Below are 144,179 nucleotides of genomic sequence, written 5' to 3'. Positions count from 1 at the left end.
GTGAGAAAAGTGTATGCAAGAGTTGATGGTGGAAAGAAACAGTCAAATAAACCAAACCAGGACATGTGGAGCCTAAAAGAGAGCGAGAGAGAGAGAGAGACAATGAAACAATGATATTTGTAGCACTGGTAGAGGCCTTCACAGGTGCCACCACATCACTTTAACAACCCTGCCTGACTGCAGGCTCATGCAGGAAGAGGCCACTTAAGCCTCAGCAGGCAGAAAGGGAGAGTTCGTAACGGGTAATACCAGTAATACCAGGTTAGTGGAAACCTCCAGACCATTCGGTTTTCTGTGTTCTGCTTCTGTTATGTAAACCTGTGTCTTAGCTAACTGCAGCACCTCAGCTCGCTCAGGGAGTCGTCTTGAGCTGTGGCAAACATTTAGGTCTTATGTAAAACAGCATTTGTTACAGTCTGTTTTCCAAAGACCTACCATCCTTATCTTAACATATGAAGTGAGCCACCCAACATCCCGTTGGGGAAGGCTCTGATTTAAAGCTGTAGTTTTGGTTATTAGTGCACGAGCAAATGTGAAGGGGATTAAAATTGAGGTTTTTATATTTCTGGAACAGGGCCAAGCTCTCCGTGTTGATTCAGTACTGCCGGTCCACTTCAACAATTTATTGATAAAAATGAGGCTGTGCATGTACTGACCGCTTCTGCACCAAAGCTGCCACAGCTGTCTTTTAATGGGTGCAAGGACAAACCATGCAACTCGTTCTGGAAGAACTCATCCATGGTTTTATTCCATTACCCCTTGTCAATTGCAATGCCACGTTCACCTGCACAGGCGCTTGGTCCTCAGAGCAGGTACTGTAGCTGTTCCAAGGTCTGTTGCTGAAAACTGCAGATGGATGATTAATTAAAAGGAAGAACATGAATTAATAAGTCGAGAAACATAACAAGTACCACACAGGATAGAAGGGTTCAGTGGAGGATTTGATGAGTATGAAAATGATGTGAATCCTGTCCGATGGCTTTCACAGTCACCAGATCTCAACCCAACAGAACAACTACGGGGGATTTTTATAGCAGGTGTTAGAAGTCTCAAGCACTATAAAAAAAATTTAAAAAAAAAATTAAAATGAGGGAATACCTTTTTGGAAAGGTGAATTTTATCCCTTCATTAGAGTTCAGAGACTCAGAGAATTACAAGAAGTGCTGAAGCTGTTGCTGGCTGAAGGCGACACAACAACAAATTACATGTTTATCTTTTTTTCCCTTGAATTTATCTCATGGTTGTGTTTGGGTAATCAATCCAGTAGTCCAACCTTATTGTAGACAAAGTGTTTCTTTAAAGGTCCCATATTTTACAACTTTAGGGTTGTTTTAGTTCTCTTGATGTTTCTGCAGTCTTGTAGTTTGCTAGCGCCGCAACAGAATGACTGCTCGTGGACAGCGGGGCCGTGCTGAGGGTGGCGATATGACATCAGTGAGAGTTTGTGACATCACAAACTTGCAGAAGTGAAAACAGCACTCTTGCTCAAAAATGGATTGTGTGCAGTTCACTGTGGACTGAGCATTTGGACACTTTCACAGTATTTATACAGCACCTAGACCTGCTTTATAATTCAAAAAGAAATAGAAATGTGAATGTGAATTTACACAATACGGGACCATCAAAGCAAAAGAGCGATTAAGAAAAGAAAACCACTTACCAGCACCTTTAAAACAGACTAATTAAGAAATTAATTCTGGTTCATTTATTTCTTTCAAAAATAGAAAAAAACTCAACTGTAAAAATACAGTTTGCTGCTTTACTAGAGATTGTGTGACAAACTATTTCTTGGTTCGAGGTAGTTTCCAGTCAACCAGCATAGATTCCAGGGAGTGACCGTTCCTGAATAATAAAATGAGCACATAATCCCCCATTTGTTAACATTTAATTGAGCCAGTCTGTCTGTTTCTAGTATTTGTGCTGAACCACGCTAATTGGCTGTTAGACTTGTAACCACCTTCAAATTAGCAGACAGATATCAGAGTAGCATCAATTGTCTCATTTCAGTGAGTGAAAAAGTGTATTTCCCAAAATATCCAACAATCTTTTTAAGTTTTTCTGAATATCCACACCGTATAAAAACCATTAGATCACATTCACCTTGCTGAGAGTTCATTAAAACCAGTCAGTAGGTTAAAGAGGCTTGAGGCTCTTTGTAGCATGCTATCTTATTGGATAGTATGTGATTCCTTGCATTAAATAATCTTAACCATCATACAGGAAAACTAACATGATTACATAGTTTATAGTTCGTCAATCCAGCTCGCCGTTCTTTCGCTCTTCACTCTGCCATCTAAGTCTGCGTTTTGTCATCTTTGCACCAGCTGAGTCGTCGTCGTGGAGATTCACTTTGGGACTCTGTGCGGCCCTGCTTTCATCCTCTCTCTGTGTGTTGAGTAATGCAAACCTTGCCCTGACAGACAGCGTGGCTCCATCCTATAAATGACCTCCCCTGTGGGAATTCTGTCTTCTTTTCACAGCAGTACATCTGCCCAATAAGAAGCTTCCAGATCCAGGCACATTAGTGTGTTATGTTGTGGAAAAAGCAGCCTGTGATGTGGCATGGCATGAGGAACACAGATCATATTGTCTGTCGGTATGCGGTCGTACACCACAGATCCACTAAAAAGTTTGAATCCAAACACAATGTGCTGATTTCCGTCGTGTCTCCAAGTGTCTGGCCTTAATTTCTTGTTTTATTCTTAGATGAGGCTAATTTAGTCTAAACAGCTGAAGTAGGTTAATGACTGACTCGTCAATAATTTACCCCAAAGTTTCCTTCTGCTTGCTCGACACACCTCTTTGAGAAAAACCTGTGAATGATACTGTGATAAAAACAAAAATATGTTTTTCACATATTTGTTTATGGACAGGCCACATTCTATTTCACCTCTCTTGTTTTGATCTGTACCACTGTTACCTTGCTTTAATTAGATTTTCAAGGTTGAGGTAAATGGAAATAAACAAGACGTATCAAACTGGAATTGTTCCTATTACTCATCTTTCTGCTTGGTTATGCTTTAAATGCCATAGCATGTGTAGCACGTGAAGCAGCGAGGGAGAAAAAAAAGCTGGGACAGGCAGAGGTTTTTATGTCAGTAATTTCACTGTTGTGTCTTTTTTGCATTTTTGTCTTCTTCTTCATGGCTACCTGTCACATCCACTTAGACTGACATGAGGTGGGGTGCTTTCTGAACCAAAGTGCCCTTCGTTCTGTTCGGCCAACTTCTCCCTGTGAATAGAACCAAAACCACAGGCTTCCACTCCATGGAACAATTCTCTCTGCCACTCCTCAGAGATCTGCTACTGCAATCTATTGAATTTCAAAAACAGACTGGCAGGGTGACAACAGCTTGGGTCCTGATGCAACATGTTTATTCCGGATAATGAAATCTAGATTGCGGCCAGATCTTTGGCCATTGAATCAATCCTCTGCGTGGTTTATTTCTATGAGGCTTTAGGTTTACTTCACAGGGGTGCAAACCCGGAAAGGCTGCTGACAATTGAAAGGAATACGAGTTGCATTTTTGGGCATTTGGAGGTTTTCTGCCTTCTTATATTCACCCAGAACAGACCACATGCATTGGCAGACTCAAAATAAAAGACTTACTCAGAGGGTAGAGCGTTCAAATACTAGCAAATATGCTGGAATATGTCATGTCATCAGCAGCAAAATCTACCGAACAATAGTAAATTCAGTAGAATGATCTCACTTCCTCGGCTTCCTCGAAAGGACACCTGTATAACTGTATTAGCTCGTGACAAAACAGGAGCGTGTAACACAAGGTTGTTCCTGCAGAAGCCACCGTACTGTACAAATCCCTTGCATCTCAGGTCAGTCTAATGCACAAGTGCGAAAGAGACATGGAGCTCTCTAACGAACACAGAGTGCGCCGGCGGGCTGCACAAGCCAAATCCGACCAGAGGAGATGATGGGGATAAAATCCACACTGTGGTTCTTTTCAGCTCTGTGCAGTGTGTCTCTGACTGCCTAATGAGGCCTTATTAATTCAGATCAGGGTGAATGATTACCTCATCATTCCCATTCTCCAGAGAGCTTCCTCTCCCTCTGTACTCTGCCCAGTAAATTTACAGCATGGTAATCCGGAGGCCGACGATCGCCGTGGGACTTTAATGCCGCTGTTCAGAGCGGGCGCTGAGCGATACAAGGCCTCGCAGACCTCTAACATGAGCAAGCCATATATGTTCCTGTGGGATTCAGCAATTATTTGGAATTGTTTAAAGTCCACACAAATGACTGCTATCTGCTTCATCTATTCTGTTTCGGAGAGGCTGCACTCCCACCAGCAGCAGATCTCTGACGGTGAACGCAGAGCACCCTCCCCGTCTCTGTGCAGAGACTAGTTGCCTAGCAATGAAGTCTCTGATTTTAGGGTCTGTGAGGCTTACATACGCAAGAAAAGGGGAAAAAAAAAAAATCCATCAGGATTAGATTTAGAGTACTGTAACAGCCAGCCTCTTACTGTTTTTGCATGGTTACGTGTACAGTATGAGGCCTTCTGCTCTTTGGATATTGACGACAAAAAAGAGGACAGCAAACAATGCATGAAGCTTAATCCTCACTGAGTGACACATGGCTCATTGATCCTGCCCCATGGGTGATACTGCCCTCTCCGTCTTTTGAAAGAGACGATGAAATATTAAATAAAAGTTAATCTCCGAAATCGTTTCTTGTCAGTGATCAGCGAGAGGAAAAGGACGGCAGCGAGAGGGTCGATTATTCCACCACCATGATTTTATTCAGTTCCCACATTGTCTTAGTGGATGTTAAATGTTTCATTGTGATAGTGGTTAATAATGTACTCTGTGTGATTCATTGATTTTAGTGCTGTTGTTTAACCACTTAAAAAGGAAAAACCACCATAATAGTGTGTGCGATTATCCTAGCAAGCATTGGATGTTTTTTTTTTTTTTTTTAAATGCATAAAAGGGTTTGCATTTAACACCTCTTCTGGTCGCTTAAAATGTAGCTTTAGCATCTCGGAGGCCTGACTAGCCTGACTTCGTCACAAGTAGTTCTTATAAATCATGATTATGTGGGTGGTTTAACATTACCAAGTTCTTTTTTTTTTTCTGTACCAATCCTAAAGATGAACCTAATAGCCCTGACAACTGCCTTAATGACCTCTGGTGGTTGGATTTTCTACCACAGTGGGGTAGAGGTGTACTGCAGCGTGTCTGGTTAAACCATGACATCACGATTCAGTGGGGTGATGGGTGCAGCAGAGCACTTTCTCTTCTGACCACAATGAACCACATGAATCAGTGATGCCGAGTGCGGTAAGAGGTGGAACAGGCTTGAAACCTAAAACCAAACGCTGCTTTTCAACCTCGTGTGATGTTATGCTTTTAAAGCAGCTATAATTATTATGTATAAAGTACAAATCTATCAAATTACAGTATGGAAACAGTGCGCTTGTCGTAATGAAAGGATGTAAAGGATTATTGGTTAAATCTAAAATGTTTCAGCTATATGGAGCTTTATGGTGCGTTTCCTCTGGTTGATTAGTTCTTCACCGTAGCCGGCAGCCGTTCAGTGACAAAACGAAACGTACACCAACTGCCCACTGGCCCGGTATCATCAGACCAAAAGTCACCGTGTGAATGAGTCTGACCGCGCTACGTCTGGGATTGTGTCCAGTCACTGCATCCTAATGGCCGTCGACCTTGGATTAAAGTCGAAACAATTAGAGTGACCTTTACCCAATCGGCATTGACCACCATGTGATGTATGTTGTGCGCCGAAACTCACCAAGCTGTGAAGAACAGAGACCCTCCCTCATTATGAGCAGAAAGGAACACCATGTTGGTAAAAGACCGTTGGAGACTTTGCAGACTTAGGCTTCAATTGCTCAATATTTGCTGCCGGTGCTACAACGGTTTATATCATTATTCCTACTGCTCACTGATTGCCCCCCCCCCCCCTCACCCCACCCCACCCCACCCCACAGTGTAGCCAAGATAACTTTCATGCAAACAAGGTTTTAAGACTGAAATCCCAGTGAAGACTGAAACTATGAGCATTAGGCAGGCGGAGCGAGGCCAGCTGCTCATCACCGAACAACACAGCTCGTAATTGGGTGAACACAGCGGACCATTTAGCACATAAAGAGACAGTTACGCTCAGAAGTTGGTAGAGACCAAAAACAGAGCTAAAAGAAAGTGAAGAAGAGATTAAATACTGGATTTACATTCATCAGGTGGACAAAAACACAAAACAAAATAAGTGACAAAGATGCAAATTTAGAGGTAATGATATGTCAGTGTTGTGTTTACAACTTTGACTTCTTCGGCTTTCAATCAGCCCAAAAAAATCAGTTATTGCAGGTTTATTTGAATAACTGTCAGAAAATGGTTGTGTGAGCTCCTTTGGAAAGCTGAGAGATCCATGGTCACATGCTTACAGCTACTGCATATGCAATCAAAAGATTAATCAAGATTTTTATGTTGATTAGAAGATGGAAATAAAGTAATGATTCACTAATCCATATTTCTTATATTCATAATTAATAATATGGCTGTGTCATGTGTAAAAGAGGTCCGTCACAGTGACAAACCAACATGATATTAGTAGCTAAATGCTTTTAATCCTCATTGTTTTGGTTTTACAGTTTATCTATTGTTTTGGGTCTCACTGGTCTCATCAATCTCAATTCCTGCAACAGTAGGCAGCTTTTGTCAACAAAAAAAACCTGCCAAATAGTCACTGGTCACTACAGTTAATCTCCAAGTTAGTGACTAGTGAAGATAGAAAAGCTATTAGAGCCATTAAACCAGCTTTCATTGGGAGTATTAAACTGAAAATATTTCAGTTGACACAAAAACAACTTGAAATGAATGCTAATGTTCCTCTAAATCTGCAGGATGTGAGCATTGGAAATTGTTGGCATTAATTTATCCCGAAGCAAAGTCCTGGAAAAACAATCATCTTTAGCTTCTATAATCTGCCATTATTTTGTGAAACCAAACAGGGAGCTACAATTCACAGAGTAACAGAGTAAAATTCAGTATAAGACGATGGGAGGGGTTATCTTTCGTCATAAATCACATTTTAATGGAAAAGATTATTTATAGTAAGAGATTGGGATTGAGACTGAAACTGCCTCCATACAGGATAGACATGTATTTGACACATACACATTTCTGAATCATAGAGACACAGGATTAGAATTCAGCTTCAGTGTGTATTAAAGACTTTAAGTTGATCACGCATGTAATTTTCGGGGTACTTTGAGGATTCATTCACGAGTCAACAAGGTTATTCTTGGATCTTCCATGGAGTGACACAAAAAGTTAAAACCATGAGTTAAGACAGTCGAGAGAGAGAGAGGCTATTTCTCAGGGGCTCAACTTAAGAAGTTTAAGAGGAAAAGAGTTAAAAGCTCATACTGATGTTAAAAGAAGCTCAGACATGTCTTTTGAATTTTCCATTCCTCTGGGTGACGATTGAGTAATCCACACCGGAGCTCAGCGCTCACCAGAGGGGGACCATAAAGTTATTTGGCAGTCCGACAGAAACAAACAAAATAATAAGTACTGCGGTGACGTTTTGGAGACACTCCTTCTCCTTCTCCTCCTCCTCCTCCTCCCGGCGTTAGGTGGAGAGCGAGTGTGGTCAGCTTGTAACACCAAATGAGAACAGCTGCGATGTATTTGAAAATGCACTTTATGTGACACGTACCAGAAGAGAGCGTGAGAGTGCCTGCTTTGAGAAAAGAGTCTGCTGATGTTCTCCTGCATTTTTAATTAATTTCATCCTTACACTTCACCCCCGCTGCAGCTCCCACTTGCCAAAGCTCTTTAGCAGGAGAACCACTGGCAGAGATGCTCTGAATCACATAGCTCCGGAAAAAGCTGCGAGATGACACAGCCCCTTTTAACCAGAACCATATATAGTCAGTGGCATGTGTGTGTCCTGTACTCTTTTGTTTTCTCTTTGAGGGCCAAAAAGTCTTCACCAAAAACCCCAAAATGACGGTGTCCGGGCCCCACCTTAAAAAGAAAGCCATTCAAATTTAAATTCATGTAAAAAATTACACTATTTCTTGATCCTAAAATGAAATTAATAAGGTATCTTTTATCCAGCCACTACACGGAGGAGATACAGTACAATTTTGAAGAAGAACTGCTTTTAAATGTGACTGTGATCAAAGCCTTGAACAATCATATTATAAGCTTTTGTATGTTTTTGTCCTTTAGTAACAAAATCTGAATATGTTCCATTACTGCAGGCTATTTTCCAAAGCATTAAGATGCACATTATTCCCTCTCAAAAAGTACAGTTGTGTTTATTTAGTAGTTAGAGACATATTCCTCTACAGAGTAGATATTGTGCCTCCTTTTCTTCATCTTATGGTCTATTTTTGTCAGCATCATATCTCTTGCTGTTTAGGCGCAGACTTTTTGGATAATCTTCCAAAGCATATAACTGTACGTTTTTTGGATTGATTTCCTACCTTCCAGTTTTGCCCATTTGAAACTTCGGAATGTTTCTGTGTGAATTAGTCACAAAGTACCCGCCTGCATGCCAACCCTAAGGGGGCAAAAAAATCAAAAGGTTATTTTCACCTCTTTTTCCAGCAGCAGGGATTTCATCTTCAAAGGTATGCCCATGCGGTCCAGCTGAAATCATAAGATGTTTACGGGGTCAGACCAAATCTTTAAATCCAATATTTTCACTTTTTCAGCTGAGTTTTCCCAAAATGCAACTAGAAAACCTCTTCATCACACCTGTCCACTTGCTCAAGTTTCAACCAACAGAAACATTTCATCATCTTGGCTGGAGACATTTGTGACACAAGCAATGCATTTGTGGGTAAATATTGTCTTGTGATTTTCTTCTGATTTTCTTATTAGTGACATAAGCAACATTATGCTTTGACCTTTCTAGTTTCATTGGTTTCAGTCCTTGAAAGATGTTGTGTTGACTGCCAATCTGAGCATCCCGTTCAGAAACTCTGCAACAGGAACAATATTTGCCTGAAAGCTGTCTGTCGTAAGTGGTCATGTGCAAACCACGGCCAAAATGTACATTGTGACTGTTCCAACAAGTCTTTCAACTAATACGGCCATATAGGTTGTTTGTTCCTACCCTTACATACGACCCACGGTATTTCCTAAATTAGCGTCTCTGGTCAGGGAAGCAAACAGCCGTGTCCTGCACTCTGTGTTATGCAACCTTGATCGTCATGGCAACAGTAAACTCCCTTTTCGAAAACTGACCAGACTCGTCGTTTAAACAGGAAGTGACAGCTGTCTCCTGCACCCAGTGTTATGCAGCCTTTGTCATCATGGCAGTAGTAATTGCGGTTTTAAAAAACTGTCTTGGTTCTTGGTTGGAAACGGGAAGTGAACGACGGTCTGCACGTGCACCCAAACCCGCTGTCTCAGCAATTCATCCACCCAAACGTTCTCCTCCTTGCAAGAAAAATCTCATATTACGCAGACGTCATCAGAACTGCGTCACTTCTCCAGAACACCACATTGTGGTTATTTGTACGACCGGTCGCTCAACTTTAAGATGTAGCTGTGGTTCATAATTAGCTGCTTGCACAAAAGATCTATGGGTTCTTTTTTTGGAGGAGAGTTGAATATTCACAACAGAGAACATCAGGATCGCCACACAGGATCGTGTTTCTGGTCATTACTGCCATGAAACCAGAGGTATTACTGTTATGAGAGGATATTGGCTGGAATGCGAGAGGATATTTTTCTCTTAAAGTTTATTTTAAACAATGGGATTTGTATTCTATTCATTTAAAGACATTAACAAAATCACATATTGATTTTTAATGGTGAGAGCACAGGTGTAATGGAGAGTGTTCTATATTGGGTTGTTGGGCCAGTTTGTTAGGCCACTTTATAGTGTATCTGTTAGAGTTGGTCAGCCTTAAAATTGTTTACTTACCCAAGTGTTACCGAAAGGAAATTCTGATGGCACGTGTTTTGCAGGAAATAAATCCCCGACAAGCGAAGCCCAATGTCCTTACTGTAGAAACAGGCCGGGGGACCGAATCATCTCTCAAGCTGCCAAGAACTGCCAGTGTCACAGATAATGAGGATCTCAAAAAGATCAAAAGCACGTCTGAAACACGGATTCTGCCCCGTTTTGAAAGGCTGGCAGGAGAATGTGTCTGTATGGGATGTTGTTAGCATGTTAGTTTCTATTTCAAAAAGAAGCACCACGTTCTCTTTAGACTTAGCTTTCATCTGATCTCGATCTGAAAGTGTTTCATATTTTCAAGAGGGCTCTTTCTAGAAACAGCTGTTGGGTTTTATGCTAAAATGTGTTTGGACGATTTATTTTTTATTTGGATTGCCTTTATTGCTGATTTAAGATGAGGTGGTCTAATAGATGAGCTTGTTACAAAGGGAGCACCTCCAAAGTCACGTGCAGCACAACTCTTCTTACACAATCCTGTTTCGGGTGAGTGGAATGAACGTTCAGTCAGGTCCATTCCAGAAAATAATAAGAGACTCGATTTAACAATTTGGGTGTACGGTTTGGTGGAGTCAGTGGGAACAGTAAGGAAATATTTGAACTAAAGGTCTTCACAAATATTGCAATACAAGGTCAACTCTATATAATGTAAGTGTGTGTGTGTGTGTGTGTGTGTGTGTGTGTGTGTGTGTGTGTGTGTGTGTGTGTGTGTGTGTGTGTGTGTGTGTGTGTGTGTGTGTGTGTGTGTGTGTGTGTGTGTGTGTGTGTGTCTTGGAGAGACAATACCATGTCATGTGAGAATGAGAGAGCGTGTATCTGGTCTTCACACTGCAGTAGATCCTCAAGTGAAGAAAGAATCTCATTTCCTCGCGGCTGAAAGGCTCGGGGTGAACTGATGCGCAGAGCTAGCAGCCCGTGTAAAATTGACCATGAAAGTCGCTCAATTCAGATCAAAGTCAATATAGCCCCTCTTGCCTGGCCTGTTCAATAGCTTCAGTGCATTAGAGGTTGCGAGAAGGCTTAGAGGAGCTCTGCCCCAAAGCCACACCAGTGGCCAGTGACATTGAGACTCCTATGAAACTAGATGACTTGATGGAGGGGTGGCAGATGGACATATTTTTTGCATATCAAATGTAAGAATATCTGCTACACACAATAACAGCGTAAAGTTACCATCGTAACCATCGGACACGTACGTCATATAAACATACAGGTAAGCCCACAAACAAGTGCAAAAACATGAGGAGTGAGGAGTCGAAGCAACAGGCATTTAACAAACTGAGAGATCTTTCCCTTCTGCAGCCTCATTCGAAAGTACTGTTTATTAGAAATGTAAAACATATTTTCAAATTTTTTTACAATATCTGAAGACTATAGTTTGTTATTCAAAACACTTCAGGACTTCATAACGTCTGTTCAGGCTCAAATTATTGAATGATTCCAGCGGATTTGAGATGGTCGTGCTCTGTGCTGCGGTGGATAAATGAACTGTGCGGGGGGGGGGGGCAGCTCTTCCACAGCTGTAGGTCTGTTGTGTGTCAGAAATACAGATGAAGCTAAACCCGGAGATGTGTTTTAATCACTAAACAGTTGCTTTATAGCAGCAAAATTGCAAGTAAGTCTCTCCTGCTTTCCTTAAAGTTTAAATCGCTTGTCAGAATCACGCAAGATATTCACATCTTTACTTTTAGCTGACCACTTGTGATCCAGTCAAACAGAACACACGTTAATGCCAAATGTGAACCGCCCATGAAAGGTGGACCAATCATGAACAGTGGAGGATGACGTTGAAGTCACGTGTTTGTTTTGTAAATCTAGTTCCCACAATGTCATTGATGGTAGACTTTCAGCGCCCCACATACATTTCATAACGGTGCTTAGTGCCGATTGGTTAAAGGCAGCTCCAATTAACACAAGGTCTGCACTGAATAGGATGAAATGACTAGAAACAATTGTCAATGAAGCGGGGTCAAGCTTATATATTCACGCAGTGTATTTGGGTCTGGTAATACCAGGATAATAAGACAGACTCTTCACCTAATACTTACTTAATATTACTTTTAATTAACAAAAACAAATAGAAACTGACCATCATCCCAATGATGCCTTTGCCCAATGAAGTTGTACCATGTCCTGCTGTAATTACATAATGCAGCATTAGACAAAATATTGATACTGATTTAATTTTTTAGTTGGCTATTGATAACCTGACTTGCCAGATTGTTTGTAACACAGAGTTTGTGATCTTGCAACATTGCAAGGTCATTTCATTCAGTCTTTAGCAACAGATGGATGCCATGGTTAAAACCTGAAAACATCAATGTCAGATGCCAGAATAGAGCATAAAATGGTACACTGGTGCGAAGGCAAATGAACACTACACATGCACATAGATATGGACCTCACATCTGGAGAATAGGTACTGGGAAAAGAGAGTGTATTTATTTTTTAGTCAGTTGTGTCAGTGAAAAAAGTGATCATCTGAAAATGGTTGCCTAAAGAAAAAAATATTTTCCAAACTTCCTTTGATGCTTATAAAATGCCACCCAGGCCGGCCGTTAATGACAACTGACACATCAAGTCCCTACGGCTAAACAAAGTAAACACTTGATGTAAAAATCCAAATGACTGATTTGAAAGTGAAAAAATATTTATCTACAAATCTACAAAGAAATTGGGTTTTTAATCAAAACATATGATGAGCTCTTTTGACTCAGCAGGATTAAAAAGAAAGGTTTTTTTCCACAAAATATCCCTCTGGGTGACAGAATCACTTTAGAAAATGATATGAAAGCTGTAAAAATGCATGAGTGTCTCATTCCATGGGTGAGACAAAAGGAGTGCCACTTTGAGAACAGAAATGAGCTCAGTATACAGCCCTAATCGAAACATGAAGTTGTCATAATATATTTGAAAGCACACAAAGGCCTTTTTAGAATCCTGCTCTCTTTATTTTGTATACCAGCGAACTGCATTAGCCTTCCCTCCCTGTAAGATGAGCTTTCTCCCAAGTCCTCTCGAGCAATTGAAACACAGAGAAATGTCAAGTGTGTCCCCTTAATTGCCTGAAACATTTTTGGTTTGAGGGCGATGTTGTAAATATCACGAAATATTTAAATTGCATTCAGCTGACTAATTAACCTGAATGTAAAAAAGAAAAAAAAAACTAATTTTTACCAGTGTCAATACAACAAAGTAAGATGTGCCTGACTTCAGTAGACCTTGGAGAACGTTACCACAGAAGCACGTCTTCAACGCCTCACTGCTTTTTGTGCTTTTTATTCCGCGCAACGAGCAAACTTAATTTTTGCCTCACTAACTCAATCAGCATTTCGTTTGTTTCCACTGTCCAGAACATTAAACAGGAGGCCAGATTGATTAATGGCGTTTCATTTTTCCCAGCATGCAGTGTGAGAAACCCCAGAGTGTTCTGATATATGTCCTCTAATTAGAGAGGGCCAGCTAATGAGCCTCGTTTGGGCTCGGAAAAACTAATAAAGGAAATCTAACGCAGAGGTGGTGCCCTGCGGCAATTAGATAAGTTACCAGACAAGCAGTATTTTTTCCGATTGCTTCTTGGGGCACTTCCACGTCATAAAAAACATTGTTCAGTGTCTTCATTACCCAAGATAAATTTGTCCGTTACAGTCCTCAATTGATCAAGATTGATCGGGTTAAAGATACGCAGATGAAACCCAGCCAATGTGTCTGGCCAAGAGTGTTCTTGTTAAAAAGTAAAAGTGACAAAAATGTCTTGCTCAAGTTACAACACTGTTACTTTGCTGAATTTATATACCTAAGAACCAGTACAATTGCTGCTGTGGACATACTGTATATTACCCATATTACACACAGAGGGGAAAACTATTCTTCCACCATTGTCACCTTTTTGGATTGACATTATATTGACCTGTCCAAGCCAAGGGAAAGGTGTATATCGTTTAAGCATGTGATAGAAGACAGAAAAATGTGGAATTTACACTAAGTCATTTGGTTATGTTAAAAGGCCACAGAGGTGATTCTGCATTATGTAGCCCTTGAACTTCAAATGTCAGACTGTATGGTGGTTTCATTTTGGCGTCATTGTTTAGTTGAATGTGTTTCCCAGTTTCTGTTCTGAAGAAGTGGGTTATTTTAGCTGGACCAAGTAGCCTGGTAATAAAATATCCTAATTCCCTTCATGAATACATGGGTCTGACCGCACGCCATTGACGATTATTTCCAGTCATTGCATCCGAAAGTCATTGCGTCCTCGGATCAATTTTTAAAATACTGGCCTTTAACCAATTAGCATTGACCAACATATGACGTATGTTGTGCACCAAAACTCAGTAAGCTGTAAAACAACAGAAACCCTCCACCAAAGTGAGCAGAGTGCAACGTCATGCCAATGAATGACCATTGCAGACTTTGCAGACTCCAGCTTTAATGCCAAGATTCTTGTTAGCAATGCTACAACTGTTTGTATCCTAGGTCGACTACCGCCACCACTGTTGGAAATACATTTCAAAACAAAATATTTGACTTCAGCATCTTCACACTGAGCCACCTACAGGTTGCCGATTGGTCCGACCTTCAGGGAGGCTGAGCAAACCTTCACGCGAGCAGAGATTCCAGACTATAATCATAGCGAAAACTGAAGATGTGAATGATAGGTGGGCAGAATTGGGCTAAGAGTGACTGACTTGCTTTTGTAATTGTTTTCAGTCACGCAAGACACACTGTCAAAGATATATACTGATTGAAGAGGGGTTGGGTTTATTTTTAAATATCAACTTAAAAACCAATACCTATTCCAGTTTTTGTGAAAAATGCCCACTGTCATTTTGACACCTATCCATCTTGCCAGCTTTTAGAGTCACTGAAAAACATGAGATGGCTGCTTTAATCCAGAGTTATGGAAGGAGAACAAACAAAACACGGCATCAGGCCACACTATTATTACTCTGTTACTCTGTTGACATGCTGACTACACTTCTCTTTCTAAATAATTCCACAATACAAAATAAAAACAATTCTTTGTTTTTATTTTCAACAATTTCAATTGTCTTTAGATGAATGCAGCTTTATAAATCTGAATATCTGCTCAGATGTTTTTGATTGAGGACATTTGGAGATGTCTCATTGTGGAACATGCAGGTCTAAATAAAAGGAACGACTAAATTCCATGGAATCCATTAAGCTGCTTCAGTTTCAGTGCTCACTGTTTTGTCTGCTGTTTTGGTTTAATGAAACTTGAACAAAGCAAAGCCATCACTAATGTTATCAGCAGCTCTTGTGTATTTCTAAATATTTGCTGTTAAAAAGACATAGTACAGACTGTCATAGTCTGCAGTTCATCTCAGGAAAAGACTTCAAAAGACAAACATTGAACCAGCACAAATTATATGACTTTGGTCATTTCCTTTATTTTGAAAGTGTTTGGCAAGTAAATGTCTTGATGTTATTTTACATTCAAGGTATTGTGAGTCTTTATAAAAAAAAATGATTTTTCTACTTCAAAGGTGCAACATGTAAGATTTATAGTTCGGCCCGTCCCATGTCATACCGCCCAACCAGTAGATTGCGATCGACCTGGTAGACCAAGGAGCTCTCAGAGGGGAAAAAAAAATGGTGTTAGACCCCTGGTGTACATGTACGGTATTGCTGTGGTTGTTTTCCTGCCATTACGGTCTTGCTAAAAACGGTTAAAAGCAAGCTATAACATAAACTATAGGCTTAACTGATTGCCATTTTTACAGTTAATCCACGACTGGGTCCACAGAGTCAGACTTTACTATCATCAGTTATATAAAAAAAAAAAAACACCAACTAATAACTAACAATACACAAAATCTGACCAAATTGTTGAAACTCTAAGAGTTGAACTGACCTGCCAGGACGCTACAGTAACTCACAATTGTCCCTTAACTTACAAAGAGGTGTTACAAGAGGAACTTGAATCTGGCAGACTGCACCTTAAATTTTCACTTTTCACCTTCAACTCACATGACAACAAGGACAACAACACCCTACTAATACCGTTGAGACCTGAACTATTGTCAAGGTTTGGTTATAACTGTTCAACTTTTGAGGTGAAGGAAATGCTGAAGGAAAAAGCTAGGTGAAAGCAACCAACCTTTTACTGTAAGGAGACAGGAAAATCAGTCTTCCAGAAAGAGTGAAGCAGGATGGTACAAAAACATATTTTCAATAAACGGTGTAAACTTCTCTTAGTAACCAAGTCTGTGAGCTCTGAGAGCTTTTTTCCTCTTTTCAGCAAACATTTCCATTAAATGAAATGCTTTTCACACCCACGCAGAAAATGTGATCGGCAAATAAACACAGAAGAAATACAAAGAAGCTCCTGGAGCTACAATGACAGTTACAGCAGCAAAGGAGGTAGCCCTCTCTCAGCAAGCTTGTAGAACCAAATACTCCGCAAAATACTGATGAATTTTGTCGAGTCATTTCCTAGTGTGAACAGACCAAGAGATCCTTCAAAACCACCACTACAGCTCTGCTTAATAAATACTTGTAATAAGATGGTTGTGCCACTTTCATTTGTTGGAAAATTGTGTTGTTTGAGATCTGTTTTTCATTGTCATTTTTTCTTTGTTTTTTTTTTTTTGGTTGTCTGACAACTGGCTCAGACTGCGTTCACCTTTGCCTTTATTAGACAACAGTCATTAATCATTCTGTGATACAGGGTCTTTCTCTGCAAAAGGTAAACCTAGGCTGCTTTCAGTATATTACCAATCAACCTATTCTGTCTGTTTGTGCCAATCTCAGACACTGAATAAAGCCGAAGGCCGCAAGAAGTGAATGGCTGCTGTGACACTCTTACTGTAAATCCTTAAAGGATTTACTATCACAGCCCAGGCAGGTCTGATGCGTGTGGACTGTGTGCCACCAGCAGAAAAGCCCAGGACATCTTGAGTTTAGGGATGGCTGATGCTAAAGCGTCCTGAACTGATTGCTGCAGGGCTCAGCCCATGGCAGAGAGGGACAATATAATCCTCTCACTGTTGAATGACTCAGTACATATCTCTAAATGTGTTTGCGTCACAAAAAATAATTGATACAATGTACAGTCTTCCGTGGTGTTTAGTCTCTTTGGCTCCAGGGCACTATATGCCGGAGAAATGCTGACTTCTCCCAGCACTGTTTTGTTTTGTTCATCCTCCGAGCAATCGCAGTGGTTCCATAATTTCTCCACATCTGTTCCTCCTGCTGCAAAACAATATGAAAGCACTGGGGAGGTTGATTACTGGAGTGTGGCGTTTTGAAGGATAGCGGAAGAAGTCTTCGAAGCTTATCGGGAAACAGGAATGAAATGGCCATGACAGTGCGGTCAAATAACCCGGCATTTAGATTTGTGTGTTTGTGCAGAAGAATATAAGATTATTATTTTTAACACCAGCTATAAAACAAACCACTGTAGAAAATCTGTCTTGTCTCGTGGCACAACTTGCCCCATTGTGGGCGTAAACGCTGAGATGTGCGGGTGTAAAATGAGCCAATCTGCAATGGCTTCAAGGGGAACTCCACCAATTTTACACATCAAAGTCTGTTTACAGGTCCTGGAGAACAAACTGTGTACATGAATAAAGTGGTATAAAGCCTTTTTGTGGCTCCATATGGAGCAGCACGAAATCTGTTAAATTCCCCGAACAGGCGTTGCAATTGACTCAAGTGATGTCACTTGACTCATCTTTTGTTTGAAAATTCTCGGTGTGTGGTTTTAGACAGAAGTAGACGTATCAGATATCTGTGGCCTGCTTCTCATCTCAGTTTGAGGTTATAGGCTCAAGTCTACATGAGCAACCTGCTACCTGGGCGTCTGTGTTTCAGATGGTAGACCGGGTTTGTCCGCTATTCCAAAGATTGGTGGTTCCATCCCCAGCTCCTCCTGTCCACATGCCAAAGTGCCCTCGGGCAAGACACTGAACCCCGAATTGCTCCTGATGACAAGCGAGCACCTTGCAAGGCACCATTTATGTGTGAAAGTGTGTTAATGTATTCCTGATGGCGAGCACCTTGCTCCGAGGCTCCATTAGTGTGTGAATGGGTGAATGGGAAACATTGAAAAGGGCTTTTGAGAGTGCCAAAGTGATGAAGGGTTATACAAGCGCAATGTATTCATCTTCAGTAGACTCGACTACTGTAACGGTGTGTTCACAGGTCTCTCTAAAAAAAATCAATCAGACAGCTGCAGCTGATTCAGAACGCTGCAGCTCGAGTCCTCACTGAGACCAAGAAAGTGAATCACATCACTCCAGTTCTGAAGTCTTTACACCGGCTTCCTGTCCAACAAAGAATTGGCTTTAAAATCCTGCTGTGGGTTTATACAGCACTGAATGGTTTTGGGCCAAAATACATTTGTGATTTGCTGCGACCTTATGAACCATCCCGACCCCTCAGGTTGTCTGGGACGAGTCTCCTTTCTGTTCCCAGAGTCAGAACTAAACATGGAGAAGCAGCGTTCAGTTGTTCTGCTCCACATATCTGGAACAAACTCCCAGAAAGCTGCAGGTCTGCTGAGACTCTCAGCTGCTTCAAATCAAGATTGAAGACTTTTCTGTTTGCTGCTGCCTTTAATTGAACCAGATTCAAGGATGTTGATCAACCCCCTGCATTTCTGCATTTTATTACTGTATTTTATTTCTTAAACTGCACTGCAACTTTTATTCAATTTTGAGCTTGTTTAATGTTTTAATGACTGTTTTTAATGTTCCGATCAATGTTCTTAATTGTTTTTAAATTTCCTTTTCCTTTGCTTTACGTTTTGATGATTTTAATGGTTTTATGTGAAGCACTTTGAATTGCCTTGTTGTTGAAATGTGCTATACAAATAAACTTGCCTTGCCTTGTTGCGTGGCATGTTCACCCGATAAGTACGCCCTGTAAGTCCTGGTCAGATGAAATTAGTATCGTGCCTCAACAGTTTAAATTTCACTCATTTCTGGCAGCAGCTTGACTGTAGAGAGCATAGTAAATAAGCAGCGTAATCTTCAATTCAGTCACGTGTCTTCTTGACAGATGTGGGTCGATGAGTCTCCCGCCCCGCTCTCTTCAGTGACAGTTTGGGGAGCTGTTTAAACAGAGCTTTTACAATGTAGTCCAGCCCTGATGAGACAGCCAGACAAAAGCATAAACAACTGATTCAAGAACACAATAGGCTGAACTGGAAATATTTCTAAACTGTTAACGAAATAAGAAAGCCTGTCAGTTTGGCGTTTGGTTCTTCTTTGCATAGTAATCTTTGCTCTGTAATGGTACTAAATATCTCTTGATAGCATGTGTGTTCAACTCACCTACATTTTAATAAGAAATGAATATAATTGGATTGTGAAAGAGTGGAACTTGTAACCCTGAAGCACAATTCTGGCTAAACTGATTCACAGTATGAGTTTACGGCGAGCACTTTCTCATTCCCAGCATCTCAGATACTGCTGTTTTATCAAAGCTGTGGGCGTCGCAGGGATACGGATGAGGTGCCCTTCGGCGTTGGGACCGTGACCACCCCGGTCAAAGGAAGTGGTCATGTGACAAAGTCCACGTAGATTGGGAGGCTTGAGGGTGGTTGGAAGGAACAAAAACAGGATTTCACCTGGGAGACTGGTGTTGGTGTCTGTAGCAAAGCAGAACTCAAATATAAATGAAAGTGAGTTACTTATATGAAGTAACATATTTGCGTAATTTAGCATATTTACGTAACGTACATACAGTAATTTATGTGATATATGTATTGTGAGTTATGGAAAATAACTTATTTATACCCAAACCATGACCTTAACCTGACCCTAACCCAGTAGTGTTGGTGCCTAAATCTAACCAAACTGTTAGCATGTCATCTTCAGCCAGCAGTTTTTCTAAAACATAACTATGTGTTTTTGGTGACTACACTTAAGGCATCACCAGTTGTTTAGGCCTCAAACTGTAAATTGTAGCCAATATATAATTATTTTTCATTTGGACACATCTCATCTCACATCCACATCATATAATATATCATGAGAAGGTTAATGGATTAAGAACGTAACTAATAACTGTATTATTAGCTACTCACGTATCCAATAATGTGATTTAAAAGCTACCATTAAGATAGAATAGCACTGATTTGAATGAGAAAATTAATGCAATCAGTAGACATTAGATATGGCTCTAAGCTGTCTTAAGAACACATTAATGAATTCAACAACATTAATGAATCAACTAACAATGGAGTATTGTAAAGCACATGTAATGTATTCATGTTTAACTAATAAGGACTCTCGTCATAATTTAATAATGATAGAATTAGAGTGATTAAACCTCATTACCATTAAAAGTAATCACGGAAGGTCTGGTGAATTCCATTGTAATTAATTGTCCATGATGTAGCCTCCTCTCGCAGTGTAAACAGAGCAGGAGCTCACAGATGAGCGACTGGAAGACCCAGACACAGTGTTCGAGCTGAGGGTGGAACAACAAACAGCGAGCTGCTCCGCGTTTTTGTCAAAAGCACCGAAATAAAACGGATGACTATTTTGAATCTGCGGGAGAAGCCTGCACGCACACACAGAAAGAGCGAGCACCGTGAAGTGTTTTTGTTTCCCTGTTGCCAGGCGACCACAGAATAGCTGACGATCTGCTGTCAGTCACACGGCCAGCTGTTGTTTATTGTGTTCGGTTGGTGTGATTTGGCTGCTCAAGTATTATATAAAACAGGAGAATGGTTACAAAACCGCTCTGCTTTGCTTCCAGGCTGCTGTAGTTCCCCCAGCAGACCCATCTCTGCATTAACACCCCTGGTGAACAGAGGGGAGAAATAACAAAAACAAAAACAATGAGTTGAATTTGTTTCAACTCGGGGTGCTCAGGGCGCTCCTCCAAAAGACTGAAAGGTGCCTAAAGCAGAGAAATGCAATATGCTGCCCAGCCAGGAGCCGACGCAGTGTTTACAGGGCCCAAGGCGAATACTGTACATGAGGCCATCCTCACCGTCACCCTTCACTGTACCTTCAACTTCACACCTGCTTTGATAACAGCTTTCGCCACAGTGCAGTAAAGGTCGGACAATCTGTCTTGTATGTCATCCGTAAGACAAGACGTCCTCGGTCAACATCGTGAAGGCATCTTCTTCTGTCGCCGACGGCAATTGATGCACGTGTTTGTCTTTTTTACTGTCCGCTGTCCTGTCTTGAAATGCTGACTAGACTAGAGTTTAGCACATTATGTGACCATCATCATCATCGCGGGAAAGTAGAGTTGTCGTCATCATCATCATCATCATCATCAACAACGGTAATGTTACTGCACTAACAGCATCTCTTACTGCAGTAGCACATTCTTTGGCAGCACTTTAACTGCACTTTCTTCTGATCAAAACAAAATGCAAAATCAGGGTTTCCTTCCCTTTTTAAAAATATACAGCTGCTAAACAAGTATATGAAAAATGATTTCAAATAAATAGCCCATGATAAATTTAAAGAAAATAGGCTCTGAGGTCTCTGAGAATGCTTCTACAGTTGTTTTCAACATTGAAAAAAAAAAAAAGACAGACGTGCTGCGTGCTACAGGTTTTGCTGTTCGACCTCAACCCAATTAATTTACTATAATCTTTATTACAGCATCTAATTACCTGCTGTATATTAAAAATGTACACTAGTTCTGCTCCAGCACTCACAGCTCTCTTCTGTTCAGTTATCCCTCTGCCTCCTTTCGTTATAATGGTACAGCCTCCATCGCGGAGGTGAGGCTCGGTGAATTGTAAGTGTGGCTCGGTACCAAACTTTGATACTCTTATGGCACCAACTGAATGGTTCAGTATTAACTAGCATAAAAATTTTTTTTTAAAATCCCTTGTCATTTTCAATTTTTAACATTTTTGTTTTAAAACACAACTTTTGCTACGTTTACACGAGTACCAATCTTATTGGTGTTGGTGAGCCACAGCATGTGGCTCCTCCCTGGGCGGCCCACCCACGTACATAGAAGCACTTGGTCTCAAGCTTAGCTTAAATCTTACATTAGAACTCCTTATTTCACTCTTTTCAAACTTCTCTTGGCCACACACCCGTCTGAGCTGTGTGCAGCTGGCAAGCTAGTATCTACAGGATTCACGTAAGATCAGTAAATTGTGGCATCAATCAATAGCTGAGTGTGAGCGTTTGTGAACTTGTTGAAACAACTTACATCATTTTAAATTAAAAGGACACTTTTAACTGGGGCCCCTGTTGTTAGATGGAGACAGTCGTCTTTAAGCTTTCCTTTGTTACTCACATAATTCACTAAAGCGTTAGTCTCTTATTTCTGTTTCTAAAACTGTGTCTTGTTTACCAGTTCATGCCGAACTACAGGCAAATGCAAAGTGATGGCTGTGAGCTAAAAGGCTCCAGGCCATTACTGTCCAAAGAGGCATTAAAGTGTTCCCCCACACTGGCCTGTAACTCAACCTGAGGACAGTTTGACCTCGGTTCCTAAATTCAGCTGATCGAGAGCAGGCCGGTATTCACATCATCAAAATGCACCGGGGGCTGTGGAGGCGTATCTTCGCGATGTCTCGTGTGAAACAAACTTATCACCCACAAGCTGGTGAAGAAGCTGCTGCATTCGGGATGTTCTGTGAGTCAAAGTGAGTTCATCTTGTAGCAAAGTAATTTATTCCAGCGTGTCAAAGCGAGCTCCAAATCACGACGAGGAGTGGAGAGACCGGGACGCTGAAACGATAGCAGTACCCTGTAGGAATTGTTTGCACGTTGTAACTGTGCACCGTTTTACTCTGCTTTAAGCCCAGGTTGTCAGCAGAAAAGAGCTGGAATACATCTGCTTTAGATATTGCTGAATGAATAATTAAAAACCTAAGCTTCACACGTCAAGAGGGGTGATATGTACATCGCTTTGAACAAACTGCGGAGGAAATGAATAAATACATAAATTGTGTTTGTGTGCGTTTGTGCTGCTCGCAAGCAAGGGAGCCGCAGAGTTGAAATTACACAGGGGAGATGAAAGCAAGAGGTAATTTTATAATAAAGCACGAACTGTCAAAAAGTGTTTCCACTCGGCGGCGGCACGGCCTGTTTAGGCAGAGCACTTGTGAGACGACACATCCGGCCGACTGTAACAGAGAGCACCACAAACACACTCTCTGAGCTCAGAATTCAAGAGTAACAGTTTAGATCTTCAGAAAATAAACGAGTCGTTTCACCGTGGAGTTGTAACTGAATCTGCTCGATGTCAGTGGTGTGGCAGGACAGGCGTTTGCACCTCCGACTCTCAGTGCCACATTTATTCCGAGGCAGCAGCGGTCTCAGAAGATGAAGCAGCTCCACCATAAAAGAGCTCAACTTTAATAACAGGGCTGCTCACATGTGTGAACACTGACAAAGATCAAGTTAACAAGTGCTTCTCTTTCACACTTCCAAACAGGAAACAGCCGCGTGGATGTGTGTGTCTCTGTGTGCGCATTGTTGTATTTTGTTGTGCAGTCATTTGGCTCTGCAACAGCTCCGTGTCCGCTTCTTCATGCCAACTTCCCCTCTCTAATTGGTCACAGTTGAACTTTGTTGGAGAAAACAGCCTGTTCTCCCCGTCTGCAGGTCAAAGTTTGCTGTGTAATACCAAACTCAGTGAAGTTTGTGGTTGTTTTTTTTTACCCCCCTTCAGAGAGGGAACAAATTGCATTGTGATGACTTTCCCTTTGAGTTTCCAAGCACATAAATCAAACACAATAAAGGAGTTTTGATACTCCACACGAAGAGCTGTAATATTTAAAGTATTACAGTTTAGAAAGATGTCCTCCAATCTGATTCCAGGATGGGCGCTGCACACTTTTTAACAGCTCCCGGTAGATTTGTTTAATTTAACCTACTCTTTGACCCACTTTCAAAGAGCTTAGTGCTGACAACAAAAGAAGGGCACCGTAAACTAACTCCACCCAACGAAGGAGCTGCTACTTCTGCTCCTTCTTAATTCCGCCTTGTTCGAGCAGGCGTCAGGCGTACAGCGGAGTCAGGACCAGGGGATTGTCTCGAACAATGCAGCGGGCCTGTCACTCACTCTGTGCATCTGTGTGGTTCCCTTCACCCCGGGGCCCACCTCCTCCCATTAGGCTGAATAAATGAGGTGACAATCAGACAGTTGAGGTTTGGACTCCACACGGAGCACAATAAGTGCCTCAGTCTGCGAGCTGGTTTATGGTGAAGTCTTGTTGGAGGCAGGCGGGGGGGGGGGGGGGATTCACTTCACACTTAACGTGTTGTGGGAACAACAAACAGAGGCAGGCGCAGTTGTTACATGCAGGGATTTGGGTGTCTGGCTACGTTCAGGGTGAGAGGGCCACAAAACTGAGAGAGGCAGGTAAAAAGAAAAGAGACTCGGCGGGGGGGGTAGAAAAAGGCTATCAACAAGTCAGTCCGCTGGAGGATACAGTGGCAGTGTCACGTTCGGCCGACGTGTGAAAAGTAAGATGTTTTAGGCACCATCCATGGTGACTTTTTTCTCAGACTCAAACTTACATAGTGGACTTTATCTATCTTTGTAACTTTGTCATGTGACCTCTATCACGTGACCTCTTTCAGCCCTGGTTACACATGCGTGTACTTCTCGTGCCTCGGCAAGGCAAAATGTGATACTGACTCTGTATCTGAAGCCAATAAATGAACATTTGAAAATGCTTGAAATCCATTTGTCCCCTAAAATGTTGTTTAGGACCGATCAGATGTGTTGCACATATTTTGGTTGATGAGAAGACCGGTGTCAAAACATTTTTCATACCCAGCTCTAAGTGTAACACATATTTTACCGACATTTCTCAAAAGGTCACACACTCCATGATTCGTGTTTGTCAAAGAATTGTGGTTGAAAATATAAAAAGACTATCAGGACTTTTTCCTGATTAGACTCGTCTCTGTTGCTCCGTCTGCCATGTGGAGACACTGATATCTCCTCTGAGTTTCCTTTGACTCTCTGCCCTTTATGTTCCGCTGCTTCCTCAGGAAACACGGCAGACATTTTAACTACAGAAGTCTCCGTGGACAGACAGTGACTGACTCGCTGCAGATAGTGTGCAAAGGCTGCCTGTCCTGTTACCTGGCAGTAATCCCAGCAAAAGCACTCGATGACAACCAAAATACTCGGCACACTTAATACATTGACAACCTGATGTCAGTCTGAAAGGCAAAACTTTACAGCAAGGTGGTAGAGGGAAGTCATGAGGGAGCGGGACGTGCCCTCGGCTGCCCTCTGGTCTGCCCGGGTCTTAATTCATGAAAGGCCTCGCTGAGTTCCTCCTTTCAACAAGTGGCTGAGGGGCTCGCCGAGCGTTCGGGAGCAACAGTGATTAATGTGGTTATAAAACCAGTCGGCCGACTTGTAAGTGTTACAGTAGATCATGCACTGAGGGAGCTCCAGCATGTGCACTGGAGCGACACCAAAGTAGAAGCTATGAGAGGTGCGTTGGAATCAAATCTCTCGTCAAACTTTGATGTACTCCCGCTTGACAAAAAGAGAAAAAAAAAAAATAGAGCGCCTCTGTTGTCTGACCCAGCTCTGAAAATCTGACTGCCTCCAAAGTGTCGGGCTGCTGTCTGTAATATTTGCTGCCCATTATACGCCGGAACTCTCCAGCTGCTGCTTTTACATTCGACATTTAGTTGGTATTTTCGTTTTAACGGGGCAATAAGAGAGGAGTTTACTGTCCGGTGACACTAAATGGTCATGATGTACAGTAGTTGTGAGGGGTTGATCACTCGCTCTGAGATTTCTTGACGAGGAGCAGAGATCTTTAGCTTAGCAACTCACTGTCCAGCACATACTAGAGCAAGAATCCTCTACGTCACTGCAACCCTGCAGTAACCTTTAAGTTGTGGAGGCGAAACAGCAAACAAATACCAAGCAAATGCATGTTTTCCTTCTCTAAGCGGCACTGGATTGCAGCACTCACATTTTAATGGGCCGTCAATCAACTCCCACCGTCGCTGCCACATGAGATAGATGTTAATGTAGTGCTCGGTTAGACTGCCCGAACTGCTCGGTCTCTCCCAGCAGGAGTCTGGAGGGAGTTTCAGGTGGTCAGATTCAGCTCACTCAGACTCTGACAACTCTTTCAGCAGTCAAAAGTCGTTTTCTCTGAAATGACTTCCACGGTGTGATTCGTCTTTAGTTTCTCTCTCAGTTCAGTAACACTACTTTCAATTGACAACTCTCGCGTGATCGCCCTCCACTTTGTCCACTGTTGAGCCCGCTGGTGACGGTTGCCGCTCTGCAGCACTGATTGGTCATGTTCCACTTGACATGTATGGCCACACGCCTGTATATCACATGTAAGCTTTCAAACGGTAAAAGGCAGTGAATAAACTCAGCAGCTGTCGTAGGGTTAAGAGCTTTGTAGGCTAAAACCTAAAGAGGAAGAAGGTTTGTATGATAAACCCACCGAGAATTGTTACCTGCTTGCGTTTTAGAGAATTCTTATGTTGTCATTTTGATCTTTAATCGAACGTCTGAACTAACACGTAGCAACCAGACCAGTTTTGACTGTTGTGTCAGACATTAGGAGAGGCTGGACACGCACCTCTGGTCTGTGCAAAAGGAGGACAGGCGACGAGAAACATACATTTAACTGTAATGTAACAAGTAGATACAGTATTGAATTACATTTAATACTGAATACTTCCATATCACGTAGGCTGCGTTGGACTCCCGTACTGAACTTTTACTGAATATTTTTAGATTGTTTTGTAAATTGTTTAACACAATAAATGCTCTCCTCGTCTTTCTGTTTCAGTCAAACAACATTGAAGCCAGAACAACAGAAGTGTTGCACCTGATCAGATAATTAGCAGCAGGTGTCCAGCTTCCAATCAGCTGAGACGACGTGAGCGCAGGCAAGAAATAAAAGGAGGCACAACAAGTATTTTCACTGCAGCTCTTCACTTCCTGTTGCCATCACCTGCATGAGCCGTGTCTCTCTGTACTTTATATGGATCCATTTGTAGAGGTACATACGTCTGACGTCAGCATGTTGTCGCCCTTGGTTTTCAATTGAGAAAAATGACTGAACAGATTCATTTCATTCTCTCTATGCTAGTATTATTATGCCAGTATTACCTGATCTTATTGGCCTTTTAGAAAAGAAGTTTTTTTTTTTTTTTTTATGCATTTTTTCATGTTGACTTCTGTTTTCTTCATCGGACTAAATTACATTGAAATACTTTGTCTGCTTCTCTCCACATGTGCTACTGCAGCTCATCATCTCTTCCGGTTCTTCTTCTTCTTCTCTTGTATTAAAGGGTGTCTGCCTGTCTCAACTCCCTGCAATCGCTCCAAAAGTCTGAACCATCTAAAAGGTGTTTTCACACGAACCGAGCGATGGTTCAGTGTGATCCAGAGAGCGGCTCTTTAAGGTCGGACCAGATCTCGGTCTTTTGGTCTTGAATGTGGTCCGAGGCACCTTTTACACCTGCTACAGGGGTCCAACCTCCTCAATCACACACGCAAACATGAACAAAACGCAACTAATCTGACAAAGCATGTTTTAATTCCACAAAGTTTCCTTGGAAATGTTTTCACGAACCTGAGAGTTTTTTTTATTGTACGCCAGACAGTGCGGCGCTTAATTATCAGGACAGTTTTACTGGGGAAATAATGAGTCTGAGGTTAAAGCCGTGACTCTGCTTTGATTCGAAGGTATTTACAGCCGCGTCTGATGGACTGTGTAGATTAGAAGTTGTCGACCCTTTTACACGAGTCCTAAACTCATCATGGATGTGGGCTCCTTTAAAGCTGAAGGTCGGCGCTGTAACCTCTCAGTCATTATTTCATTTCACATCCAATGTGCTGAGCCAAAACAATAAACAATAAAAAATAAAAAAAAAACATGCTGCATCACTGTCCGGATGCTCAGCAGCCTGCACTGGAGATATTGAATTTAGTTTGTATGAGTTCATATTACTGGAGGTTCAGTGGGGTTCTTGATTAGACTCAGATTCAATTAAAGGAAATGCTCATGCTAATCCCCGCTCATTGTTTTTGTCAGTCTATCCTTACGTGCCTGCCTCTGATTAGGAGTCTGACCGGGACCAAACCAGCAACGCTGATGATTTTTGCTGCATCCTTTTGTAGTCCCAATTATATTGATGTGGCTCCCCGACTTCTCCGTCTTCCTTTTCTTCCTTCCGTCCCCGAGGCATTAGGTAGGCGAATACAATTATTTGTTTGAAAACAAAGGATCAACAGCAAGGATTCGGTTCTGGATTAAGCCGTCTTTGAGTTCGCTGCGGGGCACGTACCCCGGCTTGTCCTGTAAGGAAACCGTTCATTTCGTATGTAAAGCTCAGATATGGTTTCGCTGCCTCCTGCTCGTGCGGGTTGTAGATTCCTCTGAATAGATTTGGCTGTGCAGGTTGATTCCCTGTACAGGAAGAGCGGAGACACACTCGTATACAGACGCACCGTGGACCTCTTTGCTTGTTATCCAATGCCAAATAATCTGTTTGAACAAAGTCTCTCCCTGCTGTACATATTGGATTCATGTGGACCATGTACTGACAGTGACATACGAGGCCTGGTTGTCTTCTTTTTTTTTTTTTTGTGGCAAGCCAGAGCGGGAGCAGGATAGATGGGAGATGTCTATGATGCAGCTACCACTCCCTCCTCTCTGTGCTTCTGCTCCGCGCTCCTGGCAAGCACACCGTGGGAACGTTGGACAATCTGCCTTCGAAGCATTTAGTTTAGCACGTACGTGAACCCCGCCACATCGAAGCGAGTCCAGCGGTTATAATCGAAGCAACACATTAAAACATGTTAACCAGTGCAGAAGACGACACCGCAGAGCTTTCGGTTGACCGTAGATTTGTGTACAGCTCCACATGATGACATGTTAAAGACTCTGGACGTCGAACACGAGTCCCTCCAATCCATCATAGTCAAATTGTTTTTGACGGGCTTCGAATTGGCTTTTATCCTGGACTGTCGCTCAGGAAGAGTGAGGCGAGGCTGTTATCACGCGATGGAAATGGAAATCAGGTCTTAGCCCCCCTCCACAACTGTACCGGCGCCTCTTTGAGTGGGGCATAAAAAAGAATAGACTTTATCAAGTCACAGTAAGTGGGTTTCAAGGACAACTCCAATAATACTTCTGCGGCATATGAAGAATGGTATGACTGAATTAAAGCAGGCAGATTAAACGGAAATGCAGGTTTTCCTTTTTTTTTGATAGCTCACTGAATATAATGAGAACAGTTCAACATTTTTGGAGATATAGTTCTTTTGGGAAGAACATATTTGCTTTTGTCCACAGTGAGGTGAGAAATTTAATATCAATCTTACTTCTCTGCATTACATAGAGTCTGGATGGGGTTAGCCTAGCTTAGCATAAAGAGTGGAAACAGAAGGAAACAGCTGTCCTGACTCAGTCGAAAAAGTACAAAGTATAGGCCTACCAGCACCTCTGGAGCTGTCATATTAATAAAATGGATCGTGTTTGTTCCACTCGTATGGCAACAGAAATAAAAAGTATAGAGCTTGTGGTTTTAATGGCACGTATCGGATCTATTTCTTGAAGGAGAGCATTTAATCCAAACACCTGCTGCTCTTTTACAGCATCTTCAGCTATAACGCAGGTTGACAGTTACAGTCAGTGAACACAGGTCTTGGTTTTAGTCTTTTTACTGGTGCAATGTGATAACCACAGTGAGGACATACAGATGCTCACGCTGTCTGCTGAGAAACTGCTCCAGCACATATTTCCCTCAAAAAACCACAAACTATTTACACACTGGTTGAAAGTACATTTACTTAAGTAACGTATAACTCTGAGGAGCTAGTACTGAGCATGTTATGGTACTTTGTATTTCTGCTACTGTCCAGACGGAGAGTTACTCTGCTACATTTTTTTGACAGGTGTCGATTGGTGTTCAACCAATGAGACGTTTCCCCTCCAAACTTCTTAGAGGTATGAGGCCCGAAGGGCTAAATAGTGGAAGATCCTTTATTTATGTAAAAGTACCAATACTGCAAGTCAAATTATTCCATTACAAGTAAAAGTCCTACCGGAAAAATCCTACTTAAAAAAGTATGTAATTGTCAGCCGCAAAATGAAGTTATGGTATTAAGTAACCGTTCTGATTAGGTCCCTGTGATATATTTTTTTCTACGACATCATTAGATAATGGGTAGTGAAGCATCCGTGTGTTTAAGCACCATGTTACTGTTGTAGCTGCTAGTTTGAACTACTTTATATCCAGTTTTACATCCGGAGACAGCAGATAAATGTGAGGGGTCGTTAAAAGGTTACTGAGACAGAAAAGAAGAAAAACTAAGTTCTGACTCACTAATCTGTTTTTCAGTTTTAGACCTTGTTTCTAATCTTTTATTTTTAGGTAAGATATTGGATCATTTGAAAAATCCCTCATATACGGAGCTGTTAACAACTCAATACATCTGGAATGTGACCCAGACTAGACACTGCTTTTTGTTGATTGTCAGAAGACCAACCGGCTGGAAACCACGTTTCAAAGCTTGTACTTTAAAAGCTTGTTATATTATCCATTGTGTCAAATCTTCACCTTGAAAGTAACTGAAACTGTGAAATAAATGTAGTGGAAAAGAAAATACAAGATGTCCTTATAAAAAGAAGTGGGGTGGAAGTAGCATCAAAAGAAAATACTCAAGTACCTCAAAATTGTACGTAAATGTTCCACCAAGGAATCTATGAAAGTATCCGTTATTTTGGGAAAACAGCAAAGATTACAAAATACTTTGACATAAGAATTTAGATTTTTCTTCTTACCACTTCCCTGTGTGTGTGTGTGTGTGTGTGTGTGTGTGTGTGTGTGTGTGTGTGTGTGTGTGTGTGTGTGTGTGTGTGTGTGTGTGTGTGTGTGTGTGTGTGTGTGTGTGTGTGTGTGTGTGTGTGTGTGTGCGTGCGTGCGTGTGTGGTTCCTTAGAATAATACAACAATCCAATAATGTAATATGTGATGACTGATATATATTAGTCACATGGGGCCAGTTTTAAACAATAAGTGCTTTTGCTTTTGATATTTTTGCACATTTTGTTATAGATAGGATTTAAAGCGGTTCATCAATTAGCAGTCTTTAAGCTAAACTAGGCTAATCACGTAAAGCCTGCAGTATAACACATATACATTACAGCAATAAACATACAGTGGGGGCGATGTAAAACTCGTATCCAGCTGAGATGTGCCTGCATGGTTTATCTCACCATCTCCAGACTTGGGGACACCAGGGGCGGCATGGGACAATAACAAATATCTTAATGTGTAAAATATATGTTTATTCTCTGAATCAAACCTCTTCCCCTCACCACTAACCCACTTCCTGAAATAGATCTGCTCCATTCACTCTCTGAAGTGTTCCAAAGAGAAAAAGCGCTTCTGGCTGCCCATGTCCTACATAATGTAATTATGTAAACCAAGAGAAAGAACCCGCACAGCACACAATCTACCACGCAATCAATGCCACTTAATCACTGAAGAGAGCTAGAAATGCACAGAAATGCACTGAAGTCCTGCACAGTTACGGTTACTGGGGGAGTGTCGTCTTAACAGTGGTCAGAATGTTAAATTTGTTTTATGGATAAAAGTATTTGAGCGTTATTTAAGTGGTGTAAGAGATCCTCCCCTGCTGTGACTTCTCTCGCAGCAGGTTGCTTTCTTGAGACCAAAACAGCGGCTATTTTCTGTCGGTTCAACAACAACAACAAAAACGTTTTGGTGCTTCAAGTCTTCGTGAAATGCCCCTTGAAAGGCTTGCTCATCATTCTGTGGTAGGCAGTGGACTGATGCCATAATATCCTCACTCACACACACATCCCACTGATGTTCTCTATATTGCAGGCCCGGCGCTACAGTTGCACACATACATGTTTCATAGAGCGTGTCACTCATTTGAAAGCCGAGTTAAGATCTAAACGTGGACAGAGGATGAGAGGAGCTGAGAGGAACAAAGCTTACTTTGGGAAAGAGAAACATAATAGGGGTTTAGGGGGGGGGTGAACAGCTTTGCATGTCTTATCCGTAGTGCAGCATATCTGTGGCACAGCTCATTGGTCGACCCATTAAGAGGAACAGGCTCTCCTCTTTCACATCTGCGATGCCTCCGTTGATTATACGGAGTCGCTCGGGGACTACTTGTGCCATTACAGAGCACTTCAATCTGCACGTGGCTTCGTTTTTTTTCCTCTTTCTTTTTTTAATTGTTGTCTTTTAAAGAAGTCCCAGATCGCACACACACACCTACAAGCCCAACATCGTAGCCTATCGGTGCCATTAAAGCCAGGGGCGTTTTCCTTGGGTACGCCTGTCAGCTCAATAAAGACACATAAAGTGAAGTGAAGGATTTTTTTTTTTTTTTTTTGCACTCTTCAGCCCTCTTTGACACATTACATGTTCTCATTGCAGATCATGCCGGAGCCTCGCCGCTCCTCCAGAGACCAAACCTGTGTTTTCACAGGATGTGTGAGGGAGGAGGGGATCCGAATGTTAACACTTGAGCCCATGAAGATTCATCACACCAGTGATTCCTAAACTGTGGTACATGAAGCACCAGTGGTGAGGACGGCTACCCCTGACAGTACATAGAGGCCTGTTCGTACTCCAGCTGGAACCAAGCCCAAAATATTGCCATTTAATTTCACATAATTCCATTGATCACAAATACATATCAGTGATGTAAAATTCATCGTTAATCATTTAGATATTTAAAAGCCAGTGCTTAGCAACGTAGGGTGATGTCACGTCACGTCAGAAACGGCTTACCGCATGACGTTAGCGTGCCGCAGTCGGAGTCTGACTTTTCAGTCGTTGATTTTAGCAAGAAGAATTTTAAAATGGCTACAAGGTGCAAAGAACGGTCTACAGACGAGTGACAACGTTGAACCTGACGGGTCATCTTTTAATGCTGAAAAGGAGTCGGAGTTGGCAGCTGAGCGGCCGAGTGGCACCGCTTCCAGCAAGAGATGTAAATGTAGTTTTCTGTTATTGCTCTTCGTCCTTTTTGAGGCTATTGCACATCACATCACTGATGGGATCTGCGAAGGGCAGTTCTGTTTGGGACATTTGGTTTGATGCATGCTGGTCTGTAAACTTTTGGAATTGCTGCTCACAGCTTCAGTTTGCCGCTGTGATTATAGTTTGGATAGGCTGCCCGCTCAGCCGCTAAAGAGTGGACCAATCAGCGATTAGCGTTGGTTGTTAATGACAATGACAATGAGGTCGAGGGATTCTTTTTTTTTTTTTCTTTGAGAGAGATTTGTTCTACCCCTCCTTCACTGGGATGGGACGGCTGCGTAAGAAGTGACAGTAAGGAGCGTCGTACCGAAAGTTGAACATTTTTCAATTCTCAGAGAAAATGCTCAGCACCTTGTCCCACTGCTGCCGTTTGAAAAAAACGCGTCACTCCCAATTCATTTTTTTTTTTTTTAATATGCTGCACTCATAAAAGCGCTTTTGTGCACATGGTCCCGAGGAAACATGTTAATTGGTTAATGGGTGCTCTAATCAGTCCAAAATTTTCCAGAGGTCTTCGCCCGGTAGGACAGAGCAACAATCCTGGACGTTCTGATTTGATTCAGAACTGACTTCTCACTTCATAAAGTGCTTCCTCCAGTGTGAAAAATGATTCATTCATGTTTTGAATCCACTGAATTAAAATATAAAACATGGCTTGTGTACGGTACAGAGGTGATTTCACTTGCAGATTAGACCTAGTGTGCACAGACTGTTTGATTGACATCCTCCTGACTGTCCTGTTAGCTCTGAAGCCAATTAGTCGGAAGCCAATGACCTTGTGACGCACATGACATTGTTTTGCCAGCCTTCATACAGATTTCTAATCAGCTAAAATAACTGAAAACGCCAGTGGGGTAGTACCAGGCCTTGAAACAACACTAACTGCTCTGGATACAGACTGTCGACAGACATGTTTTCTTTTCTTACTTCATGTAACTTCATTTTCTGTAATTATATAAATCAAAATGCCCGTAAATCGAGTGTAATTACTCAAGTGTGTACATGCAATACAGCGTGCCCTAGTTGGGTTCGGGCATTTTTGTTCCATAACATTATTAAAAATGTAAAAACTTGATTTTGGAATGAACGTATTGATTCATGATCTTAAAACACGAGTTAATGGTCCTCTTCAAACCTAATCATCACAACAAATGCCCACATGGGGGCTTTAATTCCAAAAGTAAGTTGTGTTTAGAGTATGATTGCTTGGTTGACAGGTCTATCAACCAGTCACCAGTATATGCTTTTTATTAATTTTTGATCAGAAAAGCCAAATCCAGGCTTTAGAACATCGCTTCAGAAACCATCAAAAGTGCAATCTCCTTGTTTGGCAGTGAATTTTATTTACACTAATTGCCAGCGTTATAGTTGTGAAAGCTAAAGATGATATATTCTCCATTCCTGTTTAGTTTTTCTGTTACGTTGTACTCTTTTCATAAAATGAAGTAGCAATCTTTTACCACTAAGATGCAGGCTGTGTTGGTGAAATATAGTACAAATGAGTCAGGAGTAGCCGGTCCCCCTCGCGGAGGACAGAATTAGGACATCAGCATCAGACTGTGGGGATATCACAAGGCATATGGCTCACACAACATTTGAGCTGAATTCAAAAATGTGTTTGTTCATCGAGTGCTCTCAGCTGTCCTAATTATGTCGTGCAGTCAGACGGTCGACTGTACTTCCTCAGTCGAACTGGTGTCCCGACGTGGCCTCGGCCTCTATGACCACGGGCCATGTTGTCGATTGGAAATGGGCAAAGTGGCAGCTCTCCCAGCTCAGAGGAACTCGGGGATGGCAAAGGAGAGGCAGCCAATTAATATTTCAACAATACATCCTCTGTGGCCTGAGATTGACTGACTAAACTGCTCGCTGTCAGAGCAGTTATCTCCAAAACTGCCATGTGGCTAGGAATTCAGAATGCCCTGTTTAGAAAGGGATTCACATTCATTTCTCACCATTGCATTCTGCATGAAATTGGTTATGGAGGCAATGGAGAAAAAAAATTAAATGAATATAAATAAGGCTGAGAGACAACAAGTCGAAGTTATCACACCTGAGGCGCTAATGGTCTTTTCAAACTTTGCTTTGTCTTTCGACCATGAATTAGCAAGGAGCTAAACTGAGGAAACTAATTCAGAACATGAGGTGATGCCGGAAGTTTCTGCTCAAACTTTTTTTACAACAACTATTATTGATATAATACTATGTTCTAGCTATAGCTTAACTTTGCGCAGTAAAGTTCATTCTTGAGCTATTCGTTTAGGAAGGAAGTGTGATGCGCTTTTTATTAAAATCACAAAAATCTATTTTATGTACTTGAAGACATCTTTTTTCACATTACTTGAGCAGATAGGGTAAAGTGTTGCTTGATATAACTTAGCAACAGTTGCTGGGTTACATTGTGGTCATCTTTTGGGGGTTTTAGCCATGCTGCCATAGTGGCTTTAGAGATGACCATTTCAGTGTGTTGGCTGGTTTCAGGGTGCCTGTCGCGACTCTTATCTTTCTTGTTGTGTTGTGTATTTTTTTTTCCCTTTCCCCAGTATTTCCTGTTTTGTTTTGGCATCTCCCACGTCTTGTCATTTCCGTTGCTTCCTTGTGTTCCCCTCACCCTGAGTAGTTTCATCTGTCCCTCAAATTGCTCTTTGTGTTCCCCCCCTCTTAAGCAGTGTCTCAAATCGTGTACTTCCCATTTCTTGCTCTTACATGTTACTACTCTTACTCGTGTAGTATTTGAATTTCAACAGGTTGTCTCAAATCACACGCTGCTTTTCTTCCTAGAAATAATCGTAACACTTGAATGCATCACCTGACGATATATATCTGCTGGCATTCATTATTTCAACCAGAAATAAACGTTTTGCTCTGTTTATAGCACACAATAAACATACTTATGGCTTCTATCCAACAACCGTATGGTGGTACGTCTTGAAAAATACTTTGAACATATAAAACTGTGGTGCGGCGTTCTGCTACAGCTGCAGATTACTTGGCCTGTCAAATATTTAGGTATCTTTTACAGTGGTCATCGAGGATGAAAAGTGTCTGTCTTTTCATACTCAGTTTGTGGATCATGTTGAGTGCACCAGCTGGTTACTTACAGTGCAGTGCACGTTTCCATACTTGAAAGTGTGAACGTACTTGCACTAAAAATACTAAGTGTTACTATTTAAGTAGGCAATTTGAGAGGCAGCATCGTCTTGTCAGACTCTGTCCACGTTCTGCCCTCTGCCTCCGTTCTTGTATTTCCATGTGTCGATGTTCATCCATGTAAGTTCTTTACTTTCACAGCGTTAACTTGCTCAATTTGTTTTTTGGACTTTGCTGTTTTTGGATTCAGCCCAGTTTGGCTCGCTTTGCTTTCTGTTACCAGTTGCCGTTTCAGAGCTCCTGTTTAACTATTAAAACCTTCTTATTTACTTTGAACCTCCAGCTCTGTTGTTCCTGTGTTGTTTGTCCTTTCCCTTGTGTGAATTGTAACAACTGGGCAGTCCACCAATTTGGTCCAGACGATATTATGTTAACAGCAGATTTATTTGTACTTGCAAATACGTGAGACAAAGTTTCACCAGTAGTTCACATTGTCTCTCAAAAAGGGATTAGTACAAAGCTGGCTTTTCACTCTTGCACACATCATCTGTCGACCTTCAGACAGATCATGATAAGAACACAGAAGCCCTGCTCCCTGCAGTATATCCACAGTTTCCCATTGAAAGCAGCTGGATGCCGATGTAGAGTTCCCCTGACCTTTGAAAACATTTCTGTCTCTAACACAAAATGTACAGACTTAATCACTACCTGTTTCGTTAGTTCTTTATAATGCTGGTTAGAAAATTGCACCATTAGAGTGCACCATCATTTCTTGTTTTTCTCCCACCATCAGCCCCAGTTTTCACTTTTTGTTACCGCTATTAAGGAAATAACACCTTTATTTGCATTTTCCTGACAATCATGTCTTATGGTCATACAAATAATGAGGTTGGGGATGAAGGTCAGATCCACACATCATGTGACTTTCAGATTGTTATTTGCAACCAGTCAGTTTAACAAGTGCGGTTCATTTTGTAAATGTCGTCAAGCCTTCACCTTCTGAGGTGACAGATCAGAAACTGGTGATGTGAATCTTTTTTGAGATGTTATTTCTGGCTTTTTTTTTTGAAGCCACTAAAAAATGATGTCATCCTGCAGAGCAGGAGCAACAAATAAGGGAACAAATGACAAGAGACTTGTACTTACTACATTACTTGTCCACCCTGCTGGCTATGAAAGGCCGACTCAATCCCAGAGATGTCCTTTTCTGTTTCATAAACCAAATTCTATTTTCCTACCGTTCCTCTTCACCTACCATGTGACTGATTCCCTCCAATTGACCTTTGCAGTAGTTACATATTTTATAACATATCATAAATGCCCAGCCAGGACTCTGGGATGGTACAGAAGGAAAGATGTTCTTGTTCCTGTAGGTTTGCATGGCAACTAATAGGTATAATTATTAAGCCACTCATATAATACACAAACTGGCAGTATAGGCTACAAACATGACACCTTCCCTTAACTGTGGCAGTGCAGAGGGGACGAGGAGGTAGACTGTTCAAGAGTAAAAAAATAGAAAGGTATGATCAATGGATATTAATGCATTTTTTATTCTTCATTTTTGGAGACGTATCAACGATGCCCGCACCAACTTTAAGCAAAGTAATTTAGTGGCATTTCCAAACTGTAGTCACATTTCTTTGTTTGCTTTTTGTGTTTAAAGACAGAAGCGACTCTCATCTCGACTGTGTCCTGCCTGTGTGGCTCATGTGGAGAAAAAAATGAAGACCACTGCGGTCGACCCTGGTCTCTGATGTGCATCAGAGCGAGCCTGATGAGACTGAGATAATATCACAGTCCTGTCAAATAGATTGGCTACCAAAGCCATGACTGGCTTCCTTGAACCAAATACTTTGTCTCTTTCATTGCTTTGGAGGAGTTCACGTACATCATCTTCCTAAAATAATAGACGAAACAACTTCTGTCAGCAGAAATCTGAACTCTTCATGACAGAACAAGAGCTCAGCGATCCTTGAGGGAGCATTGCTGCTCTTCATTAGCCGAAGCCACACACAGTAGACCATGGATATGTGAGAGGCTATGACCCTCTGACCCGGGGAGGAATGAGAATGTTATGTCCAAAGAAATGTAAAAATCTTAAAGGTCCCACAGGCTGTTTGGACCTCTTTAAGTTTGTGATGTCACAAACTCACACTCTTGACATATATCCCCACTAGCAAGGCCCACTCTCCAACCTTTTATAAGAAAGAAAACACCGAACAGTTACGAAGCAAGCGAGCTACAAAAACGGAAAGAAAATAAACTGTAGTTGGCCTGGGTGTGCATCACTCATGAAGAAGTCAGCCAATCAGAAGAGAGGATCATTGACATCAATACGCCTTAAAGACACAGACAAAACGGCCTGTTCTTAGTAGAGCTCCAGAAAGAAGCTTTAGAGAGAAAACGTACAACTGTATAGATAACGTTTTTGATACCAAAAATGCTCCAAAAGATCTTTTAAGACTCTTAAGATATCAAGACTGCAAATAAAACACTAGAAAGGTGTCAAATATGGCATCTTTAAAGTTATGGCCTATACGGCACCTCTATCTCACTGTTAATTCTATCTCACAAATCCTACACTATTTGAAAACAAGACAGCTGCACAACATCTGTGATCCACAACCAGTGAAGTAAAGCTCATTAGTTTCCATCCATGGTGGTACATAAGGCGGTGGGAGCTGGATCCTCAGCCGTCTGTCAGAAAGTTGTGGAGTTCATTTGAAGTTTGCTTTGTTTCCACCGCTGTAACATTTCAGTGGCATGTTGACGGGTTTATCTGTAGGATTGCAGGCTGATGAGGCGCACCTTGCCGTGTTTGGACTTCCTGATTAGTTGACACAAAATAGGAAAATTGTGGCATGTGGTGAAAACGCTCCGCACTGTCATGGGAAATACACCTGCTCGGTTGAGTGAGTTTCTCTCTGCCGCTGCTTCTCTCTCACGTTCTCTTTTTCTCTCATTTCATTACAACTTCTGCAGCCTTTAGGTTGTGTGAGAAATATCAATACCCTGTTTAGCACACCTGAAAAACATAGTAATTGGAACACGTGTCTTAGAATGGCAGGCAATACTCCTCCGCACTTCTTTTCTAGGCAGCTGGTTAGAAGCCTTATTGCTAAATAGACTCCTTGTTAGCTATTGTAGAAGTATAACTTACTCTTTATTGTTGTTATATCATAGAATCAGTTAAAGTACACAGTTAGAGAGGTGTGGTTTTTCTTCAAGATATGGTTTGCACTTTACATTTCTGAGGAGACTTAGGCCTTCCTCTTTGCAAATTTTTCTTTTGACTGCTTTATCAAATTACTTATGAGCTTACTTTTGTTTTTGGTCCCCCTACTGATACTAAGCCCTACCTGCCACCACAGAGAATGAAAGTGGGTCGTTGTACACACAATCTAGTGGATTGAGTTACTATAGACTGTAAATAAATATGGACGTTGACTCTGGGTCTGAAGAGTAAAGCCAGTGTGGAAGTGTCTTAAAGTGCAATACCACTGATGGCCACTAGGGGCGGGCTCCAAAAGAACTATGGCTCCAACGGACTCCTATTCAAAAAGCATTATCTTCCCTCATAAAGTACAAAGTCTGTATATTTTTATAAATCAATTATTGTGTCATTTGCTAAATTCCCTCCTACTGATCAGTCTCATGGTTGTTCTTCTGAAAATAATTCCATCATTGGGGGCCTTCAAGAGAGGAATATTTGGGGGCGTGACTGGGTTGATGATGGACATGCCTTAAGGTGCAGTTCGGTTGCCGGTATAGGTGGGTGGGTCTCAGTCCAATCCTCCCCAGCTCCACCCTCTTGTCCAAATGTGGTCACTTCTGCCTCCATCAAACCAGGACGTCAACAGCCAAAATGCCAGACTCGATGGGTAGTTTCTATCTGCAGTCTTGCAGACTACACAACACAACCCTGAGATAACTAACCTTAACCCTAACCAAAGTGTGTGTTTCGTGCTCTAAGCGGTTAATGTACTGTGCGTTTGTAGATGGACCTACTCGGGCTCGAAGCCTTAAAACGCAGTTCACAAACTAATGCATGACATCACGGTGGTTAGCCACTAGTGAGTGTCATGAGTCTAAGCTTGGAAGAGCAGTGATGAATCTGCGGGTTTAGTACCTTCAGTTTGACTAATAGTCTCATCACAAGTGATAAATTGTCAGTGATCAGTCGGTCCGCTTTGTCCGCAGAAACATCATCACGGAAGATTGAAAGTTTTAGTGGAAAATTACCACGCAACTCAGGAAGCAAAGACTTTGGGGCCTAATGAATTGATGTAATCAGAGAAAGCAGGAGATTTTAAGGAGCACCTGATGGAGCTCTACAGCATCACTCTCTTCCATGCGAACAGATATTTTACAGTTAAGGGCAATATATGTGCAGTGGAGTCACAGGCTTTGAGTTTCCACGCTCTCTTCCTCTCTCTCTATCTATGTAGGGCAGCCCATGGATCAGCTGACATCCCCATCCTCCCACATACCCACACAATCTTGTTAAAGCATGCAGTTAATCTGAAGAGGAAAAGGACTCTCTTCGCAAGCGAGCGGCGCTTTCATCACCCTATTGTATTGCCCACATCACATTGTCACTCGAGTATCGGATTCTCCCAAAACTCAGGTGCTTTCAAGGACAAGAATCGGCCTCGCGTTGGCTCTGCGTGATGTCATTTGCTTGGGGGTGACTTTGTAAACTGGGCATTATCTGGCAGCTCTAGCAGCAAAGACAGCATTATGCTGCAGGAAGAATTAACATCTCAGTGGGGACTCTCCATTATTATTTTCTCTTCTTTTTCTTGTAAAAGTTGACTCCACCATCAATAATTTAGAGCAAAGTGCCGCCACAGAGGAACTACGCTACCGCTCTCCAGCAAATCCTTCAGAGGTAGCCTACGGTCGTCGTTTCAGGAAGTCTTGCTCATAATCTATGCATTTTTATATTTTTTTTTATAGTCAACCACAGACAAGAGAGGGAGGAGTACACACAAACGCTCTCTTCTCTGGCTCTTTTCTGTCCCCCTGTCGTCGAGGGCTTATTGGAAACAAAGAGCCCCGACTTGTTCAGAGCTCCAATCATCATCTTGCAGACCAGGTGAAGTGCAGCAATTTGATGAACTGAGATACAGGCCAGCGTTTGAAAGGCCTCTGAATGAATTGCCACTCTCTGCTGTTGCTCTTCTTTATTCCCAGTCTGCCCCAAACACCGTGTTAAGAGGGTCATCCATAAATGCAGGAGGGCTGCAACCCAGCACTCATTTGACAGAAGTATTGTCTGGATGGAGGGAGGTGGGCGGCGTGGGTTGGGGAGGGGGAGGGAGGGGGGGAGGGAGGGGGGAGGTTCGTGCCACGGCTGTTTTGCGCCCACCGTGAAGTGGCTCGAAAACTTGAGACTCCGGGGGCTTCAGCTCAAACGTTTGTCTGTCCTTGCCGGCTCTCGAATGGGTCTCTCGCTTTTGTGGGCTGCGGAGGAATATCTCAGAAGCACCTTCCATATCTCAAAAGAGATGAAGTGAGAGCAAATCACGGCGAACTTAAACAACTCCCACATAATCACGAGTGTGCTTTTTCAGACATAATAAAAGAAAAGGAAAAAAAAAAAAATGCACCGAGCTCTCAAACAGGCTTCCACAGTCCTGATTGTGCTCGAGAGGAAAATGAACCTTGAAAAGTGAGGCAAACCTCTTCACTCTCCTCCTACTTGTTTGACTTTGCAAGGTGTCTCTAAATCGTCTGCATCTGACTATTTATTACAGTCGCTGCCTGGAGGTGACTACATCTTTCAAAATCCTTCATCACATGTGTTCCTGCTACCTCGCTGCATCATCAGGTCTCACCTAGAAATCCATAGATCAGACAGTAAGTTCAACACTGTCACTGTGCTGCCGTGTTGCCGTCTCACTGTTGTTGTTTTTTCCCCCCCTATGTAACCTACATGCATGTTACAGTCAAGTAAACAGTGTGTTTGTGCTGTGCCTTGGTTGACTTGGCAACACTGCCATCTCATGGTGGTCAGAGTAAAACAAACAGCACTGGGCTTTTCTGAAATCTCTTTATTAGAAAAGGTTTATTAACAAAACAAAAAAAGACACTTTGTCACCTGGTTAACTATCTCTGGTCAATGCCATCCTCTTATTAAAAATGCACACACACAGAATAATGAAATCACAATCTAATGCTGCTGCTAATTAAAGAATGCGTTGAACTGTAAAGCACAAAGCTGTAATTATCTGGTTTCAGCTACCTTGTTAATTCCTTCATATATTGACGAGACTGACGGCTCATGTTAAACTTGTTGAACTGAAATTCCTGAGTGGAGAAACTTCCTGTGACTGAAACACCACATTTTTTTTTACTTTTTTCAATTTTTTTTTGGAAAGGCTTTATCAAAGGGGGTTGCATAAATTCATCTCTTATCTTTTCAGTGGGGACTTCTTCTCTCCTCTTGTGGTCTATTTCTAGTCACTGAACCTCCAGAGAGCCGAGACTGTCTCTGAACAAGGCAGAGATTCAAGAGATGGCAGATGGATTCGACTTTTCTCTCGGCGTGTGAAAGCCATTCTCCGCCCCTCGAGGCCCAAAAGTCATGCCTCGCGGAGTTTTGAGCCTTTCTTCACCTGGATACCTCTCTGATCTTCCTCCCTCTCGCTCCCCCTCTCCATGTCTGTATGACAGCTCTGCTCTCCACCGCACTCGCCTTTACCCACTTCCTTCCCCTCCTCGCCCTCACTCCCCCTCTGGGTTTGACACTGAAGCACCAAACCGATACACCTCTCCAACCCCGACCCCTCCACCTGCCGCTGGCACTGCACCACAAAGATCCTGTAAAGCTCCAAAAGGACGATGAGGATGTTCTTACAGGTGAAGAAAATCATGAGCTGGTTGAGTACCTGCTCTTGTACCATGAGGTAGATCCGGTAAAGCAGGAATGGGCCATCCTGGAGTCCCACTGTGAGCAGCAAGCTCCACACTTCACTGGAGCAGCAGGAGGCGAAGGAAGGGGAAGCTTCGGGGCAGCAGAGGAGACGACCAATGCTCCTCTGAGGACACTCGCCTTTTGACGGTCGAGTCTGCGTGAGAACCAGAGGAAACTGCATGAGCGCCCACGAGAAGAGCGCCAGGCCGGTGATGACAACCACCCGGTTGGTTTTGACTTCGGGTTCCTTGAAGGTGTCGAAGATGTCCAGGATGTCCGCGCCCAGGCCCACGTAGACCATGAGGAGCTGTGAGAGCTGGTCACGCGACATGTCCCCCTTGGGCATTAGCCAGCGACCCAGAACCAACACTATGAGCATGGTCTGCTCCAGGCCGGCCACCCAGTTCTCTGGGTCCAGCTCCACAATGCCCTGCATGAAGGAAACAGCACAGTCTGGTCACTCCGAAAGTATTTGCAAAGGTTCCCAGTCCAGTAAACGTCTTGGTTTCTTGTTGAAACCAGGTATCATGTCCAACTGTGTAACACACATCAGTCCACTCATGTCATTGTCACGTTTGGCCACGCCTGGTGTAAAAAGTAATGTGCCTTAGGTTTAGTCACCAAGCACCACTTGGTCAGGATAAGGAAAGGATGATGGTTCGGGTTCAAAACAATTACCCCTCTTAATTTGTGATATCCAAGTGGAGGTGACTTCCGGGTCTGAAAAATGAGGCCGACACCACGCGTGCTGCCAGAGCTTGATTTCATTATTTCCATGTTGCTATCTTAACTCACTGCTTCTTAATAGTTTTCTGGCCACCCATCTGAAAATAATCCCACTATTAATTAGAAAATAAGATTACAAAAAGATGTGTTTATGTGGGTGTGTCTGTTTGATTGACAGGCCTGTGGTGCATTCAGGTTTCCAATCAGATTGGGTCAGATCGGCCGCCTGCTTGCCCCCCCCCCCACCCCCTCCCCCTCTCCAGCTCACTACCGGCTCCAAACCGCTCCGAACTAGCAAGATGGCACCAGCGAAAATCCGAACTCAGCCATTCACAAACCAATAGGTGATGTCACTGTTGGCCCACTTGAACAAAGGTCTCCCAAGTTAAAGTCCTGCGTTTGTTCCATCCAACAACCTCTGACCTTCTTCCTCCATGGACTTTATCAGTCTTATAAATGCGTGTACTTTTCACACCTTGTCTATGCAAAACGTGACACTGGCACTGTATCCTCTAGTGGACTGATGGTCCGATAGAGATATTATTAACTGAACAATTACAATGGATAATCAATAAAAACCCAGCATGTCCTCTCTGTTTCCGTTATAAGTGCTTGTGATTCAACTCCTCATTATGTCAAGGTTCATTGCTTTTTTTCCTGACAGCCCCCCCCCCCCCTCCCCTCTTGACATTTCATAACGTTCCCAGAACACTACGTCTGAGAGTTTTAAAAGTTGCCACCCAGCTTTGAGTACAGCCAAGGGGCAAATAAAAGCTCCAGAATCCTAGATGAAAGAAATTACTCTAAAACCATCCCAGAAGGGGAGAGATCTGAGAGTTTTTCAAACAGAAGCCTATCTGGACTTCATCTCAATGTGTCTATTACACATTTCCTGCAACTAATAGTTTATCCACCCCCTCGCTAGATTTAAATCTTATCTGACATCAGGTGTTGCTTTAATGTGGCTGCGTGGAGGGCGAGGCGGGGAGGGCAGTTTTGTGGTGGGACGCCTACCGCTGTGATCGGGATGTGATCCAGCAAATGAAGCTCGTGGCCTGAGGAATTGTTGACGGGCAGCTTGGACTGCAGCAGGCTCAGCTCCAGAAACCAAATGGACGGGATGACAGTACTGAGGTAGAGGAAAACCATGGGGGAAAACCTAAAAGAGGACCACCAAAGGAGAAGGATGGATGGGGAGGAAAAGGGGGGGGGGGGTTGGTTATTTTTAGCGACATGCCTTTTTTTTTCTTTTTGCCACCCGCTAAAGAAGAAAGAGCCCCTCTTTTTTTTTCCCCCCTAAAAGAAGCATCGGATTTCAGACAGGCAATTATTCTCATCATACATGCAAATCCCACTTGACAGTGCAAAGCCTTCTCCATGAGGAGAGAACTTCAAAGTAAGACTCAGTGAGAAAGAGAGAGGCCTGGAGAAAGCTTGTGTCTCAGGGTGTTCAGTCCGTGTGTGCCGGAGAGCTACAGCTTTAAAATTGGGGATGAATGAGGTGTGACACTAAATGCTTATATTCAGTTGAGGTTCGTGTAATAAAGGTTGATGTCAGTTTACGTTCAGTCAAGCCAATTTATTATTATTATTATTTTTTTTTTTTTTTTTAAAGGAAAAGTCAGCTGGTCAGAAATGACTGGAGCTAGCAGGAGACATTTTCTCCATGACTGGATAGAGGAGAGGCTGTGACAGCAATGTGATGGCAGGCTCACAATATCAGCTAAAGCGAAAGACAGAGCAATAACGCAAGCCGAGGAATAGATTTGTTTTTGATAGACGGTGAAAGAGAGAAAGAGCTGCTGAGGATAACAGAGAATTTCAGAGAATATTACAGGCTTTTCACGAGCTGCCTCTCCCGGCCCTGGGCAGATGGGTTGTAAAGTGTTCACACAGTTACAAGTTCAGGAGTTATTTACTCCCCACAAAAAAAAAAAAAAAACAGTCTTACAAAGTCTGCCCACAAGAGCTCAATCCTCGTGTCACCCCTATAAAAACAGAAAAGAGAGCATCTGGCTTACGAACCCATTTTTAATCACACGTAAAGCAGGAGAAGGAAATCTTTATAGCCTTTGTTGTTTTACCACTAAAGAGACACTAACAATATAACGGTTTATTTGTCATAGACGTGTCATGGATGGGTGTAGACATCCATGGAAAAAGTCGTATAATGCTGGCATGCCCTTTTAATACACTTGTTCAGTAGCTTTAGCCTAGAATTACAAGACCCATTGGCCACACTCCCATGAAGATTGTTTCCAGTCGCTGCATCCTACGGTGTGTAAATGCCGGGTTCATTTTGAATCTATTGGACCCGTTGCCAGTAGCCGCTCTATGACGTCTGAAACTATATCAACGCCGCCAATGTTGGAACTATATTTAGAAGCAAATGCTTGACTTTAACATCATGGCACCAAGTTAATCCCACGGGTCCCTGATTAGTTTGCTCTCCAGTGGCTGAAAAAAACCTCACATGGTTTCCTGACTATAATCACAGCGAAACTGAAGCTGTGAGCGATAGGTGGGCGGAGCTAGGCTACAGTAGTTTTAAGGGGAATAACTGACTGTATATAAAAGTGGACGAAGCATTCAGGTCTGACAAGTGAGGCATTAAGCAGAGTGCAGTACCACAGAGGGCCACTAGGGGTTGGCTTCAAAAAGCCTCTGGCTCCACGGACTCCCATTCAACTTTGTTAATTAAACACAAAGTCAACACATCTTTTCCACAGTTAATAATGATGTTATTCACTAAAGTCACTCCTTTTTAGTTTTCTGGTGGTCCATCTGAAAACAATCTGATCATTGATTTTATATCAGGCTTTAAAAATCAGTATGTTTGGGGGCTTGTCTGATTGACAGGCCTGTGGTGCGCTCAGGTTTCCACTATAAGTGGGTGGGCGTAGTGTCATCAGGTTCCCAATCAGATGAGGTCAGATTCACTTATGGCTTCTCCCCAGGTCGTCAATTTATGGTCACTTCTGGCTCCAAACATTTTAAGATAGTGACAGACAAAATGACAAATTCAAGTCTTCAGAGCGGCAGTTCACAAATTCACAATTACCGCTGGGGTGAAACTCCTTATTACATCATTAACTTTGTGGTTTCACTGTCTGGTAACCGGGGCTGTCTCTAGGGACAGTAGTGTTTGTAACCCTACAGGTTGGTCAGTCCGGACTCAGCAACTATTGCAACACAATTCCTCTTTATAAAAGCTCAGTATTTTAATCACACATAGCACATAACAACATTGTCACACAATATCATAGTTTTGATTAAAATGCCAAAACTAAGTTAAGTCATTCATTTAATTTTAATTCTAGCTTTAATAATAGATATTGTGTTTCTGATAAAGTGTATTAAATGATCAATTTACCATTTCCACTCTGCGTTACGGGTGCATTTCAGAGTGACGGCCATTTCCACGCCCAGAAGAGCCACGCCCGTCAGCAGCAGCCAATAGAGAGGCTCCCCTTTCACGGCCACCACCCGCCACACCGTCACCACCCCGTGCACCGCAAACAGGAAGCGACTCAGCAAAGCCAGCAAGACATTCAGGAGACGACACATCGTACACGGAAAACCTGTACAGAAGGTTGCTTCATTTGGTACCGTTGGGTTTCATGAGAATCAATATACTTTAACAATGGTGATTAGTTTTTCAGGGTTAAAGTGAGTTCAGCAGCCATTACAGCTGCAGGAAATCCCTCTTTTTACCCTAAAAACTCAGATTGCTTGACCTTGTATGGCAGTGACTGAGCCATTGATCTGGACCGATTCACACTTTGTCAGAGTGGGACATGATTATGAATGACTGAGTAAAGTCCTATTTGTGAGCTGGATTTGCTTTCAAACGGATCTTTTTTGCAACGTTGATGAAAGTTGAGGCTGATTCTGCGTTTTGGCTTAAACCTCTCATACTATACAAAAATATGGTCAAAGAAAGACTGTCTGTAAATATAAAGCTGTGAATCAACATTTATAAAGATGAAACTGCCAAAAAAAATATGGCATGAAAAAAGCTTTTGTTAACAACATTTTAAAGTTTACAACAATAAATGCTAAATGTTATTTTGAATCTAATCTAGTGTTTGGGAATAAACGTAATGTCCAACAGCAATGGGTCTCTTTCAGAGTGAAGAATGGACCACTTGAGTTTGATTTCAATTCACATTCAATTTAAGACATAAACCCACAGAACCGTCAGCGTGAGGCTGCCGAAAATCAAACCAAACATTACGTCATCACTCTGAAGTAAAAACGTATGCATCAGTCCACATCAAAACCCAGCCCAGCCCTCACTATCAATAACTATCGCATGACACGTCAGTGTGCAAGCAAACCTCTGTGTCAATTAGCCAGCAGGATAAAAAGCTTCAGAGCTTTTAGGAGAATTCAAAGCAAGCAGTGATTAGAAAGCAAGAGTTGGACAAACTGATCTGCAGTCAATATTAAAGGGCTCCCGGAGGCTTTGCTCTGGTTTGCTCTAATTTGATCCCTGAATCTCTGTGGATTTTTGGAATGATCTGAAAGTCGTTCCAAGATGGGGGCACTCTGCTCATCTAGTTATTAAGATATATACCATATAACTATATAAAACCATATGACCTGGTTTGATTCTGGCCATACGTCTCTCTCACGCCCGGGACTTCCTGTCAGTATCTACACTTTCACTGTGCCATAAGGAAAACTCCTAAAAGACCACCAACCTCGACAAGAGTTATATAATTTGTTCCTAGCAGTAGTTGATAGATCATTTACTAACACTCTGTAGATCAGATGCCTTTATAAAGTGAGCCTTTACTGTAAAAAACTAAAACATACTGTGTTGAAATGCTATAAATGATTAGTTTGTTCATTTAAATCAAACTTTCCAATTTATGTTTATGGTTAAAATTTGGATGCAATATAAACTGAGTGCAGGACATACTTTCAGTCAACGTAAAATAGTTTGTTGGATGGATTACTTAAATTGGTTTTGGTTTTGTTTTCAGCACGACTGAAATGTCTTTAATTTTGCCTCGGCCTTTATCCCGCTGCCACAAACAAGTTTTCTCTTAATTCTTTCGACATATACAACCCCGTTTCCCCAAAAAATGGAGGACGCTGTGTAAAATGTAAATAAGAAAATAATGTGATGATTTTCAAATCACATAAATCAATATTTTTAATTGAAAATGGACCAAAGACAACACATCAAATGTTGAAACTAAGAAATGTAATTGTTTTATGAAAAATATATGCTTATTTTGAATTTGATGCCAGCAACACGTCTCCAAAAAGTTGGGGACAGGGGCATGTTTACCGCTGTTTTACATCACTTCTTTTTACAACACTAAACATTTGGTGATAGAGGACACCAGTTACTGGAGTTTTGTCCCATTCTTGTCTTATATAATATTTCAGCTGCTCAACAGTTCATGGTCTCCTTTGTTGCAATTTTCATTTCATGATGAACCAAATTTGTTAAATGGGAGACAGGTTTTCCCCTTTTCCATCCAAAACCTGAATATAGCATTCAGCATCAAATACAGTCAGCGTGCTGCTGTTTTATAGTGCGTATTAAGGAATTGAGAGCAGAATTCATGCGGTATGTTTCGTGCAGTAGCATGCAGTACAAACCTGCAGTACTCCTCGCTGAGTTCAGTCTCTTCAGAGTATTCCCCAAAACTTCTCCGTGCAGTGGAAAGTGACAGAAAGGCAACGGTCACGCACAGTGACCTGCTCTATCTGTCTGATCCTGTCTTTTAAATGACAGACACCTCCTGGACCCACCAGAAGAGTAGACATGTCAGAGGTGTGTATATTCCTGTGCGTGTTCAATGGGGAGTGACTACTGTTCAAGTCCACTGGAGTATCAGTGAGCGGTAATGGGACTCACAAGTGTATGCGTGTGTGTGTGTGTCCCCCCCCCCGGTGCCACCGTGGGAGATAAGGCTTCCTGCCCCCTCGCGCCCACATCTTCATCGCCATCCGTCATGATGTCATCTCTCCTGGCCCAGAACAAAGTTATCTGCCTGGGAGAAAGCAGCCTGCCGCGCTCCCTGCTCAGAGAGCGCCCAGCCCTGCCCTGCTCCCACCCATGCCTGCTCTGCCTCTGCACTGCTGGCCCCGATAACAGCCTCGCTCCCCCAGACCTCTGAGCGCACAAAAACATGGAGCAACGAGAGGGAAAGGAGACGCCGATGGCCCCCGGAGCAATCACTACAGGAGTGTGTGGGTATGTTACTGCTGTTGCATCAGAATGAGGATGCTGCGTGGGTCGATGCTGTCCAGGAACATCAGTCCTCTAAATCTCTAAAGTGGAGCAAAGGCAGACGACTGACAAGATGCTTTTTTTAGGATCTGGTTGGTGTGTGTGTATTCTGAACATTGCTTCTCTCCGCCAACGGAGCCTTTTTAAATGTTTATTTTATGATTTGTCTGTCCATTTGGTGGCAGCGGAAACAACTGTGGTTAAGGAATGTATTCATCCAGCAGATGTGAATCAGCGTTGGCAGTCATTTGGAGTTTCTGTCCAACACCTTTAATAAGTCTAATGTTAACTCTCTGCTGAAGATCTGTTTTAGTCTCCACCAACACTGAAAGATATCTGTCTGTTGCAGCTCAATTCTATGAGAGTATTAGAGTCACTTTAACAAGAATAATGAAAAGGGAAGCTTTTTTTATGTGTTGGCATTTCAAGATCATAAATGTTGAATATAAAGTAGAAAGGTTGAAATACCATACCATACCAAGTCTAAATGTTATACTGTATATCTGGCACTAATATTAAAACTTTGATTTTATTCTTGACATTTCTACTTTACTCTGAAATGGCAATATATATATATATATATATTTTTTTTTAAAAAGCTTCCACCTCTAATTTTTTCTCTTAATGTTGCCCCAATACTCATAAAATGATCCACTGTGGTCACCAGCTGGTTGTCAACTCCAGCTGTCATGCAGTGATTTGATGTGTTTGAGTTGCAGGCTGTAAAACCAAAACAATGAGCTGAAAGCTCATTTTATGTTATAAATGTTATGTCATGCGTCATGTTATAAATCTCCGTAGTGCTGAGGGGGACTTCGTGGTCCAGAAATAATTCTGTGCAAGTTTTGTGTCTCTATGGTTGACCTCTTTGTAGTTACGCAGTCATTTGAACTGTTTAGTAGAGAAACATTGATTATAGCCATGCAAGGGTAACTTTAGAAGCATCGTGATTGTGTCAAAGCTAAGACACGATATACGATTAGTGAAACTTCCAGTCCGGCATTTTGCCTGTCAGCATCTTTTTTTGGACTGACTAACTGGAGCCCAGGTCTGTCAATCAAAGCAGGCACACCCCCCAATCAAACCTCTCTCTGAGGCCTAATATACATATCTGAGGGTCCAATTATTTTCAGAAGGACTGAATTTATCTCCTGACGTCATAATGACTTTTGGAAAAAATGTAGTGACTTTGTATTTCATGAGGGAAGTTGAATTTGAATGGGAATCTTTTCCAGCCAGCCCCTGGTGGCCCTTAGCGGAAGGGCAGTTTCACATTGGTTTCACTTTTTAGACCTGTAAAGTACGTCCATCTTTATATACAGTCTATGACTGGCACAAATAAGGGCAGAAATTCTATTGCGATGTAACTCTAAACTGTAAATATTTTGGGATTTCCATGGTTCCCATCAGGAGAATTCAAATATTATGGTTTTCTCAAGTCTTACCATCAGGCAAAAATGTCTCCTTGAAATATACTTTGAAATGAACTGGGAGGATGAATCACATCACATGTTGGTTGCAGTGTGCCCCCCCCCCACCCCCTCTTAACTAGCTCTAGTAAGGTTCTCAGAACATAAAAAACAAACTGCATTTCCTCCACGTAGCTTCAGACTCTTAAACTACTTTACGATGCAGCATACGTTCGGGTTGTGAAGAGGGAGGGGCTGCTGGTTCTGGGGGTATTTTTCCTCACTCTGTACTCCCATTTCAGTTTATTCTTTAATTGATGTCCTCAATGCTCCTCGACATAGAAACACAGGGATGTCGTTCTATCCAGGAGCCCCAGCTGCCGTTGCCATGGAGAAGAAGGCAGGCGGGGGAGCGAATCAGAGCAGTGGCAAATTCACAACGCTTTGTTGTTACAACTGATGACAAAATGCAGTGTCGTTGTTTAGTGTGTGTAGAAGCTTCGATCTTGGAGGATATTTTTTTAACGCAGCTCTTAATCTTTTGTGCTGATGATTGAATGGTGACAGTTTCATGCTGATTCAAGCGGAGTCATTTATTATTGCGTGTGATAAAAACGAGATGGTTACCAGAGGAAGCAGGGATTGCCATATAGCCGATGCTGCTGTGGTAAAGCTGTAAAAAAAAAAAAAAAAAAAGTCTCTTTTTTTTTTTTCCAAAGGCAAGTGGTGCTTTCTCATCCATAAATTTCCTGAAATCAATTTCCCAGTTCAGACAAAGGACAGACTCGGGTATGAAATTATTAATCGAGCACAGTTTTTGACCTTTGATAACTGACAGGTCAATTATTCATAATCCCTTGAAATAGTTTTGATTTTGAAGACCATGCGTGTACAAAGTTGCATTTGCCAGAAGGGATTTCAGCTTTTTGTCAAATCACATCTAACAACCGTGGATATACTGTACAAGTGATCATTTCCAGGCGGGAAAGACCGAGACACACACACACACACACACACACACACACACACACACACACACACACACACACACACACACACACACACACACACACACACACACAACACACAGGTAGTGGATGAAGTCCTTTAATGGCGAGGAAACAGGCAGAACTGGCAGAAGGAGATAAGACACTACAAAACGGTGTCCTAAACGTGAAAATGAACTGAAAAAAAAAATGGGTGTAGGTCCAACAGAGAGCTAAAAAGAGATGGCGCAGCGATGGCGGGAGGGGGGGGGGGGGAATGAGTTATCAGCCATGCAGAATAGCAGTACACCTCGTCTCGTTATCCTCTTGTCTGGGCGGTGTTTTTGCTTTTTGAGATAACAGGCGGCTCGCGAGGACTGTGGCTTTGAGTTAGGCTAAGTACGCGTCTTTGTCTTGGTTTAGAGGAGAGCTTGTGGTCAGCACGAGTGTTGGAGATGATTTCTTGTCCTGTGTCGAGTTAGTTTATATAACAGGATGACATGTGACCTTTCAACAGGCAACATCGTCCTTTTGCCTTTATACAACACTATTTCTTTATATTTAAGTCCTCTTAACACTTTTTTTTAAACTCATAACCACTTCCATTAATTACCATATTTCCATATTCATAGGCTGTTATATACTTCGTTTCTTCTGAAAGTTTTTTTTTTTTTTTTCTCTCTCTCTCTACTGAGGGCTGCAGTTTATTTCAGCTGCACCAGTCTGCCATCATTAAAGTGGCAGAGCTCCAGCAGTTTCTTATATACAAGCTCTGGACGGCGGCCGTTCCGCACGGGCCCGCTGCCTCCTGCTCACATGGTGTACGCCACCCAGTAGATCACGTTCACCACGGCGAAAGTGAAAGGGAACACGGCCCGGGCGTAGATGTCGATGGTGTCGGCGTCGATGGGCTTGCAGACGCACTTGGAGCAGCACTTCTTCTCCTCCTCGCTCTCCTCCGGCTGCCTGGACCTCCTCCTCCTCGGCGCGACCACCTCCGCGCCGCCCTCGCCGGGGATTTCGCTGCCGGAGCGCTGGGCCCGGCCGTGGCGGTTAGAGATGACCACGCCCTGATTCATGCCGGTGACCGACAGGGAGAACAGAACCATCGCCTGTTTGCCGTTCTTTACAATAGACTGTAGAGAGAGAGAGAGAAGCGCGTTAGCCTTTACCTGGTCAGCTGCAACTGTGATTGTTAGCCTCTTTGCACTCAGGTGGACGAGTGCTGTAGTATTTGAAAGTGAAAAACGTTTTTGATTCTCTCCTCCCGAAAACTGCCCGTTTTCCGCCATTTTCTTCTCTAAAAACACCCCTGAAACACTTCCTGTAAAAGCAAGCCTTGTGTCATTTTTGGGATAAATACACTTGCCGCTGTGTGCAGGAAAACATCATTTAAATTAGTCCTATTGCAAATATTTTTCTTGAACACCTATACCTAGCCCCAAACAAAGGCTCACACACTGGTGCGCCCACACATTTTGCCCGTGCTGCTAACTATTTAGTCCGCTTTGTTGAATAAAACCATTTTTAAGAGCAAATTTTTATTTGTTTTTAAGTAAGAAAATTTGAACTGAAAATAAAATGATCTACCTCCCTTAAGGTTTTTTTTTTTTTTCACAAATCTCTTTGGTTGTGAGTTATAAAACATTTGCTTGTAAATTAAATTGGGCTTAAAGGCCTCTTTAGTGAGGATTTTCTATTAGTGTGTTTGAGTTGGATCCACAGCACGACTACACACACATCACTGCTTCACTGGAAAAGCTCGAGAGGAGAGGACTGCTTGTTGAGCTACATAAAAAAAACAAAAAACAATAGAGACCATCACACAGTTAAACTCGTGCTGCTACATTTAAAAGTTTTTCGATCGAAAAGAACGACGCGACGTCAACTGACCTCCACGTTGCTCAACACCGAAGAGGTCGGATTCAATCAAAATCAAAACCTTTTGTGATGTCACGCTGTACAAGTGCAAATTTGGAAGTCTCTGCCCACGACCAGCAAACCTGTGAGGGATCGCTTGTTGCAATCCTGATCATTTTATATATGTTTTCACTAACAAATCTGGTTTTTGATCGTAAGTGTGAGACGTTTTTTTGTCACAACCGTCTTTTAAGCTTGAATAGAAAAAGGACACAAAACCAACTTCTACTCCAACTTTCTATAAACAAATAGATGTTATACACAACGTGGAAAGGTGTTTTGTAGAGCGATCACAATTAGTAACAATTTCAGTTATGTTGTTGAATGGTTACTTTGAAGCCTCTGACAGCTGATAATGAATGACAGCAGCTTTGATAACACAGCACTCGCCAAGTAATTGCTCGTAGCTTCTATCAATGTCATTGTAGTTTCATATCAAACTGCTCACTTGGTCAAAAACACCACATCTTCACTTTAAAAGTCTCCACTTATCCATTTATTCTGGCTTTGTTGAGGAGTTCTGTATTCATAAGAACATGTCCGTTCACGTGAAGAGCGGCTTGTGTTGTTCTGCAGGTTTTGCCTCAGTTAAGATGTACATCAAACACAAAAAGAATGAAGGGAACCACTGTTACCCTTCAGGGAAATCCTCCTTCTTTTCCCATTATGCTTTACAGAGATTCATTGTGTTGCTGAAGGTCAGTGGGCTGAATGCTTGTCAACACCGAGGCTTGAAGCCCGGCCCGGATCTCTGTTTGAGAGGCGTGCTCATCACTCAACAACCCCCCCCCCCCCTCCCCATCGAGCTCCTCTTTGTTATGTGCTGACGGCAGTGCATGATGGGAACGATTCCCTCACCTCCGAGCTGAGCTTGTTGGCCTTCACCTTGGCCTTCTCTTTGAGTCGGTAGTCGGCGTTGTAGTGGGCGAAGGCGTACTCGATGAGGGCCGCGAACACGAACACGTAGCAGATCCAGAAGTAGACGTCCAACGCCTTGATGGCCGACGCTCGCGGCAGGGAGGAGCGAGCGCTGACCATCAGAGTGGTCATCGTGAGAACAGTCGTGATCCCTGCGGAAGGAACATCCGCAAAGTCCGTCACGCGAGGCTCGCGTTGAGGCTCCGAGGACTGAAATACATCAAGAACTACGGGGCGCGATCAAAAACACTCGCAACTTTCTCGCCTTCGTTGAGTCCTTTAATGTCCCATCGTCCGATCAAAATTTTCATTTGTTCAAATACCGGCATCATCTCCTCAGACTCAGCTGTACTTTGTGTTCGCAAATGTTAGCAAGCTAACAAACTAAACTGAGATATTTAACAAGATCAATATTACACATCTCTCCGGGAGTCATTTTGAGACTGTTTGTGTTCGCAAATGTTTGATTTTGTGGCAGATTATTAATCCAAAATGTGTATGTACCTTTATGTAAATATTTTTGCTGTAAAAGGAATTAGAAAAAGTTGCCAGTCAAGGAAAAACATTTTAGCTTTGTTTTTTTGTTGTTGTTTTCGTCAATTAAAGAACCAAGGACTCAAAGTTACCTGAAAATTCCTGAGTCTTAAAAGTTATGTAGGTTTACAAAACAGACTGTGACTGTGCCACACGGAAGACAGAGGCTACAAGTTTTATAAAAATAAACGCTTTAAATGCTTTTCAAATAGTATTAAATCAACACGTACTGTACGCACAGAAGCAAAGACTCTCTCACAGCCGTAAGACTGCAAAAAACTCTCACTACGATTAGACTGAAGCAGGGGAGCACGGCGGTTATCTCATTCCTCATGATGGGACCACATTTCCCATAAACCCGACTTCCAGTTGGATGTTTTTCTAGTCAGCCAGCATGTGTTATGAGTTATTTTCTTGATAATGCAAGTTTTGCTTGGGGAAGGCTCACTCTGTGCTGTAATGCTTTCAGCAGATTATTTATTAAGTTGCTGTAATACAAGGAAACTGCGTGAATTTAGCAAAATTGCCGGCTTCTGTAACTATTATGGAGATCGGTTGGATTTGCATGAATTATTGATTTCCAAAAGGGACTGATTACACCTGATTCACATCAGCGTGTTAGCGTTGATTACAAAGCATTAATGAACTTACTGAAGTACATCCTCACGCAGCCGCACGACTGTGGACTACTATTGTCTGTATCTCCTTCAGCAAGCTGCACCACTATCAAACATGTCACTTACATGATTTATCATTTCATAAAACGAATGAACACCAGCTTTCATTTAAATACGATTAAAACAGAACTCTTCAAACTAATACCAACCTAAGGACACACGAGCGGGGACCGCTGTTTGGCTGATCCAAAAGGACACCCAGGACATGGCAACCAGTAATATGGAAGGCATGTATGACTGGATGATGTAGACACCTCGATTGCGTCTCAGTTCGAAGCGAAGACTGAGCCTTGGAAATCGTCCCGCTGGGAAGCAGAAAACAAGACACCCTCCTTAATTGGTTAACTGAAGAAGCTCATTATCCTTCATGAAAGTATCCATTGTTCTTCACAGCCGTCGACGCAGGGAAACATCTGTCTGCTCGCTTGGGCCTCTAGTGGCAAAAATTCAAGCTGTAAAGACATAAAGTGGTGTTGCAGACTGCATCTTCCCAGCAGCTACTCCTGTCATCTCCTAAATATCCTGCTTGGCTCAGCAGCAAGTCTGTCTTGATCCATTTCTTCTATGCATAGAATATAACCAGAGAAGTGCCTGGAGTTTAGATAAATCTGGCTTCAAAAAGAATGTGGAGAGTTCTCCGACACAAGAGGCAGGCCGAACTCAAAACAGCAGACGATGGATGAAACGCTCTTTCAAACAGCTGTAACCTTGACGATGGAAGAAAAAGACGGAAAAAAACAAGAGTTTTCCTGATGCTCACCTGATTTGAAGTTCATCATCTCAGTGACAAAGCGGTAGTCTGTGATGGTGAACTGGGAGAGCTCTAACTTATCCAGGCCGTGGATGTGTTTCTGACTATCCGACCAGTGATATACGATGTCCTCTGAGGAGTAACCGTCTGGAAAGACAAACGGACAGTTGATGTTCAATATCGGGTTTGCGGGACACAAAGCATCTTTATCCTCCCACTGAGGAACGGAAGGAGTCTATAAAACTGAAACCTCTCATAAATGTCACCGACGTGTGAAGGAAGAAACATCGAATGTTGAAGGTAAAATCCCAACTCACAGCTTTCCAGGTCCAGCATACACTCCTGTTCGTCCATGGGATACTTGGTGAGGTCCATGTCACACGCCACCGTCGAAGTGATTCTAGGAACAGAGCAGGACACATAATCTGGATTTACTGACTATTTTCGAGCAAGTCCAGTTTTTCTTTTCTTTTTTATATACATATAGATTGAACATGACCTTGACGACTGAAAAACTTCACACAAAGGGGCATTTAATTGAAACTCTAAGGGCCTGAATTTCTAGAGGTTTGCGTGTGTAAAATCACGCACAAACTCCACACCACCCGCAAAAAAAATGTCCAAGCAGATTTACTAAGGACGTGCAGTGAGGATCACGTCTTTCAAATGTGCAATTTAACACACGTTGTCCATTTTGCATGTTTGCCTGCATGCATATGTAATATTGGGCGTTTCTGCTTGAAGGTGCAAAATACCGGGAGGGACCATTCAAATAGAACAATTTAGCACCCGCAACGATATTTACTGAACCTGAAAGTAGAAACAGGAGAAGTGATTGAGTGTGTATTTTAGTACGACTGAAAGGAACGTATTAATCAGATGCGCACACCTTCAGAGACGGCTGCTTATTGTGGTGAGACGCAGGAAAACCAAAGAATACGTAGAGAATGTTGTTTTCCACCCGTGTAAACATTTTTGATGCCAGAGGCAAAGATTATTCAGACATATCGTCTGTCATGACGATATGTCGAGGTGTTATTAAATTAACTGAATGATGACTTTCAGCCAACAAGGAGGAGCCACGAAACACCAGCAATGACAGAACTTCTTACGACTCAGCATTTTCAAGAATCACTTTAAGACACGCAGTCCCCTCATTTAAATAGAGCGATTTCCTCCTGATATCGCTGACGCAATTGCTCTTCGTAAATGACCCACAAAACAGGTGTAAAATAAACATGCAAACTTTTGGAATAAACACACAATTTAGTGCTCTTTATTTGAGATCTTAGTAAATGAGGCCCGAAGTGTATAATTGTCTGTTAAGTCACATGGTTTGACATATTTAGAAATTGCACATTTCAAGAGACACCGACATTTGTTCTTGTCTTATTTCTGTCTTCCTGATCCATATAATTCCAGTATTCCCTCTCTTTTAGACTCCCGGGAAAAATACTCTTTAGCGAAATGGTTCATCTTGTTCCCCACACAGTTATGATTTTTTTTTGTGTGCCAGTTGGTTTTTGGACATACAGTCAGTCCAGAAATAATGCCAAAGAGAGCAGTAAGACCAACTTTTTTTCATTCCCAGGTTGTCCAAACTGATGTCTTGTCAAAGTGTCTCAGAGTACAAGGTGCCTGTGGTCCAATCGGGGGTCATGTGACGAGGCAGTAAGTGACAAACTCAACATAAGGCTGGTCATCAGGGTGGTTGGATGGAACAAACACAGGACTTTGACCTGGGAGACTGGTGTTCATGTCCAGCAAAAGTCAATGTGGATTTCTTATAGGTAAAGTAAGTTACTAACTTAACATAAAATTTATATTTTATTTATCTTAAATAAAGTAACTTACGTATCCATTTAATTTTGAGCCAAACCATGATCTTTTCCTAAATATAACCAAGTCGTTTTGGGGCCAAAACTTAAGGCAACTTGTGAGATATTAAAGGACACTTTGGTCGTATGGTTGAAACACCAGTGGGCTGTGACAAAACAGCAGTTTTTGACACACACACACACACACACACACACACACACACACACACACACACACACACACACACACACACACACACACACACACACACACACACACCCATGAAGAGAACAGGTTGGTAAGACTGAACCAAAACAGTGAAGCTGTAGGCTGTTAAAACAAAACAATGGCTTGAAACACTAAGATCAGCTGTTAAACTAAGGGGGAACTGGAGAGTTGCTGATAATCCTCTGTAGGCAGAGCAGAGAGAAGACAATAATCTTGTATACCGGCTGCTGTATAGGATAACTCCGTTGGGCTGCAGGCGGATAAGCTTGTTCTCAACGGTCACGTCGTGAAACCAAGCGGATTTGGCGTTGACGATGAAGGTGTCAGGCAGCCACAGCTTGTCCACGAAACGACTGTCCAGTCCCAGAGTCTTGTTGGTGTGATTGTAGGACAGGCGGTCATCGTGCCAGCTCTGCCGCAGGAACACGGTCATCGTGTAATCCTGTCAGGAACCACACAGAACGTAAAGAAAGTGGACTGTTAGGCAGTGTTCAGGAAAAAAGGTCCTTCATTTTTCTTAAATCTGATTTTTATCAGGAAGTATTGATGATAACAACAAGAAAATACATATTTGTGTGGTTTAAAATGAGATCGGCTGAATGTAACTTAAAGGGAAATTGAAGTGGACTTCTCAGCCTGTTACATCATGTGAATAATGTCTTTTGAGGAGTTTTGTCAACTCTGTTGTAGGATTCAATGTTTTGGAGCTTGACGTGAACAAATAAAACTTCTAGGTTTATATATCTTAAATTGCTGGAATACTCCTTTGATTATTGCACTTGTGTGGAAATCTATCTCTTATTCTGTGGATCCTGTTTATTTTAAAGCTAATAGTCAATTTAATAACTGCTAATTATTACCACCTACTTAAAAGCTGATTAACTACAATTACTCAAATCTTACCATGTAGATCGGAATCTTTATCCGATTCTGCATTTCTTTGATGATCTTTTTATTTCTAATGATACTTTGATCTTTCGTCACAGCTTAAATCATGCCGTGAATCAACAAGTTGAAAGAAAGTACCTCTGTTGCCGTTCCAAATGTTATGTTTCATTAAACGACGCAACCACCCTGAAATATCAAACTGTTGCAAATCCGCTTCAGTCTAAATGAGTAAAACTCTACAATCATGCAGATATTTCTCTACAGACCGAAATAACCCTTGAGCATCTTCTTGTACTGTTGAATAGAGCTTTTACTTTGAAAACGTGTTCATTTGTCTCACCCTTATCGATCCCCTGTTTGTTCAAAGACGGTTTTCCGCTTCTCTATTTGTTACAGTAGCCTAAAGAGTTCTACGTTCAAACCAATAAAACATCTTCACCAATCTCACAGCGCAAAGAAAAGAACAAAATCGTGCCGCAAAATACAGAAAACAAAACCGAATCATGAAACACTGCAAGTAGCAAAGGCTCGCAGAGGTGTTTCCGGGGGACGTTATATGGTGATGAACACAGCTGGAGCTGAGAATGATTCGAATGGGGTTGTATTCACCGTCCATATTACCAGCCCCCTCATGTGGTATTCTCGAGTTCGCGAGTCGCGGCGTGTTTTCAGACGTTTTACAGAAAAGGCCATAGAAGTTCATGTTTCGTTGGATGTTGCGTGAGTATGTTGTAATTTTAGTCGTGTACACTGCGTCTTCATAACTTGGATAATAACGTAAGTGTGGGGAAAATGTTGATCTTCCCAACAGCCTCATCGTTTCAACTCTTTGCCTTTGCATTTCCTGCAGTAATTGTTAGTCTGTGTGGCTGCAAGATGCCGTCCATGTTGCTGTTGCCTGGCAACAGCGATTTTCCAACTTAACTGAAACGGCGGGCGTACGGTGCACACGACTAATAATGTCGTAACCACGAGCTCACGAGTACTATTTGCACGCAGCGCTACTTTTTGTGCTGACGATCCAACTGTGTTGGACAGTGAACTAAAATGAAAGGTTGTTGTTATTGTTGGCTTGTTTTAACATTCGGATCACACGGTTCAGACATTTGCACATATCTGCTGCTAAACCCGCACATTTTGCTCTTTTTCATTTTTTCAGTGAATGCCGAACTGTAAGACGTCTCACTGAAAGGCCTAACAAGTGCACAGATCCCAGAAACAGTCCTTTCATTCCATTACAGACAACAGATATTACGTCCACAAATCCCATGTCAAGCAAAATGTTAACAAAAAAAATGTTCATCGTTTCCATATTTTAGATATAAAATGTGACTGTGCTTGAGCCACGTAGGGTGACGCCACGTCCGACCTGGCATCAAGCAAATGTGGGATTCGGACTCTTCAGTCGCTGATTTAAGCGAGTGAAATAAGAGGAAGTTTAAAATGGCTACAAGTTCCAAAAACAGCCGAGATACGAGATGCAACGCTGGACCTGACAGTTCAGAAGAGGACTTGGAGTCGGGTGCACGTTAGTCGAGATGTAAATGTATTCTTTGATTTTGAATCATTAGCCTCAGGTTGCTGTGATTTGACCTTTCAGGCTTCTGCGCAGGTCAAATAAGTGAATTTTATTTTATGAAGGGTAATTTGCACGTGTTTTCGTTTCGCTGTTGCGCGTTGACCTCTTAAGGCCGACATGCTTTGGACACGGTTGAAGATGTAAAAGTGAGGAAAATGTTTATTTGTTTGGAGTAGAATCAGTCACACTCGATGCAAATCGTTCTCCTGAATTTGGTTCTTTATGGTACAAAATCCATGAAAGTATGAAGTTATCTAACAACTCCGTCTGCGTGTCACACGTGTTCACACTGAGTACTTTCAAACCCTCAAGTGGGATAAATCAGGATTATGCAAATCGCAAATCTTTGATCTTTGCTGCGCGAGTGAAGTTGAGTGACGATAGAGAACCTCAGTGTAGAAGGAAGGAGGGAGTTTACTTTACCATGTTGGCTTCGGAGATGTGGTCGATGCTGGCCACCTCGATAGCCATGGCCACGTTCACTGGTGGACCTGCAGAGCGAGAAGTGAGAAAACACGGCAAACCTGCTCCCTCCCGGTCTCAAACACACACACACACACACACACACACACACACACACACACACACACACACACACACACACACACACACACACACACCTTCCATCGGCCCCGCCCATCCTCACTCCATCATCCATCTGTTTCCCTCCCACCCACCGTCCTCCCACGTCTCAAACACTCCTACGGTGCATAGAGATTAAGCATTATCCAGTTTAACCATGCTAAGTGGCACATCACACTGTGGGCATTCATAAACAGCACTGGGCTTTTCATGGACTCGCACAGAGCGAGCTTCTGCCAGCATTCACACACAAGCACAAGCACACACACACACACACAAGCACACACACACACACACACACACACACACACACACACACACAAGGTGGCGGTTTTACTCAACAGTTTGCCATATGATTAGCATGGAGTGTGGCTCAGTGATCGGATGCTCGAGGGCAGAAACTGCAGGGGAGCTCACTGATGCACAGCAGAAAGGCTATTCATATTGAACATTAAGGAATCATACATTGCTATTTCCCATCATTCAACACCTTCCCGTACCCATTTGGGAAGAATCATATTTTCTATTGGTCCTACACTGGATGTACAGCGCGAGGTGATTTACATTGTGGCATGTTTATTTTACGGCCGTAACAACCATGTTTCAGTTTTAGTATCCCCCAGTGGAGATGCAGATTATTAACACATTAGCTGTTACATACATTGTTTACAAGTGTATGTTTTCTCATGAAATAAAAACTAAAATAAAAACATATATAAAAGTAACTACATTTATAAGAATTAAACCCACTACATAGTTTTTGCTGATAATAACTTAACTGGCGTAGATTTGTCTCATAAAAGTTCAAATAAACAACATGAATATGATGTAAATCCGATTACATTTTGATGTTTTAAGTGCCTATAAATCACCTCGGTAACGTGTGCATGAGGGCAGAGTAGAACATGTTAGAAGCCACATCGCTTGATCAAAACGGGCAACTGAGTTACACGTCTTTTTCACATGAACCGAAAACTTGAGCACATCAAATTTTTTGGGGAAATATTTGGGGAACAGAAAGAAGCTGCTGGGAGTCAAATCCAAAGAATCGGGGAATGATGAGCAACAAGGACGAGGAAGTTTCCAACGCGCTGTGAGCGGGAGTATCGTTGTGTTGGAGAACTAATCGCGCTGCAGTTCAGGTTGTTTGAGCTGAATGTTTTCCGTCAGACGCCTCCGAACATCGCTGTACAACTTTGGTGTTGACAGTCTGACCCGGGTAGATGAATCCACGGTGCACAACACCATGAATGTAAAAGTAAAACACCTGGTTGAGCTCCTGAACCAAATACACCTTCCTTGTTCGTGGAGAGCAACGTGAGAGCCGAATGCTGATCACATAAACGTTTGTAACTCAGCTGCTGTGTTTTGAACAAGCGACATAACTTAGAACTCTTTGATTGGCCCTCGTGATACACCTGTCAGTCTACGAGAGGATCCCCTGCCAGTGTCACGTTTTGCTTGTGGCGTACGTAACATAACATTTCATTTACTAAACGTATCTTAAGTAACTTACTAGTATGAAGCTGTACTTACTTATTTTAACCCAAACTATGATCTTTTCATAAACATAACCACAATGTTTTTGGTGCCTAAACCGAAGGAACTTTACTTTTCACGCCTACAGGTGAGGCAAAACGTGACACTGACGTGTCTGTCTAGTTGACTGACGGGTGTGTTACGTGCTTCGGTGTGACATCAGGTTGAATAAAGGCATACAGTTGTATTTGCAAACACAGTCGGGTGACAAGTTAAAGGAAAAACCTGAATGCTTGGTCCCTACAGCGAGGCGATCCAGTGGTTCTGTTACACTGTGAGGGCATTTTGCTGGCATTATTTTATTCCAGTGTTCACTTATAGCAGAGGTTCCCAAATTCTTTCCTATCAAGTACCAAAAACTAATCTGGATTAGGGGGCTTTGAGCCAAAAATAAATGTTTATGTTATGTAAAGTTACAGTTCATGTATAAAAATATAAATTAACATTCTGAAATTAATAATAATTAAAATGCTACTCTTTAAACCGTCTAATAGTAATTTTATTATTTGAGTGAGAAAATACCATCTTTCATCGTAGAAAAGATGGAGGCCAATGAAATTTATTAGGGAAGCTTAAAGGCACCGCATTGCCGTAAAACTCATATTAGGTACTTTTTAGCTGTACAAAATCCACGGTTCATAGTTTTACAGGAGTTATGGTTCAGGGGGAAAAGCACGACCTTGTCAAATGCTGTGCTGGCCAAAAAAAAAAAAAAAAAAAAAAAAAAAAAAGGTGTGGGCAAAACTTGGCCCGCAGGCTCCAAATTGGGCTGCTCTGCCTTTGAAGGAGGGGTCACTGCAAGTCAATACAATGTTTCATCCAATGATGAAACATTTCTGTCCTGATGGAAATGGTCTCCTCCAGGAGGACAAAGCCCCGATCCACAAGGAACAACCGTCGTCAAAGCAATAATAATAATAACAATCTTTCCTTCCAGTGTAGTTCGCAAGACTTGTCGAATTGATGGTTTTGTCAGAACCGAACACCTTCCTAAGATACTTTACGTTGGTTTTTCCTTCAATTCGTCACGTCCCTGTCGATTTTGGACTCTAGAACTCCATAAGTCATGATCGCACATATTGTTGTACACAATGGGAAAAGGGGCGAAACATGTTTTATTCTTCTGCTTGTGTTTTTTGAAGTTGTAGTGCAGTAAGCAGCATCCGTGAAAACTCACTGAATGTGCTCTTTGTTGCTCGTTCAGGACGGATGCGCTTCCAGTTTTCATGGAGGTTGAACACACTCAGACAAATAAATGTAATGCAATGTGATAGAAAAAATGATTTTCAAAACACAATGGGATTCACAAATCTTTTGTTGTTGTTGTTGTTGTTAAGAACAAACAAAAACTTTGATTCCTAAATGTAGATTTATACAAATCGGTTTGTGTCCATTAATGGAGCTAACAAGATCCAAAATAAAAAATAAAAAGTTGCTAATATTTGCCAAAGCAAAATTACAGGCCTACAGTACAAATGTGTTTTCAAAAGATTATGAATCGTTTTTCAGTTTTGTGTTTATAACACATATAAAGATCCATATGATGAGTTATGGGATGTGAGTTGAATGAAGGGAATTACCCCAAAGAACAGATATGATTCCTCGATGGTCACAACAGCCATTTGTTTTAGTTTTCATTCTCAGTGATGTCACATCAATAAGAATGTGGTGACCATGTGATGCTGCGTTGATGGTCGGTAGTACACGGGACGGTGTGCGAGGTGACAGCAGCGCTCCGGCTACACATTTTCACCGTTGCTCAGCTGAGTTAAGCTGTGAGATTGAGAAATCTAACGCTGTGGTCATTGGATGTTTCACATTTTGCAGCCATTCTTAACAAAGTCAGAGCGGTGCACGTTGTTTGTGCCGCCGCATCCTCTCCAGTGTGTCCTTGAAGGGCATCATCCTTTCATAATCCCTTCAGCAAAGCTTAACTAAATGTTGGTTAACAAATGATTCACCTTATTGAAGAGTCAAAGTAGGCATTTAAGTGGACAGCTTGCTGAGAAAAGCAAAAAGACGCCTGTCAGGATAATGAAATTGGAAAATGAAATGTAAAACATCCTCAGGACTTTGGTGTTATGCTAAGGATGGCTGTAAATGTGAGGCGGTGAAATGCAACCCAATTCCACAAGCTGTAGATCTCATACTCACCTCCTATCCCAGGCCGAAAATTTCTGGCATAGCCCTTCATTAACTCATCCAGATTTGGTAACCAGGATATTTCAATGTCTTTACCTACATAGTCCCCAATGTCACTCAGCATGGCCCTGAAAAGGAGACAGACAACAAACAGAGAAGGCTTCAGCGGTCGTTCAGCCACAACACGTGTCCACAGGAAAACCTGGCAGAGCCTCAGAGACAGTTATGGACACAAAGAAAACCAAATCTCAAAAGAATAAGAATAAATAATACTGTTTAGAAGTGGAGAAAAAACATTAGAGGTTACTATAACAGCTTCTAAAATTAAAAAAAAAAATTTGACCACTTGTGGGCATCAGAGCAACCTCAAAACACACATTACTTTGGTAAAGTTGATATGGTGGATTTGTTCGTAAGTGGGTGTTTATTTACACATGGAGCAACATTATAAAGTATTTAGAGTTGTGTGTCCGTCACCCCGACAAATAAAAGTCCAATATTCACTGTCCTTTTAGCCACCTGCGACCGAAAAATATATTTAGCTGATAAATGCTACGTTCACCAGCTAATTGCGAACATTGTCTGTCTGGTGCTGGGCAGGGAGCCAACAGTGAGTGAACAGAGTTAACAATTGCCGGCTGGAGTTGGAAATGAGGCTGATCAGAGTAAAGCAACCAAATCATACAATACATGCAGGTCAGAGAACCAAAACAATGAGGTGAAAGGCAAAGTCAGTGCTAATTGTCTATAGTGTCATTCATACATACCAGCAACACCTTTTACATTTGATTCATTGGTGATGTAAAAATATATATATAATATTAGAGCAGCTTTAAATTTGACTATTGTATGATTTTCATTGTTTTCAAGAATATAATAATCTTAACAGAACAAAGTATTGAAAAGCTTATATTTTGTAGATTTGTAGAAGACGTTTGCTTTCGGAAAAGATGAAGACGACACATGACATTTATTGCATGATTGTTGATACACAATAGCTTTCTGGAAGAAACTGGAGGATTTTTGTGATCATCAGACAAATTGTATAATATAGTTAGTAAACGTATTTTTGCCACCACAAGAAATTACTCTTTTTTTTTTTGTACATTTCATACTTTTTATGCTGTGGATCCGGTCTTTCTTTTATTTCTCTCGTCTTTTGATTTGATCATTATTTAATATAGATATTATAGTGATTTTCTTAAGCTTACAACAACAAGAACAATTGTGTTATAAATTTGTCATTTAATGTAGATTTCTGCATTAAAATGACAAAAGTCTGAGCTTCTGTACTTCAGCACAAAATTCCAGCCATTCGCTGCATCCCGTCCACAATCTGCTCCTTTATTACCATTCCAAAGCGACACTGATAAAAAGCCCGGCTGGCATATTTTTCTTCAGCCGTGTCTCCACCGGGCGCATTTGTCCACAAGGAGGCTGACAGCAGATCCAAATCTTCCAGTGTAGCTTCAGATTGCACACAGCTCAGACTGAACAACCCGCTGTGTCTCACTCCCCGTTTATTAAGACCATTAAATCCTGAACCAGTCAACACCTTTTTACATTTCAGAGAGTGACACCACCCTCCTCCCCCCGATTTAAACAGCTCTCATGCATGTTGTCTTCTGCGAACGTGTCAGGAGAGGAATAACAGCGAAATGAAAACTATAGTCTGAAGCCCCTGAGATCATCAAAGGCCGTTATAAGCCCAGAGTCGACACCGTCAGCCGCAGCTTCAGTGGAGAAGTTCAGAAGAGCAGCACAGCTCAGATACCACCAGATGGCAGTTTTGTATTCTAAAACAGAGCTGACACACAGATACCAAGGAGATAAACAGATCCTGTGTTCACATGATGATAACAGGGCAGTTTTAGATAATAAAATCTCACTGAAAACAGACACATCATTATTTTAAGATATATATTATGGAGGAATTAAATTTAAGAGCCATTATTGTCATTCAGAATTGAAATGGCTGATTCTTGTTCAATAAATAACCTGAATAAAAGTAAATGTTTCACTGACATTCAAAGTCACAAAGACTGTTGGGGTCATCGACAGGAAAACGGAGGACACGGGAGCTCAATCGAAGGGCTTCTGACTGACCAACAATTCAGTGACCTTTGAAATCAGGCTGACATTTGAAGAGATTCGACAAAGCCTTGCGCCACACGGCTACACGGACAACTGACCAGCACGACCGTCCAAAACATGTGGGAAATATTTCTGCTACGTCATTAATATTTCCACAGTGAATCCATTTTGTCATGGCAGATTTTTTATTTTTAGTCTGGCAATCACTGTCATGTCTGAAAAAAATGGGCGCGCTGAGTGAATTAATTAATCACTATGTGACTCCTGGATTTCTCCACTAATTGGCAGTTTCTAAATCTGGAAATAAAGAGCTTTTCCTTCAAGAAATTCTCACCAAGGTCAAACAGGCCTATTTGCTCAAAGGGGACGAGACAGTGTGAGGAAGTGTGTGTCTGCTGGGGACAAATCCTACTCTATTTATTGTCATTTCATGTATATTTTACAGGGAAGTTGCTATATTGTGTGTCTGCAGTTACCAGAATAAACAGTTCACTGTGACTTACTTTACTATTTGTAGTATCCGTACCTTTTAAAAGCTTTTATTCTGTGCAGTTTCCCTCAACTGTCAGTTCTTACGATTATCCGAGCTGTATGTAAATGTATGTACAGACGACGGAGACTTCACTTTTAAGAGGTCGTATGGAATCTTTTTTCCTCAGATAAATTTAGACTTTTTGCTTTCGCTGCTCGTGCACAGCTTTGCTTCTATTTATTATAAACACATCAGAAGAGTGACACTTCCACAGGAATCTTAATTCGAAACACCTAGCAGATGCTGAAAGCTTTTATCGACTGAATTAATCTTCTGATTTTTTTTATATCAATAACTCTTATAAACTCGCAAAATGGGAAATTATTTAGATTGTCAGAGATTATTGCTTTATCTAAATGCTGCTCTCTAAAGATTGTATGTTCCCTGATTCTGTCAATTAATTGGAGATTGTTTTGAGAAAAAAGTATTCCATCTCAGAGAGCTCTCCGAGGGAAAAGAACTATGACTGTATCTTGTTAAAAGACGTGCAAAGGTTTGAGCATTTAGATTGTTTTCTGGAGGGATTCAAGAAACATTTGCGACTCTCTTATTTTGTCCCCCCCATCTCCTCTCCCCTCCATCCATGACAAACAGTCGACAGCGTGCCTTTGCAGACGCTCTATATTTCACTTTCATTAAATGTCTCTCCGGGGGCCGGGATCTGATCTGCCGTCTGTTTATGAGCTAACATTAAACAGACGGGGAGCGGGAGACAGAGGAGAGGAGAAGACAAAGAGCGGCAGCCTCACTCAAATTGATGGAGTCTTTTTTGCAAATGTAAAGTGCAGCACACACTAACAAGCCTAATTAGTTTTATATACTGCCGGTTTACCTGAACACGAGCAGAGTGTCAGTCACCTGATTGTCACTGTTTAATTCGTTTTACTGGCACCGCTGTGAGACGAGCAGCCGTGTAATACAGTGGCATCAAAATCCAGTTGATTAAATCATAATGAAATATAAACAAATAGTGCGATCAATAAAGAGCTGCTTCATATTTATGAGTGTGTGTTTCTGTGTGTGTTTGCACTACTACATTAACACTAAGGGTGAGGCTGTTATTGCAGCTAACATCTTTTTTATTGACTACATTAGTGCTCTAATAATGTTTGACACATTAGACACGTAAATCGAGTCCCAGAGGAAACGTACATCACTGAATCTATATCTGATGGGTTCTACAGACTTGTTCGATATGAACAACATTGAAATAGGAAATGGGTTGTGCCGAGTTAACAAAGGTCGAAACTTGATTGGAACAATTTTCATCTCTTGTTCCTGGGACTTCACATTTTCACCCTGGAGTTTTAAATTTAAAAACAAAATCGTATGTATAGTAATTTCACAGCAATCTAACATTGAGTGGCTGCTGAGAATGGAGCAGAATGAGAGGACTCTGATTAAACCTGTTCAAGTGTATCACAACAATCACGTCGGGAAGAAATTACATTTCCATACTAATAATTTGTGTTGCCGAGCACTTTTAAATGAATTGCAGTTTTCATGTGCAGGCAACAAGTCAACAAGTAAACGCTGTCTTAAAAAAAAAAAAAAGGGTGGCTGGAAACGGGAAGCGAACACCACTCTGCGGTATGAAACCTATGGTGTCATGAAAACAGTGAACACAGTTTTAAAAAAAAAAAACCCGTCCTGACTCGAGATTGGAACGGGAAGTGAACAGTGGTCTCCTTCACCCAGCATTATAAATCCTTTGTTGTCGTGGCAACAGTAATTGTGGTTAAAAAAGCACAGAAGAACACTGTTTACACGGTTGTGTCGAATCATCCACCCAACCCGCCTCCTCCCAAAAAGGAAAAACACATGATACACATGTCATCTGAACTGTGTCACTTCTCCGGTTAACGTTTGTGCAGCTAATACGACAAAGAACTCGAATTGACTTTCCGTTGTCATTGTTCTCGGGGTACCAGCAAGCAATATTACCGCTCTGCGTGACACCACCAAGTAATGTGGCCGTGGTCGAAGGTCATTTGATGATGAGAGACCCAAGACACCAGGTTGTCGTCGCTTACACGACCGCTAGAGGTCAGCTAACTTTAAAACGTAACTTTGCATTGTAATAAGCTGCTTTCACAAGATACTGTGCTGTCGTTATTTTGAGGAGGACAATCTCTGCACAGAATAAAAACAAAACGTACTCCATAATGCCTCCAGTGGGCCGAAGTTTCACCTGGAGCCTTAAAAGTTGAGCAAAACATTGAGATTTTGGTTAATAAATAAAAAGTATTAAAAAAAAATGTGTTTAACCAAAACAATGTTATCTTAACCTCTTCCAAGTGCTCTGAGTTGCATTAACTATTCATAGTGGTTCAGGCACTGTGAATGGACATTGTAGGAAAACAAACAAAATACATTTGCTGATCGGTATGCTTTTTTTTTTGTAACCCTGCAAATATTTTGTATAATTGAGATCATCCTTCATTAGTAAGTCATAGACGGGAGACAACACAACAAAGTCAATATGTTTTATTTAGCAGACAAACTCATTTCAACCAAAATGAGATTATGCACATGTTACATTAGCTGAGACAAACTAAGACAGTTTACAGCCAATTTTGTCCTCCTGCAATGAAAAACACCTCCAAGATTGGGTTACTTCGAACAGGTTCGTGCCCAAAAGCTACGATCTTACACAATCCGTTCAAATCAAACTGTCAAATTTTGAGCTTGTCTGAAACAACACATTTTCTCAAAACTGGCACTCGAAAAAAAAACCTCTCCTGAAGATACAATGAACAGCTCCATCCTGCTGCACCTGCCTTTATCCTGAGGATCCAGGTTCAGCTGCTGTACTCAGTGATGTGTACTATAACAGTGGATGACCGTATCCTCCTGTAACAACACAATGGAAGTCCAATACATCCCTGTTGAAGTCTTAAACTTTCTTTTAGGATGACACATTTCTGTTTTACAATATCTTGAACCCTTTTCTTTTCTACTTTAGCAGATGATTTGACACAAACTCTACAAGGATGACTTGACTTGACCAGGAATAACTGGCAGGTGTCAAATGGATATTTTCTGTGAATTTGTTTATTGTTTGATCTTTTTTTTTTTTTTTTTTTTTTTTAAAAAAAACAACCGTGACGTTAAACGTGACAACATGTTTTTTTTTTTTCTTGCCCTTCTCCCTCTGCAAGGATGTTAAAGGTCAGCGGTGCAACAGCTGGGAGGGATTTTTTTGCTCAAGGGCACGTTAGCAGTGTGTGAAGTCTGAACGAACACAAGGCCTCTTTCTCATCTTGCTGAAAACAGTGATGTTGGCGCTTCACAGCAGAGCAGGTCCCTCCTTATGAGACTGGAAAACGCTGCAGCACTGATGTTCAGGTCAGTGGATACATCGTAGAGCCCGGAGACACGGAGCTTCCTCAAACTAGAAGAACTTGTCCCTGAATATACACAATGAGCCTCACGTGGCCACACATCGCTCCTTATGGACAAAAACAAAGCAAATTCATTTGATTCTTACTTTTGACATTGTGATTGTAGAATAAACTGCCGAACATATTTTCATGTCCTGGTGCTAAAAAAAAAAAAAAAAAAAAAAACAATTTGGAGGTCGTGAACACGTAACTGCTGAGTCGGAGCTTTCTCCACACTCACAGGAATTACATTCTACTGGAATATTTACAGATTGACTGAAATTAGTCAAATTTGAATACATTAATAAACAGAAGAAAATGTTTTTACAATGCAATTTTAGTTTTCATCTTAAACTGCAGATATATTTTTCAGATTTGATGTGCTAACGGAGGAAGTTTTTATTTTCTGTTTGTATTTTAGAATTAAATGTTTGTAAGATTTTCATTTATCAAACAAATAATTGGCAGAAACTGTTTTTTTTTTCCCCGTTTATATATGAAAGGTCACCTTAAATAGAGTAGGAGGCTTTTAGTGGAGGCACAGAAGCGCCCGCCTGCAACCGGCCAGCGCAAAGTCAGGCTTTACAGCCAGTTCATGCAGAGGAACATGATCAAATCACTGTGCTATTGGGAAATGTACTCTGCGGATGGTGGGTGGGGGTTTATCCGCTGACTCAGCCTCTCATACAGATTAGTCAGGGGAACTGTGTCACCTGCTGAGTGCGGGTTTAAGGACAAGTGTGATAAACCAGAAAGATCATAAAATGCTGAGATTAAATCCTCCTGTGTCACATTTTGCTAAACTGTAATCTGTCCACCTCTGGACATGTCCCGCGTGTCCACATGGAAACAACCCGTAGTCTTTTCGCCTCTCTCTGTCCTGAAAAAGCAGGAATATGATACTGAACTACTGTTGTCATATTCATCAATAGATTAATCCCGGACCGGTCAGTATAATATAATAAAATTATTTCCATTTAACATTTATAGTTCTTATGAGGACCAGATTAATCTACCGGGGGCCCCCAAAAATGAGCTGGGGCTTGAATATGTTGACCCCCAGTTCTCACACTCTCTGTGCACTTTATCAAAATTAGACTACTTTAATTTTCACCTTTGGGGCCCCTGAGGGTCTGGGGGCACCCACGACTTAAAGTTATAAAATGTAGCATTTGCAACAGCGGCATCTGTGGCCACAAATGGTAATTACAGGATTCCAGTGCCTTAACTTCTGCTTTATGACTGTGCAAGCACGAGGGGATAAATTAAATACCACCGTAGCTACGCCTACACTCATAGAACCGGGGTTATGTACATAACCAATGTCCGCTCTACTAAGGAAGAAATAAGACACTGAAAAAAATTATGGACGTGAAAAGACCGAACAAAGGCCAAGATCTGCTCGTCCTGTGATGGGCTTCAGTTCTCCATTGTCAGTGTCGGCAAGCTGCTGAGGAAGGGCATCTATGTAGAGCGTGTCGGTGCTGGAGCTCAGTGTATGGCGCCCAGGGGTGTAGTACTATTTGTTGAAGTACCGGAGTGCACCTGTGGTTTGGGTGCACGCACGAGTGCACACTGTTAAGTTGTGGCTTGTTTCTACGTTTTTTAACCGCTGTGGTGGCAAGTTTGCATACAAAAGTCAATAATATAGTCTAGATATTTTAATTACTTTAATTAAATAATTATGGATTACTCATCTAAAGTGCTACCCTCGGATTTTAGTCACAACACATTCCTGCAAATGTTTCATAATAAAAGCCTAATTAAGAAATGAAAGGTTTCAACTGAAACACTGGAGGGCTTTTCATTTTAAATTGATACAGGAAGTTTCTATTAATGTGTAATGCAGTAACATTAACAGGGCAAACAGTAGCGGATCAAAACAAAGCTTCAGATTGACTTAATGAAGCAATCGATACACCTAAAATGTCAATATGACAACGTTATCCAATTAATCTGTTTTTAGTGGCTTATTTGCATGACATACACTTTAGAGATGGTTTGATCTTCAAGCACTTTTAAAATGTAAATGAATTTCAAACGGATCAATAGAACTGAAAAAAAGCAGCAGAGCGTCAATCTTGTGCGCTGTGGTTGCACTACACCTTTGATGATGACACACCGCAGGAGTATGTGACCGCTGAGATCCTCCAGGAGGCTGGAAACGCAGCCCGTCGCTACAAGAGGACCGGGATTATCCCATCTGCTGCAGCTGGCCGTTCTCAACAATGAGGGCTTCAGAAAGCTGCTGCTAGCAAAAAGTGCACTTTCCGTGGGGGATGTGACCCACTCACCAAATATTCATACAGAAAAAACAGGCATTTGGGGCAAAAGGTGCCAGTCTTCTTGTTACAAGTCAGGGTACCATCAAAATGGGTTTAAAGCTGCTGTTTGTACGTAAAAAGTTGCATATTGGGGCTTTAAATCCTGAAGCTGTTGGACCCAAAGAGGTCAGTTATACCCTGTTGGTATTCAGGCCTTGGTCCTATAAGATTTTACTAGTTGGCCTGTCGCAAAGTATCATGGGAGCTGTGTTTTATAATATTAAAGTATTTCATTGTGTTGGTTGCTATTTCGGTGCATTTCTTTTACAACAGGTTCTATTTAAACTATTTTGGCCCTTCATTCTCTTCATTAGTTTAGCTTCATCAGATTTAATCCAGATTAATCTCGCAGTCATGAACTGGAGCAACTTCTTTCCACATTCAGTCAGATGGTGGTGACCACACCAATCAATGATACAACGCTGTGTTTAAATGGTCAGTCGGTCTGATCGGTCCCTGTTATCAACAAACCTGTATCAGTGCATGGGAAAATCACGTGTTGATTTACATCCCTGCTTCTGCCTTTGTGACCAGATAGAAGCCACGCTGTTGATCTAGTTGGAACACAGCCATCGTTAAATTATTAGTTATACCTGTGCAAGTGCAAAAAACTTGGAAGAGATGAGTATTATTTTATTATTATTATTTATTGTTTTCTGGGGGGAAGTGGATGAGAGGGTTATTTTGGACACAGCTTGAATGTCTCTGTTAGTTTGTTTCTTAATACATTCTGACAAACTTTAAAAAGGGATCACAGATGTATTGTTTTATTGTCTACGGTCAAGTCATTCTCAGACACAGTTAGGACTGGTATGTTTAATGCAAATGTAACTCATTAAGAAGTAAATAGTGCATTTGTTGGGGAGTATTTATAACTGTGGATTATTTGGTGCTTGAGTGAGTATAGGTGCATTTAGGACCAGATTTTGGACAACGATGGAAGTCTAAACAACAACGTGTCCAGCCTTGGTTACACAGACTGTAATACTACGGATTTATTCACACTATTGTACGTTTTCATCACGGCCAAATGGCGATGTTATTCTCTACTACGTACTACAGGCCACAGTAATTATCTGTGTTACTGACATTACACCATTAATCAGATGCGGATTGTGTTCGGTAAAGTGAAGGGTAAGTGACACTTCAGCTGGGAAGAAAAGCTGTGAAATTCACACAACACCAATGGTGGCGAGGCGTCGTTAACTCAGCAAAGCAACTTTTTAGTGAAATGGATAAACGAGGAGCTAAAAAGAGAAGCCGAGTAATTCTGTTTCACTGTGTGTGTGTGTGTGTGTGTGTGTGTGTGTGTGTGTGGAGGGGGGGGGGGGAAGCCATTTGCATTGTGTGTGTGTGTGAGAGAGAGAGAGAGAGAGAGAGCTGACACATAATGAGGCGAAAAGAAAAAGCCTTCACTCCGCATTGTACTGAGAACAAAATAATAATAACAGCAGTGACTTGAGGCAGCAAAATCCAATTACAATAGCTATTACTCCCTCTACTGGTGAACAGCCAAGAGGGACAAAAGAAATGATTTGCCCAAATTTCACCCAAAAGCTTAAGTAGCTTCACCCTTTGCCCTTTTCAGTGGAAGCACTTGGCGGCATTATAAGCTTTGGGAAATTGGGGCTCAGTCGTAGATGCTGGTTATCCCACCAACTGGAAGCTTGTGAAAGCTCGTACGGACAAGAGAGTGTGTGTGTGTGTGTGTGTGTGTGTGTGTGTGCGTGTGCGTGTGCGTGTGTGTGTGTGTGTGTGTGTGTGTGTGTGTGTGTGTGTGTGTGTGTGTGTGTGTGTGTGTTTGGGATTTCAACTGCGCACACATACAGGCCTCTGTAGAAGGCACCAATGTCAAATTTAAAGCACTAAAACACACCATCTAGTTTAGACACACCTGGTTTGTTCATCTGACAAAAGCATAGTGGTTTGTTTCATGAGGAATCTGTGTCAGCAAGTCTTATAATCCATGAACGCTGACAATCAGAGGTCATGTGTTTGGACTAGATTTAAATCTGACGACTGTGTTAAATCATGGTTTCAGGTTTTCTAAGCTCAAGATAACTTGGAAATCTCAACCTCGGCTCACATCAGATCCTCGACTTCATTTTCAAAGACAAGTTTTAACGAATCACCCATAATACTCCTAATTTAGTGACACATTCATGATGGCAGCAAAACAACAGCACATCCACCCTGTCCTTTCATTTAAACCCACAAACTGAGCTTCTATACTGATCTATTTAAATGTATTTGGTCTTAATAAATACACAGAGACACACAGTCCTTCCCTCTAATCCACATGTATCTGGGCACCATCTGATATATTTGACCCCTGTTGAACAGAAAACTGGGGTGGGTGACATTATCTGCCACACAAAAAAGCACCTACTCACCTGTAAAACTATTTTTTAAAAAGAGAGAAAGCAATCACTTCTCTCTATGCATATGCATTATGCAAATACTGTCACCAGGTTCATGTCCTGGAGGGAAGGCAGAGAGGAAAGCAGACTTCAGGTTGTGTGTTTTTATGGGAGCATGTGGAGCTAAAGCACGGAAATTCAATTTAGCCAGCAGCTCTAAGCGGACTGTACATTAACAGCCTATTGATAAGATAAAAGTCGTGGGAGGTGATGCAACACGGAGGAATTAAAGGGTCTGGCGCATTTTAATCAAAAAAGAACATCTATTTAGAGGTTTCAGAAGTGTAATTAATCACAGTCCAGGGAGAGGTGTGACATTATAATGTTTTAGTCATGTATTAATCCTCATGTTCACTTTTCTGATTTGGCTTTAAATATACGGTTAATCCAACTTTAGATTCAGGATTATTGGACCGCTCTGCACTGAGGCAACAAAAACACCTGCGAGAAGTGAAAAAGCAAAGCTGGTCTCACCTGGTGAAAATATCCCCCCAGAGGAATAGCAGAGCAAGACTCGACAGCAGGAAAGTTGCGATCTCCATTCCACACGCTGTGATAATATATATATTTTAAAAAGAAGAAAAAAAAGTTCCCCGCGGTGGAAATCGACGTCAAAGCCCACAGTTTGTTTGGTTTATTTTAATTTTATTTTAGTGCGCTCTCCTCGTGATCCCGCGCTGCGGAGAAGAAAGTAAAGTGTGGAGCTGATTGTGCTGAAGGTGATGGTGGTGACGACCCCATGATGAGCTCCGCAAATCCATCCACCGCGTCCAGGAGCGCACGAGAGCGCAGCGCACCGACGGCACCAAAAAGAGGAAAAAACAACTCCCGGTCCGAGCGCAACAACGAGCCGATCCACCGCCGCCGCCTGTCATCCAGCAACAGAGGAGGAGAGGGTGAGAGAGAGAGAGATGGAGAGAGAGAGAGAGAGAGAGAGAGAGAGAGAGAGAGCGAGAGAGAGAGAGAGAGAGGCAGACTCACTAATCTGACGATCCCTCCGTTGCTTGGCCTCTAAACGTCAGATTCAATCTGGCCACGGAAGGCGTAGGGGTGTGTGTGGAGGGGAGGGGGGGGGGCATGTCACGAATACAGGACTTAATTATATTATGTAATGTTTCAAACTTTTGAATCATCTCCACTGGGTCATTAGTGTCTCTGATAAAGTTGTGTTTCTCTCTGACTTTTAGGATACTGTAAAAATCAGCATGGGTTTTTATGATGAAGTCAAATTCAAATTCAAGAAATAAATTCATGTTAGAAGCATGTTCAGGTGTTAGAGAAAAACCCAGCTGTTACATCACATGTCCTGCTTTATTAGTTTGCCATGTTGCAAACCAGCTGCTGCATTAAATCCTTCCCAGAGAGTGTTTATGGAACTTCAGCGATGCCCAAATGTAGGTCTAAGAAATCACCCCCAAACAATGCAGGCTGTACTGGTTAAGTTCCTGTGGTGGAGAAGACTCATCTCTCATCACTCGTCCACTCCTCTGTCCCAGACAGTTATATAATACCACAGTTTGAAGAGATTTAGTTTCTAAAAGGAAGTCAGCAAAGACGAGAAAGATAAACTATCAGACCACTCCTGACCAAAGAAAATAAAGTCTTATTAAAGGACAGAGTGATGGTGAAGGTTGAAGCAGCAAGCACACAGCTGGAGCCATCCATCGCACATCCTTCCTCCGCTCTCACTCTGCTCCTTTCCTGTCACATTTCTGCTTTCGACCGTCAAAGAAAGATATATAAATGTCAAATAAGAAGAATCTCATTCAGTAAAGCTACTGTGAATGCTGTCATCATTAAGTGGTGACACCAAAACTAACATGGAACCTCTACTGAGAGACACATACACAGTATAAATATATGTAGGAGTGTTGAAAACATTTCCAGTATAATCAGATGAGTAGATGATATATATTTGTATGATGCCTATCAGGTAAATCAATGACAAAAGTGATTTATTACCGTAAATAGCTACATACCATTCATCATTGATGGACATCTCCAACAGTAACACTCGACAGGTTTGGTTTCCATTCATCAATAAAGCCCTTAATGGCAGCCTGCCAATCATATATCAGTCTATAGTCATTATTCAAGTTATTGGCTCATGGTTGAACTACTGCCTGCAAACTGCCTTTAGTTTTTGTGCTGCAGACAGTTGGAACATTTTAAAACATTACAAATGAACACAACTGTGAGGTCAATTTAAACCAGGAAAACAAATTAGTCTTCTCCTGGATGTAACTATTTGAACTGTCTTCTATTGTTCTTGGTTTTCTGGTTAATTGTGTGTATTTGGACTCTGGACATCCTTCAAAAATGAGGGCGCGCTCTCTGTGATTCCTCAATATTTAAATAAAGGTTGAATGGATGAATGATTAAAAGGGGGCTGCCATGATTACATTTTGCTCTTCCAGGAACTTTAGGGAGAGGCAGATTTTAAAAACAAGCAAAAAGTGATGCAATAATCCTCACACTGTAGACAGAACGAACATGATAGTGATATTTAAAAAGATAGCACATAGAGTGGAAGTAAAAGAGGTAGTAATCATGTGCAAATAACTTATTTACAATTTCCTTGTCATTGTCTGTGTTCATGTCAAGATTTTCATCGTATTCTTCCTTTACATTTCAGATCTCAGTGATGCAGCCACATGATTTCTACAAGTTGTCATTTTTTTTGCCCCAATTTTTATGATCAGTTGAATCAGTTCTTGCTCAAGTGGTGTTCACATTATTTTGTCCACCCAAAGTAAAACCTCATGAAGCTTAATAAGATCACCAGATATCAGAAGCCCAGACAAATTAATACATTTTAATGTATTATAGTTGATTATTATAGTATTGTCGGAGCAATAATGTCAGTTTGATTAATTAAATATCCGTCTTATGTTACAATAAGAAATGTATCCTCCATTCTGTCTAAATTGACCGGCTTTTGCTTTTTCCTCATTACTCGTAACCTCTTTTATGTTCTATGGGGAAAGAAGTTGAGCGTATAAATGCAGCAGTGCACCTGCCCTGGTTTCTGCTGCCTCACCACAGGGACAGCAGACGTGCCTGGAGTCAGTGGATGTGGATTCAAACCAGCAGCTCGCTCTCCCTCCAAACCCTTCACTTGGATTTGCACCGCAACATCTTCTGATATAAAGACATACCAGCCTTGCACTGCATGTGATTGTCTCCGTCTCTCAACCACAAACTATTTCTTATTCCTCTTACTCTGTTCACCCTCATGTATTCTCCGTCGCCATCCCTCTCTGTTCATCAGCTGGATGTCCACTGCACTTATACTTTGCTCGACTTTATCTTTCAAAACAAAATGGCCTCTGTCCTACATCATGTTTATTTAGGCTATCAAGTCTTCCGCAGTGACACAAAATACTCTGGTATCCAGTTATGGCCTAGAACACACACTTCTCTCTCCTAATCTGACTCCCTCTTCAATATTGAAATTAATTTAAAATTATTTTTTTGTGCCATATATTTGTTTTGTTTTTTTTCAAAAGAAGAAAAAGTGTCCTGTTATAGTGCTACTGCACGTGTGTGTAAATCAGATGGGGATGTGCAATCTGGCCCGCTTGAGAATTTTTGAAATTTGATTGATTTTTTTAAATCAGTGCAAAGAAATAAACCAGTGTTCATGAAGAAAATTACAGTAACTTTATTTTAAGAGGCACTCATACACAACATATAGGCTATATTATTCCTAAACATGGAACTTTGCCTGCCCTTAACTGGTGCACGATGAGATTTGAGCCTTTTATGTGGTCATTTCTGCAGCCTTTATGGATGATATCGATGATGTTGATGCTGTCATACTGTTAGTTTCACTATTTTGCCACCAACAGTTCATTTCCGCTGGACGTTCAGTTGATTGACGGGGGAGTCAATGCCCCGCCCCTTGCGCCCTGTCTCCTTGGAAACAGTAACAAACATGGCGAATTAAACTTGCTCTGAAAAGTGAAGTCAAGTGAAGGAAAGCGTCGCAACGAGAGGTAAAGGCGTTGTTAAATATGTTTTTTCTTTATCATTTTAAATGTGAACAACTGAAACTCGCCACTAACTGTGCGTTTGTTTCCCAGCTTTCTTCTGCAGCTTTCCAATCTTAGTTAGTCCCTGCCGAGTAAACGACACGCCAATTTCTCTTCATTAATCTGTCTATTGAACGTCATCTCACCTACTGGGAACCTCACACCGCACAAATATGTCTTAACAACGTGTGTACATCACTAATAGCTGCTCTTTAAATCGGCGTAGGTATAATTCACCAAGAAACGGTTTCAAATGAAATGTCAACTTTTAAAAACAACCCCCAGCGCACGAGCGAACATTGAAATCACGTTGAGATTAACAGCAGCCAGATGTTAATCCATGATATATCTGTGGAAGCTATAACTTTAGCTATAAGGTAGGTTTGTCCAATAATGTGTGCCTGTGGTATTCGTGAATAAGGTGAAATGGACATAAAAGACATGGAAAGCTGCTCTGATGTGACGTCAGACAGGTGTGGACAGCTGGATGTCCACCTCAGCAATGAGGAGGAACCTGAGGAGGAGGAACCTGAGGAGGAACCTGAGGGTGAGTACCAGTTTGTAAAATACAGCTGATATTTGTAATTCTGGAAATACCTGCTTTGCTTTAAATCCATAATTTAGTGAGTAATAACGCTGCACTGTTTTTTGTTTTTTTGGGGTTTTTTTTGGTGGTACTACTAAATACTTGTGATTTATTAATGTCTTAACAACGTTTGCACATCACTTTTTTTGGTGGGACTACTAAATACTTGTGATTTATTAATGTCTTAACAACGTTTGTACATCACTAATAGCTGCTCTTTAAATCGGCATAGGTATAATTCACCAAGAAACGGTTTCAAATGAAATGTCAACTTTTAAAATTACACTAGCTGTGCAACAACCCCCAGCGCACGAGTGAACATTGAAATTACGTTGAGATTACGCAGCCAGCTGTTAATACATTATATATCTGGGGCAGAGATCTGTGGAAGCTATAACTTTAGCTATAAGTTAGGTTTGTCCAATAATGTGTGCCTGTGGTATTCGTGAATAAGGTGAAATGGACATAAAAGACATGGAAAGCTGCTCTGATGTGGCGTCAGACAGGTGTGGACAGCTGGATGTCTACCTCAGCACTGAGGAGGAACCTGAGGAGGAGGAACCTGAGGGTGAGTACCAGTTTGTAAAATACAGCTGATATTTGTAATCCTGGAAATACCTGCTTCGCTTTAAATCCATAATTACACATATTCTAACAGTCTAGATGTCCTCCTTTACTGTACATTTATTTCAGATGATGGTCCAGGTCAGGAGACCTTTAAAGATGGAGAGCTGGCTTTTCCTCCTGATTTGGAGTGGTTAGAAGAACTGTATGAGTGGGTATTTCTTGCTTTTTTATGAACCATATTTAATTTAAGACAATGAAATACAAATATTTAGTAATCCCTTTCAGTCTCTGCTGAAGATGGAGTAAATATTAAAGCTCAATTTTGTGTATCTTTTAAACACTGATTAGTCAGGTTTTCAACATCATATTTCTCAATACAAAACAGACACTCTCAACTAGTCATGATATATATTTTTTGTATGTAAATAAAACATTTGGTTTTGCTTTAAACAAGCAGCCTTCCCTACATGTCCTTTTGTATCTGCCCCAAGAGAGGACAACGCTGATACTGATGGTGATGGTGACCTTGCGGTTGCTGCCGACAGTTGTAAGATGAGGAGTTATGCCGAGACAGCACGGATGTTCAAGCTGAGACGAAACCTGTACCAGCTGGACTCCTTTCACCGACAGAAGGAGCATGACGTGCTGAGAGCCAGGTCGGTAACCTGGCAACAACAGACCTCTAGAGCTACAGAAGATCCTTAACCTGGATCGTGTGCCTTTCTGGACTCGCTACAGAAACCTGCACACATAATAGAAAACTGTTATTTTACAGTCAGAATATCAAAAACATACATGTCTCTTTGTTTCAGGTTGTTGCTCTGTCTTTTCAGTCTCTGGAAGGATCATGTGTTTCCAGTGTTATTCCGCGCTCCGCAGGTCTTTCCCCGCTTGCCCTCCTCACACAGAACCAATCATTTCTGTTCCAATTGATTCAGCAATTTGCAGCAAATGATTTCAGCTGAAGAGAGAACATTTCCCATAATGTCCTCTCTCCCCACTTTTCTTCCCTCTTTTCATTTGTCTGTGCTGCGAACCATCGAGCACTTGATGAACTGTGATGCAGTTCCCATCAAAAATGTCTATCATCTACCTTTAGGACAAAGCATCAGCGGTCAGTGCTGCGCTCTGATTAAACATAAGTTTAGTGGAACCGCAGCACACCTGCTTTTTAAACAAGCTGCGGCTCTTATTGCACCGCGTGCTGACAAATTTCCTTTTTATGACATTCTTCTGCCCCGGTCACAGATTGTTGTGTTGCACATCATTAGACTGCAAAAAGAACATTGTGCAATTCAAAGCTGTTCAGGGTGTGTGTGTCCAATCAGCCTTCATTAGATCACCTTGTTAGCCGACATAATGTCCTCCCTTTTGTTGCAATGGCCACAAGGAACTCCCATTAGCCGGATGCTCTGAACACTTGAACTGCTTTGAAAATGATCGAGATCTGAGGTGTTTCTTTGTGTCAGCACTACAGCTTTTTTTACATTGGTTTCTTTCACCAGAGAAAAGCTGCAACTCTGTCGTCAGAATATTGAAAGTTTGTTGGAGTGCAGGGATCAACTGGAGAGAGAAATAGAGCGACAGAAAGCAACAGACAACAAGTAAGTTCATAATGAACAAACACCGTACTTTTTGTTTTTAGACAATGATTTGCTGTTATTTTTGTCAACTCCACTCTTCTTTTTGTAATCTTCATCAGTGTGGTAGTGTTTCGTTTGCGAACCCAGCATAAGCATCTGTGTGAAAAGCTGCAGAGTGAAGAGGAGCTGGAGGGCCGCAGCAACACGGAGCTAAAGCTACAGGAGTGAGTCCACAAGAGGAAAATGGTTTGACAGCAATAGTACCACCTCAACTCTACTCTACTGTACTCTACTCTGCACTACTGTATTATATTCTACTCTGCTCTACTCTACTCGACTCTACTATAGTATACTGTACTCAACTGTACTCTACTATACTGTATTCGACTCCACTGTACTGTATTATACTCTACTGTACTGTACTGTACTCTACTCTACTCTACTGTATTCTACTCTACACTACTGTGCTCTGCTCTACTCTACTCTACTTGCTTTTGTTACCAGGTACTTCTTTGGATTTCATTGCCCACTGCAGATAGTAATTGTTACTATGGCGATGCCACATGAATCTGCTGTGACGTTATCTTTAACAGGACCCGCACACGAACAATGGAGGATGTGGAGGGGAAGCTGTTATTGATTCTCAGTGTGTGGCTGCAGTGACCAAGTGAATACAAATAATTCTGCTCGCTGTAGTAGCTTGGATAGTTAACAATGGAGGGTTTGTGCAGGACTTTCTGTGTCAAGCATGCAGCGATAATGGCGATTCTCTCTGACCAATCAGTACTCTGGAGTGTTTTCACATAATCTTTGAGTAGGAGGTGATAGTAGTACGCTGTACTATCCTCAACTTTTTCCCAACAGTCTTGGAAGAGGGGATGAAGGTCTTGCTCTCACAGGCATAATGTGCAAAGGGGTGCCCACTGCTTCAACACTGGGGGAGCAAACACAGACAGCTCAGGAACAAAATAATGCATCATCATCCTGCAAAAGAATTTACATTACAAAATCTTTGTCCTAATGCAGTGTGAGTACGCGCACATCCTGGGAGATGACTGAAACATCATATTTGTACTTTTTACCTTGCAATTGTCACGAGAGAGGAGAAAATGATTGGCACCATGATAACCGTGCAGAGTTGGAAAATCCTGTCTAATTGTATATTGCTAAACAATATGAAGCTGTTTTGCAGTGTTTCGGTGTCTGATAAACATTCAAACTCTCGATATATTTCTCTAAGTGGACTTCCTGGATTGTATTTCAGCATCTCAATAGTGTGAGGAAAAAACCATCCACACCTCTGCAGCCTCTTGTGTTTTTTGCACTGTGTAGTCAGAAAGCCTGCTTACTTTGTGTCGCTGCATCACAGTAACAAAGGCTGTAAACACATTTGCTGTGTGTAAAATCTGTGTGGAATGATTTTGTTTGTGAGGACCTCAGTGTTTTTAAAGGAATATTCTGTCCTCTAATGGTCTGAGCGCTGTGCCATAGGCTTTTTAAATATCCATCCAGACAGGTTCAAATTTGCCTCTTAGATGAGCTGATTCAGTTCACATTAGTACTGGGCTTTAAAACCCCATATTTATCTTTCTTATTATGTCTGTTTAGTGACTCCACAGGTATATCCTATACGCCAGTCAGCATCTTCACTGTTTCCTTCTGTCTACACCCATGTGTCTCTGCTGCTCAGACTGGAGCTCAGTGAGGTGGAAGTGGAGCTTGGCAGGTTCTCCTTGCTCCGGCAGGAGGTGCAGGAAGAGGAGCAGCTCTTCCAGGTCCTCAAGGCGCAGAAGGCAGCGACGAGGCTGCAGCAGGAGAGGAAAGTCAGCCAGAACCTGCAGCTCAAGATGAAGCATCTCAGGGAGTAGGCAAAACAAACACTTTTACCAGACGCACTGCATTGTTTTTGTGTGTGTACTGTTGTATTATGCATACAATATTGATCTCCTTATGTAAACTACAGTATAGAAAATATGCCATCTGTTATCACTGATGTACCACTTATATGCACATGGTGAGATTATACATTTTTATTTATTGCACACAGGTGAGATCAGATTCAACATAGACATTTTGTAAAAATTAATTTACTGAGATTATCTTTTTTTTAATTTTTTATGAGAAACCATTTTTATGAACCTATGTAGCTCAAGATTATTGTATGTCTATAAATGTTTGTGATTGTGTTCTGATAGTAAACAGGAAGCCCTGCTGAAGAAAGAGGAGATTGAATGTCAGAAGAAAATTGAAGAGGGCCAAGCGAGCCGCAAGACAGCTACCATGTACCTGAAACAAACCATGGGAAGGTAATCAGCTTTTAAGCCAATAAGCAGAGATATGAATTATCTCAGAGGACTCACTGGAGAGTCAACACGTCCTATTGATCGCTCATACCGGCAGCATACTGTATGCTACAGGCAGGGTGGACATGGCATGTGAACGAGCTCAGATGATGTCGTAGCGGCGAGAGAAGAGCAGATCAAATCTGAGCAGGAAAAAGTGACTCAATTCATGATGTTTCCCAAAAAATCCCTAACTGTAAAAAAAACATGCATTGAACATGAAATTTAGATTTTGTTCTGGTGTTTACTAGTACTTGCGTGACGGGACAAATGAGAATATGACGTCGTCTAACTCTGTCCACCGAGACTGACAATTGAGGCAGTTTTGGAAATGCATTGACATCATCATAGATTAACTAGAACAATGTGTGCAAAGGACATGGCTGGTGGTATTCTTTTTTTTTTTTAATTGTCATTAAATCCGATTAAAAACCAGCAACTGATCCCACTGAATTATTGTTTGATTAGTCAAGGCGAGAAATCTATTAAAAACACATCAATAAGCCCCACTGTTGCTCTTAATGGCATGTTATTTTTGTATTATGAACACAAATACTCAATTTTATTTTGAGTTATTCCTACATATACTGTAATTGCAAATCAAATGTGTATTTATCTGCAGCTGAAAATAGACAACATGCACTATTTACCCTCTTTTAATAAGGTTTAATATAAACTACTAGTGATCAGTTGTTTTACAAAATGATTCAAGCTTTTAACAATGAAGCCATTTTTTTAAGATTACCATTGGTTGGAAGGAATGGGATTAGGAGGGCGTGCTACACACAGGGAAGTCCGAAAAATCAAGCACCCCATGGTAACAAAAAAAAACACGGCAGCAATATTTTCTACCAGTATTTACTCATGTGAATGCTGTTTTCCTCGCATCACTTACCCCGTCACGGGTGCAAGCTTTGCTTCGCTCCTCTGTAGGTTTCGATACCAAGCAGTAATAGCCCCTTTGTTCACCCTCTGCCTTCTGCTTCATGTTTGTTCCCGTTTTTATTCAGGAAGCAGCAGCGAGAAGCTGAGAAGGAGCGGCAGAACACAGAGTTGCTGGAAAAGAGGATACAGGCTGTCAAATCTCTCAAATCAAACATAGCAGCCACCCAAGTAAGCAGAACCGTGCCATGCTAAAGCTCTTTGGATTATACATTTTTTTATTTAGCTACCATATGTTTTGAATAAGAGCTAATTTGCATCTGCCTAAATGAACGACCTTTTAAGTACAAGCTGTGTTTCATGATAAAGATATAAAGACAAAGCGATGCAACTTAGCCTAATTAGATGTTTACTCAGACATAGTGCAAAGGCAGCAGAATGCACAACAAACATGCACACATGCAACTTTATAGTCTTGTTAAAAGCACGTGAAGCTAAATATAATTGTCTGTTGTGTGTTTAATTATTATAACTGCTCAAGATCTTTTATATTTCATAATGCATGACACGGTTTATAAAAAAAAAAAAAACTGCACTCGGACCTGGATTTACTGATTCCATTCACTTCAAATTGTCCTCCGAGTAGATACCACATGCTTTCATTTTAGCTGGATAAAGTCTTCGCTTTATTAATCTGCCGTTGTTTCTTCAGGAGACTATACGGGTCCAACAAATCAGAATGAAAGCAAACGCCCAGAAGAAAGAACGGCAACAAAGGCAACTGAGAGAATCCCTGCAGGCCCAAGGAATCAACAGTATCAACCATATTTACCACCAGAAACAACTCCAGAAGATAAAACGAAAACAAGAGTACGTCCTCTATCTCCTCTCTCCTCTCCTCTCCTCTCCTCTCCTCTCCTCTCCTCTCCTCTCCCACATGAATGTCCTCCACTCCCACTCTATGCAGCAACGTGTAGGTGTTTTCTCGCGCTGTGCCGAGTAATACATGACCCCATTTCACTATAATGCAGTGGTGTTTATTTTCACCCTTCTCAGGGAATTTGAGCAGAGCCAGAAGTCAAAGAGGGTGGAGATAGTGGCAAAACTCCTTCAGGAGGAGCAGCTGATTAAGAGCAGAAAGAGGAAGCAGGCGCTGCTGCTGCTGCCCAAACCCCCGACCACTGACAGGTTTCCATCTCTGAGGAGGGCACGAGAGAAGCTGCTGTACGACCTGGAACCCATCCACACATCAGCCACTGAGGAGAGAGCCACAGTCGTGAGGGCTTTCAAACCTCTGAAATGCCATTTGTGAAATGACTATAAAGTCTGAGCAATTAAAACCCAATATGTGTATGTGTGTGTGTGTTTTCCCAGCAGTTAAGAGAGTTCAGTGACAGCAGCAGCTCTTCGTCAGCTGCCTCTGATGTTGAGGACCAGGAGGAAACGGAGGAAAGCTTCCAGCATGAAGCGGACTTCCAGAGCCTCGCTGACAGCCTGGCTGAGCCTGAATTCTCTGGGCTGTGGGACCAGAACTGCAAGGTGCGCTAAAACAACAGCCACTGCCAACAGCAAGCAAATGCATCGAAAGCTGCTAAATTTAAACACCCATAAATCATGCGCCATTCAGCCGGCACATGTTTTTTCTGCGGATTGCGCTGGAGACTCCTGCTAGTTGGTGGGGGGGCATGTGCATCAGGGTGGTGGGATCTGGAAGGGAAGTAACGTGAACCTCCACATGCTCACAGTGAAGCTTATTTCTGGTGAGAAAGGACACTATGATACCGGGTATCAGGGCAGGTCGCACAAGTCTGTCTAAAAGTCAACAATTCGGTCTCAGTGCTGAAAGATTTCAGATAAACTTCAACGATGAGGTTTTTGAATGCTCGCACTAATATTTTTTGGGGTAGGAGTTTTTCTGTTTAAATTTTTAAAAAAACGAGAATTTCTAAGTGCTGAAACAATTAGTTGATTCATTCAGAAGTTAAAAAAGTGATTGAAAGCAATCTCATTTGTCCATTTCTCAAGTCATTGAAAAATATATTCCCAAGTAAATAATTCAAAACATTTACTGGTTCCTGCTTCTCAGATTTGAGAATTCACATATTTTTACTCTTTTAAAACAGTAAAAAGCACCAATTCAAATGAACCTTCTTTGAATTTTTGGACAGTTACTCAGATAGAACACAACATTTGAAGATGTCACCTGAGACTGTATGTTTTGTTATTTTATTGGCTTAACGATTAATTAATTAATCATTAATTCAGCTGTGTAGATTATCTATAATGAAAATAATTGTTTCTTGAGTTGAAGTTCTATTAGTGGCCAATCAAATGACAGTTGAAAAATATATTATTTGACAGTTCATTACACTGAGAGTCTGAAGGATCTGACTTTCTGATCTTTTAGGAATCGATGGCAGGTATTTTTTCCAGTTCTCCACATGAACAGGTTTAGGTGACCTGTGGCAGAACTTCACAGAGTTATAATTTAAGGAAGAGATTCCTTCAGACAATATGCGGTATAGATCAGTTCTACAATAAATATAATTCAATCAAACTGCATCATGTTAGGCACTTTTGGACCAAACAGTTCTGGGGACTCCCTGAGAAGAACTACACAATTGGGAGCCCCGAGAACTACAAAGGGCCTCAAGGGCTTTTTTTTCTGTTTACATTTGCTCGGCCAATAGAATTGCTCAAATCACCACCAAAGTCACAGAATAACACAAACTAACTAACCAATCCAGGCAGAGGTAGATCAGCAATTCCCTTGGTCTATGAGGTAGGATGACTGTTTTTGTCGAGGGAGTCTGGTGGCTTTGAAGAGAGCTGTTAAACATTCCCTTTGAGAATGGCTGCGTGACAGCAAGTTGAAGCGATGAACCAATCACGTATCTACCCTGAAGTAGGAGCTAAAAAAAAGTCCCCACTTCCTCCAACGGTTCTTAGTACTGTCAAAATGTTCCTCCGGTCCAAAAGCACCTATTGATCACTTGAGAGTTGCACAGTGACAACAACAGTTCTGACATTTCATAAACGTTGAAGAGTGCCTTGCTCTGACACTGCTACATGGGAGTTGCAGAAAAAGGTGGGAGTGTTTGCACACCAGCTGACTGTCATGGAGGTGAGTCGGCTCTCCGTCTCACCCGACGCCCCCACACACGCTTCAAATGTGCCGCGACAGGCATCACTTCTCATTGTGCTGGTGCCTTTGAGGCTTCAGAGTGAGCGCAGTGTTGCAGCTCGGAGGTCTGAGGAAGTGACAAGTGGAGTGGAAGTGATTCCTCCTTCTAACGTACAGATCCGACCGATGCCCTCATCACAGGCTACTTCTCAACACAGTAATGGCCGGAACAATAGACGAGCACAACGATGCCACAGAGCTAATGAGATGATTCATGAGGGGGAGACCGATGATTAAATGTCAGCACTTCACTTTGTAACAAAGTTACGAAAGTGCTTTACAATAGAAAATGAAACACAGCAGGGATACAAAATATAAAACGCTGAATAGAGCAGCCTCCTGAACCACACAGTTTTCCACGGAGATAAGTTTCAAACACTTGTTACAGCTTGTGTCTTTGTTTCTGCATAATTCATGTTCCAATGTTTTGTATGTAGGCAGATTCAATGTGAGGCTGATTCTGTTTGAACAACATTTAAAGTTCTTTTGTTCAATAGTGGGATTAAAAGAAAAATGTTAAAACTTCTCAGGGCAAGGGGGCAAAAAACATTTTATGTTTGACAACAATATCCAAAATCATATACTACCTGGTATTTTTTTTTAAACATCTCCATTAAGCTCCCTTCCAGTGTTTTGAAACGGGGACATTTCACTGCTGTGACATTGATTCATGATCATTTCAGACATATCTTTGATATGCCGTGTCTGTATTGCAGTTTATTGTCACTGGACCTATTGGCTGACCTGTATATAGATATGTCAGTAATAAGCTCTATATATTGACAATAGGACAAAACAAATATGATACATTACGAGGACAGTAAACATCATTTTTACTTTTTGATAGAGTCCGACTAATACTGGATCTTTGGACTGATATGTGGGAGTTGTGTGTGTGTTTGTATAGTGACGCACAATGTGCTCCACGGCTGCAGATACATAAATGTTTATATATATTATATCTGTAGCCGTGGAGCACATTGTGTATAAATGTAAATGTATAAATATATAAATGTAAATGTTTTCAAATTGTCCCTCAAATGTGGTTATTAAACAGTTTATTGGCCACACTGATATCAGTGCATTAAACCTTACTGGGAAATGAATCATTATAAATAACTAGCACAAATGATACCGTTTGTATTTTATCCAAGCATCTTTTTCTTATAATGAAATTTATTTATTTATTTATTTTTTAACTTTTATGATGTTTGAATATTAGATTATGTTTTATAATCACCATGCATGGTATTAAACTATATTTTCTAATTCTGCTTTGCTTTTATCTGCATTCTAAAAAAAAAAAAAAAAAAAAGCAGGCCCTTTTATCACAGTGTATTCTGAGTTTGTAATCTTTTGTTCATAAGTTTAGTGATTTAGTGGATATATAGTGATAATATGTATGATAATGACTTTACCAGTTATTGCTTCCTTGTGTGGTTACAGACGCTCCACAATGAGAAAACAACACTGGTGCAAACAGAAGTAAAGCAAGAAGAACCTGCAGCGGTCGGTGGAAAGATCAACACAGCTGCTAAAAAAGTTCATGGGAGAGAGTTGAACGGGCCTCCGTTCATCAGTAGACCAGAAATCATCCTCTTCAAGGTGCCACTCACTGACTTTTGTAAAAACAAGACAGGAATTAATGAACGCTTCTGCTGTAATGAATTAAAATTTCATGAGAACACTATTAAATATTTTGAATGGTCTGTTTCAGGACTTTGAAGTGGGGAAGGTGTACAAGAAGAAAGTCGTCCTGACCAACATCAGCTACCTCGTCAACCACTGCAAGCTTCTCCGGTTCTCTGCTCCGCTGAAGGATTTTATCTCTATCAAGTAAGACTTTCACATCAGAGTCGAAACAGATCGTCAAACACAAACGCAGGACTGTAATTATCCTGGTTTAATGCAAGTGCACCAGAAATCCAGGTAGACATGAGCACAGAAATGTTTATAACATACATTTTACTTTTTATGTGTGTGAAAAACATCACTGTTCACTGTAGAAACAAAAAAGACAAACAGAAAACACAAAATTAAATCAGTCACAACTGACAAAAGCTTGATCTGAGTAAGATTTCGCTAAGTGGTTGAATTATCCAGAAATCTTTGTTTTTGTGATATCAAATATATATAGTAGCAAATTCAGAATGTATAACAGTTAGTATGACAGTAAACATAGAATATCATTGCATGTGTCACGAGCTATGATACAGCTGAAGATGAAAATCCCCAAAATCAGAGCTAGCCAAGAAAAATGAATCGAATAGCATCATTTTCTACCTTCAGTCAAAATTCTTTGTGAGTTCAGATGGAGATGTGTTGTTTCCCTTTGCTTCCAATCATTGTGCTTATCTCGGCGACATGTGACCCTGACCTAACACTCTCACTGGACACAGAGATTACAGGTGTATTCACCTAAATTGTTGAAATGTCCCTTTAAACTCTTAATCCACCACCCTTGTAATGTTCAATCAGTCAAAGTGCCATGTTGAGGTTGAGGTTACACATTTCAAATTTTACACACTAGATCTTTAAAAAGAAGTTAGTGAATCCACTTGTATGAATGACGGTGGGAACACGCAACACATACCACAGCTGTTATTGAGTGGGATTTCATCATAGCTTCTCCTACGGGTCCGAGTATTGTAGTTGTTGTGAATATCACACTTTGTTTTTACAGTTTAGTTCCAAAAACACAATTCTGTGAGAACACCAGAGCTCGAGGTGTTTCTGACTACAGATACTGAACTTACTATATGTTGAGCTGCTCCTGTGGTCACGTGGAAACACGTGCTCACCACTCAGGAATACAACCACTTCTTGTCATTTTAAAAGACGATGGAGTGGACGTGAAAGCGAAGCCTGTCCTCCCACATATGGACACCAGCTTGCATCACCACGCTCACGGCTCCTCTTATGAGACTCCACTAAGTGAGTCAGTCTACATCTCTTCTCTCTCTCTCTCTCTCTCTCTCTCTCTGTCTCTCTCTCTCTCTCTCTGAGCCTGCCAGCAGCCCACAGGCCGAGCGGAGAAGCATTGTTCTCCAGGTCACTCGCTGTGTATCACTTTCCCATCAGCTCTCCCATCACTTGATGTGGGTTCCTCATCTCTCCTCTTTCTGCCCGACTGAGCGAAGAGTCTCGGGTCAGCCGGAAACCGCTGACACCGTTCTGGAGGCTTCGTGCGGGACCACTTGTCTGAACGTATCACCCTCTAGTCCTCTGGTCCTCACTCGTATGTAGCAAACACGCACTTTCATACCAAACGGGTGAATGCACACAGACTGTATACTGCACGTTCTAGCCACTCCCTTTCATGTGACTGAAGTACAGTCATGATGAAACACACGATAAACAATTCCAAATCAAATATAGTGTAGTGCCACATTATTAGGTGCAGCAACAGATTATTTGTTTTCTATTGCACTTGCTTGTCAACCATGATTGAAGGATTAGGTATTTATATTTTCTTTATCAATGAAAGTGTAAATTCATGAGCTGTAACAGGCAGCCTTATGTAAGTCAGTACATGAAGTGATTGTGTTGATCCATCCCTACATGGTCTGATGTGACCAGGGCTTGATGTTGACTAACCCTGATCGAGCATCGCGTTACTACATATCACGCTGTTGGATGGCCATCTCCCAAAATCTGGAAATATGAATCATTTGGCAGCTCATTAAAAAAAATTTACAGGAGGAGTGTTAAAAAAAAACCAGAACCAACCAGATGGCAGTTAATTTTCTCAGTTACTTATGAGTTTCAGAAAAATGATGTCAGGAAGGTGCAAATTAATAAAACTGCGAATTACATGTTACTTCACTGCTGCCTGTTATTTCTGGGGTTCTACCTTAAAACTCTAAACCACAAGTCAGTCAGAGAAGAACGTTTGCCTTGTAGTTTTAGTAATGACACGAGATTCGAGGCTGTGTTATATAGTATGAAAGTCAAGGAGCAGAGCTAATGGTAGACAATCTTTGGAAACACTGTGCTTTAAACGCCACTGACTTGACTATATAAAAGTGGACTTAGCTTCAGAGTTTGAAATGTGAGGCCGATACAGATGTGCCTTAAACTGCAATACCACCGAGGACCACTGGGGGGGTTGGCTCTGAAAAAGGCTCTGTCTCCTTAGACTCCTATTCAATCTCTCTCATGAAATACAAAGTCAGTAAATGTTTTCCCCGAGTTATAATGACATCATTCCCTAAAGTCACTCCTTATAATTATTCCGGTGGTCTATCTGAAAATAATTCCATTATTAATTAGATATTAAGCATCAAAGAGACGTATTTTGGGGGTTATGTTATGATGATGTATTTTATTCAGCTGAGTCACAATCTGAGATAATGAAGAGGAATTTGGTTTGTCATGATGCTGTTACTGTTTATGACTGAGTTGCTGCTGTTTAGCAAATGTTGCCTTCTGTCCCTTTAAATTACTTAATCTTCCACTTATCAGAAAGTCAGCAGATGCAAAGACATTGACTTCATTTTGATAGTCTTCCCAAACATTTGACAAATAAGTCCTTCGTAGGATACACACAATCTAATGTAATGTTTAGTACTGCCAACTGTACACACCCAACCACTGCAACTGAAACAACCACCGACTGCATCAAGATCATAAATCAAATAATATATGATTATGAATATTACCGTTTGAGCTCAGGAATCATCAGATTTAAAAACTGAATAATGTTTATACATGCTGACAAACGAATTCACCTGTTACACACCCTCCTTCTCCGAGGTGTAAAACGCTGCTTATTCACACATTACAACCTGCAATATTAAGATCAGTCGTGACAACTGCAGTCTTCATGGCTCCCACAGCTACAAAACATGAGCACAGCAGGAGAGAAACAGGAACCAGGAACACACAGGGCTTTTTTTTTCACACCAGCCCATGGGTCCCTGAACGCCCCCTGATTTTTCTAAAAATGGCTCCCCCTCCCCCGACACCCCTTTGCCCAGCGTAGGTGCTTTTGTGCCAGAATGGGCTCTGCTGTATCTTTTCACCACTGGGACACAAAGCACAGCAGCCCGGGCTTGCCAGACTTGGCGAAGAGGTGTGGGTTGTTGTTTTTTTTTGCAATCAGCATCACTTCCGAACATGAATGGCTATTGACTGGCTGAGAGGAAGACACCCCTCTGTGGTCTGTAGGTTCCTGTAGTACAAACGGTGGTACTCCACAGGATCTGAGGGTGTGATCACACCTACAGTTTGTTTATTTGGTCCAATCTTTGGGAGTTTGTTCATGACAAAACTGTTGAAAAGAGCATACAAAGTACAAAGGAACCTCCAAGTCCAACTGAAATTAAGTGGGCTTGTTTTATAAACTGTAATTATAGAGATCTCCATTAATTCAAACTTTGGACCTAATCTGAAACAAACTTTGGCAAACCTCAACAGAAAACAGGCATAAATACAACATCAACACTTGTGCTACTCATTAACAAAAGCAACAATTCATGTTACTTGTCCTGCTCTTCACAGTTTCACGTCCCCGTCTCACTTTGAAAACCAAATTTCTTCTTTTGTTGATTATGATGCAGCAGTGCGTGATCAACGCTACCGCATAGATCCACTGGAGTATTAAACATAAGAACACACAGACCCTGGATCAGCCGAAATATAATGCAATCCTACCTGGAATTAATTCTGAAGTCTTGTTTTCTGGAGATCAAGATGACCCAAGATGACCTCTACAGTACAGATCTCATTGTGATTACATGTCCTGGGGTTTTTATTGAGGAAATGTACATTCTGCAGTTTCGATAAAATATCTTTTAACGTTTTACTTACTTTATGGTTTTGTAACTGTGTATTAATATAAAGCAGTAAGCGTCACCAAACTAAAGTTAACTGACAATAACAACCACAGCCTGAGACACAAAAAAACAGGTGGAACATTGTTTCTTATTAATAAGTAATGATTCGTTCCAGCTGTCAGCACAGGCTCATAAACAGCTTACTTTTGACTGTCGCCCGCAAACACAACCTGACGCATCTTTTTAAACTTAACGCTTTCTTTCTGTTTTTTTTTGCAGTGATTGTGTATTGGTCTATAAGCGCTTTCAAAACTCGCGAGACCTCGACTCAATACTGCGTTGTGTAGACAAACACAGACCTCCGGAGCTCCTGCCTGCTGCTCTGCTAAGACTCGCTGCTCAGACCTCTGTGTACTCACAGCCTAAGAGTCTACAGCCGCGCTAACAGCTCTATGAGGCCGAACTTAGGCCTGTTCATAGTACCTACTGTACTAAACAGCAAAATGTTCAGTTACTAGTTAACTTGCTCATGTTTAGGCAACAGTGGGAATGTAGATGTTATAGTTGAAAGTTTTAGTTCAAAGTATGGCACTGGAAGAGTCATGGAGTCGGGTCATTACAGATCGTCCCTCTGTGAACAGTCTCTGCAAATCTTATGGCAATAAATCCAATAGTGTCAAGATATTTCACGAAAAATTATAATCAGAGAACGCATGAATGTTTGTACAAAACTTCATGGCCCTTTCTGGTGCAGCAACACTGCTGATATATCTAAAACACAGCATTAGACTTGGAAGACAATCTGCATTAGCTTCCAAGCTAATGTTTCCCAGCAGTGGGATAGTTCTTAATAGCATTTCTCTCATTCACAATAACAGAAACAATTTTAGAAAATATTTTTCTATGTTCTGTGTTATCGAGAAGAGATGTATGATTACTTTATTTTTGTCCCATTCGTGTGTGCATGGAACTCACCAGCTGGACTTGTTTTGGGTTTCACCTTGAATCGCCGAATAAATGAACCATCAGTGAACAGCGCACTTCTAACGTAGGTTTGCCGGCTAATCAGCGAACTCAACTGTAACATACACACCGGTTTATCAACTTACAAATGTTCCCATTAGGTAGCTTAGAAAATGAACAGTTCTTCAAGTCCTTATTCTTCAATACCAACGTTAACAGAATAGTATCTGTTTTTGGCTTTGAAGCTGTAAATTCACAGTCGGAGTAAAACCGTGTTTACATTGTGTCTTAGTGTCTGCAGGTGTCAAACAAACACTAACTTACAATCTATTACAATGGAGAATAAAAAAAAAATTAAAAAAGGGGGAAAATTGTTTCGCATTTGACATTAACTTGCTTTTTTAATCGATTTTTGACCATATAAGCTTTCATTGTTTCAGCCAGACTTTTATGAACTGCAAGTTTGCAGAGACGAATAATGACAGAAATGTTATTGTGGCTGTTTTAATCCCATAAGAGGAACTGAGTTTAGAAGTGAATGATAGTAGAGCTCTCTTTGCTTGCTTTATTCCAAACTGCATGCTTACAGTATTAGTTCTGTCTGTATTCCTTTTATGTAAACTGGAGCTGATACCAGAAGTCAAGTTTCTTCTCATTTGACGCAGCTTTTAAGTATCAGCCTTTTTATTTGTCGAGAAGATTTTGAAACTGCAAAATATATGAAATCTCACCCGCCTTTTGAACGCCAGTATTATGGTTGTGTCGTTCTCAAACCAGAGATGACAAGGGTCTTTTCCTATTCTGTCGTGCCTAAAATCAGTCAGAGTTCATCTTAATGACTGGCATCAGAAAGCCGTACTGCACTTAACGGAGTTTGTTGTTTTATTTATCTTCTTCGTTAGTCCGTCTATGGCTGCCCTTGAAAAAATTATTTAATAAGAGCATCAGTTGAAACTGCAGTTGGAATTTATATTCTGTGATGGGCTCATGTTTATTTCAGCAATCCACTTCAAAGTGTTTCCAAACCATTTTCAATTCAATAATCTGCCCAAATAACAGCACAAAAGCAAGAGCGTCTCTGAGGTTTGGAGAATATTAGCCCAAAACGTTGCCTTTAGAAATACTTACGTTGTTACTCATGAAACACAAATATGAATTGTGTTGCTGCCGCCAGATGTAAAACCTCAGTGAAAAGAAGTACAATTGCAAGACTGTTCAAGTTTTATTCACACACATCAGACTGCACATTGCTTTCAGAGGCTGTTATTAGCTCTGTTGAACTGCATTATGAGCTGAGAGTACTTATTGATTTACTGTAGAAGCCAATGGGAAGCGATAGGAATGTAAAATTCAACACACAATATAGTCAGTAGAAATACTGTACAGCAACAGTTTCAGCTCCATCACATTAGTCCTCCATGATGTACAGTATGGCCTCATTTGCAGCTTTATATAGGGTTGGAGCAGGCTTTCTCAAACACCGCCTCGCTCAGCATATAATCCCAAGTGAACTGTTCCATTTTCTTTCACATGTATTTTCCTACCACCTGTCTTAAGCTCTGGAAGAAGAATATTACCGATAAAGACGGAAATTTGCCGGAAAAAAAGAAGAAGAAAAACCATGAAAGTGCAGTGTGACATTTGAAATGACGATCAGATGGAATTCTTTCATACATGTCCAGATCACAGCGGTGATCTGGATGGCATCTTCAGCCTGCCGTCACCTGGCAGCTGAGGCGACAACTTCAAACAACTGGCTTAAACCAAACCTAATGGCCCATTGCCAACTGGTGTTGGTGATTAGCATGGTGTTACCAGGCTCAAAACCACTTCATTAATTGGTAAAGTTCGGCCGCGCTCCAATGGGGATGCGTTCCAGACGTAGCGGCACCCAACCGTGATGTCACCCATTGGTTTGTCAACTGCCGTTCTGAAGCCTCGAGTTCTGCATTTGGCCATCGCCATCTTGCTATTTGTGAAGCCAGAAGGGAAAACATTTGGACGAGTTGATCTGACTGGGAACCCGAGGACACGACACCCACTCACCTACTGTATAGTGGACACCTGACTGCACCACATACAGCTCTTTCAGGCCTAACATATAATTACCAAAGGTATTATTTTCAGATGGACCGCCAGAAAACTAATAGGAAGGAGGAACTTTAGTAAAAGACACCATAAATTGTGACTCTGTATTTCATGAGAAAAGTTGAATAAAAGTCTGCGGGGCCAAAACCTTTTTGGAGCCAACACCCGGCAGCCCGTTGCACTTCATGGCACTTCTGCATTGCCTCACTTGTCAGACGCGGAAGCTTTGTCTACTTTTGTATCCAATCTATGTTCCAGATGTTGCATCCTATTGGGCATAGACCTTGAAACTATTAGAGTAGCCTTTAACCAAACAGCATGTGCTGGGTGCTGAAACTTATCAAGCTGTAAACAATGGAGAACCTCTGTCAGGGAAACTCTGTTGTTCGGGCCTGACATACTCTAAACTGCTCTGATGTGGGGTAAATGCCCCGTTGGGACACCCGACCTCATGAACTAACTGTCCAAGGGGAGAATGTGTCCTTGGTTTGATTCTGCTGAACCGAGTCAGCCAGGCTGTCTTGCTCCCCTTTCAATTCTCGATATTTGCTGGCGTTACAACAGTACAATTGTTCATATTGATTAATTTATCTCTGCTACCGCTAACAATGTTGGATCTACATTTCAAATGCTTGACTTGAGCGTCATCGCTCTTAACCACTCACAATGGCAGCTGATTGGTCCCCGCTTCAGAGTGAACGAACCTTCCTGCGAACAGTTTCCAGACTATAATCACAACGGGGTCTGAAGCTGTGAGCGATAGGCAGGTGGATTATTATTTGTATTGTGGTTTGACTGTTTGTCAAAGTAAAATCAAAGTTAAGGGTGTTTGATTATTGAGCTTTGGTATTTTTTTTTTTTTTATCAAATTCCAACAATGAAGCGCATGACACTGTTGAACTTCATCAGATGGAATCTGAAGGGAACAATATCTGTTCAGACCTATTTTCCAAATATTCACTCAGGCCAGCAAAAAACAAGACACAACCCATGTACATAACCTCCAAAAAACAACAACAACAAAAAACTAAACATGCTTCTTAGGTTTGTTTTGTGAAAAATGTAAAATGCATTCTCCTTGACAGAGTTTGAAAAGCCGACATGAGACAAAACAAGAAAACACTCGTGTGATCCCTTTTTGTTTTGGGCGCACAGCTTTTCTCTTTTCAGGAAAAAAAAACTCAACTTGGCACCAAAGAAATCTTTTCTACAAACAAAAACTAGCTGTGTGATTGCACCAAGATTTCCATGTTCTATCAGAGTACTAGTATTTCCAAGCCCTAGCAACGAGGTAGCTCGGCACCCATTATAGTTCTCTAACTGAAGCCGATTCCTAATTATGCTCCTAGCTGTATAAACTTTTTGTTTATTTGTTGAATCCCTTCCTGCTCCTCTGGCCGCCTGCCTGCTGTATTTCTATCGATCGGCCCTCTTGTGTCTCTGGAAGGGTTATCCAGCTCCTCGGAGCAGCAGCGTTAGGGTTGGCGTGAACATGTGCTGCCAAAGACACATGTTGCTGTGAAACAGCTCACAGTCTGGAAATAAACTTTTGGTTCCTTGTATGGTTTACAGCGCGATATAATGAGAATTAGCAGTCAAATACAACCTCCACCATCCTGTTCCACTCTGCAGTGCTTTCATATGGAGCAGCTTTTCCTTCTGTTTGCTTTCTTTGACGTGGAAACTGAGCAGCAGAGTTTCCATCCGAAGCTGCTGATCTTTTGTTGGATACAGCGTGTTTCTTATATTCTGTGTTGCTTCAGAACCAAAAATGTTTCATGTCTTCTTCAAATCTCTTTTCATGTTATAGCTTTTACATTGTGTCGCCAATCAGAAACACCTCTATACTCATACCGTCCTCATAACGGCGTACGGTGAGATCCAGCGTGATAAGCACAGGAGCAGAATTGTGTTCACACATTGGAGATCCACTTGTATTGTAAGCTGAATAAACATGCAAAGAACCTCATTCATAACTCACTATGATTTGTCTTTCAGCTTCGAGCCTCCTGGTCCTTTGTCCACTGGGATGTCCTGTGACCTGCAGGCTATTTTCCAGCCTGCGGTTAGTAACATCACCGCTACTTTTATACGTCTACAGGTTATGATACAGACTCTCGTCTCAGATCGACTAACACTCTCTTTGTTTTAACCCTCTTTGAATCAGCTACTTGTACCCGGCAGGTCTGTGTAACTTTAACTGTGCATGTAAATAATTAGTATTATTCTGCACCGCTTTCATGCTTCATACTGTTTTTTGAATTCATTTCTTTGTACTCTTAACACACTGGATTTGAAATGACGTAATGATTGTGAGGCAGAACTGATGACTTCGAGCTCTGAAAAAAACCTGCTAGAATCTCGAAGCTGCCCACTTCAGGTTCGATTTTTTTTTGTTTAATCGGCACAAAAACCTGAGTGCTAAGATGACAAGTCCTTGTCGGACTATTTCTGGGTTCTTAATCGTAAACTCCTGGAAGCTACATTGTTCTTTCAGATGGATTAAACAAACTGTAACATGTTAAATCGTGAGCTTTAGAGGTGCCTGTACAGTCGGAGGATTTTATGACCTTTGGACCAGCAACATTAGCTGTTCCCCTGTTTTTAGTCTTTGTGTCAAGCTAAGCCGCTTATTGTAGCCTTATATTTAACGGCTAAACAAGATGTTCGGAACAATCTTTCATCTAATTCTCCACCTTAAAGAGTGTATAGGTGCAGTAACCATCATACTGATAATACTGATCGATTTCTAACTGAGAAATCATCTTATTCAGGAATTGCTTGCACTATAACTGGTAGTGAAAAGCCCACACACCAGTCATGCAGTAGTGGATTCCCAGCAACACATTGTCCCTTTATCTGATCCGTGCAGCTCAACCAGGACTTGAAAGGAGAGATCCAGTTTGGATCAGCAGCGGGCGCCTTCTCTGTTCCCATCAGATGCACCACAAAGAAATGCAACGTGAGTAATGTGCTGAAGTCAAACCAGAGAATATTATTCAACATTACAAATGACCACCAGTGTCATTTTGGTTTGATTTCTACACCTCATGGTTCTTTTTCTTGCTGTATAATTATACATGGAGTTTGCTGGCCATTAATAATAATAAATAATGTAGGAATAATAATTATACAACTGTAGGAAAAATAGGAGAAATGACTATTGAACGAACCATAATGACCACAGAAGAACAACACTGATTATCTCTTCCTATTTTCCGTGTAATTATGCTCATTGTGTCTTATTTAATTGTGATATATTTGTATTAGTAGGTGTAAAGTTTGTCCTCGAGCTGGCAGACTTTACTGCTGATGCATGTAACACTGCATGTTAATGTTCTCTAGCCGGAGGTCGACAGCCAGTTCATCGACTTCGGTTCGCACATCGTGGGCCAGATTATTTCACGGACTGTCACCTTGACCAACAAGGGTGCACTGGCCACCCTCTTCAGCCTGGACACGTCCACGTGTCTCCGTCCAGGAACTAGCCATGTCCACATGCCATCCTGGAGCTCATGCCAGGTCAGACATCGGTGTGGACCTCGAGAGGAGCTCTGCCTCTGATGCCCTGAGGGAAAAATTTGATTACAGCTATAAGATGAAAATTTGATACCATAAAAAATTCCATTTACTGTTTCACATAATATATTCTAAAGCTATTTTCCTGTTCAAGCCTGAACTGCAGAGCTGTGAGTAGTGAAACTGACAGGATTCAAGATTTAGATGAAATGAGTGGATGTGAGGGAGTTCTAATTGTTCTGTATTGTGGTACTTAAAAAATTAACTCGTATCAACAATGCAATTTGTAATTTCAACTCAATATGTGCGTGTCGTTGGCTGGTAGGAGACATGCAGCGAAAACACAACATCTAACAACAAGATCTCTGCTTCCACTGATCCCGAAGAAGTTCAACCAGAGCGGCAGAGTGAGGAGCTCTCTGAGGCTTCACAGCAAGAGCAGCCAGGTAGAACGACGGTACATGTTCTCACAGACCAACAACGTCAGTATTTAACAACAGGTTTTAAACGGACGTTGTATTTCTGCTTGCAACAGCATGGACACAAGAGCAGGCGGTGTTCGCTTCTCAAGAAAAACAGACTGTCGTGAATTTTGGCCAGTGCACTCATATTCCCCCTTTATGCGATTGTTTAACTCTTCATTTAGTGTCATCATCATATCTGTGACCAAAAGCAAAACGATAACATTGTCATCAGCCTCAGCTTGAGGCTACTTTGGGTTTAGTGTTGTTTAGCAAACGTTAGCATGCTAAGATGCTAAATGAAGTTGGTGAACATGGTAAAAAATGACACCTGCGAAACAGCAGCAGCATATTAGCAGTCTGACGTTAGCATGTAGCTCAAAGCACTGCTGTGCCTCAAACGCAGCATCACAGTGCTGATTAGTTGTGTTTGAACAGAATTCGTAGGAGGCGGCGTTACTTAAATCAGTCTCTGAAACGCAGGACGTGAGCGCTGACAAAATCTCCTCGTTGTGGATGATTTTCCTCGTCTTCCTATTCCTGTTGGGACATTTGGTCCTCGCGAGGACAAATATGAAAGAACACGCAGAGGAAGCGGGGGGTTCACCTTGCTCTCTCAGCTGGTGACAAGGAGGCATCGTCTCTCTAATGTTCTCTCACATCTGAAGTCCTCATCGCTGCACTCAGCACTTTCCAGCGCTGATGCTTTGATAAGCTGTTCAGTCTCTTGCCTCTGCCTCGCTGCCTGAAGTGGCTCGGTCTCTATTCCTTTTTTAATTCACTGTCGGGAAAGGCTTTCCGACTCATTTGCAGGCAGTTGATGTTGCTTTTTGAACCGACAGTAGTTCATATTTTACACCCTGTTTTCATGTCACAAATACATAAATTAATGGTCAGTTTTCAGATTGACATAAAATTCACCATTAATGTTCCCAACAGAGAGAAGTGGTACTTTATTTGTTCGGTTGGCAGGTCCTCCATACAGGTGACGAAAGTAACCACTCACCTGTAAAAATCACCAATGATGAAGTTTACGTGTGTGTGTGTGTGTGTGTGTGTGTGTGTGTGTGTGTGTGTGTGTGTGTGTGTGTGTGTGTGTGTGTGTGTGTGTGTGTGTGTGTGTGTGTGTGTGTGTGTGTGTGTGTGTGTGTGTGTGTCAGTGTCACAGGCCTCAGCAGCCTGTCTAGAAGCTGTCCCTGAGGCCGGTGTGTCCTCAAACGTGGACACCCAGACAGACCAGACCGCCTCAGACTCCAGTGATATAAGACTCGGAAGCGTAAGTGTTGGGTCCTGTTTAAAACACTGCTGATATAATGATGAAATTAGATCCCGTATTTACTCAAAGCAGTTAATAAAAACACTGAGTGTCGATGTGTGATGGGTTTGTGGCCTTTATTAAAGCTGAGATCAACACGTACGTCAGCACATCGTCTGCCGGTGAGATGCTGAGATTTGGACATTTTTGTGCGTTTTGTCTGTCTGCAGAAGACTCTTCCTCCCTGTTTTGTTTTTGGCGACGACGCTGCGTGTGCCTTGTGGCCCATGTGAAGTTGTGGAGTTGTTCAGGGTTCATTACATCTCTCTGGCGGGGGGCTAATGGTGCATCACCTCTCCCTCTGCGCTCGTCGCGGCTGTGTGTTGCGAGTGCTCGCGCGCCCTCGGCGCGATCGTTGTCAGTTGACTGATACTTTTGGTTTTGTGTGGTTGAAGGCTGCTGTCTTAAATGGCAGATTATCCATCAAACTATCAGGGTGCCATTATGTCAGGTCATTTGCTGCATCAGTGGCTCACTCTTTTCTTTTCATTTTGTTTTTGTTATTGCTGTCACCACTTTGATGCACACAGCCTTTCACTGGAGTTTGATTGCACGTTGTGCACCACAGAGACTTCAGCTTCCCTACACGGATAGAAATGGTTTTAAGTTAAACTGCAAAACTAAACTGCAGCTCAATAACAATTCTGTTGTTTTCTGTTACAACTGAGCACCCTTGATATTTGACATAAATCTTTAAGAGAACTGTAAAATACAAGATTTAAAATTCAAATATTTCAAATGTTTGTGTACAATATATATAGATATATACTGTACTGTATATACTGTATATACTGTGCATTGTATATTTTATATTTTTTACTGCTATTTTATTGCTTTTCTATTATTCTATTATTATCTTATTGCTTCCTGTATGCTGCTGTAGCGAAAGAATTTCCCCTCGGGGATTAATAAAGTGACTACCTTACCTTACCTTACCTTACCTTACCTTACCTTACCTTACCTTACCTTACCTTACCTTACCTTACCTTACCTTACCTTACCTTACCTTACCTTACCTTACCTTACCTTACCTTACCTTACCTTACCTTACCTTACCTTACCTTACCTTACCTTTCCCGTTCCTGTTTCATGTTTTCTTGTTCAGGTGAGAGAGGGAGCGATTGAACCGTTCGAAAGCATCAAACTGGAGATCATCTTCTCTCCAACCATCCCAGGAGAGACCAAACTGGACTTCCACATCAAATTCTCTGACATAACCAGCAAACCAGTAAGACAACATGTTAATAATCTTGTAAATGTCATATGTAGACAAGTTTGCACATGGTTTTATCTAATTTACACATCCGACTTTATGTTGACTGTTTTGTGACTGAGGACTGCTTCTAACAGATACCCGTCCGGGTGCGGGGTGTGGCAGTCAGCCTCCCCGTGTGTGTGGTTCAGCCCAGCATCGACCTGAAGATCTGCATGTTTGACCGCCTTTATCAAGACAGTGTCACGGTCCAGAGCAGGTGGGTACCAGAGCCTGCGACGGCGGATGAGTTCCAGCTAATGCGCTGTGTTGTGTTTGTTCATGAATCCAGCTCAGCTGAAACAAGAGAGATACTTAAGGGGTCTAAGGTGGGTCAGGGTTTAACTACTGTACCACAGCACAATACAATGTTACACAATTGTTTGGATAATGCTTGTCTTTGCGCTTCAGTACAGATTTATTAAATATGAATTGTTTAGTCTTAGGAGGCTGAATTTGGATGCAAAAACACCATTTCAATATTGTTACACATCAACATTAAATATAACTCATGTGATTCATACACTGCAGCTATTTACACATTCCCCCTGCACACATATATGAATAACACTAGTATGTATCCCTTGATAATGTCCAAGTGTATTACACTCAGAGTGACACATCTCCACATACAGTATGTTGTGTCCACCTGCCTTGTTTGAAAAGACAACACATCAAACTGTGGGACTCATCATTTACACATTTAATACATGTTAGTGTTACATAAAGAGTGAGAGACGGCGGTGGCACAAAACATAGTGACAAGAAAGTGTGCAGTTACTTTGACTCCATTAGTTTTCAAGGTGATGTTCATGTTGCAATTAAAAACATCAGGAATCTGTAAAGTTCAGTTCACAGTACATGAGACCTCAGGGTACCACTTCATTTTACAGGTCCATGGGTTTCCTCATTATTTCCTAAAAATAAAGGGAAGGAAGCTTCAAGGGCAAACGTATGTCATTAAGTATTAATTATTAATACATTGGTATCTTTGGTGAGGAGGGGCCACCTTGGTGCCACCTTGTTTCTTGAGTTTTTAAGAATTAACAAGGATGTAGAAGTTAAATAACAGCAGAGCACATTTTGGTGAAGTTTAAAATCGGTTCTTGCAAAGCAAAATATATTTTGTTCAGATAAGAGTCCTTCCTAAAAAATAACAACTGTGTCTCTGTTACTTTCTAGGGAATCTTTGAACTGAACGAACTACCCATAACTCAACTCAACCCAGATTTATTTATATAACACCTTTCATACAGCAACGCATCCCAAAGTGCTTCACCGAGCAAGAAAATAGGAAACTTTAAGATACAATAAAAACAAGAAGAAAACTGTAAAACCAAGTTTAAAACAAGAAAACACAATTAATAACCAAACATAAAGCCGTAAAACAATTACAAGCCAAGCTAAAAAGATATTTCTTAAGTTTTCTTTTAAATATGTCCACAGAAGTGGAGTCTCTCATATCCTCAGGTCGGCTTTTCCACAGCACAGGGCCATAATGGCTGAAAGTGGACTGCCCGTATGTTTTTCTGGAGATTCTGGGAATAAGCTGGAGACCAGCAGTGGACGATCTGAAGGATCTGTTGGTCACATCTTAAAAGCAAGTCTGGGAGGTCGGCCGTGCAGTTATTTAAAAAACCAGCGCAAAAAAACTCCTTAAAAGAATTCTAAAACCAACAGGCGACCAGAGCAATGACTAAAATAAGGTGAAATGTGTTTTCTCTGTTTGGCCTTCATCAGCACTCGAGCTGCTGCATAAAACAGAAGCTGTCTTTGTAATAATGTAAAGTGAGTTATTGTCATGCTAAAAATGAGGCCTGTAAACCTGTAACGCTGCGAGAGAAAAGTCCCAGTGACAGAAGTGTGTGATCTGGGTTTGTTATGAACTGTGTTTTCATGTACAGTTGAAGCAGATGGTCCACAACAACACACACACACACACACACACACACACACACACACACACACACACACACACACACACACACACACACACACACACACACACACACACACACACACACACATGTAGGCTTCTCCCAGTGGAAACAGCACACTATTCACCAGCAGTTCATTTGTGTTGGACTAGTTTTGAAAGAACAATTCAAGTGTGTGAGAACCACTGACAGGACAGGTTCAGACCAGTTGCAGGTAATTGGTTCTCTGTCTTTACATATATTGTATCTCAGAGGGAAAAACAAATGCTGGATCAAAGTTTCTACACCAATAGAACATCGTAACACTGAACTTACATGTACTGTACAGCTAACAGGGAAAGTTTCATGTTTGTTTGATTCATGTTGCCTGTCAGTTAATACTGTAATTATTTGACAACAACTTGTATAAATAGAATTTAAAGCAACTTTGTCAACATATAATGGGGTAAAGCAGATGTATGCCAAACAAACACAGCACTTATTGGTGATTGTCTGACATGTTGCTGGTGTTTATTAGATAAAAATGTCAATCCTACCCTCAAACACCCTGAACATGTTTTTAAGTATTCTTTTAGGCACAAACTGACTGAAGCAGTAAGTGTAGTTTATCTTTTTGGAAATACCCCAGGATTGAGTAATGGAAAGTTGAAAAATCTGTTGAACACCTGTGTGTAGAAGACTAAAGTCATGCAGTGAACCTCCACACAGGGTCCGAACTTTTCAGAGGTTTTCCTTAAAAACATCTGTTTGCTAAAAGCAAGAGCTTTAACCGTCAACATAAGACAAAACTGTCATTAAGTATGAAATACATACAAAAATAGGACAAGAAAGGCAACCTGAAGACATACAAAATAATGACTTTTTCTACATTATTACAGCATTATTTTAAACCGGTGGAATGAACTGCATGTTAAACTGTATTATTTAAGAGGCTTTAGAAAACCATGAGTCCATTAAGACGACTGCAGAAATGAGTGGTGCATGTCGTATTTCCATTTTATTTGTTGTCATGCTTGGAAACATCCTTGAAATAGAGTTTGGAAAGTGGCATGGACTGCTGATGTAGCATGCTGGCTTATCTGCTCAATGCAATACTAAAACTCCCTCACACACACAGCTGCTGCCAAAACAGGCATTTTCACAGAAAAACGGCTCATGGAAATCCCTTAAAATTGACGGGGGCCCCGCTTTACTTTTTAGCCCGACACAAAACTCTTCGCATAACTGCTCTTAGAGCCGAGCAGCCCGGTGAGATATCCAACAGATGTGCGGATGTCATAAAGTAGAGACGTATTGGCTGATAAATATTCCTAAACAAAGGATGACGTAAGGGGCCGAGCACGAAGCTCCCATTCCCACAATCGTCCTTGATCTACGCGGACCAACAGTAAATCCTTTTTGATTATGGATGTGATACATTATGATGCACACTCGAAGTTATAAAGGCACCAGGGGCAGCAACATTCGCAGGAATGCGTTCCATCACCGAGTCAGTCATTGTGTCACATCATGTGGGGGAGGGAAGGGGGAGGGGTGGAGGGAGTGCATGTGTGGGGGTGGGGGATTTGTGACAACTGCCATCTGGTGCGCTGGCACACCAGCACATGTGACGATGACAGTGTCACTGTGAACTGCAGCTTTTAAAATCATAATGATAAAAAAATAAAAGTAAAATAATGCTTGCAGCAGCAAACCATGCAGTATGTCACTCTGCCTCCAAGACAATAATGTGAACACAAAATAGCTTGGCAGGCGTTTGGAGGGAAACAATAAGAGAGCTGCTGCTTTCATCATACAGTTTGTCACTTTTTTCTTTGAGTAGATAGTAGATATCCCACAAGTCCTCCTTAGTGTGTGACAGATTTTTGAAGAGAACAGCACAAAGCATAATTGAGTATGTCCATCTTGTCTGTGAGCCAGTGATTTGAATATCACTCCTACTAATTGAAAGAATTTTTTAAGAGTCTTTAAAATGTGCAGTGTTTGACTTTTCCTGGCGAGCCAACGATTGGAATATTTGGAGCACAGTTGGCAGAGTTTTTTCCTTATTTTTTTATGTTTCAAACACTCTGCCTGGACTTTCAAACCCTCCTCCACTGGCACCAGCTGGGGAGTTGAGCATTCCTGCCCAAACTCAGGCCACAAAAACAACAACAACCTGCTTTTTGTTTTCTTTCACAAAGCCTTCTGTCCTTGATTTCTCTGTTTATTGCATTTCTAATGCGCCTACTGTACCTCGTCGTACTGCAGCCTCAGCTCTGTTTTGTTCGGCCTGAGGAATGTGAATGTATTGAAGAGTCAATTCTTCTTTTTTACTTTGACGTCAACAGAAACCTCAATGCCGATGAAAAATCTGTTCTTCCAGCTGGTTATTTGGAAATAAATTATGCAGTATGATGCAGACGGTGCTGCATTATGGGACAGTTGGCCGAAGTCCTTGCCGCAAAGGTTTGGTATCCCATGGTGCCTTGGAGTTCATGTGGAGTGCGCAAGTGCAGCCACCTGGCCCTTTTAAGAAAGGTCAAAGGCACTGCAGTAGCCGCGGGCACTCAGAGTCAAGACACTCAGCCATTCAGCTCTGTACGTACACTCAGCATGAGCAACCTCTCGGCAGCCTGACCTGACAAAACTGACAGAAAAAGCTCTCAAAAACGTTTCAACTTTACTACAGAGACCCCAAAGGTGTGTTACCTTACAAAACCCTTTGGGAAGTCTGTACATTACAGAGGCTGTGTTGTTCATCCTGCCCGTCTCTCAATGAAGACATACTATTTGTCGAACTTCAGAAAAAGACACGTGCTGCAATTGTTCTTCTAACGTTATAAAAAGAACACCCGTGGACTTTTTTAAAGATTTTTTTTTGGGGGGGCAATTTGCCTTCAATTTAGTAAACAAAAGTGTAGAGACACACATGAATCACTTGAGAGAAAGTAGTGTAACATGAAGCAAACGTTACTAAAACAATATCTGGATAGTAAACTGCCTAAAACCAGCCCAGGAAAGGAATCAAATCCAGCTCCAAGAAGTTTCAGTGATATTTTATTTATTATTTACCGTCTGTGATTCACGTTCACATCTTCACATGACGTCTTTCTCGGTCGCAGTGTCAGAATCGTGTCTAAAGCTTTAAGAAATTGTTTCCCTGTGTCACACTAATCAGCATTTCTTTTCAAATGTAAATCTGCCACCAGTGAAACACAAATATTAGTATAATCACATCTGTATTGATGTGCTGTTTATGTCAAGGAAGCAAATAACGTGAATTACTCACCTTTAAATCATTAAACTGCTCAAAGTCTGCCAGTAAAAAGATGGGATCAGCTACATGCCCCTTTTAATTAAAAGGCTTAATTGCCCTAAATGATTAGGTATCCATGAATGTTCCTCTGAGAGTGATTTGAAGGTTATCATTTAGCTGGAATAAAGATAGCCACTTAATATCCCCCAAGTGTCCCTGGGAGTCCTTGCCTCGGGAAAACAACCGTCTGGTTGACCTCACTTTTCAAAGTGGGTCATATCATCTGAGAGAGGAGACGAAAAAGCAAGAGTCCCTCGGTCTACTTGGCCACAGCTCGCTCATGGCTCACCTTTGTAATTCTTTGAGGATGACAGCAGATGCAACACATGCAATGACTGTAGACACATAGCACCTCCAGCAAACCGTTTTATTCAGCTTGTTTGTACTGTCATTGTTTTTGAAGGTGCAGGGCTGTGGTTGGATGTGTTGGAGAATTCCCAAAGTGAAGAGTCATTTATATCGCCAGCCTCAGCAATAACTGAGGCTTGTAGCCACAGGCACAACCATCTGTTGGATCTCCTGGAAAGTGGGTCACTTAAATGATATGGACTTGGGGTAGAACACTCCATGCAAGGCCATTTCTCTAGGTGTCACTCAAACAAAGAGTCTTTCATGTGTCCTTGTTGAATCATCATGGGAACATAATTTTTTCCATGATGTATATTAAGTAAAGCGCCAGGAATACATTGTTTTTGTTGTTACTTTTGTTTGTTCTCTCTGATAGAGAGAGAGGAACCCAAAACTACAACTCATCAAATGACCCACGCTCGTAACGCAATACAATAAAAACGTGAGAGAATCCTTGTTCGGATCGACCCAACCTGCCAACTTGTTCAACAATTCTGCAACAGATGATTTCACTTCTTACATGTTCAATCAATTCATTTTAATTATATAAGGCCAAGTCACAACATAAGTAATCCAAGAGCACTAAATAGAAGGTCAAGACCAGACAATGTTATCGAGAAAAAAAGAAAAAAAAAAAGCCAACAACAACCCTCTTGGACAAGCAGTTAACAACATTGGGAAGGAAAAACTAGCTTTTAACAGGAGGAAACCTCGGACAGAACCAGACCCAGGACCGGCTGGGGGGACATTTACATAAAACAGTTCAATACAGTGCACTCTTAATGTCGATAAGTAAGCATTAAACAAGTAAGCAACAGGATCAAAGTAGTCCATGTAGTGCACCAACTTTCACACAAAAGATCGACTCCAGGTCTCATGGAACTGCAATCTGCACCTTTAAGGGCACGTTTGTCTTTGTTTGTCTTATGCACTGCCCGTCGTTTATTTATACCTGTATAGATTCTCCTGGATTTTTGCTTTAAAACATCAAAGAACTTAGCATGTTAGCATTGTGCTAATGAAGCTACATCTCTTCCATGACAGAGCCAGCACAGCTTTGAAACTGACCTTTGAGGTGTGTCCGGAAATGAGGAAACACATGGAGATCCTACCAAAGACCGGCTACGTCCAGACTCAATCCAGCTTTAACGCCCAGCTGAAGTTCACGCCAAGGTAAGGAAGTTCACGCCAAGGTAAGGAAGTTCACGCCGAGGTAAGGAAGGACACGCCAAGGTAAGGAAGGACACGCCGAGGTAAGGAAGTTCACGCCGAGGTAAGGAAGTTCACGCCGAGGTAAGGAAGGACACGCCGAGGTAAGGAAGGACACGCCGAGGTAAGGAAGGACACGCCGAGGATACAAAGATAATGGAACCACTGAAGCGGAGATAATCTTATTTTACATTAAGCTTGTTAAGATTCTATCAACCTTCTATGAAAGTGCAAACTGTTTCCTTCCAGAGGAAACTTGTTGTACATATTGAGCCAGGCTCACAGTTCTGTGACCTCCCAGCTTCAACCAGGGAGAAAACCAACCGTTTTCCTGTAAAACAAACTTGCTGCAGACTTTACACGCTGCACACAACATATTCTGACTTCAGGGCTGTTGGAAGTAGATGTAGATGTTAAAAGGACTCAATAAACCGATAAAACATTGCAATGGGATACATTTTAAAAGAGGTCAGATGGAACCAGAAGCACGAGCAGTAGTTAGATCAGGTTTTAAACTTGGCCCACTTTAACTTGAAAAAAGAATTAGGAAAAATTATGAACCCCCTAATTGTTTTTTTTACCTTTATATAAAGTGGTTTAGATAATCTGGCTTTCATTTGACTATTTCATTTGCATTTTATGCCCCGTTTGACTTTGGTGAAATGTTATTATAACCAATACATATGGTAGCTGAAGATGCAAAAAAAACACAAGGTCCAGATTATAAAAACAGATTTCTTAGGTGGCAGTTTTCACACTAGCTAATAAGTAACTGATAAACTAACCACGAAATACATACACTTTGTCGGATTTGATTGGCAACTAAGCTAGTTTTGTTACATTGGCTGCACAAGTAAATGTGGTTCTTACTGTACTACAGTGCTGATATGACCACTTCCTCTTTTGATGAAAGCAAGCAGTGAAGTCTTCCAGAGTTACAAAAGGCAACAATCTGCCGCCAGTCAACAGCAGAAAAGCGTTGCTTCAACACACCTGAACTCTGAGCGCAGGGCCACGGAGGCTTCTGATAATGGTTTCTAATGACTTTCAAGCACATGATAATTCTTTCAACAACAATACAGGCGCTATATTTAGATGGAGAAGCTGGAGTTGAACTGCGGTTTGAATGCCAGGAGAGCGGACAGGGGACCCCCGGGCCAAATATGAGAGGCGTTCAGTATGTAAAACCTCAGCGTGGGCGCGAGTATTCTTCTGCCCACCCTCCTTTTTTTTTTTTTTTTTTTTTTTCCTTTCACGGTTCAGCTGCTTCGTGTATTCATAGCTGAGAAGATATTGGTGGCAAAAACAAAAAATATTACAGGACATTTTCTACGCACTTGGCAAAAGTGAAGGTCACGCGCTGGTCATCGTACAGTACGGGGACAGGAGAGGCAAGTGGGAAAATGTCAGTAATCTGCCTTAGTGAATCAGCAGAGGTTTTAATGCGAGGATTAGAGTACGGCTTTACTTGTGCTGCTGCTGAGATGGTGCATCGCTCATAAGCACTAACACAACTACAGCTTCCACCCCCTCCCTCCTCCCTCTCTATCACACTTTTTTCTCTGTGTCTCTGCGTTTCACTTGTGTGCTGTCTTCTCCCACTCTCTCACACATACTTCTCTTTCTCGTGGCCTCTCACCTCGGTGGTTAACTATACTTCTTTCACTTTGGGTTCCTCTCTCTCGCGCTGCACTCCTCTGTCTCTGTGCTCCTTCACTTCTCCTCCAACTCTACATCCATCCTGCCTCTCTCTGTTATTATCAAACTCCTCTCATCCCTCCATGCGTCCACCACTGCTTATACGCTGGCCCTGATTCCGCTTATGTAACCTCAGACACCAGACCCAGTTCCTCGCGCTCTCCCTGGCAACACCGTTGGTTTTAAATGACGATTCCACTTTATCACAACGTGGATTTTATTTGGTGGGTTTGGCCATTAAGACAACAGTGAACTCACCGATTTCGTTAAGTGCTGAGATCTCACCATCTCACTTTATTGTTCAGTCTAACATTTCATTTGTACCACAGACTGTATGTAAAAAGTGAAGCCAATGCAAAAGTGCCTCAAACTGCAATACCTCTGAGGGCCACCAGGGGCTGGCTCCAAAAAAATCTCTGGCTCCATTAGACTCCTGTTCAAAAAAGGGTCAACTTCTCTCATCAAATACAAAGTCAATGACATTTTTCCACAAGTCATTATTATGTCATTTGTTAAATTCACTCCTTCTCATGAGAGTTCTGGTGGTCCTTCTGAAAATATTTCCATAATTATTTAGATAATCAGCCTCAAACAGAGCTCTGTTTGGGGGGGGGGGGGGGTTTGATTGACTTGCCTGGGCTGCAGTCAAGTTTCCAGTATAGGTGGGCGGGGCATAGTGTCCTCAAATATGGTCCCGTCTGTCTCCAAAAAAACTAAATGCCAGATTCAGGGCTTCATAACAGCAGTTCACAAACCAATCGATGGGTTGCCGACTGTTTGGTTTGAGATGGATTATATTGCCTTAATGAAGAAGTAGTATGAGAATAATCTCAGATTTCATAGAAGCAGTTTTTTATGACGATCAAAGAAATATGTCACTGTAAGAATATATCTGTGAGACAACTTGCAACATGTGTAATTGTCGCCACACAGTGAAAAGGTTCTGGGTTTGAATCCGGGCCGGGGCCTTTCTGTGTGGAGTTGGCATGTTCTCCCTGTGCCTGCGCGGGTTCTCTCCGGGTACTGCGGCTTCCTTCCACCATCCAAAAACATGCACCTCAGGTTAATTGGTGAGAGGGTGAATGGTCTTTGTTTCCGTCTGTCTCTTTGTGGCCCTGTGATGGACTGGTGATCTGTCCATGGTGTACCCTGCCTTCGCCCAGTGAGCTGGGATAGGCTCCAGCCCCCCCGTGACCCTGTTCAGGATGAAGTGGGTATAGATACTGGAAGGATGAGTAAAGGCATATGGTTTTAAATCAATGCGACAGGAATTTACAAGCACTTTTAAGTGGCATCTAAAAAGCCAGAACTTCCTAAACATTAACATCAACATTACAATTTGCTGACAGACTCTATTAGACCGTTTTTATCAACTGCACAGTAAAAGCCATTCATTGCTGATGATAAAACGTTTTGGTTTTGGTTAACAGCTGTCAAATCAAAGAAAAACAATCCCATTTTGGCTGCAATCTTTGTTCTGATGAGGGAATGGAGTCAATTTGGGAATCGGTTAGGAATCACTTTTATCATGCAGGCGATGGAGTATTTTTTTTATCCAGATTAGGAGATTAAAGTTTTTGGGAGTTGAGGAAATACCTTCAAAACAGCTTTAAGTTCTGTTAAATGACATTCTGGGTTTTTAAGGGATTGTCAGGATTTATTTTTCAGACAAACAAATGCTCCGTTCTGGGGTTTGAATGTTATGATAATTCAGAAAAAAAACAAGCCCAAACTGGGGTTAGCTGAGTACGGTGTTGTCAAAATCAATAGAAATGCTGGAAAATAAGCCAAGAATTATCCTTTCAGATGCCCCACGGCCACAACGGAAATTCACACAATACAGGCTGGCGATGGAAAATAAGTATGTTTCCAGCAATGTCAGCAAGCTGTGTCCCTGTTATGCGTCATCTCTGTCATGGTTGGATGTTGCTTTCCAATCTGTTGATTTTTGGAAGGTTTGCTTTTGTTTTATGCAGCGGCGGTGTGTCATTTCAAATGGCACTGACAATTGTTCAAGCCAGAACCCCTGATTGGATTTCCAAATCCTCATTAGCAGCACCGCTTTCACTCAGCGTCTCATCCACGCACACACTCATACCCTGTTAAATCTGGATGCTGGAGTGACTCATAGCTGTCTTTCTTTACACAGGTGCTTGCTTCTTGCCTTCTTCCCTCCTCAGGCTTCTGGGAGAGGGTGAGCACATTCTTCTCTTCCTGCTCGGAAGGATTGCGCTCAGCCTGCCCACATTGTGCAGCATTCTTTCCCCACCTCATCCCTCCGCTTGTCTTCCTCCACCTTTATTTGTCACCATCCGGCCCACACTTTCCCCTCACAGACCCACAGCATTGTTCCAAACACTACTTCATCCCCTCGCTACGATATCGAGGCCTGTCAGTTTTACGTTTCTCATCCTGTTCGGCGAAGAGGAATTCTCCTCGTGTGAATTCAGATGGATTGGATAATAATCAGACTAAATTACCATTTTGTTTCAAGTCATTTATTCAGCATGTGTTTATATTAACTAATTTCTGCTTGGAAGAAGTCCGTTTTTTTGCTATTAGAGTTTGACATTTTGTCGACACAGAGGCAGTGGATTGTAAAACTTAACATTTTTCGCATTGATTTAAAAGTTGTTTTACAAGTAGGTGGACCGGGACCGTCTGTACAACTAGATGGTCTTATCCATGTTTCTGCCATTTTTGTTGGCATATTACTCCCACTGCTTTTTAAAAACCAGACCAATATATCGGCTGGTTGATATCAGCCTGTCACAGATCAGTATCGGCGTATATGTTGGCTGAAATGTGCCAATATGAAAACTTAACATTATGCGACAAAAGATGCTTGGGATAAATTTGAAATTGTTCTATTTGTGTTGGGTTTTTTTTTTATAGCTATTTATAATGATTAAACTACCTGTAAATTTTACTGTTTCAGTGCACTGATGTCAGTGTGGACTGTAAACTGTCAAATATCCTGCCTCCATTACATATCTGTGTCAAAAGTGTTTGATAACCACATTTGAAGGATCACTGTAAAAAAAACATGTCCATTTACAAACACTGCAAATACAGTACATTTATAAAGATAATTGGCCGATATATCAATATTAGAATTTATTACTCCCTAAGATTGGCATCTGCATGTAGAGAGATGATGTTCCCACTCTTCATTTTAATTAAATGGTCAGTTCTCCAAATGATTAAAACATCTGAGACAGATGTATTTAAATCACTTTACAAACTGTCTTATTTATGTCTGAGAGTTTAAATTAGTGTACCGTACGAGTTGTATTACCTCTCCAGAATTTTTGCTTTAAAATTTCTTTCCAATGAATAGCGAAATCAATTTTAAAAACTATTATTTAGGCTTTCATTGTCAGGTAAAACATTCTGTATGTAGATTATTTAAATCAAACACCATAAAAGACTGGAATAAAATGTGTTTCTTTATTTTTGCTCACAGGACCAAAGCAATAGGATTGCTTGAATGAGCGGTTTTAGGTGTAATCTCTGCAGAGCAGGCAATGGGTCCAACCCTGGCAGTTCCAGCTGATAAAAGGGAGATTACAAGGACGATTTACCACAGATTACACCGAACAGCTCGATCACTACATTAATCGCTAGTGCACCGCTCACGCCACAATCAGGAACTAATGATGTGATGAGCTGCGAAGACAACAATGCAAGCAAAACAAAATACCCCGGAAAGTGAACATGAGTGTTTTTCTTTCACGGTCAGTTACCGTAATTTTTGCCCATCCATTTTGATACAGTAAAAAATCCCTAAACCTTTTAATCCGTTTTGTAATCCTTTTCATAATCACTATTTTTTAATAATGAAGGGAAATCCAAGCGGAATATATATATTTTGAATATGTTATTTTTGTTCCCATTAGGGGAAAGGAAGCGCTAGCTGAGAAGTTTCCTGATAAATACGTGTTTCCAGACTTGGCGTCAAGGATTAAATGTAGTCAATACTCTCATGGATTGTGCAGGTTTTTTAGGGAGGGATATGCAGATGTCTCAGCAGAATCATTTCAGTAGTTCCAGGTAAAATACTCTCAAAATACGCACTGCAGCTCGAAAGTAAAAACCTGTTCCATTTTAACTGTGTCCTCTACTAATCTCAGAAAGCACCATTAAAGACTGTGGAGGAGAATTACTTTTGGATAATCTGGCTACAGAGAGAAAAGAGTACACAAATAAATCTGCGCAGGACACTGACAAATCTGAAACCTCATCCATCCACAGCATTTCTCCCGAGCATATGGGCCTGGCGACGCCCCACCAGGCTTTTCCACTCTGCCCTGCCAAGCTAATTCAAGAGTGACTCTCCAGCAGCGATTCTATTAGCAGGCAGAACAAGAGTGCTTCCTTAAATACACCCTCTGCGCTCATTGGTCAAGCTGTAGAGGGTGGAAGAAAAAACGACTTTATAAACGCAGAGATTTTGACCAGTAAAGAAGTGACCTTTCTGTCTTCGAGTCCTGAAGAGTGTCGCACTAAGACGAGCGTGTTTACAGCATGTTGTGTTCGCGGCCACGAGGTCGTGCAAAAGAAACCTGTCCTCGAACCTGACGGATTTGTTGAAGGCGAGACTTCGTTGTAGCGCTTTGAAAAAAAAAAAAAACACTGACATCTGGAGAGCCTTAAAACCACTGACATTTACAGCATTAACTCTCGAGCCTTCAACCAGCATTAAGAGCGTAAAAAGGGAAAGACAGAGAAGCCAGCTGATAGAAGAGAAAGGGAAGGAGGGGAAAAAAAAAAAGAGAGAAGGATGCTGGGAGGACGAGGGAGGTGGTGGGTGGGTCTGAGGCACACACTGCCTTTGACATTTACATTTGACCACTGTTTACATGAGAATATATTCCACATACATTCATACAGTGTGTGTATGTATGTTATCACGAGAGCAGCTCTTGACACTGGGGGAATATTGAGGGACTGGAGTTTTACATAAGCCTGTGCATGACTACTGGTCCTCTTTGAATCATACTTACGTCTCCCATCACCATGGCTACAACCTACAGTAGTGTGGAGGCGCGCTCTACATCTCTCTCCTGCTTTCCTTGGCGAGCCGATTCTGCAGTCGTGGGTTAAAGTAAAGAAATAGGTCTTCAGGGTCGGAACCTTTAGGTTTCGTTAAGAAGCTCGACGGCGGTTCGTGGGGTTTGACGTACTGGAAAAAAATAAATATTCAGTCGTCACATATCATTGTTGCCGTCATGTTTTCAACCCCGATTTGGTTTCTTCGTTCTCTCCTGCTCGTGAAGCTGAATCTGTGTTTCTATGAAAGTGCTGCTTTGCATAAAAGTGTGTGTTCTGTCTTTCTGCCCTCTCACAGACGCTCCCTACCCAAAGATGCCAGCAGATTTTTCGACAGGGATACAGGAGTCCTGGAGGTTCCAATGACAGTGCAAGTAGCAGGGCAGGTTTGTATTATATGATACGTTGTATACGTACATCTGCTTCACAGTAAACAGCCCCCTGATGGTGAAACTCGTGTACTTGTCATGCAGCGCAGTGCGTGCGTCCTACTTTGTCCCAAACAGAAGCAGAGCCACTGAAGGTTGTAGCCTATTTTGCTGGTAACAAGCTAAAATTATCTCCCACCCCCAAGGCCCAGTTACTTCATGGGCGCTAATAAGCCAAGCATAAAGGTTTTCCCATATTGTTTACTGAAAATGTCTCCACCAGCTCAAAATGGGAAAGTAGGAATCCAATGTATATCTTCTCTTCTGTTTATCATGTCCCTGATAACGTAATGAGGCTGTATGTCTCTGCTATGGCCTAGCTTTATGTAGTTCAGTGTTGTTTCTCAGTAATCCTGTCAGTTTGCCTTTAAATACTATAACATCCAGTGAGATGTGAATCTGAGCATTGTGTTTGCTTCATCTTTGTGTTTCAGTGTTTTTCCCCATCAACTTACCAACTGTATTTGTTTCCTTAAGCAGTGAAACAAAAAAATGTTGTTTCTTCATCGCTTCAACTCAGAAGTTTTTACTGCTGCTGTTGTTTGTTTCTGTTGCATCACTTCTTTAAATCTGCACCTGCAAGGTTGAGGAATCTGTACAGGATGTAGACATGCAAAGTGTTTCAGTTTCTTTTGTACTTCAAGAAGGATATTCTAAAAACTGAGATAAGAGCTCATCTTGGTTTATATGTGCAAACACAAAAACGGGACTCTGGAAACTACAGAGAACCGGGATGTTCTTTTCCAAGTGAACACACTCGGGGCTCAGTCTTACACCTGGTGCAAAGTGATGCCAAGTGCAGTGCAAGTGTCTTTGCTAGTTTCAGAACAACACAGTTGTCATTTTCGCGCCCCGCCGCCTCATTATTTAAATAGCAAATGCACTTGGCGCTATGTGAGTGCCCAAGAGAATATTGTTTTTTAAAATGAGGTGTACTTTCAGGTGCATTGTTGGTGCTTCATGCAGTAGAGAGTGATTGCACAACGAAACCACCAAAAACCTGGTCTTCAGTCAGTTGTACAATAGTTTACTGTTTTTTTAAGTTTACATTATGAAGATAGTAAAATGCACCTACATTTGCAGGTGCACAACACACGTACCCTCTGCTTGTTACACACACAGAAACATGCAGCAGCGCAGAGACATGCAACAGATTAAAAATGATGTGAAAGATGATTATTGTGAACATCAATCTGCACACGTGCAGATCCGTTTCCTCTGCAGAGAGTTCTTTCCTAGTGCTTGGCAAATCCACCGTTGTAGTAGTAATCCGCCAAGGTGCAAGCGCACCTGGCTCTTACAGGTAATGACAGATGACGCTTTGATCAGTTTATATTATGTGACGCCCAAAAACACACCTGTGATTAATTCAGAGACAAAGTTCCTCCCCTTTGAACCATGTGCTTTACTTTGCGCTCAGATGATACGTGGTTAAACTAAGAAATTAGTTACTAAGAATTTTTACCAAGTTATTCCTCGGGTTTATACCATCACTTGTACATATTATTACATATATTTACTTTTTGTTAACTTCAGTGCAAGAAAATATTTACAAGGACACAATTTGAAATTCAGTGTAATTTCTCTCGAAAGGCGCAACTCAAAATTTGTTCAAGTTCCAACGAGCATTTTGAAATATGAAAACAGTGAATGAGAAAGTCCTTGAAATGGAAAATATTCTGCAACCAGAATTCCTTCAACTCATCAGCAGCAGCCTTTATTAAAAACTGGAAGAAAAAAAAAAAAAAACGCAGAGCAGCTGCTCAGACATTCGTGTTGCGTTTTTGCCAGTCCTCCTCTAAATCTAAATCTGGTGCGTCTCCTTGCCAAACTGTCACCTTCCTCTCCCTCCCCAACCAGTTATACGCTGTGTCTCTACCGGGACAAGTGGAGGAGAGGGGGGGGGGGGGGTGGAGGGGTGGAGGTTGGAGGTTGGCTCCGACGAGGAGCCAAAGACCAGGCCAGGATGTTCCTGTGAAGCACCAAAGCTGTTGCCCCTCGGCCCCGGGCCCTGAGCTCCTGGCATAAAACCATGAAAACACACACACATTCAAAGCCGCACCATTTGGTCACAAGACGCCACAGCAGCCTGGAAAGAAATGGTGCCGGGACCATTGAGCAAGGTCGTCTGCTGAGCACTGACGTGGCTCAAGAAGATGTCATCTCGATCAACAAACCAAAAAAAGACCAAAACAAACCATGAATTGAGTTTAAGTGTTGATTTATAGCCAAAGCCTGATATAGCTTATTCTGTGTGCCACAAAGCTCCATTGTTGACCAAAAACTATTAAAAACACAGCCATCAGCTCCACTGGTGCAACGGGTGACATGTTGATTCATGACCATGAACGTGGTGACAGCAGTTTATTTTGAGTCAGTCTCAAACCCATCATCCTTCCTCCATAAATATTCACTGGAGCATGAAATGTGTATTAATCCTCTTCTCTAAAATAGTATCCAACAAATGTACTGTTTTACTCTTGCCTAAGAATTATTTGCTCCAAAAACTGCAACGCCCAGCTGTTTTAGGAAGATAGTGAAAGAGAGTTTTTTTTTTTTTTTTAACAATCAGAGATTCATTTTTAAGATGTTTGTCTTGAGGAGGATGCACTGGGATTTGGGCTGAGTAACACAGACAGGAGAGGGACATCGGTAATGTAGTTGTAGTCTGAAACCTATTTTGAATATTGAGGTCAATGCAGAAGCGCCTAAAAGTGCAATACCACTGAAGGCCATTAGGGGCTGGCTCCAACAAACCTCTGGCTCTAATAGACTCTCATTAAAAAAGCATCAACTTCGCTCATGAAAGTTAATGCAATTTTTCTACAAGTCATTATGGTGTCATAACCAAAAATGACTCCTTCTGATCAATGTTCTGGTATTCCTTCTAAAAATAATGATATAATTAATTAGATAATAGGCCTCAAACAGAGCTAGGTTTTGGAGCATGCCTGGTTTGATTGACAGGCCTGGTTGACAGGTTCAAAACAGCAGATCATCAACAAATGGGTGACCCAACTCATTTTGGCAAGTGCAGAGAGATGGACTAACATGGTTCGTTTTGGTCTTTTCATGGGAATTGTTGACAATAAGATAAATTTGGAGTAACACCAGCCAGTGATAAAAAAAAAAAAAGAGAAATCAATTTCTAGAATTCCCTTTGAGCCAGAACTCTGTTTTGGATTTCCCACACACACACACACACACACACACACACACACACACACACACACACACACACACACACACACACACACACACACACACACACACACACACACACACACACACACACACACACACACACACGCACACTTGTTTTGCAGCTGCCCAGTGATGAAGGATGACCACACTGAAAAGCTTTGCTTCATTTCAGCTGGGAAGAAGAAAGTTAAATTTGAATTTCATTCATTGGATACTTCAAATGCATATATTCATATTTTTGAAATCTCAGACTCAAGAGGGCTTATTTTTTTGCATATTTTTTTTTCTCTTCAATCAGAATATTGAGATATAGAATTAAGATTCAAAAAGTGATATCAGAACAGTTTTTAGGACAACTGCTGAATTTGTATTATACATATCATATTACCCAGAGACAGTGTGACATTAATAGGATGGTAAAATTTGAAATACAAAAGATACTCTGGACTGAAACAATGTGGTACAATAATAGGAAAGAAGCAAATATGCAGGAAAAAAACCCAGATTTTTCTGAACTGATGTTTATAAAAATGTTACAGTCAAAGAAAAGTGGGCAGAGGTGAGTAAAGATGCTTCATGTGTTTGCAGGTGCAGTCGGCACATTTCACCATCCACGCGGTTCTGACCTCATCAGACCTCCAGTTCGACCAGACCGAGGTGGACTTTGGTTACTGCTCTGTTTACCAGTCGGTCCGGAGCAGCGTCCGTCTCACCAATCTGTCCCTCCTGCCTCAGGACTTTGGCTTCCTGTGTGTTCCAGAGGTACTGAATTAATCCTGTGAATACCTGCTTAATAAATGTTACTATATTTGAAAGGTATCCGATGCAGATATAAGCAGAAACAAACTTCTAAACTGTAGCTAATATCAGGTTCGTACTAGACTTAAATAGTCGTGATGACACAACTTTCCCTGTTGGAAACTGAACTGAGATTTGTTCCATTTGAATTAACAGTAACTTACAGCTCTTATATGGCGTAAAGAGAGTGAACACCGAACAGAGAAGCTGCTATCAGCGAGATAAATTACATTCGTGAATTGTTTCCTGTGTCTCTTTTCATGCTTGAAGAGGCAATCTGAAAGGTGGATTGCACCACCACCTATAAAAAAAAACTACCCCGCAGACAAATAATTACTGAATGTAGATACATTGAATGGTTATAGCAGAAAAAAATACTGTCCATAAGTAGAATGAAAAGTTGTATTTCATTAAAATTGTCATGTTTCTAACTTTCAGCAAGAAATTCAACCAATTTAACTTTGTTGGAAAATGAAATTGAACAAATTCTTTTCTCAAACAGTTCGTTGAGGTCCAGCCGAATGATGGTTTTGGTACTCTGCTCCCACAAGAAAGCCTGAAGGTGGATGTGATTTTTTGTGCCAAAATGGCCAAAAAGTACCGTTTCCAACTCAGCTGCAAGTCTGGAATTAACAAGTTAGTTTGTAATCCTGCACTCTGTGTAAATACATGTCACCTATGTGGATTTGTTCATGTAATGGATGTTGATTTTAATGATGGGATCTGGTATTATCAAAGTCATCATGTCTGATATGATGGATATCATTTTGTTTATTTGATTACATCCAATATTCATTGCTTCTTCAGCAAACAGTTTACTTCCTGTTGTCCTCAGGGACTTCCTGTTGCCTTGCCGAGCAGTGGGTGTCCACCCGCCGCTGGAGCTCTCCCATTCTCTGGTCCAGTTTGGGGCCACAGCGTTAGGTGACCACTCCACGGCCACACTTTACCTGACCAACCATCACACCGCCCGGAACCGCTCCAGACAGCCAGCCGCTCCGGCAGACGAGGACGCCTCGGCCCTCGCGGTACCCAGGCTGTTCTCCTTCTCCCTGCCGGAGGATTCAGACATCAGCGTCGCTCCTTCTGCAGGACGCCTTCTCCCCGGAGAGGTGAGGCGGAGCGTCTCTTATGATAAAGGGGCACTCCACCCATTTTACACATTGAAGACTTCAAATCTGGAGGGTTTAAAACTACTTTGCATCGTGTTCTGTGGCTCTGCAGGAGCTCTGACAGGAAATGATCCTGATGATATCACCAAGGTTATTCCCTCAGGGCTTGGAGACTGCAAATGAATTACAGTGGGGGGGGGGGGTCAAGATCTACCTACTAGCACATCCCAGAGCTTTTCACTGCAGCTCATGGTCTTTAAACTCCATCATCTGATGAAAACCATGAGATGCAGTTAAAAGGTAAAAGCCAGAAACTGTCTGCCATTCATTTTGTTTTAATATATCTGTCATGATTCCATCCACTTTATGAAAGTACAGTACTAAATGTAAAGGACTGCAACTTTAATATGGACTTTTAAAATCAGTTCAAACCGAGAATGTTTTCTTGGCACTATCAGGGCCCACTGAAGATCTTTTTAATTTGCCCCCTTCTTCACCTTTTATTCTCTTGGTAACCATTTGGAGCTCGTTTGTGTGAGGTAGGGTTTGAGATGGCTGCAAAAACATAATAATCCATCTCCTTAATCGAACATGAAACTTGATTCAAATGGTTTAAGTTAAGCTTATGTACATTTTACTGTATAACCAAACCAAACCTGAGACTAGGAGGTACATTTTTATTACAATAATTCGCAACCGGAACATAATGATCACAGAGCCAACTGATATCAAAGTAAAATCTTCCAGCCACAGTTCAAAAGTTATCCACTAATATGTTGAGTCAAACAGCCATCATAGCTGCTGCTGGCTCACAACAGACCTTCACAGTGTAATGATGCCCTCTACTGGACACATGATGGAAGTGAACCAACACTTCTTACTGGCTCTATTTTTAGAACATAAAACAAAAAGATCTGTTCAACCCAATGTTGATTTTATATTCACTGGATGCAGCATCATTTCACTGTATACTGTAGGTAACTGATTGCACTTCAGTGTTAAAGGTTGTGACAGTTGAATTTGAAGTCCTGTTTTCCATCATTTTACAGTGGAACACTTTCTTCCATTCTCCAGACTGTATATAGAAACAATTAATACATTTCCCATTAGTTTTTTTTTTTTTTTTTTTCTGGCTGTGCAACAGAGGCCCAGTAGAAGAAATCCAGTAAATAGGCTTCAATTGGCAAACAGAGGGATTATAGTCCTCAGTCCACTGGAGTTGCTCCACGCCAGAGAAACCCCAAAACAGGATTCTGCCCAAAACTCATTTAAACCTCCACTCTGTAGTATGAAGTGGAGGTTCAAATTAAAAAACGCTCAGGGTGTAAAAACACTGTCATCTGAAAAACACACACAATAACAAACAATAGTATTGCTGTATCTTCTGTCAGGAGTTCAGTTTTGTCCCCCCCCCATCACCTCTCCTCCTGTGTCCCCTGTCTTTGTCTGTGGCCACGCCCCTCACCTCCCGTGGCCACGCCCCTCGCCAGTCCCAGCAGATGCAGCCACTCACCCCTGATCACCACCTGCAGGTGTGCTGCATCTCCCTGATCACCTCCCCGGTCTATATGTACCCTGTCCCTGCACAACTCTGGTGGTCGGTGCATTTTTGTTAGCCACCCGTCCGTCTTCCGTCTGCTCCCCGTCCGTCTTCCGTCTGCTCTCCGTCAGCTCTCCGTCAGTCCTGTTCCTGTTCCCGTTCATCCGGCCTCTGTGTCTCCTGCGGATATCCCCGTCAAAATCACCAGTCGGTGGAGTTGCCCGCCCGGCTCGGAAGATTGTTGACGCCGTCCCTTCCGCTGGTCTGCCGGCTGCCCTGTTACCCGTGTCCCCCTGGAGCTGTCGGTTGAGTTGCCCTCCCGACTGGACGTAAAGTGGACACGCTCGGTGCCACCTTTTGGTTTGTAGTTTTTTGTTTGTTTTTTGGACAATAGAGACAGTATTTTTGGAACTTGAAACCTCGAGTTTGTGAGCTTGCATTGGGTCCTGGAAAAACACCCACCACATAACAGAATGCACCGACCACCAGAGTTGTGCAGGGGCAGGGTACATATAGTCCGGGGAGGTGATCAGGGAGATGCAGCACACCTGCAGGTGGTGATCAGGGGTGAGTGGCTGCATCTGCTGGGACCGGTGAGGGGCGTGGCCACGGGAGGTGAGGGGCGTGGCCACAGACAAAGACAGGGGACACAGGAGGAGAGGTGATTGGGGGGGGGGGCAAAACGGAGGACAAAACTGAACTCCTGACATCTTCTAAATGGGAGTAATTTCAGACATGTTACCATCTCTCCTCTGTCAAGTCAAAGTGTGTTATAGACCAATATCACAAAGCCTAATTCAAGGGACTGTTCATATAATAAGAGCAATAATGAACAGTATTATCAAAATGTGAAAGTGAGCAAAACTACTTTCAAAGCACCACAAACAGAATATCTGACATGGACAGTACATTTAATAAAACACTGAACATGCAGCAAAATCTGCAAAAACCTACAGAGGTGAGACAACTCGGACAAAAACATATATATAGATATAGATACACATATGTTGTGGTATATGTATAAACTGGAGGACCATGGTTTTGTGTTTAGGGCAGAATAAGGGAGGTTATTGGCTGGGGGTAAAAAAAAAAAAAAATGATGAGTCGACTGAACTAGCATCTTGAATGGGGGTAAAAAGACAACTCCAGAAAAGAGGAGCTCAGTAAGGGAAAGTACTGATGTTTGCTATATTTAGGATGGGGAGGGGAACGTAGAGACCCAGCAGGTATGTGAAGAGTAACCAGAGGTGACGGATAGGAAGGTGCAAGTCTATTTGATATTTTCTAGGTTGAAAGTAGTTTCTTGAAGTTCAATCTAGCAAGCATAAGGAGTCAATGTTGTGAAACAATAACAGGGGTGATAGGATATTCCAGCTGCAGTATTTAGTACAAGTTTAAGTTTGGTAATAGTTAATTTCGCTAAGCCAGAGAAAAGTTAAATACAGGAATCGAGCCTGGATGAGTCAAAAGCATTAAATAGAGTTTCGGTGTCGTCCGTGGAAAGAAACGAATGTTTCGAAGGTGGAAACATGCCATTTTTGTAATGTTGGTGATATGTTTGTCAAAGGAGAGATGGAGATCAAAGAGCATACGGAGATTACTAATACAGGGACTTTGTGAGATTGTGGAACCACCTGTGTAAAACAAGAATTAGCTTTTCAGGTATTTTACAAAATTTAAAAGATTTGATGACATCCATTGTTTGATTCCTGATATGCGTTCCTCTAGTTTCACCAGATGATGAAGGGCGTCAGATCTCTTCGAAATATATAGCTGAGTGTCATCTGCGTGGAAACATAACTATCCATGGATCCTCTTCTGCTCAGAGATGTCTGGTGCAGGTGACGTTCAGACCCAGACTGTTGGACCAGGAGATCAAAGACGAGGCGCTGCGTCTCCTCCAGCAAGCCGAACTGCTCCAGGAGAAGCTGGAGAGGAGCAGATCTGCTGAACAGGAGGTACAACTGCACATGAATGCATCTTTAGCGGATTTTTTTTTTTAAATGTCATTACCATGCAGCCACACTCATTTGTGTTGCCTTTTTATGAACCCATCAGTCGTGTTCTCGTGTATTTATAAGATCCTTATGGAACCCGGCAAAGGGAGGAACACATCTGTGAATCGAAAGAGCAGCAAGGGGTCAGACGAACCGAAGACGGACGACCCAACTGAATCACCATATCCTGTCCACCTCCTGCCGGGGTAGCTTCCCTCTCTACACTGATTATTTACTCAGTGCCATCAAACACATCCAGTTTGCTGGACTGAAACACCAGACAAGTAAATATTCACGGGAAAAATATTCTGCATCAAACAGCAGCACTGCAGAAAGAGAATGAATTATTCCCTGAATGCCTCTTTATGTAGGAAAGTAGGCTGAAGCCAATTAATAATCTGAGATCCAACAACTCTGAAATATAAATGACACAAAGCTTTGACATTCCCTCTTCTCCCAGTGATTAATTGGTTTAATCAGTATTCCCATTTCTTTTAATTGTAATCACTCCATCCATAATGTGATCTCAACCAACTGGAAAATCCTGATGAAATGGTAAAGAGTATATGATGGATGTGAGGAGAGAGGTTGTTTTTTTTTCTTACTTGGTTAATTGTGAGTTTCTTTCAAGGTCAGAGCAGTACGAGCAGGCCAAGGCCTCTCTGCTGTACTCTTTCAGCCAGCGCTACAGAGAGTACACCGTTCCCTGCTTCGTGTCAGACGGAGACTCTCCAGAGGAAGACAGGCAGGTCCAGCCAGCATGGAGGTAACGGTCAGCTTCCACAACGAGACACTGCGGGCCAAAGCTGGGGAACAATTACCCATAAAAGAAGAGGACAGAGGGGGAAGTCATGTCAGATCTGTGACATGCTTCCCCAGGCCCTGTACAGATTCACAATTTTAGAATTCTTGAACCTGAATGTGAAGCTGTTCTCTTAAGCCACGTCTTTCTTTTCTTTATTTTTCCATAGATTTTAAACGAATATAGAAAATAATGTCTGCAGTTGACAGCATGTCTGATCCATGAACTCACTGCAGGGCAGAAATACGTTTTCTCCCGTGCACTTTGAAGGTGGCGTCACCTTTATATCAGCTGCTCCAGCCTCACAGCCCATAATATTCCTTTTTCATTAAATCGTGACCCAAAGTTTAAAATTTTTTGAGCCATTGCAATTAATTCCCTAAAAAGTAGTGCACTAATGCGCTATGCCTTCATACACTGTTAAAAATATATAATAACACAAAAATGCAACAAAAGTGCTACTCAGGCTAAAAACCTGACAATCAAAAAGGTAGCCTTATCGTGAATTAAATAAACATCTCAAAGTATCTTGAATTACAGGTATAGATGCTTCTCATATTCATAATCAAGAATTAAAATTTCCTTGTAGCAGAGGTGCTGAGTGGTTCCTCATGTAGACGTTAGCATCCTTAGCTCCTGGAAGGTACTCAGCAGCTTTGCCTTTATAAGGATATATCTATATTTAATGAAGCTACTCATCAGGTATACATCAGTTGTGGGAAGGGTGCAATTGAAAAGAATGTATCAGAGGACTTGAGTCTCCATCCAAACAAAGTAGTCACACCTTCCAGTCTTTTTCTTTTATTTATAACACTTACCGAAAGATTTGGCACATTTGAAAATCCTTTTTTTTTTTCCTCTCTTGTTTGCACTGTGAGCTCTACCAACAACTTTTAAGTCATTTTGACTTAAATTAAATCAAATACAAGTATCAGTCGTGTGTGCGAACATGAAACAGTTGCTTAATTGTCAGATTTCCTGTCACTGCCCCGACTCAGAGAGTGACAGCTGTTCCACACACTCCTTATTTCTTCACTTGTCATTTCCAATATCTCCTCAGTCCCTTCAATACGCTCTACTTGAAGCTGCAATGTCCTGCTGTACAGCCCCCTCTAGTGGTGATATCCAACAATGGACACAGCATCATCGACTTCCATCAGGTGGCACTGGGTGAGTCATTTTTTATGTAGGTTCATCACGTACATTTGATCTTTGCACATCTAATCTTTTTGTGCTTCTATGCTGTGTTGTTTTTGTGTCTTCCATTTTGTAGGAGAGAAGGTGATTAAAAGGTTTACAGTTCAGAACATTTCAAAGGGATCGCTGGATGTATCCTTTCTCTGTTTCTCTCCAACTATTGAGCAACGTGTTGTTTTCTGAGCTCTCCAAGATGTCAGTGCAAATCATTTGAAAAATGGATAACGTGCACCTTCTATAGTCTTTAGACATCAATGTGATTATTAAGAACAGATGTTTAATGCTGCAGACTGAATGGTCTGTGAAATGCATGAATGATTACAAAAAGCAAAAATACAAATTTATAAGAAACTTTCATTTCATTTTAAATGAAAGTTATGAATGCCAAAAGCGCCACAAATGAAATTATGTGAGGTCAATCCAAGCCGAAGTCATAGATCCTGACAGGTTTGAACTTTTTAATAGCGTCTTTTTACACAAGTTACTATCATGTCAAGAAATCAAATAGCACACAAACATGTGTCTACAAATTGCTACTACAACTAATGGTGATAATAAATATTAAAACTAGCCGCTTTTCTTTGACTGCTTCCAAGCTGAGGTCGTCGGTGTTGGACGTACTTGGTCCTTTTTCCCTTCGCAACGCTCTCAGATGTATAAGACCTGGAGAGAAACACACTCTGGTTCTGGCCTTCAGTCCAACTCTGGACAAAAAGGTGAGTCAACAGTGGAAAGTTCAACATTCAGCTCACTGACTTTTGCTAGAATGTGATAAACATCGGAGCGTGTGAGCAACAAATAAATCAATAATCCATGTTAATCCACTGATTTGTTCTTGTACTTTTCACCTTGAATATAATCAAATGAAATACCACGAAAAGATAATTGAGTAACTAATAACACGAATATTAAGTGATACCTCCCACACTCAACCTTTGCTGTTCTCTAGCACTGCGACAAGCTGCAGGTGAGCTGCCAGAAAATGAGTTTGGAGGTGACTCTGCAGGGGGAGGGTGTCGTCCCTGCTGTCACCTCGTCCCACAGCGGAGGTCTCCTTGACTTTGGCTTCGTGTTGGAGAAGGAGAGCGCCTCACAAGTGGTGAAGGTCAGTCAACACATGGCAAAAAGGACGAGAAGTAGTGGTACAGCAAAGAGATGACTTCTTGTTAGTTTTGAAGTCTACCGAAGGTCAATTTCTAAAAACAGTCCAATCAGAAGTGAAGTGTATGTTCACATGAAGCTTTTGGGTGGAAGACGTCGTTGTTCGTGACGTTCGACCTCGTTCTGCCTGCAGTTACAGAACAGGTCAGTGGTGTCGCTGGGTTTCAGGGTGCTGCTGGCCAGTCTGTCTCCTTCCAGGCCTCGGGGCGGAACTGACAGAGTCACCGTCCTGTTGGACAGACACACAGACTCTCAGCTGCAGCCGACTGTGGGTAAGATGTAACAAACATTGCACTGATTGACTGCTTTGACTGCCAGAGCTCCAAAAGTAGAGACAGAGCGGAGCTCGTCTTTTTGAACATTGTGTCCGTGTTTTAGCACTCACGTAGAAGTGAATCTTTTTCACCACGTGTCCTCGGTTTTGATCAATAATTTCACTCATTATTAAGTACATGTGGGTAACACAGTAAAGGACAACACAGAATAAGCTAGCAGCCACCAGATCTCAAGCCAAGACATACGCTCAAGAAAGACATTCGTCCTTCTAGTGGAGCTCCAGAGACATCGTGGATCTCTGCCAAGTTTCTCTGAAGCTGTTCTGAAGGCTGCGCCAACATTTTACTAAGACCGGCTGATGCTGGACTTTAGGGAGTACTGCAAGCATCTTTCTCTCCATTATGTTCAATAAAAAAAGTTTTCATATTGGAACACGCCGACACCGATACTGATGGGCCAAAAATAAAATCAGCCAGCCAATAAATCAGTCAGCCTTGACTTACAATGCATAAACTGTTGTATATATTAGAGTAGTCAGATGAGCAGACCGTATAAGCAAAGAACTGCTGAATGTTTCTCTCATACATCAGAGATTTTACTATTCTGTGCTACAAACATTTGGACATTTGAATGGCTTCAACATGTCAATTGTCTAATGTACTGTATGTGTATCTGTCTATTTAACTATTTTGTAATACTGTTTATTTTTTGATGAAAGTTTAATTCTTTTACATTTAGTCATAATTTGTAATGCTCTGCCATTTTTGCTTCTAAAGTGCACTGATTAGGTCAATCCAAGTAAACCATTTATAAAATGTGCAGATACTATAACAAGCAGTAAATTGACTTGCAGGGCCCTGATTTTGTGACTCAGCAGTACCAGGCTGTCTCCTTCCATTATGACACAGGTGCAGCACCGAAGTGCTTTTCCACGGCACCGTTGCCACCGTAGCTTACAACGATGTAATATAAACTTGATGTTTGGTGATTAGTATTTTTCTGACAGACGGTGCATTTTTGACCAAATATTGTAATGTTAATAGTCTAAAATGATGTAAATATGTATAGTTTTTAGTCACATGACTGCCCACCACCCCAAACCGTTACCATAGCATCCAAACCCTCCAGGAACCTGGGAAAACCCTGTTGACAGTGGGCTCATGCTTTTACTTAAAATTTGTAAAGAGGAACAAATAAGCATTAATTTAAAAAATAATATTTAATTAAATTAATTATAGAGACCTATTCATTGATTGTTTTGTATTGTATTCATAACTGCATTATTTGTACTCTTAGTGTGGCATGAGTATGTTTGGTGACCAGAATTACCTTTTAGATAACAGTGATCTGAACATGCAAAGTCACAGACATCAGCAGCTCTGACATTAATTCCAATGAACTTGCAAAGTTAGGAAAATAAAAGCAGGTTTATTAGTATTATTTTTAATAGCAGCAAATGTAACATGAGCTGACATAGTAACTGCAGTAAACTGTATATTCTGTCTTGTACAGGGACCCAAAACTGCAGTGGGCTGAGTGTGTTCAATGCAGTGCCTGTAGAGGGCAGCATTGCTCCGGGACAGAGCCAAGACATCACTGTCACCTTTCAACCCGACCACCCGTCTGTCAACTTCTCTGACAAGCTCAGCATAGAGCTCATGAATAAGGTCAGCAGGACACACACACACACACACACACACACACACACACACACACACACACACACACACACACACGTTCAACCTTGAATACATGTCTTTACTCAACCTGTCCTTGTCCACAATCACAGGTTGTAAAAGTGATCACATGATCCGGGTAAAACCGCTGTCACCCAACACATTGTCGTTATTCTAATGTACTCAGTGCACCCTGTGTGTCCTCTCCTCACTGGGGTCCTCATGAGGTAACAACCTTAACCCTGTCCCATTTCTGTCCCTCAGAGTAAAGTGTGTGTGATGGATCTGAAGGGTGCGGCCTCTTCACACAACATGTATCTCTATGGAGGAGACCTGCTGACGGTTCCCGTTGAGTCCCTCCTCCCTTCACTCATAACCAGTCGACCTCCACTCACAGGTATCACGGCCTCTGTCTCCATCTCCTCTTTAGGGTCACCACCTTTGGTGTGATGGAAACGATGTGGCTAAATGGAACACGCAGTCGATGTGGAACAGATCAATGCTACAGCGTTTATGTGTGGAAATGATCCATCGATTCAGGTTCAAGCGTATTCTGAGATACTGAGGGCTCCAAGCGGGGCAGGATATTCTTACAGCGACACTATAAAGATGACTAATATCTCCCAGACACATCCCATGATTTATGTAGGAGAGGGCAGCGTATGTGATGAAGTAATGTATACTAATCATTGCTCACTGACAGCCCGTGTGCTTGTCACCAGCAGTCAGATCATATTTCACCATAAAATCCATGTGTGAAAACAGGAACTCCTGCCAGACAAGGTTACAGTCAATTTTTACTTAATCAAAGAGGTGTTGGTGCATTTAAATGCAATTAGCAGCAGGATCAGACCCGATTGGTTCAGAGAAACTCAGAGGTGTCCTCTGGGAAAAGATGTTAGCTTGAATCTGAAAGTCTCCCGTTGACGCCCGGCAAAATTTGCGTTGTTGACGTGTCCTTAAAAAGGAAAGGACTTGTATACTTTCAATTTTTTGCTTCTGACAGATTTTTCTTTTTTTTTTTTAATATCTTTTATTTTCCTTCATGGCATCCATTAATTTTCATCCATTTCTGTATCGTATGAAAATCAATTAGCAGACTTGAAACTTGGTTTTGTCCACATTGCTGAGGGTGCAACAGACTGGGATGCAAATTTGATCATCTGCTCATGTCTGTGAGAGTCTGTGTGCGACCACAATGAGCAAACAAATGTGTGAACACGTACACGGACACCCAGTGTTGTTTAGACAGAATCACGTCGGACCTATTTTTAGACTACCTGCCCTTTTACAGTGCAGATTGATTTTTAAACGTCTGCAGTGTAAAAATGTAGCATTTCAAAACAGCCCATAAAAATGTGTTCATTATTCATAGTTAGATTTGTAGGAGCTGAATGAAACATATGGATGTCTGAAATGGTGAAGAGATGAGTTAGACAGCCAAACGAACTTCTCTGTTAAAGGTTTTGTTTGGCCGCTGCAGTCTGTTCAGCTAAATGCTAATGACATTAGTTGTGGAGGAATTTGAATGAATGTATTGGATAAATGTTGATCTGATAATATCACTTTATGGAATTTCCGGGAATCCTCAAACTGATTCATCCTGAGAACAACATGAACGTCTGTGAAGCGTATGTGGAATAATCCAATAGTTGCTCAAATATTTCAATCTGGACCAAAGTGGTGGACAGACACATCCACCAGGTTGGGATGTAAACAAACTGTGTCAACAAATACCATCAATGTTTGTGTGATCATCAAGTAGAAGGACGCATAAAGTTAAAGTTCCTAATGATATCAATATGGAATAAAATCAAGCAGGTCTCATCGTATAAATATTTGAGTGTAATGATCATCTGTTGTCCTGGAAACACAATACTGAATTTATCTGCAGGGACAAACCAAAGAATTTGTTTTCTCTGCCGTTTCTAGTCTTTCATGGCGAGTAGACAAATTCATTTGCGGTTTTACTTCCGTGATCATGAGTGTTTATTACAGTACTGTAATGCCATATTGTACAAGTGTTTGTCCACTACGTTAAAGACAAAAGTGCTGCATGAAATAAAAACCGGCTCAGAGATCGTAGGTCAACCCTTCGAGAAACTGTAAATCAGTCTATCAGAGTAACCGGAGCCACACTGCACTTATAGCAACATGTAAGACGGTCTAATAGCATTTTCTCTGATCCCAGTCATGACCTGAACAGAAAATACTAATTGTTACCATGAAACTGGAGATTACGAGACTGAAGCACTCTCATGCACCAGTCAATCCTCAGATTTAATGTGGCACTTAGGCCCAAATGAAATGTTCATTGAAGAAACTGAAATGACTTTTGTGATTGTAATTTTAATTGTGTGTATCCTTGTCCTAATTGTTTGAAGTCTTTGTGATACTTTAAATGGAGCTGCTCTGATGAGTGAAAAATTGTCTGACAACTAAATTATCATCATCATCATCATCATCAGTAGGACGGTAGTAAAAACCTGCATAACTCCTGTGTACGTAGCAGAGTCGGAGGTGACGGAGAGGCCCGGCGTCCCTGTGCTGGTGAGCCTGCGAGCGAGCTGCTGTCGAGGAGACGTCACACCAGCAGTCAAGCAGCTGCAGGTTGGCTGCATCCGCTCCATACAGACCAGTAAGAAGGTACTGTGATGTCATCAGACGTTCAAACATCCGGAGGCAAATACTCAGATGCACAACTGACTGCTGCCACGTGTTTCATCAAGTCTACTATGATGCATCATATCAATATTAAACTTTTATCGCATTTTGTCCCTGAACCGCTTTTGTCCCCTCTTTGGTCATAAGCAGCATTAAAAGTAACCAAGCCTCTTATGTGAATATACAATCGACCAATCCAAATTTTGGAAAGGGAGCCAATAAGATCATATGATTGCCACGTTCTTAAGAAATTAAATATGTTAAGTTTGAATCATTTCAATAATCAGGCTCCGCAGGTGCTCAGTGACTCTGTGGCTCCACTCAGAGCCTCCAGCTCAGTAAAACATGGAGCATCCAGCGAGAGAAGTTCATCTTCATCCAGACAAACATTTGTTTTCTGTTTAGGGGATAAACTTGGAATCGCTGATCTATAAAACTTAAACTAGATCCTGATTTGGATGATTTTAAACTCAAACTGAAACAGAGGGATCAGCCACGAACGTTAAAGATCAGCTTCTCTTGTTTTATGATGCATTTCTGTTTTCATTTGTCTTGTATTGTTCTGTATATTTTTCTGTTTTTATTGTCAGTTCTGTGTTTTGAATGTTCATCCTTTTTGTTGCATTTGTGATCTGTAATGTCGAAGGTACTTTAAAGGTCCACCTAGGGACGAGCCTCGCAAATACACTCAAGGCTATAAATGCTGTGGGGTGTGGCATTGGTTTATGCTGCGTACGTGTCCCTATACGAATAAACATTAAAGAAATAACCAAATGATCTTTTCCCCAGGGTGGAGAGTTTTACTGGGACAACACGGCGTCGGTGCAGCAGCAGGGCTTCAGTGTGGAGCCCAGCAGGGGCAGCGTGGAGGCCGGACACAGACGCTCCATCACCATCACGTGGACTCCCCTCAAACAACACAAGGTGAGGAACACAGGACTTACTGGGAACTCCCAAAACATGTTTACAACCGTGACTGCGTAAGTGTGTAAACTAAAGTCCAAAGGGTTTTAAACTCATCATCAAAAAAATACTCTAAAGCTCAGGTGCACAAAAACGCTGCTCATTTTTAATAGTAAATGTCATTGTTATTTCAGAGTTTTTGAATTCTTAGGCTTAAAATCTGTTTCATATTTTCACATCATTTTATTTTCAATAAAAAAAAAGTCTGGCGGAGACGCCGACGTCCGGTTACTTTTGGTGATGAGATTGTAAATTTCAAAGGCCATACATTTTGTACCGTCAACAACATCAATCCTGTAAATCCTGTGTACCTTTTTTGAATTTAGTACTGCTGCTGTTTATTTACGAGCACACGTCTCTGACTGACTGACTGACTGTGCGTGTGTGTGTGCGTGCGTGTGTGTGAGTTTCAGCCCTGTGAGGTGGTGCAGGCGTGCATGCTTCTCACCTTGAAGGGCGACGAGACGGATGTTTACAGAGTCACCCTGATGGCGTTGGTCTCTCCGACTGCTGACTGACCTTCGACACTTCCTGGATGCTAGCCAGCGGGAAGTCACACATTCAGCACAAAATACACATGATAAGCTGTATATATAGTGAGGGCCAACAATAACACATAAATGTGTGAGTTCATTATTAAAAGGTTTTTGTTTTAGGATGTGATTTGAGCCATTTTATTTTGCGTTAAAGTGTCTATAAAGGTTTTTTTCACCAATATAGATCAGATTCACACACTTTTAAGCTTTAAATTGACAATCATAGTTACATATTCAATTCAATTCAATTTATTTATTTGGCGCCAAATCACAACACCGGTTATTTCATGGCACTTAACACATTTAAAGTCCTTACAGCAAGACTTTACAATATTATACAGAGAAACCAACAATTCAACAATTCCCACGTAAGCTAGGAGGGAAAAAAAAACCTCATCTTTAAGGGAGAAAAACCTCCAACAGAGGGAAGAAAAACTTCATCTTAACAGGAAGAAACCTCTGAGGTTACCAGGCTCAGAGGTGGGCGGAGCCATCTGCCTCAACCGGTTGGAGTGAGAGGAGAGCAGAGAGAGAAAAGGACAGCATAGAGGTACAAATCATGAACTGTTGGTGGGGCTGACAATCACAGAGCAGAGACATGCAGCTCCGTGACGGGACATCTGCAAAGGAAAGAACAGAAACTACGCGAGCGAAGGAACTGAATGGAGAGTCAACAGACAATAAGCAAAAAACTATGGGAGAGAAAAAGCATGAAGTTGATGAGATGTGATGGTGAGATATGAGTTATAGAGAGTGAAAGAGTGAGAGGTAAGAAGCTCAGTGTATAACGAGGTCCCCCAGCAGACTTGGCCTGTAACAGCATAACTAAGGGTTGGTTCATGTTCACCTGAGCAGCTCTAACTATGAGCTTTATTAAAAAGGAAAGTTTTGGGTCTAACCTTAAAGCTAGAGAAGGTTTCTGCTCCTCAAACACAAACTGGGAGCTGGTTCCACAGGAGAGGAGCCTGAAAACTGAAGGATCTGCTCCTATTCTACTTTTGGAAACTCTGGGAACCACAAGCAGGCTGAGAGAGAAGATCTCTGTCAGGATGATGTGGTTCTATAAGATCTGTCAGGATGATGTGGTTCTATAAGATCTGTCAGGATGATGTGGTTCTACAAGATCTGTCAGGATGATGTTGTTCTACAAGATCTGTCAGGATGATGTGGTTCTATAAGATCTGTCAGGATGATGTGGTTCTACAAGATCTGTCAGGATGATGTGGTTCTATAAGATCTGTCAGGATGATGTGGTTCTACAAGATCTGTCAGGATGATGTTGTTTTATAAGATCTGTCAGGATGATGTGGTTCTATAAGATCTGTCAGGATGATGTGGTTCTTTAAAATCTGTCAGGATGATGTGGTTCTATAAGATCTGTCAGGATGATGTGGTTCTATAAGATCTGTCAGGATGATGTGGTTCTATAAGATCTGTCAGGATGATGTGGATCTATAAGATCTGTCAGGATGATGTGGTTCTACAAGATCTGTCAGGATGATGTGGTTTTATAAGATCTGTCAGGATGATGTGGTTCTACAAGATCTGTCAGGATGATGTGGTTCTATAAGATCTCTGAGATCAAATGGAGCCTGGTCATGAAGAGCTTTGTAACTGAGCAAGATAATTTTAAATTCTCTTCTTGATTTAACAGGAAGCCAATGAAGAGAAAATAAAACAGGAGAAATATGATCTCTCTTGTTAAATCCCATCAGTACTCTTGCTGCAGCATTTTGGATCAATTGCAGGGTTCTTAACGAGTAATTTGGACGTCCTAACAACAAGGAATTACAATAATCCAGCCTCGATGTAACAAATGCATGAATTAGCTTTTCTGCATCATGCTGAGGAAGGATTTTCCTGATTTTATTAATATTACGTAGATGAAAGAAGGCAGTTCTGGAGACTTGCTTTATCTGGTGGCTAAAGGACAAATCCTCTTCAAAGATGACTCCAAGGTTCCTCACAGTGGTGCTGGAGGCCAGATACACAAGCTATACGTTGGTAATGATTGTTCACAAGAGTAGAGAAGCCAAATACATGATAAACAGGAGATTTAAAGTAAAAAATGTATTTAATCAGAGTTCAAATATAATAAAGGTAAAGTAAGTCCAACAAAACGAGGGCACGGATAGGTGAAAGTTTGCACTTACAGAAGTGCACAAAGTGGGCGCTGAATATACACTGAACAAAAATATAAATGCAACATCTTTTTTTTTTTTGCTCCCATGAGACGTATTTTATGCACACAAGCGGTTTCTTTATCTCCAATTTTGTTCCCAAATATGTTCAAATCTGTGAGCACTTCACCTTTGTCAAGATAATCCCTCCACCTGACATCAAGATGCTGATTAAACAGCGGGATTGCTGCACAGTAACCTTAGACTGGTCTCAATTAAACACAACTCTCAACATGAGGATCCAAAACATGGCTAGACTTGATTTGAGTTTGATAATCAGACTGACAATCAAACTGACATTCATACAAGGCAAAGTGATGACTGTGACTGTTATTTCATCCGTTTTCTCTTTCTGCTCTATTTGTGGTTTTATACTAAACATTAGATGTTTCAGTCATGTATAACTTTGCCCTGGAGATATAATTTGTAACACAATGAAAAACATAAAACAGTGACAACTATTGGTAATTCTGTTGCATAATTATTTTTTACAGTACAACATTATAATGGTTAAGGACAAATAAGGAATTGCAGTGATGGTCTCACTGAGTAATGATGTGTGAAAATAAGAACGTTTAGAAAACATATATTGTATTAATTTTGTGATGAGTGTGTCCAGGGGAACTAAGCATGTGATTTAGTTTTAAGGGCACAGTTTGCGTAAAAAAAATGTTTTAAAATAAGAATTTATTAAATCAGTTTGGTTCTTTTCATTAAAATGTTGGCATCGTGAAAGTAACTCGTAAAATTTGCATCACTGTATCTCTGTTATAGTTATAGCTGTTTGTGGTGGCCTTGAAATACACCAATCAATATCCAGCAGGCTACTGGACTTCAAAACAGCGGCAGATTAACGACAAAGCTCATCGTACTGGAAGTACTGTTACTCTAAAAGGCACAATTCATCAATGAAGAACTAAATTATTAAACCCAGAACACACTGTCCACACTGTCTGCCCTTTTTGTGTTTTAGTGAGGCCCTTGACTGTAGAACCGAACTCCGCCACCAGGGGGAGTGTGTGCGTGTGTGTGTGTGTAACACCAAGTGAGCAGCTGTGTTATAACCATCATGGTTCAGGGTGTGTCAGCTGATGTAGGCCGGCAGATGTATACAGTACATACTGTGGCACTGCTGGTACTGTAGCTGTGGAGTGAGAGGAGGCAGAGTTCACTCCGAGGTCAAACCAGGATCAGTTGGTTGATTGCAGCTCACAATGAGAACTCGCTGAAGAATGATGCAACACAGTGGTATAAAACCTATTTGTATGAAATTAAAACCAATCAATCAGGCATATGCTACAGTATTGGTTTGTTAGTATTGGGAGTATTTTGAGTTGTAGGTTTAATTCATGAAATAGTAATGGTGGTGGGGCCAGTGTGAGCGGTAGTTAGCTACATATGAGCAGCACTGATCCAAAAATTGCAATGTCACCGTTACCCTTTTAACCCTTCTACTTCAGCTGAATTCAGCTTATTCATACATCTCTATATGTTTCATACAGGCACCATATTTTGAATTTGCTCATGCTGATTTCCATTAGCCCACGCAGCATGTAGAGGATCATATTTTTAAACTATAAAATAGATTTTTGGATTTACATATTGGAAATACATTTTTATTAAAAAGAAAACAATATGTTCTTCATGTTTCCCCAGAATAATCATTTTGTTATCGGATCAAAAAAGGCAGTGAAAGGACCTGCAGACCATCGTGGAACACTAAGTGTCTATTTATAGTTTGAGGTGGATCAGCAGCTGCATTGAAGTTAAGACGTTGATGCCGCTGAGTAAAAATAAGTTATTAAAAAAAAGAAAGTAAAAGTCCTCCCACACTGTCCTCATGATACTCTCACTGGTTTTGGAATTCCTGAAATGTGATAGGAATTTAAAATGGTGTAATGCACCTTTTACATGTGTAACGTTACATCTGGGGCACTCGGCTAATTGTGAGTGGGTTTTTTTCTTTCATTTTAAATGGACATGACAATGGAAAAGATTCCTTAATGGATCAAATAAGCTTATATAAGAAACATTTAAATGACCAAAAATACACAACATACATTACAACCAAGTTTTAAAAATACAAAATAGCAACTATTGATTGTTTTTTTGTTAAAACAGAAAATAAAGATCTCCCCTGTAGTTTCATAACGCTGAACTAAGCTGAAAGCTGCTTCCATGAAGTCCCTGGATGACATCTGTTCACAAAAAAAAAGATGATCCTGGACTGAACATCGACTCAAATGGGAGCGAGTGTTTGCTCCTGAAGGAAATGTTTCTATCTTGTAAAAGTGCAACACGTGCATGAAGAGAGAACTTTTTTTTTTTTTTAATTGATTTGAATTTGGGATTAAAGGTGATGAAGAGTGGTGCCACAAATTTAACAAAAAATAGCAGTGTAAAGCTGAATGGTGTTTATGTTACAGTCACATTTTGTGGAGGAGGAGGAGGAGCAGTACACACATTTCACATCTGGTTAGCTGGTTAATCATAGCAGCAGGTCAGCGTGGTGGTTATGGTTACCTCTTATGTCTGATATAAGTGGATACTGTGTCAGTGAAGTCACCCAACGTTAACTAATTATTTATAAAGTTCATCATTTACTTGCAGCCCAACTATTAGAACTCATTCATTTCAGGAAGTGTCTGTCCATTTATTTTTGACTGATTATTCCAGATGTGTTACTTTTACCCCACTGTTTCAGCTGCTTCTTTGCAAAATAGTTTTCCTGCAGTCTTCATGGCGACATGAGGCTTGAAGATGGTATGACTGACTTTTGGTAGTTGAAAGTGAGCACTGTAATTGAATACTTCTATAATTCAGTGGTGGAATAGGTTGTAGTTGTGCTGATTTACTGATTGTGTTTCATATCTCGTCCACAGCAGAACCGGAGGTGCCTGGTTTGTCCTTCGGCCGGCACGAAACCAGCAGCCACTTTCCCCACGCCTGAGGTACACACGGGCCCGCCTGTTGGTAAATAACGCGTATGTTTCCTGGGAGGTTTCAAGTCAACGCTAACAGATTGCTTCTCCTGCTATACTTCTACCAACATCTTTTTAAATAACCTAAATGTCATCGATGTAGTTACGACTCATTCAGTGGTGTCAACAGTCCCTCGATAAAACTTCGGTGTTGTATTTAAACTAAAAGGGTGTCTGCTCCGTGTGAACTCGGCCCTGAGCACGTGAACAGCAGATGTCAGTAATGCCTCACAGCGGACCAATAGGATGTGACCTCTCTCGGAGATCCATGCAGTAAGCATTTATCAGAGATTGTAGGAGATTATGCTAAATCAGATTACTGTACCCCAACCTGCCTATAAAAAGCAAGGTCATTATGGGCTTAGCCGCATGTAATGTCACTCGTTTTATGAAATGTATGAGATCATATTAGGCAATATTTGTGTTGCCTTTTTGCCTCTTTTTTTTTCTAATCTGATTTCTCCCCTGATCTCTCGCTAATACTGTGAGATAGTGCTACTTACGGCCTCTGCTGGGCCGACGGCTCGGTGTCCGCGTGTCTCTGTCTGTCTGGTAGCCAGTGTGACTTTACAAAATCAGCGCAGAGGCATGAGGATGGTAGGAAAGTTCACCTTCTTCAAGATCATGTCCATGAATTCAAATTCTACCGCATTAAAACACAGAATTACCTGCAGATACATATACATAAGCTATACGCTTCATAAGTTTAAAAAAGATCAAGTTAAAAAAAATGAACAAAATGAAACCAAGTACTCGTGAAACCATGTTTACTTGTAGACATTGTGTAGGAATGTGTATTTGCGTCATAATATAGTGACTGATATGTTTACTACTGAAATAAAATAAAGCATTTGTTGCCCGATAAGGATCTTCACGCTAATTATTGTGGTTTATCATATCTTATTTATCATAATTAGAGTTTACTTTGACGCAGAAAGCACACCGAGGTGTGGACTTTTCTCGCACCGCTCTCCTCTTCACGAGGCTGAACGCTCACAATAAGCTCTCTCCCCCGGGTGCTCTGAGGCTCTGCTAAAGAAGCTTCACAACACATGTATGCAGACAGGCAGGGGTGTATCCAGGGGCAACGAAATCTCAGCAGCATTAACCCGGGCAGATGAGTCCCGGTGGAAACCTACACCCAGAGCACCACCTGACGAACGGCTTTTAAATACCTCACAACACACCTAAACCAGGGTTTCTGATCCATAACCACAATAAGATCAAACAACGGTCACTATCAGCTGAGTCGATGAGTTATGGTGGGTTTTAATTACCTCACACACTCACCTCCATACGGTGGTTACTTCGGGCAGTGCTCTCCTTGTGGGTGCACTAATGTGTGGTTACAGACCTGACCAGCCCACAGCAGCAGATTGCTCCAACAGGCCAGTTTCCTCCTACAGGTTTGAGGTTCGTCCAAGAAGTGTGTGTGTGTGGGGGGGGGGGACACGAACACACAGACAGACACTCAAATGACCGAGACAGACGACATATTGATTGATAGTTTTAACTGACACTTACTTTTTCAGGGTCCATTAATCAACCGCTGGGGACACGTCTCCCCACCTTCACACTGATGTGCATGTGTGCATGTGCAGACACACATCAGCACTTCAGACTGAATGAAATGTGATCGTAAGAAGACGACGGCTATCAGAGTGGGCACAAACAGACGGAGGAGCGCTCTCTCAGGAGCCTTCGACTTACAAACCAGAGCTGATGGTGCCGTCGTCTTCCCCCATCGGACCGAGCCCACGAACACTTTGCTGTCCCGGAAGACGACAAAGTGTTCCATGTCTCCAAGTAACGCCTCAACCCAGCGAGCATTAACCCTCCTCTGAGCACTCTACCTAGACTACTGCTGATAACGATCAAGTCATCTGTGGGCTGCAGTGAT

At 41.6% G+C, this 144,179-nt stretch overlaps 3 protein-coding genes across 4 annotated transcripts; 1 reads left to right on the top strand and 2 right to left on the bottom strand.

Moving 5' to 3' along the window:
• Positions 1-42,482: 42,482 nt before the first annotated feature.
• LOC138618212 (transmembrane protein 26) lies at positions 42,483-47,261 on the bottom strand. Its single transcript, XM_069693796.1, has 3 exons — positions 47,066-47,261; positions 44,707-44,851; positions 42,483-43,396 (listed from the first exon to the last, which is right to left on the bottom strand). Exons 1-3 carry the CDS (start codon positions 47,257-47,259, stop codon positions 42,635-42,637), a joined length of 1,101 nt encoding a protein of 366 aa, XP_069549897.1. The 5' UTR covers positions 47,260-47,261; the 3' UTR covers positions 42,483-42,634.
• A 5,184-nt stretch (positions 47,262-52,445) lies between these two features.
• gabrd (gamma-aminobutyric acid type A receptor subunit delta) lies at positions 52,446-77,576 on the bottom strand. Of its 2 annotated transcripts, XM_069694087.1 has the most exons (9): positions 77,144-77,572; positions 65,929-66,044; positions 62,077-62,144; positions 59,408-59,628; positions 57,458-57,540; positions 57,150-57,287; positions 56,539-56,694; positions 55,119-55,330; positions 52,446-53,476 (listed from the first exon to the last, which is right to left on the bottom strand). In XM_069694087.1, exons 1-9 carry the CDS (start codon positions 77,209-77,211, stop codon positions 53,153-53,155), a joined length of 1,386 nt encoding a protein of 461 aa, XP_069550188.1. In that variant the 5' UTR covers positions 77,212-77,572; the 3' UTR covers positions 52,446-53,152. The 2 variants fall into 2 exon arrangements, with proteins under 2 accessions (XP_069550188.1, XP_069550189.1); XM_069694088.1 differs by lacking the exon at positions 56,539-56,694 and having other exon boundaries at positions 77,144-77,576.
• A 2,996-nt stretch (positions 77,577-80,572) lies between these two features.
• cfap74 (cilia and flagella associated protein 74) lies at positions 80,573-137,245 on the top strand. The gene is made up of 40 exons (XM_069694064.1): positions 80,573-80,667; positions 80,755-81,250; positions 81,744-81,857; positions 81,983-82,064; positions 82,348-82,512; positions 83,362-83,460; positions 83,559-83,663; positions 85,130-85,303; positions 85,635-85,745; positions 86,792-86,894; positions 87,376-87,533; positions 87,720-87,939; positions 88,038-88,202; positions 91,294-91,452; positions 91,565-91,683; positions 100,674-100,740; positions 101,548-101,637; positions 102,021-102,197; positions 102,520-102,640; positions 103,816-103,931; positions 105,076-105,198; positions 105,321-105,442; positions 111,850-111,978; positions 119,063-119,150; positions 122,985-123,158; positions 123,697-123,830; positions 124,030-124,306; positions 127,673-127,804; positions 127,928-128,049; positions 128,475-128,609; positions 129,706-129,815; positions 129,919-129,974; positions 130,439-130,558; positions 130,792-130,947; positions 131,137-131,275; positions 132,792-132,946; positions 133,220-133,352; positions 135,465-135,601; positions 136,409-136,543; positions 136,996-137,245. Exons 2-40 carry the CDS (start codon positions 81,130-81,132, stop codon positions 137,098-137,100), a joined length of 5,148 nt encoding a protein of 1,715 aa, XP_069550165.1. The 5' UTR covers positions 80,573-80,667; positions 80,755-81,129; the 3' UTR covers positions 137,101-137,245.
• The last annotated feature ends 6,934 nt before the right edge of the window (positions 137,246-144,179 follow it).

This window comes from Brachyistius frenatus, unplaced genomic scaffold, assembly GCF_029030835.1.
Source record: "Brachyistius frenatus isolate BFR_SWC_R1_liver_20210118 unplaced genomic scaffold, ASM2903083v1 Contig_16, whole genome shotgun sequence".
In the NCBI taxonomy this organism is placed as follows: Eukaryota; Metazoa; Chordata; class Actinopteri; family Embiotocidae; genus Brachyistius; species Brachyistius frenatus.
Note: the sequence above shows the minus strand (reverse complement) of the source record. Positions and strands in the feature narration are given on the sequence as shown.

Bases quoted from the DNA above. Each gene is read 5' to 3' on its own strand.
- LOC138618212 (XM_069693796.1), bottom strand. From the start codon at position 47,259: ATGTGTCGTCTCCTGAATGTCTTGCTGGCTTTGCTGAGTCGCTTCCTG. The intron at 44,852-47,065 runs GTAAATTGATCA...GTCCTCTTTTAG, and splicing joins CGTAACGCAGAGTGGAAATG to GTTTTCCCCCATGGTTTTCC. The intron at 43,397-44,706 runs GTAGGCGTCCCA...TCCTTCATGCAG, and splicing joins ATCACATCCCGATCACAGCG to GGCATTGTGGAGCTGGACCC.
- gabrd (XM_069694087.1), bottom strand. From the start codon at position 77,211: ATGGAGATCGCAACTTTCCTGCTGTCGAGTCTTGCTCTGCTATTCCTC. The intron at 66,045-77,143 runs GTGAGACCAGCT...TCTCCTTTTCAG, and splicing joins TGGGGGGATATTTTCACCAG to GGCCATGCTGAGTGACATTG. The intron at 57,288-57,457 runs GTGAGTTGGGAT...TTGTCTTTCCAG, and splicing joins TATGCTGGACCTGGAAAGCT to ACGGTTACTCCTCAGAGGAC.
- cfap74 (XM_069694064.1), top strand. From the start codon at position 81,130: ATGGACATAAAAGACATGGAAAGCTGCTCTGATGTGACGTCAGACAGG. The intron at 111,979-119,062 runs GTAAGGAAGTTC...GCCCTCTCACAG, and splicing joins CAGCTGAAGTTCACGCCAAG to ACGCTCCCTACCCAAAGATG. The intron at 129,816-129,918 runs GTGAGTCATTTT...TCCATTTTGTAG, and splicing joins CTTCCATCAGGTGGCACTGG to GAGAGAAGGTGATTAAAAGG.